At 40.7% G+C, this 142,546-nt stretch overlaps 8 protein-coding genes across 11 annotated transcripts; all 8 read right to left on the reverse strand.

The window, feature by feature from the left end:
• Positions 1-18,067: 18,067 nt before the first annotated feature.
• Positions 18,068-29,722, reverse strand: EPGN (epithelial mitogen). Its single transcript, XM_061993965.1, has 4 exons — positions 29,710-29,722; positions 19,555-19,675; positions 18,638-18,790; positions 18,068-18,342 (listed from the first exon to the last, which is right to left on the reverse strand). The coding sequence occupies exons 2-4, from the start codon at positions 19,638-19,640 to the stop codon at positions 18,288-18,290; spliced, it is 294 nt and encodes a 97-aa protein (XP_061849949.1). The 5' UTR covers positions 19,641-19,675; positions 29,710-29,722; the 3' UTR covers positions 18,068-18,287.
• MTHFD2L (methylenetetrahydrofolate dehydrogenase (NADP+ dependent) 2 like) lies at positions 19,604-65,919 on the reverse strand. 3 transcript variants are annotated; one of them, XM_061992431.1, is made up of 9 exons: positions 65,755-65,919; positions 56,777-56,961; positions 55,352-55,474; positions 50,094-50,246; positions 49,241-49,348; positions 43,892-43,984; positions 37,955-38,080; positions 29,710-29,753; positions 19,604-19,675 (listed from the first exon to the last, which is right to left on the reverse strand). In XM_061992431.1, the coding sequence occupies exons 1-9, from the start codon at positions 65,898-65,900 to the stop codon at positions 19,673-19,675; spliced, it is 981 nt and encodes a 326-aa protein (XP_061848415.1). In that variant the 5' UTR covers positions 65,901-65,919; the 3' UTR covers positions 19,604-19,672. The 3 variants fall into 3 exon arrangements, with proteins under 3 accessions (XP_061848415.1, XP_061848413.1, XP_061848414.1); XM_061992429.1 differs by lacking the exon at positions 19,604-19,675 and having other exon boundaries at positions 28,845-29,753; XM_061992430.1 differs by lacking the exons at positions 19,604-19,675; positions 65,755-65,919 and adding an exon at positions 57,589-58,137 and having other exon boundaries at positions 28,845-29,753.
• Positions 65,920-83,210: 17,291 nt separating this feature from the next.
• Positions 83,211-86,344, reverse strand: LOC104560909 (growth-regulated alpha protein). The gene is made up of 4 exons (XM_010206415.2): positions 86,284-86,344; positions 84,159-84,285; positions 83,921-84,004; positions 83,211-83,284 (listed from the first exon to the last, which is right to left on the reverse strand). Exons 1-4 carry the CDS (start codon positions 86,339-86,341, stop codon positions 83,260-83,262), a joined length of 294 nt encoding a protein of 97 aa, XP_010204717.2. The 5' UTR covers positions 86,342-86,344; the 3' UTR covers positions 83,211-83,259.
• A 4,656-nt stretch (positions 86,345-91,000) lies between these two features.
• Positions 91,001-92,593, reverse strand: LOC133625199 (growth-regulated alpha protein-like). The gene is made up of 4 exons (XM_061993769.1): positions 92,449-92,593; positions 92,193-92,319; positions 92,037-92,120; positions 91,001-91,633 (listed from the first exon to the last, which is right to left on the reverse strand). The coding sequence occupies exons 1-4, from the start codon at positions 92,516-92,518 to the stop codon at positions 91,615-91,617; spliced, it is 300 nt and encodes a 99-aa protein (XP_061849753.1). The 5' UTR covers positions 92,519-92,593; the 3' UTR covers positions 91,001-91,614.
• Positions 92,594-99,021: 6,428 nt separating this feature from the next.
• LOC133625167 (growth-regulated alpha protein-like) lies at positions 99,022-101,034 on the reverse strand. Its single transcript, XM_061993383.1, has 4 exons — positions 100,768-101,034; positions 100,513-100,639; positions 100,357-100,440; positions 99,022-100,131 (listed from the first exon to the last, which is right to left on the reverse strand). The coding sequence occupies exons 1-4, from the start codon at positions 100,835-100,837 to the stop codon at positions 100,113-100,115; spliced, it is 300 nt and encodes a 99-aa protein (XP_061849367.1). The 5' UTR covers positions 100,838-101,034; the 3' UTR covers positions 99,022-100,112.
• A 14,524-nt stretch (positions 101,035-115,558) lies between these two features.
• On the reverse strand, positions 115,559-118,749 carry LOC104556868 (interleukin-8). The gene is made up of 4 exons (XM_010200887.2): positions 118,548-118,749; positions 117,676-117,811; positions 116,989-117,072; positions 115,559-116,410 (listed from the first exon to the last, which is right to left on the reverse strand). Exons 1-4 carry the CDS (start codon positions 118,606-118,608, stop codon positions 116,380-116,382), a joined length of 312 nt encoding a protein of 103 aa, XP_010199189.1. The 5' UTR covers positions 118,609-118,749; the 3' UTR covers positions 115,559-116,379.
• Positions 118,750-128,359: 9,610 nt separating this feature from the next.
• LOC104551534 (interleukin-8) lies at positions 128,360-131,556 on the reverse strand. The gene is made up of 4 exons (XM_010203764.2): positions 131,364-131,556; positions 130,440-130,578; positions 129,325-129,408; positions 128,360-128,740 (listed from the first exon to the last, which is right to left on the reverse strand). The coding sequence occupies exons 1-4, from the start codon at positions 131,425-131,427 to the stop codon at positions 128,665-128,667; spliced, it is 363 nt and encodes a 120-aa protein (XP_010202066.1). The 5' UTR covers positions 131,428-131,556; the 3' UTR covers positions 128,360-128,664.
• A 2,108-nt stretch (positions 131,557-133,664) lies between these two features.
• Positions 133,665-136,021, reverse strand: LOC104551535 (interleukin-8). 2 transcript variants are annotated; one of them, XM_010203763.2, is made up of 4 exons: positions 135,958-136,021; positions 135,661-135,796; positions 134,833-134,916; positions 133,665-134,226 (listed from the first exon to the last, which is right to left on the reverse strand). In XM_010203763.2, the coding sequence occupies exons 1-4, from the start codon at positions 136,019-136,021 to the stop codon at positions 134,196-134,198; spliced, it is 315 nt and encodes a 104-aa protein (XP_010202065.1). In that variant the 3' UTR covers positions 133,665-134,195. The 2 variants fall into 2 exon arrangements, with proteins under 2 accessions (XP_010202065.1, XP_061849660.1); XM_061993676.1 differs by lacking the exon at positions 133,665-134,226 and having other exon boundaries at positions 134,803-134,916.
• Between the last annotated feature and the right edge of the window lie 6,525 nt (positions 136,022-142,546).

A 142,546-nucleotide genomic window follows, 5' to 3' on the forward strand; every position in this document is an offset into this window, starting at 1 on the left:
CAGATCTGCCAGTTCATGATGGATTGCTCCCTACAGGGCAGTTTCTAAAGCTTCATTCTTCTGCCATGTATGACATTTCCATTACTCTCCCCTGGGCAACTCCTGAATAGCTCAACACATCTCACTGTCAGGAAGAGCTTCATAATGCTCAGCTGGTGTTTTCCCTTTCCTAATTACAGCTCAGTGCACCATGGTAAGTGATTTCTTAGCCTCCAAGGGGTTTGTAGCTTTTTTTCATTTGTGGAGCCTTTTCACAGCTTCTGCCTTTACCTGCTGCTAAACAAACCCCTGCAAGCCTTCTATTTGTATCCTTGTAAAAGGTGTTAACAAAACAAGTCCCTCCCATGTCACTGCCCATATATCTAGTAACTGTTTCTTCTTGCTCCAAGTGATTTTTCAAGACTATAAGAAGGACCAAAGTGGAAGAAAAGGGGTTTTCCCTAGGGCATGCAGCAGGTTACAAGCAGGCTAGGAGAAGGACACCGACCCCTTACCCATCAGTCCTGTGTGCTGTTCTGTTCATTGGCACCTGTTTAGAGTTCATAAACGGTATTTTTCCTTCTCCAGGAAGATGAGAGTTAACCACTGAGATAGAAACACACGCAAATATGAAGACTGCCCTCTCTGATGCTTCACCACGTGTACACATGGGTACAGCATTCAGAATCCTGCCCAGTGGCCAATACAACTGAAATTGTTATGTGAAAGTGTGTTCCTGGCAGATGGTCGTGTGGCCTATTCACTCAGTGTGCCCTGAGAGCAACATCCATCTCGAGACAGTGAAATGACAGCAAGAACCACCACTGTGGGGATTGGTGTGACTCAGCAGGCACTCACCAGCTCCTGTCAGGCTTTCACCACAACAGTTAGTACCAACTGTGGGCTCTCTACCACTACCTTCCATTGTTCTACCTTCTATCGTTCTCCTGTATCTTCCATCTGGACAGTTGGCGCTAGCAAGGGGAAGACACTTCGTATACGAGGGCCACTCAGAGGGGAGGAAAGACCTGCCTTGGGCTGGAGCAGGGACAGCCTCTAAGGCCCAAGCTAAAGCCTAAACAATAGCTATGATGCACGTGCTTGATCAGCAGAGCCCTCTGCCTCTCACCCGCTCCATTTGGCAACTGTGGCAACCAGCTGCACAGTTATGCAAGACTCAGCCACAGTGGCTTCAATCCCTTTGGCAAGCATATTTCGCCTCTTTCACTGCTGCAGCCAGTGAGGGAATAAAAGCAGGGCAAGAGCAGAAGCAAGACCAACTTGGGGGCTACTTCCCAGCCTCAGAGTTACTGCACTTGGCCTATGGAATCACAAGAAGCAACACCTAGCTGTGACTCGCCCTGTGCTCCAGGCCCTGTGCTGCCACTGGGACTTCAGCCATCTGCACATTTGGGCTGCGGCTCAATGGTGACTGTCACCTGTGTGCCAGCCATGCGCACAGGGAGCTCAGGCATCCTCCAGATGAGGAATGTGTCATTAGGGATGATGGAGTAAACAGCAATTCACCTGGAACCAGCTTAGCCTGCACATGTTCCAGAAACCAAATCTAGGAAAGAGGCACAGGTCCACAGTGTTTTTATTTGGCCTGGTAACTAGCACCAGGCATGGTAGCAGATGCGCTTAGTGGAATTCCCCCATCCACTAGCATTATGGGACGCTCCCACTACAGTTCTGATAATTACTGTTAATCGTTACTATTACTAATGTGACAAGGGAAAAAAGAAAGGTTGTCAGGATCAGGCCTTTATTGTGCTGGCTGTTGTCATACAGAACAGATGAGACAGCCTGCCCCAGGGAACCTATAAACTCTGGTGTCCAATTCATCACTACAGTCAGATTTCAAACTAGGACATTGTGGTCCACAGTGAAGCTCCCCGACAACTTGGGCAAAAACACACCACAGCACTCCCTCCGGCTCACATCAGCTTGGAGCTGGGCTGTTCATATCATGCCCTTTGTCTGCCAAGATGCAGCTAGAAGGGAAAGAAACTGATCAGGAATACTTTGGGGTTGCAACACTCAACAAAATGTTCCCATTCTGTGTTTTCCCTGCTATAAAACTCCATATTCTTTGATCTCCATTGAATTTAGCACTACCAACTCCCGAGAGCCAAATGTGAGTCACAGGGCATGCAGAAACCTCCAGAGTTTGCTTTGGAAATGACCAAGGCTATGTTAAATCACCTTCTAGTCACCTTCTCCTCCCATCCGTGGTCTGAACGTCACCTCAGGTATCCAGGCCTCCTTAGACACCGTTCCTACGTCACAGATGGAAGAAATGTATTAGCTACATACTGGGTACCAAGAGGGAACACCAGGGAAAGACTGTAGGCCTCTGGGGGGGGCAAGAAGGGCAAAGATAGCTCTAGCATGGGTTCCATTTGCCTGCAACCATGATTTCAGTTTCTACATATGCAGGTCTGGCTGCTATCAGCCACCAGGAAAGAAGACAAATCACAGTTTTCTGGTCAGAGCTGGTTGTTCCCCAACCCATCTTGGGAGTGCAGCCTAGATTCCTCCCTGACTAAAAAGCAACTCATGTGTTCAGGTCCTGCATGTTTCTCTGCTCTCTCAGCAAGGACTTGTGGGTTTGCCCAAGGGCCAATGGGAGACAAAAGCCTAGGCCTGTCCCCCAGGCAAATTCCCCCCTGGGAACTCACCTCTGCCTCTACACCCATGGGTTGGGAGGGTGCTGGTCACCTGCTGTGTGGATGGGAGCTGGGATGAGGACAGGAATTTGCAACTGGATGTCCTGGGGGAGAGGTGCCAGCCACCGGTTGGCTGACTCTGACACTTCCATGGATAACTCCTCCATGTGGTATCTATGCATCCACCCCCTCATCCTCGTTCCTGCAGCTAGATGATATTTAAGAGATTGCAGGAGATTTCCTTTATGACACTCAGAGCGCATGCGTGTAAATCAAGTGGGACAGGGCTGGGTTTAATTAGATTGGTGTCAGTTATTAAATGAAGAGCAGCACTAAGTTAGTGCTGGCAGTTCTTGATCAATGCTTCTGCATCGATCTTTGCCCTTCATACAAGAAAAATCAGGGCTACAGATAAGGGTCAACTAGCCAAAGATGTGAAATACACTGAATCTAGTTAACCCCCCCAATTAACAACACTTCCTCCACAGGACTTTCAAAGAAAATAGGCATCCCTGAAAACCACTATTTTGTAAGAGTCTGAATAGAGGCTGCACATTAGATGCTCAGGATGAGATGCTTTGAACACTGACTTGCAGCACGCCTACAGCAGAGGTCACCCCTTCATATATAACACACTCAGTTCCAGCTCCACACCCAGATTAACCTACCCTGCCCAAACCGAGCACACAAGCAGCAGCCTGACATCAACCAAAACACAGACCATTAAGTCAGCACAGGAGATGGCCTGTCGTAGGTGACACATGCCAGATGTAAAAGCCTGAGCAGAACGTGCCTCCGCTGTCTTGTCTCCATCCTGGCTTCTCAACCCTTCCTCTGGTTTTGTTCTCGTAATGTTTCCCTTTCCGAACCAGGGCAGAGATTTCCAGGAAGGGCTGCTGTACGCCAAGCTAATTACCCATCTTTACAAATTAACCACTTTAAAGGCCACATAGGTTAACTAATCTAAAATAAGATGTTTCTATGCAAGTCTTGTTCCCCCCTCTCCTAGAGCATTCTTAGGCAACGTGTGCATTTGATTACACTGGGGCAACTTTGATTATTATACCACGTATCATCAGAGCTGCGAACTGCATTGCAAATGTTGGAATTGTCTTTTACGTAGATCTAAACAACATCAGAGCCTTTGGGCAACGGCCTTTGATTGTTTACACACTTTTCATAAACAGGATATTACCAACTTGTAAATATCCTGTTGGAAATCCCTCGGCTGCACTTGCAAGCTGACAATAGACCAGTTTGATATATACCCATCTGCAATAAGTCTCTCTCTATTAGAACTTCTCTGGTAACATTGCACAACTGCTACCGACTACAAAAATTGCCTCTAATTGTACGTACCATCGCTTCTACTTCATGGCTTCTACAAATTGTTTGTGGAGTCGGTACATCTATAGAGCATTTGCTGGGGAACTGTAAATCAAAGAAGTAATACATTATTGTTGTCATCGCTTCCCATTGGCTTATGCTGTGGAGTTCTCATTCAGGTAGAGAAAGCAAAGGTACTGCTATGAATTCTTGTTGCTACATCTTGCCTAGAGGTTGGGGTTTTTCCCACCTTCCACTCCAGATGAATGAAGATGGTGACACATGTGCATTCACTGACAAACTCACAAAGAAAAATCTAAAATTTTCTTGGGAATGTCTGCAGTGTTGCAAAATCAGATGTTTTGATGGCCAATAGATACCTGTCCATAATCCTACAAATTTTTTGCAGTAAATATAAAAATACTTTTCAAAAAGAAGTCAGAGTACTAGCCTCTCATGTTTCAGCAGTTTACCTTGGGACATATGCTCTCAGCAGAGTTAGAGAGGCCGAAACTTCCTTCTAAGATAAATACTGTATTAAAAGCAATGCATGCCTACCCTGATTGCATATATTTAACTGACTAGGTAGCTAGCTCTGAGCAATGGAGGAGTTGCCTTGATGCAGAGGGAAGCTCCAGCTTGGAAGCTAACAGAACAACAGTAAGTATCCTTGGCATAAGAGTCACTCGTAATCTACTTGTGAATAACCCACTACTGGGAGTGCACTGATGCAAAGTAGTCTGACAGTACGTCCTTAGCTTCAAAACGAGTGCCTCAAAGAACTGTAACTCCAGGCCACAGCTGTACTAGCAGAAGGTCGGATGCCAGTAAAGCATTCAAGAAATAATAGTTGACCCAGCCTTAAAAACTATTTGGGCAGGTGAGGAAGTCTTCATAAGAATGTATATCGCTGCCTTCTCCAAATGTTGCACCTGAAAGAGATCTTGTCTCAGTTACCTGGTGACCTTGAAGGTAAGTGCTAGTTCTGAACAAAACCCTGGGGTCTTCATATCACATCAATCCTTACAGTCAAGCTGTTTTCCCCCAGCTCCCACATCTCTAGATTTGTTGACCAGAAAACATATACGGCCTCCCATCCAAGATGCTGTCTCCCACTCAGTCAAGCTGTGCACTGCAGTAAAAGCTGTCTGGCTGAGCCAGTTCAGCTTACTGTCCTTGCTGAAGATAGTTCTGAATGTAAAGAGGGTACAGCTTACTATCCTGGCTTCTTCAGAAGGGTCATAACAACTCTTTTAGCTACAACTCTATCCCTGGATGGTGGCTGTGTAAGTCTTCCCCAGCCTTGCGGGTTCCTCTTTCACAAGGCAGACCCATTACTCTAAAGGCATGTGTATCATGTAGCAATCCTTATTGGCTGCTAACTAGGCTGACACTAAAACACAGGCTTTCTCTTCCCCTTGCTCCCGGCTGGATGCTGCACATCTCATCTCTCAGTTACATCTTCTCTGTCACCAGCACAATTCCATCCTCTCCCATCTCCTAGTTTCAATCCCCTACAGCCATCACCCTCGTTTGCTGCTTTGCTTGGTCACAATTCTGAACAACAACTGGGCAGAACAGCCATGCAAAAAACCAAAACTGCCTGGCACAAAATACACACTGGCATCTGGTCATCTCGCAATGATTTTTCTTGCTAATAGTCCTCAGTATATATCAGAAAAAGGCACCGGACTTATAGGTCTTGCTCATCTTGCTCAAAACTCCAGGGAGAGTGAGCCAAGCTTCGTACATTTTGTGACTTTACCATTCTGCATCTCCTCCCCCCTGCACACACACTTCCCCCAGACTTTGCTAAAAGGACACAGGACATAAGCTGTGTCACAAGCAAGAAAAAACTAGAACATGTCTCATTTGGTCTGATTCTCAGAATAACCTCGGTGGGGCCCATGTTACCAAAACCTTTTTAGACAGGACCCCATCTTCTCCTTTCCTCCTGTGCCAGTCCCTTAGGTGAAAGAAGAGGAGGGCAGGACAGACTGCTCCTGACATACTCTGAGCCACTGGGAGCAGCCTTTGTGCTGGCTTTAAGAGCTGCCTCGGCCACATCGACTTGGGGGGCACAGCCTTCTCTGGTGTCATTCCTGCTGCCAGCACAAGCGGGAAATGTTGGGCCTGTCTTTTGCACCTCCAACCCATCATGTTAGTACCACCTGAACACAGGCAACCTCATCTGAAAAAAGTGTTAGCTGTAAACAAAATGGTCATGAACTTTTCTTTCAGTTAAACCGAGGAAAAAGTGGTGTGAAGCCCTGACACTACTTGTTCTAAGGCAAATCACTGCGTACTGCCCTATGAACTCAGCTGGGCTTCAGATTGCTTTGCAGATAAAGCAGGAGGAAACTGTAACTTACACCCACTACAACTGTATCTACAGCTAAAGAATGAGATAGCTAAATGCCCTTGGGGAGATATGAGAGGCATTTAAAGCATAAAAATTGCTTACCTTTCCCTTACAAGGTAGGCAGATAAAAACAAATGTCTCGGTTCAACAGTGCCTGAAAGTCTGATGCACACTCTCAAAAGCAAAGGAAATGGAAAGGCTTAGAGGCAGTCATGATGCAAGGACGTGCAACCCCAATGACAGAACATTCCCCCTCAGCTCAAAAATAAGCGGTTCTGGAGAACTGCACGAGTTGACAGAGATCACGGGCAAAGCAAGCGTGGGAGGGCAGAGGCTGGCGCTTCCGTGCTGGACACACAGGCCTTGATGTTTCACAAGGGCATTCCCAGATTACTAGCTGCTGCATTCTATTCAGACTTTCAGTCACGTGGCTGCTGGGCTAGACACTGCCTACCACATGCTAAGAGAGGGTGGGAGCAATTTGCTTTACTGCTCTTGCCAAAAGCCTCTATTAGTATATGTTATGAAAGCTCCAGAGAGGCAAAACATTCCCAAAACCACTTTATTAAAATTAGTAACACCCGAAACTCTCCCCATTTGTTTATGGATGGCAGGGCTGCAGGAGGCAAGCGGCAAAAGCCAAAGAGGCAGAGAAGCCTTCCCTTTCTCTGTAGTGTAATGGGCCTGGGGAGTCTCCATATAATTTCATGAGGCTGCTGAAACGCTGTCTGCTTCTCCCATGGTGCATGCTCTGGGGGAGACTGTTTTCAGTCTATAAATGCAACAGGTTACTTAAGGATTAATTATTGGTTTACTGTCCCCCAGCACTTAGGAACCACCTTCACAGCCTGTAAAACCTTCACCCCCGTGGCATCCTTGTAGCTGCTTTGGTATTTCTCTGATGGTTGCACCAAGGCACACACAGCATATGCAACTTACTGAATGCATGTGTGGAAGCAGAGACTCACATCTGCATCCTCTGTGATCCAGGCTCCTGCCCTTCTCACCAATCGCTTCCTCCATGGATGGTGAGCTGGAGTAGCACTGACTGCCTCCCAGACTCCTTTTCCTGATGCTACAGCCCTGATCCATGGTGTAGGAAAATTTAAGGCTGACCAAGGACAGACATTTAAGAGTGGCAAAACTGTCAGGTCATTATATTAAAATGTGATGATCATTTTATCTCTTGGGCTATTTACTCTGCAAGTTGGGACATGTCAGGTCCTGTGCACGATGGTCTTAGCAAATCAGTTCCTGCTTTTTTCCCTTTGCTCCTCCTTCACCCTTAGCACAGGCCAAATAAACTGTTAGCTTATGTTTTGTACCTATGTAGCTTGTTGCTTGACAAAAAGGAAATTTAGAAGGTCTGCAGTTTGAGACGGATCTGTGTCAAGCTCAAAGGCAGGTGCAAGTTTCTTTTGTGCCATTTAATTCCTTGACATGTAGAAATCTTTGCTTGGATTTCTTTGTTAACGACTTGCAATTAAACCATATGGCATTGTAATTTGTATTATTTCTATTATAATCTCTGCATTCTGCATAGGATGACAAATCTTGGGGGAATTAAATGTGCGGAAAGGACTGGACTAAATATCTTCTGCAGAGTACAAAGATTGTGCAGGCCCTGGTTGGCATCTTTTTGCACACAGATTTGCCTTTGTGCCACACCTGAAATTTCAGTCTGAGCTCTGCATCACAAGGCATGGTATGCACATTAAAGTCAGTGACCTTCTATTATACACACAGGACACCTTTGTCAACATTTGACTTCCATGTCAGCTAAATACTGGTCACAGAAAGTATCATTTGGCAGAACAGAAAATCTGCACGTGGCAGCACACAGATAAAGTGCCAAAGAAAGAATAAGCAAATAACCAAACAATGTATTCAAATGTTTTGTAGACAAATGGAATTTGGCTCACATCTGTATCACATTTTCTTTCAATATAAATACATACAACTATTTGTATTGAAGGAGAGAAGTATTCTCACTTTAATCCACTCAAATTATGGATAATGCACACAATCTCCTCAAGTCCAGTAGTAGGCATGAAGAATGGGCAGATGGCTGATCTAAAAAAACTATGAAAATACACGAAGCCTAATTCCCACTGCTGTCAGGTGTTACTTCAAAACCTACTGCTCATAATCAGCACCACAAACTCTGCTACAATTGGATCTGTATGAACAAGAGGGGCCAGTGTTCAAATGCAACACACCACTCCAGATTCTCCTGTGTTAACAGAACTATGAGCCACTTGTGTTCCAAAGCCTAATAAAGCCAATGGAAAATTGCTCAGGCTTTCACCAGGCACCATCCAAACTGTGTCCATATACAGTCAAGTGCCCATGAGTTTCCTCCTCCACTCTGTTTTTTAACCTTCCAGTAATATTCAAACCACGCTTATGTTTATGAGTTGCTGTTAGTGAATAGCATGTTGGCGTGTGTCTCTCACCCTGCTCCTTACATACCATGGTACTTCTTACCAAAGAAAATACCACAAGCAAAAGGGAACTTTCAAGAATCCCATGGCACACAAAAGATGTAAACCCCTAAAAACCCAAGGGCTCAGATGGTGCAAGTAGCCTAAGTTTGCATCCACTGAAGTCAATGGATGTTTTACTATAGCCTGCAGCAGGGCTTGGAGTTAGGCCAGAGCTAATTGGGAAAATCACAGATGCCTACTTTATGATTAATTTTCTTGAAAAGCCTTCAATGGAGACATTCAATTGCTACATTTTACAAATAATGGTTTAAGAAGCAATCAAACTAACCCTGCTTGGAATCATCTTAAATATCCCTTTAAAGACCTTCCAGGCTGCAGTTGGAATATGGCCCTTGAATTACAAGATGGACAAGTTTATAGTGGTACCTGACATGGGGCAATCTTCCCTCTGCCTAAATGAACTGAGGAAATCAAACTGGTGCAAACGTGCTCTGTGTAACAGAGAGGAAAGCAATGACAGCAGGCTCCATCTTTTCTCCCGACTCCTGAGACCTCTCAGTTTCTCCACACTGGGGTGCAGCTCAGCCCTTGGCAGAGCCCAGAACTGGGCTTGACATGCTCCTTTGCAGCTCTCCCCGTGCCTAATTCAAGGGAATAATCTCCACCCAGAGTAGTAGGCGTTTTCCTTTTGCATCAAGGCACTTGCTCTTGGTGGGAAGAGGGAACACCTGCTTTGGGTAGGCTGGGAAGGACAACTTTAAAGGAATTAGGCTGGACCAGAAGGAAAGGGTCAGTGAAGAACATGAGGGGCCACACAACTTGGTCCGACTACCTCCAGATTCCATGCGTTTTTGCTGAGGTCACAGTCACTTCCGTGCAGGCCTCAGAGCGCGTGTGTGTTGCTCTCAGGTCACGCTTCTTTGCCTGCGTCACTCCTCATTCTTCTCGGGAACAATCAGGAACAAACTCCTGGTGTTTCTTGGCTTCTGCACACATTTTTCACGCACAGGGGAGCACCTAGCCCATAGAGAACATTTTTCTGCTGCTGTAATCTTGATGGAAAAAGTGGTTAGTGATGGAAGAAGGAATTAAAGAGAAGGCCAAGAAGTGCCTGAGGGAAGAGAACTTTCAAATGTATTTGCACATGAGAAGTCGTGAACACGCCACCAAAAAAGTCAAGAGAAGTATTAACAAGGCAAAGGAAAAGGGCAAGAGAACTTCCTGTCTTTCAGTTCCTTGGAGGCCTTGCTTGCATGTGCTGGTAAACCTTGAAAGCCTCAAAGGGCACTGATCTGAGTGGCAGCAGACATCACATAAGTTGTCCATGGGCAGTGAGAGCTGTAAAATTACTTGTAGCTGGAAAATGAGAAAATGCCTGCTTTAATCTCTAGCTGCAGGACGCACATGGGAACTCATGCAAGTGACACACCAGGGCTAACTTTCTGCCTTCTTGGCGACCAGGGCAAAATTGGATGTGCCTTTGTTCCATCAGATCCTTTACACCACCAGCCCACGAACTACTGAAAAAGGTATAACTATCAAATCCAGCTATACTGCTGGCACCTGTGCTCACTTAACAGGAGTCCCCACATTCAGATGGGAAAAAAGAGCTGCTGGTTTGGGCTACATAAGAGAAGCTGAGCATGCTCACACTCACACACGGGCTATGAGGAGCTGTTCAGCTGTAAAACCACAAGCAGGAAACCAGAATGTGGCTGAAACAGGGGCTGTGGCAGTGAGATATGCATCTCCTGTGACTTTCCACAGAGAAATAGAGGTTCCAAAGAAACACAAGATACAATTTCTTCACTGTGAGGGTGAGAGAGCACTGGAACAGGCTGCCCAGATGGGTTGTATAGTCTCCTCCTCTGGAGGCAATCAAAACCCACCTGGATTAGTTCCTGTGTGGTCTAGGTGGTCCTACTCTGGCACGGGAGGTTGGGCTAGATGATCTTTGGAGGTCCCTTCCAACCGTTGTGATTCTGTGATTAATGGATAGTCAGCTGTCCCCAAATGTACTTCTGGGTATTGAACTTTGCTTTGCCTCAAAATACTCTATCCTGTTTCTTTTGACTTGTTTTATAAGGTTGGAAATGACTGATTTTAGAGACTCATCAAGCACAGTGCTTTTCACCAGGCTCAACTTGCCTTTGACTCCTTGTTCATGTTCATCTTGAAATTCGTGGTTCTGCACCTCACTACCACTCTGAGAATAAGGCAGCGAGAAAAATTATAAGAAACTCCCACTTACAGGTTTTCACAGCCACCACTCTGTTATAGACATCAAGAGGATTTCCTCCTACATGTGGACCCAGATCTGATCTCAAGTTGAACAGAAAGATTAGGCCACATAGCCTAATCAAATGACATAGCCTAATTGAATGAGAATTGTGCATTCAATTCTATCTCTTGCTAGATAAGAAAAATATTAGTATAACATCAGGCTGACTATTCCTCTAGACTTGCATTATACATTGCAAGTGAAATCCTCAGCACTTACTGATTGACACCAACACTGCTAACATCAGTACAGCTGCATTCATTGAAAGCAGTCAAGATGGGGACCAACACAATCCCAAGTCTGTTTATCTGCACAGGGTACACACAATGTCCCGTTGACTTCAAAAGTCCAGTTGCAGCACCCACCTTCCCACCCTTGCCAGCAGCTCCTCTCCCTACAGCAATGATAAATCCCAGTTCACTGCCCAACTTCAGTGCTTGCACTGCTAGAGAGGAGGCAGATAAAGCTGCCAAAGTCCACCAAGTGTCATGTCAGAGCTACAAAGATCTGCACCCAACACTTTAGATGCTACAAGTTTCCACAACCCACAAACACAGGTAAGGCCACTTGGAGGTCCTCCCTGTGTTTCTCTTCCCAAGCAGCTTCCCTCCAATAAATGCACATTAACACGTGATACTGTAGCCTTGGAAAAATGGGAAAATGCACAAAACTGTAAGCCAAATACTGTATATTCTGGCTACATGGCATGGCCTGTAACTCAAAGTTCCCCTTGCAGTCCTTGTGTGCTGCTGACTCATCCCAGCCTGCTTCACTCACCTAGTGGGTGGCTGCTGCGCTGCCTGGCTCACAAAGCAGGGATGCACTGAAGCGCTCAGGTGTTCCCTGTTACATAGGGCTGTCACAGCTACCTGCGAAGCTCATCTGTTGCCCGGTAATCTTTCAATTCTGAATTGGTATCTACTAGGACAGCTTCCTGGAAGAGTACTCATATTCAAATGTGCTGTTGGGCAGAAGTCAATAAAATGCAGTTCATCATGGGATTTGTTGTAACAATGGGACATAAACAGACTTAGTCTTACGTATAGAAATGATGTCAAACAAATTAGCTTTGTCCGAGTTAGTCAGACGCTCTTGCAAAGCGTGGCCCTGTCCTCTCATGTATCAACCCTGGTTGTGCTCTTTGTCAGATGGAGCTAACAGCTGCTTCTTACAGAGCCTGCTCTTTCTCTCATTTAATTCAGTGAGAGTAGGAGCAGCCCAAAGTCTAGTCATAGTACAAGATTTTATTGCTGTCATGATAATTAATGACTACTTACACTGAGCTTATAATAAGTGCCTGCAATTTTTTTTGTTTGTTAACTGGGTCGTAAAGGAATCCCAAATGATTTCCTGGAATCACAGTACAATAGGGACCTCTGCAGGTGTTTCCCTCTTCAGAGCAGGGCTAACGACATGACATGTGTGAGCAACCACACACCACTGCAGATGTCATCAGAGCTCTGCCACGCAGAGAGACCACACAGTCCTGAGCTGTGCAGACAGCACTTCCAGTCTTGCAGCTGGCAGGTCAAGCTGCTTACTGGTACCTTTGGGCCACAGAAGTGACACCTTGAAATGCAAGCAATAACCAATGCATTTCTTCCCCTCTCCTCTTTTTCATGCTTCTTTTTCTAGAGGCTGGATCCAGCTTACCCCATTGCCACGAAGCTCTTTGGTTCCAGGCCAGGAGCTACTGGAGTGGGCTGGGCTACTGAAGATCCTTCATATGATGGGCTGGAGTTGACCTAACGCAGACTTGAGATTTATCTGCGTCATGCAAATTGCCTTGTTCAAACACTTGCATTTTGTCATGATGCTCCTCTGACTAGCTCCAAAAGTGAAAACACAAACAAAATAAAATGCACTTGGGCCATGCAAGACGTAGAGTTTAAATGGATATTCAAAATGAAACTCTTGCTGTTTGCTATCAAACTTGCATTTTCCCAAGACTGCTCCCTCTTTCCCTTCTCTCATTACTATGTTATCATCAGCTAAAGAATGCTTTCTTAAAAAGACTCAAAGGAACAGAAGAATGATCTATCAGCTACAGCACTACGAGCAGGTTTGACAAGTTTGATGCCTCTCCTTCATGTGGCTTTAAGCCCTCTCCATCTTAGTTCTCCACAGCACAGCATCTCTATCACATCATCTCTAAAGCACTGCCTTGCTTCACAGGGATGCTCGGAAGCCAAATCAAGTGAGAAATACAAGCTTCAGGGGTCAGAGGAGCTACTCTAAACTTAATTTTTGAATCAATTATTTTGACAAATTAGTCTTCTCTTTGAGGGATGCTTTTCCAACTACTATTTCCTGTACTGGGAAGTAAAGAAAACATATAACGTGTGTAAAGAATGAAAAGCTAGAAAATCTTGCTGGCAGCCACAGCCACATGATTTTGGGGAGTTTGATTTTTTTGTTTCTTTAGTTTTGTTTGGGTTTGGGTTTTTTTTTTACATAAAGTCCAGAGTCACTAGCAACTAACTAGTCTCACAGCTAGTTCTTAGGACACAACCCAGTTCTTCCATTCAGCCCATGTGCTGGCTATCCTTGTGCTAGCTCCATGAGCACAAGTATTTTTTAATTGATTTTTTTTTACTTTTAATGTGCCCTAGAAGAAGCTGGCTTGCCACAGCAAGTGGGAAGGACCGGAAACTCTGCTGGTTTACTATGCAAAGCATACTCTTGCTTTCTGAGAATAAGAGAAAACCTTTTCTGAGGGAAAACTGTTTCATACCTCCCTGCCTGAAGTGGTTGGGCTCAATGACCTTAAAGGTCTTTTCCAACTGTAATGATTCTGTGACTCTGTTTCTAATTGTCACAGCCTTGGGTTGGGGGAGACATGGGTTAGAAGCAGAATATGATGATGTTCCTCCACTTCCAAACTTGCTCCTGTTTTCTCTGGGAAGGCTTGCCTCTGACCCTAGAGACAGATTCATAGAATCATAGAATCATTTTGATTCTCAACAGCGATAGCTCTTGCACTGTTTTGTCTGCTTATTTTCAAGTGACCAGACACAGTTGCTATTTTTGCAGTCTGATTTTGCTATTGTTCAGTTAGGATAAGCTTCTGTTGCCTTCTCACTAGAAGTTCAAACAAGGAAAAGTTTGGCCTAACATTTCTGCTGAAAGGATCTGAATGTAATAAATGCCTTCATTTTAGCTGCAAATGGGGATTTGCCTGTCTGTAACAGCTTTCTCGGATGACCTTTTTCAGGAGCCTCTGGCACTGTCTGCCGTTGCTGTCTGGCTATCAGACTAGACAGGCCAGTGGTCTGGCTGCTGCTGTGCCTTGGCAGCTCAAATTGCTGAATCAGCCATGTGCAATCACAGGCATCACTGTTAATCAACAGTGCACCTGATCTGGCAGGCAGGACAAGGCCACTGAGAACTCCAGATGTTACCCATCAGTACATTTCCTTCCACTTCCTTCCCAGATTAAAAGCAGGATATTGACAGTCATCTTTTCCACAGGTTTGCATCTCACCATCTTAAATAGACCTTGCTTGATCAGGTAAACTGCAGGCCACCCACACACTTCAGTAGAAAATGGGTATTGAATTAAGGGGAGGTATTCAAGTCACAGACAAGCAACTAAGCACACCTGCATGGTGACAGCATATGCCAGTATATCAGGCAAAAGACTGGGTGGCTTAAGGGCAACTAAGGTTGAGAGATGGGCTGCAGGAAAAGCCAGTGTGATTCTACCAGACAGGATCAAACACAGGGCAAATGTTTTGTCCTTTGGAAGGGCAGGTTGCAGTCTTTAACGTCTCTCTCTTGGCCCTGCTGAGCTGATGCCCCAACAAAGCTGAAGTACGACTGCCTAAAAAACACAGAAACAAAGGGGCTCCTCTTTAAATGACAGTTTCTGGCACGTGCAACTAATAGGAAGCAGAAGGTTACGACTGTTAATAATACCATTAGGGAAGGAGCCTGAGCCTGATAAATGAGCCAGGAAAGATGATCCCGATCCTCCGACAGGCCAGTTTGGCAGGAAATTCAGCACTGTAAGCAGCAACACACCAGACTAGCCCAGTAGCATCTGTCACTTATCAAGGCAGGGCTCAGCACAGCTGACTCTACAAAGTAATCTGAGGCAATGCAGACTTCCTCTGCTGGGTCACTGCCTCAAACAGCAAAGTGATTCATTCATGCAGTGATGCCTCAAACATAGCTTGGGCCTGATGAAATCCCTTAAAACTGCAATGACTACACTCTTCTCCCACATGGACATCAGGCTGTAAACACTGTGGACTGATGGAGAAAGCTGTCATGTGTCTTGGTGCCACCAGCCTTGGTTGTCTAAGGAGCTGCTGGTAGTCTGCACTGAGGTTGTGCTTCAGCACAAAGCACGTACAGAGACAAGGTAGTGAGGAACTGATTTCTGGAAGCCCCAATACCACTTGGAAAAAGAAAACTAAAATAAAGAAGTGACTTCCTTTTCCTTCCTTCTTCCCATCTTAGTCTTTCCATTTTATTTACATCCTGACCTTACACAAAGTCTCATCTTGCATGGCACAGACTCATCTGTTGTTTCACTCTCAAGTTTTTCTTCCACTAGGAGAAAAATCTCATGAAACTTTCACTGGCAACCTGTCCAAAGCTGCCTTGGACCAGAAAGCAAACTAGAATAAATATTTCACCACTTAGTCTCATGTTAAATTGTGGCCTTCCAGTTATGTTTATCCAAACATTAAACACAGGAAGTTGGTGGGTGTTTCTACAGGTACAGTGTCTCACTGCAATGAGTAAATACTTCTGAAGAAGTACTTGCATATCATGCAAGGCACCTACACGGCCACTGGTATGTAAAGGGTGTCAAAAAAGTCAGTAAGAGGACATGCAAATAGTTGAAACCAAACAAAATCCGTATCTCTTCCAACAGCTTTCTTTGGACTAGTGAAAGTCCATTTTGTTCAAACTCTTGCCCTTAGAACTCCTTTAACAACTGCACGTATATCCTGAGCAGTTGTGTTACTGCGTGTGTCTGTTCCAAGACACAGCTTCTGTGATGCAGGAGAGCAGGTCCTTTAAAAGTGAATGCACTCACAACACACATGCAGGGATAACTCACTGCGCAGAAGGAGATGCACTCACATGACAAAAGCTTTGAGGCCTTTTATCCTTTGGCCTGTCTAGCTCTAAAATTTCCTCTGAGTTGAATGAGAGAGATTTCCTCATGACATGAATGTTTCTTACACAGGTACTTCCATTCAGTCTGTCCAGTGTCTGTGAGGGGTGTTTTTTGCCTGCTTGTGTGTGGATGTGCACACTGTACTTCACATCTAATTGCACTCTTGCTACAGAAAATGTTTGGGCAACTACTGAAAGCTGACCTGAAAATCACAAAGAGCAGAAGTTGTCTCTCAGTGGATACTAAGAAAAGGTCAGAAGAATGGAAAGGAGCAATCAATACAGTGCTCAGAAGATTTAAGTTGAGATAAGTAAAAAGAAAAAAGGCTGAGTTGGTCAATCAGCTCAGTGCCTCATACAAAATGCTCATGTCAACGCACAGAGGAAAGGACTGGTGTCTGTCTCAGTCCAGCTCCTCACCAACAATCTTTTCTGTGTATGCACGTGTGGCTTGCTCCAGTCTGTTGCACAGGGACTCCAACTCAACAGTATGGGATGTGTGTTTTTTTATTGGTATCAAATGGAGAGGTAAGATGACTCAGCTACTGACCAGGATACCCCTGCCTGAGAAGCCCATTGAACTTCAGACTGTTGAAGTGCCAAATGTGCATTTACCCTTTCAAAAACTGGTCTTTCACACATATTTCAGCATTACCATAGTAATCTCATAAATACACAGGGTTTTTTCAACAAATGACATGCATCCTGCTGTGAAAATTAACTCACATAACAAGGAAAGTGAACTTTCAAGCAAGGCAGCTAGATTTAGGAGCCTGTATCATCCCATAAAATCACCAGGCACCCAACTGCCTTTTTCTCATAGACAACTAAACATAGTAGATGCGTCCACAACGTGCAACAGCTGAAATGCAAATCTCTTAGAGCCATCTCCAGTCTGGATCATCAGCACTGGCAAACACTCCAATTGTCACTGAGAAGTCACAGTTAGTGCTACCATCTTCAGAACCAATTTTCTTCCCTTTTCCTTCAACAAAATGTTTTTACCTTTGCAATTCTTTGTGGACAGCATGAAGAAAACAAGCATCTGATATGTAATCTGTTTGTCCAGGATGTAACAAAATCCCTACAGTCACTTCTTTCTTATTTGAGTGGTCACACTGTTTACATAAGTATGAGAATGGAATAGAGTCTGTTTCCCGGGCAAAGCTATACTGAAGTTTCATAACAGAATTTCAGCTTCTCTGGCAACTGAAGTCTGGTGCTGAAATCATGGTGCAGCAAGTCAATGTTCTGCGTGAAGTTCGGTGAATCTGATGAGCTGCTGTAGGAAGTTAGGAAAGAGTACAGTTCTTTGCCATGAGCACACTCAATAATCCATTTTAAGAAAGACGTCTCATTCCTTTTCTTATGCGAACAGTAAGAACTTGTCATGCCCAAAGGTGTCATGCTCTGATTCTCCAGGATTTGCTTACTCTCTCTTCCTAAGTTTAGGTAAGCTTTTGAGAACCATCCATTTTCCTCAGTCCAACGCATTTAATAATTTTGTTCTTTATGGCAACAGCAGCCTAGACTTTGCATAGCACACTGAAGGTAACTGCTCTGTTGAAAGAAGGCTGTTTATCCACACGCATAGGCAGCAGGCACTGAAATCAGAACCCAAACGGTTTCTTGTCAGCACATGATGTTCAGAATACGACTCCACAGTGAGACGGGATGTGCTTTTCCTCCAGAGGAAGGAAAAGAAGAAGGGGAAAAAAAAAAGAGGCAGAAAAGACCAGGGCAGAACACTGTACAAGGGCTTGAAATGACTGAAAACAGCTAAAACCAACCAGTCTTCCCCTCAGCAAATATCAACCACAGGAGAGCAGTTGAGAGGGCTGCAAGTATGCTTAGCTGTTTGGACCTGCTCATCTAGCAACCTTTACTAAAAAGAGGAAGTCTTTCTTCAAGAGTGAAGGGAGCCTGTCAGTTCCGCAGGAGTTCCTTTTATGTACTCTCTCTGTCACTCCCTTTAATTCATCTCATCAGCGAGGCTGGAGTACCTGCCAGAGGGCGCGGGGTGGCCTTCCCAGCAGAACTTCCTTCCTCTTCTTTACAGGCAGATTGGTAAGTGTCCCAACGCCAGGTATTCACAATGCCGTCTCGCCCATGCAGACTTTGTAGGGCGATTTCAATTTCCTGCATCTAAAATGGACAACATCATGGGATTTTAATCAGACAAATCTAAAACCACAGCAGTCTGAATAGAACCTAAATGTAATCGCCTAACTCATTGAGGCAGCCCCAGTGAAACCCATATTTCAGACACTTGCAGCATTTGATTCAGCTGGCAGATCAGAAAGCGGAGGTACAGAGTGTCAGCTCCTTTAAGGTCACATCGCAGACCTATAGCAGGCAAGGACACATTCCCAGTGCCTTCAAAACTCTGCCAGCTGTTTCTTCCTTTGGACACAATCAGAAGGTTATACATCTCCCGTACCTCTTTCTTACGTAGTAGTAGATGACAGCAAGTATCCCACTTGTCAGTATTCCTACACCAATTCCCACTGCAATGTAGCGTTCGTAAGAGTTATGTGCATACGAATTTAGTGTTAAATGTTCACACCTCTCTCCATTATAACCTGCAAGGCACCTACAAAACAAAGATACACCATGAAACAGTTATTTAGAAGGTCTTATGCTTTCTATTTCAGAAACATGTTAGTTTTCAGCAGTTTTAAACATTTTAGAACAAGTCTGAACAAGGATGGGCTGAATCTGGTGCTCAGTCATAACCTCTTCATTCCACTATGACTACCAGTTGTCCCAGTCTATCTAGTTTAAAGCTAGCTTGAGTACTGCAGTCACAGCAGTACCTATGTCATAAACATACCCTCATCGTAGAGGGTGTGGACAAAGAGCACTATGCTCTGCTGTTCTTCAGCTGCTGTAACATCTCCAAAGGCCAAAGTTGCAAAGTATGGACCCTAGAAAATTTTAAGGACATCACAGTCCTGATTAGTGTGTAAGAAGTTGTGGAAAAAGGGAGTTGCAGCTTACTTCTCAGATTTTGCCTCCAGTGTTGTGCCCACTGTGGAAATCTACTTACTCCTATACTGTTTACTCTGGCACCAGTTGTGACTTGAGATGCCATCATAGTAGTGGCCCACAGAGCTGTGAATTTTCATTCTCCCTTTCTTAGTATTACAGTAGCACAGCACTAGGGCCTCGTTAACAGTCTTGAGCCATCACAGAACTCAATCTTGTGCCAAACTTTAAGCCTGCAAATACTTTACTAGCACTTGAAAACTGCGTTGTTGAATATTGTTACACTACATTAGTAACACGCAGCAGACAAAGAAGTACTACTACTGTTACCATTTTCTAAGAAGGGTACTTATAAGCAGTATTCTTTACTTGCATATGGGTTTCCTCAGTTCGCTGTGGAAAGCACAGAGTCCGTTGATACAATAGCTGTGGTGTTCTTCAAGACAGGTCTGCATAAGCTTCAAGAGCTTTGGCTGCTCTGTGTAGTCTACTGTGAAAGGGTAAAAAAGTCCTTTTATATTCAAGAAAAAAATGCACCTTTTAAGATATTCTCACAAGTTAAACAGATATTGCCTGCAGACAATTAATACATAGATTTACTGTGGTATGTCTCACAAGCAGATTCAAACACTGATAAGCAAAAAAAGCTTGAGACATTCCACCACAGCTTTAGAGAAAGTACAAACTGTAAATCAACTATTTGCTCTTGAGAAGTGTGTATAAAAATGAGTATGGGAAATTAATACAGGGCAACATAGGCACTATCCAACTTGCAATCCAATCAGAAAATAAACATCCTAGGAATATCAGGGGTTTAGGACAGAATGAGAGCACTGAATTATTTTCAGTATGCTCCCCAGTCTGAATTAAAATTATTTATTAGCTCCTTTTGTCTTTTCCCCATCACAAGACCAACTGCTGCATTTCTAAGAGTACTGCCTGCCGGTTCTGAGTGATGAATAGTGTGATGGCTGACCCCATCCATTCCCCACGCCCTAACGCTAGCAGAGTGTCCAGTTACACTTGCAAGCACCCAAGACTGCCCAGATGGTCTTCCCATGTAAAAGCATGACTACGTTTCTGAAATTGTGCAAAATTCTATGTATCCAGGTCACTAAGCATGCATTTCCTTTGAAAGCAGAAAAAAATTACAACCTTACAACCATGGTGGCTCAAACGGGAATAAAGAAGTTTAAACTGTTCTTGGAGATATATCAATGTTACCTACTGATGGAAGAACACCTGAGCCTGGCAATGAGGCACTCTGCCTTGTAGATGGAGTGCAGAGGCTGGCAAGAATCTGTAACATAGGAGGAGTGGTGCAGCAAGCAAAGAGAAAGCTCAAAAGCTTCATCATCAAGCATTGGTGGGTTGGGGTGTCCAAGCAACATCTTACTATTTCAAGGGACTGTTATAGTGATGGCTGAAGATGTAACAGAGTGTATGCTAGCACCAGCTTTCAGTTATAAGAAAAATAATATAATGAAGGAAGGCCAGAAGGTCTGCTCAGAGTGACTAAACAATGGTACAGCAAGTGGAAACCTTTCTTTCTGACTAAGTGCCGAATCAAGGTCTGGAGATATTACACCAACAGAACCATTGTCATGGACATAAACTTTTATCTGTCCTGTAGGCATCTCAAGAGCCCACCACATATTTTTCAGGAGTAACACCACCAATCACCTAAATTCACAAATTCCAGTTTAAGTCATTTAATGGTGGAGAAATCCTCCTGCGCACTCAACCAAACAATTTTGTACTTTGTCCTTTATGCAGCTTCAATAGAGATGATGAGTGATGGTAAACAGCTCCTCTAGTCTACACTCTCATGTTAGAGCAGTTCACAACTTCCACTGTAAATCTTGTGGTTTGGACACCTAAGAGGCATGATGCTATCACTGTCACTCAGATCAAACACTACTACTTTGGAAATAGTGCCCTCCCAAACCTGATATATCAATCAGACTTCCAGCTTTTCAAGAGACTTAGAACGAGTGAAAATTCAAGTCTGCTTGAAAAAGAACATGCTGGTCTACTGTTCTTTCTTGGGAAAAGCTATAGAGGCCGAAAAAGCATGTCTTGCTTTAAAATGAGCTCCTTTGGACTGAGGAAAAGGCATATTTTCCATTCTTGTAAGGAACAGTCACAAGTTTCCCTTCGCACTGAGGAGATGGCAAACCTAAAGCTAGAAACATAGTGTTAGAAATTGTAAGTCAAATCCACAGTTTTGGCCTAGCAATGGAGTGACCCTGCGTACACACCGAAGGATAGGCTGAGACTCTGTTGCATACTAGAATGCAGCAGGGTTGTACCTGAAGTGGCTCACAGACCACATTTGCATGCAAACACCACCTGGCAGTGAGCTCAATGCTAACATAGCTAGGCTGTCCCCATATTCTGAAATCAGAATGGTCTGTCTGCTACAAAAGTCCTGTGTAGGGTGGCCACAGCCACAGCCTTGAACCACACACTGAACAGGGGAAGAAATTGGCACTGGCTACACGTGAGCTCTAGGATCAAGCTCTGGCACTTTTCTAGCTGGCTCTGGGAACATTGCTGACAAGTTCCAGGGACAGGCTTGTTGGCTGAAAGCACAGTGTAGGACCAGGCCTTGGAGGGACAGATTTGAGGAAGAGAAAAAGAACTTAAGAAAGAAGAGTATTCAGAAAGAAAAGACAGACTTTATGACAAGAGATGGATATTATTTTCTGCACAGGAGGACTGTACAATGCTCACTGCTAAGGAAAGCACAATGGAAAACAAAGCCCGTGGTAAACACAGCTGCAGGCTCAGCACGCCAAGGAGATCCAGGATGCAGGTGACCCGCAAAAGCCCATTTTCTCTTCGTCCTGATGTACCTGCAGACGAGGCTACCGAAGCTCTGCAGGGAATAGTTTTGGAAAACAGGTAATGGGACATTCATGCTTTCCCAGTGCTCCTCTGACACTTAGGCACCAATGGTCTTGAATCACCATTTCAGCACAAAGGGGGCTAAACACAAGCACTCAACAGCACCCTTCAGTGTGCATTTCCTGTCAGCCAAAGTACTGCCCAGCCCCTAGTAGATGTCTCCTGCACAGGTTTAGTATTTTACTTGTATCCCTGCCATATGTGGAAAAAAAATAAACAAGGAAGGTACAAATCTACATGCCAGAGGCATGAAATCCCCACCCACCTCTACCCAGGCTTCCACCAGCTGGATTCAGACAGCCAGAATGCCTGCCGAGAGGTGGCAGTCTTCCACCTACCAGCCTCAGGTGGAAACCTGATGAAACCTTTTCCCTTTCCTGCTGTGAAAGTCGGTGCTGTCATTAGAAAGTAAGGTCAGCCTAGAGCAGAACCCTGCCTAGAAAGCGTTTGAGACAAACACCTTGCTGCACAGGTGACAAACAAACAATGCATTCCTCCCTTGCTGTCAGGAGCAAGAGCTTTGTCCATTGTGGGTTGCAAGATCAGATCTTAAATATGAACACACACACAAAAAACTAACTGCCAATTATTTTGACATTGCAAAAGTACAAATTACCTTTGAAAGAATGATGAGTCTTGAAAATAAGAAGTGATTTTCTAACCCATCTCAGAGCACTATGCTAATTCATATCATATTATCCACCTAGATACTAAAGAAGCTGTTGAATAAACACATCCATGTGCCCTTTCATGTCACGTGAGGAAAAAAAAGCATGCTGTGTAAGCACCTGAGAGTTGCCTGCATCTGAGTCACTCAAACAGATACACTTGGCAAGATCTGACATGAAATCAAAACTACAGGTACTTGGAAGCCTGGGCATGCCAAAACTGACAGACCAGCAACAAGAAGAGTCAGCCACCAACAAGAAGAGTCAGCCACTAAGACCATGACAGCTCAGCCTTTAAGTATGGTGTGTCAGGGAGGAATGGGAGGGTCAGAAAGGAGAGGGAGGGAAGGGGTCAGCCTCAGGTTCAGGGCCTCCCTTACAGGTGGCATAGAAGCAGCAGCTCATGGCAAAGAAGGGATCAAATTTTTGCCCCAGGAAACCCAAGCTCTTCCCTACTCCCAGCTGCCCATTGTGCTACAAAAGTTCCTGTTCAGCCCAGACAGCATCAGAAATTCTTCATCCCTGCCATGTCAGCTCCCATTCTCTCTGTCACCTTTTTCCCCAATGGCTCACTACCAAGCCTAACGTTTCCTAGCACTGGCACTGGTGACAAGTAAAGCGTATGCAACATAAAATAAGGAACCAGGATAAACAGAAGGCAAGAGGATTGAGCAGAAATTCATTATTTTCCACAAACTGCATTTCAACCCCCCAGAAGACTTGCAATCCCACAAGGATTCCTCCAGTGATATCTAAATGGGAATTCATTTTCGTAGGATCCGGTATTACTGAACCTTGGTTATAAATCTTACTATAAACCTAACTTGCACAGGAATAGAAGCTACAAGAAAACTTCAGAGGTATAAAGAGTCATCGAATAAAATGGCTGTTAAGTATTTATTTTCAATCTTCTTTCTGGAAATGTTGTTTCCTAACTTCTCAGTGGCTTTGGAAAAGCTTCACTGAAATACACTTTTAACTACTCATGTAAACGTGTGCTTGCATGTGTGTGAATTTGCTTCTGCTTTTGAAGGGAGTACACTCTCTCCTAAAAGTGCTGGTATCTAGTTGACCTGCACGGCCACAGCTAGCATAAAGGTACATGGGACAATCACAGACATTTACTGTGTAAATAAGCCTCTTACCTCTTAAAACAAGACCCCTAACTCCCGCTTTCTAGAAATAATACCAAAAGGGTACCTAACTAGTCACAACGTATTTCTACTTCATTATACTCCTGTCTGCTGTATGTTAATACTGAAAGAATCATGTAGCAGACAAATGCAGGAAAACAGACCAAAGTCATATGCTGATAAATTAAACTACTGCAATCAAAAATCAACACCTTATTGACTTCACACCATATGTGTGTATATATTTTATACATATTTACATGCATACCTATGAAACCAACATATATAGTATATGTGTGGATTAATATGTGTGTATCTACAATGTAACACTGTGCCACTACGACAGTTTGGACAAAAGGAAAAAAAACCCCAAACATTTGACTTGTTATGAGGAAAATAAAAAGCTTATGGAAGTACTAAAAAAAGTTTGTAAGACATCCTGTGATGACTTAGAATTAACAGAAGATGACTTGTACACACGTTTATGTTCTTTTTAAAGTACAAAGACATTAGTATCACAGTTAAAATCCTTTCCTCCTTTACTGACCTGCCAAAACCTCAGCTGCAGATCGCACAGTTCTCCACAAATAATGACATCACTAGCACCTGAAGTAACATCAAGAATGCAGCTTGCAGGATAAACACAGCCCTCTGGTCTCAGATGTTGGCAGCTAAAGAGCTTGAGTTCACATTTCAGTCAGAAAAGAAAAGGAAAGAAAAAAAGAGCGCTAGCATTCTGAAGAGGGCTGTGGAAGCTGGGATAGCCAAAAGCAAAAGTGCAACAAAGACAGAAACTACTGAGTAACAGTAATGAGAAGCATCACTTGAAGTTATGCTTGCTGCATTCTCACTTGCTTGCACAAAAGATTCACACTGAAGATACCTAGAAACCAAGCACTAGTTAAAAGCAAAAGAAATTGCCATCTGAAATGCAGATCATCTATTCCAATCAGCCTTCAAATATCTTCTTCAAATTATAACTGACTTTGTATAAATGGTCTTTTCTCTGGTCAAGGCTGAGTGGCAGCTATTGCTTCAGAGGGGTTTTTAAGACTCCACAAAGAAAGCAGCTCAGCTCACAAAATAAAGCACACACAAAATTCAACAGTGTCCATATGACAGGAGCATTATAACAGCTAAGTTCCCAACAGATTTTGTCGTTTGGGGTTTTATTTTGTCTTGTTTTAGTTTTTTTTAAGTGACACATTAATAGAAATGAAGAGAACAAAAAAGAAATACCTTCAGTGTTGTTTTTTGTCCAATTATTCCTTAAGTCTGTGCTGAGGGATGAAACAGTAATAGCTGATTCTTCACTCAGTGCCCCCATTGCTGTGTAATGCAAATAGATGCTTACTGTAACAGAAAAACTTGGTATATCTATTCAAGGTTCGTTTCATCCAGAAAACATGTACCTTGGTAATACAATTCTGATGCGATGTGCAGCAATATAATAATTCCTTTAAAACACTGTTGCCTCAAACTTCCTTTTCCACAACATAATTATGATTGTGGGGGAAGCAAACTATTGTTTGCAAATTTCCAAAATACACATCCATTATGTTTTCCTTCTATCATCTTACGCAATTTGCAACACAGATACACGTAATATGCAATGTTACACCTATTTACCAGTTTAAGTAGCTTCTTTTCAAAGACTCTAAATTATACTCTATCAATTAAAACTTCATCCAGGTTTAAAATTCCTAGTAACTCTGCTTTGCAAGGTCTTTGCATGCTTCCCACTCGTAGTGCTTATTTGAGAATGAGGGAACTACTTTTCAACAAAGCCTTTTATCTTATGACATGGAAAAACCTCCTCCAAACCTACCTTTCAACAAAATATAGATTAGCATTCCAAATGCCATGGCAAGCAGCTGCTTTAGCACCTTCTGTCTCTTCTTTCCAGATGGCTTGCTTGCTCTGCTTATCTGTGCCTCCGTGTTTTCTCTTGCATTTATATGCCAGGAAACGTCATCTGCTGTTCTCACCAATCAAAAAAAGGTGCATCTGGCAACAACCTCAACCCCTGGGGCAACCACACATTTATTTAGGAAACTGCTATTATCTAGCAATGGGATCAGGTTTTCTTTTGAAACCCTGGTTTCCTATTACCTGTGGGCATAATTGTACATGCAAAGATACAGTTTTAAAGAGAGACCTGGTATCTGCCAGAGCAGATCAATGAAATACAGCAAAACAGAGGTGAGCAAAATGAAAAATGCCGTACTGTGAAAAACGTGATCTCTCTTTCCCATAGCAATGTAGGTCTTGTGCTACTTCCAGGAGGACAGTCGGCACTCAGGGTGCTACTCTGGAGTTCAGGGTGCAGAGACGAGCCCCTGCTTGGCTTGTATTCCCTCCCTGGTCCTCGCTATACCTCAGTCCCATGCCAACCAGAAGAGGAATTACGAGAACAACTAGTGCCAAGATTAGGAAGTGATCAGACACAAAGATAATGGATGATGCTCTCCATCTGTGACTGCCAGAAAGAGGCCTTTGATCATAGGTTTCGGTGAGCCCAAAGGGCATGCGAATCACTTCTCAGTCAGCCTTCCCCTGTGCACCACACTCTGAAGCCGGGCAGAAGACCAGCCCTGTGTGAGGCCTGTGATTGCTGGCTGGAGCTGTGTGCAGTTGTGCGGGGCAGAGTCAAACGCTGGCATAGCACAGGTGCTACACAACCACAGGCTGAAAGAGCAGGTAAGTGTTGCCTCCTGTATTAGTTGGTCGCTTCGTTACTTCTGCCACCATAAAAGCCATTTCTACCTTTTCAAGGTTGTGAGTATGCATAATGAGAATAATCATACCTCTTACATACAGTGCTTGCAGGTCTCTGAGACCTATCATACACATTTCCCATACTATCCTCCACAACCCCAAACACTGTCCAACTTCCTTGGTCACAGGCAGGTTGGAACAAGGAGGACTGGTCTCTCTGAAGGGTACTTACATAGCCAGCCATACTAGAGTGGGTCATCAGAAAGGCCAAGTTCAATAATGAACACACAAATCGACCATCCAACTCTCAATGAAGGAGAACTATACACTTGACCCCAGCAATAACTTTTGCTTTCTCAACTGTGAGCTCCAAGTTAATAAAAACTTTTCACAATTTATACTCTTTAAAACCAAAAATCTCCTGATAAATGCTCTAGCAACTCTGGTCAGCTCAAGTTCTCCCCCTACTCAGTGATCTGTAGGATTAAATTCAACCACTTCATATTTTAAGGGAAAACACATGCTACTAGTTATGCACATTTTAGTTATGCATCCTCCTGCTCATAGACTGCATTCCAGAAGGCTTTTCCCTTCTGTAGCTATCCTGAATTGCTGCATGCCTGCACGCTGATTGAGTGCAGCTTGTGTACTCCCTGGATCGACAAGAGTGTTTATGCCTACCTGGATAACCTCTGCTATCAGTCCCGAGCAGGGCTAAGCCTCATGAGCCTTGCTTTCAACACACATCTACACAATGGGACCTTAATCCAGCTTGAATCCAAGAGGTGGCTTTGTCATTAGGCAATACAGCTGGGTGCGGTAGGCCTGTGAGAAGGCTTCAGCGGATAAGGCCCTGCCTGCCACAGGGCGTTCAAGCTTGGACCAGGCTTGACCAGGTCTGGCACATACGCATGCTTTTTGGGTTGGTCAATAGGCCCTTCCCTCTGGATGCTCCTCCTGGATGTCCTCCCAGAAGAGAACGCTCTCACAGATGCGTCTAGCAGCTCTGAAAATAGCATGCCATCAAGTGAACAGTCTCACTGGCTTTTGCATAATGCTAACCCATCTGCCACAGGTGAAAAGAGGAATGATTCTATGATAATAATGATTCTTAAAAGCTCAAGATGAGCAATAAATTGTTTGCAGGACATGAAAGAGGCAGATTCACCCAAGTGACATAAGCAAAATGCCATAAATTGTTATTTCGCCAAAGAAATGCAGGGATTATTACAGTTAAACCAAAGAAAACAAACATGAACCTAGAAGAGCAATGTGAACAGCTTAAAAAAGTAACGACTGAACATGCAGAAGACTTCTATTAACTCCACTCTTAACACACTGGTAAAAAAAAGAAAAAACACAATCACCCCCAAAGCTGTATTAAAATTTTTCACCAAGATTAACACAACAGTGAATAAGTTTTATTCCATCTTAGTCAATGATAGATTGATCAGTTAAAGTGTTATCTCCACAGGCACCTTGATCCTTCTAACATTTACACTACTGCTTAAACTGAAAATGACAAGCGTCTGCACTATTGGAGGTATACATTTAGTAATGACTCTGTCAAGCTCTTTTGCAAACACTGCATCAAACAAAACTCTCAGAAAGTCCATCAGAAGAACAATCAGCATGGAAGTGATGCTCCATTTTGTTTCTTTTATTACAGTAAGTACATTTTTTTTGTTTAATGGCAGTAGTATTTAGCCACAATTTCATTTTCTTCCCCTTTCAAGTAATCTACAGTCTACTGGCAAACACCCAAGGCTCTTGATGAAAATAAACCTAAGTCATCCCACCTGAGATAAAAACAGAGAGATAAAAGTCCAAACTTTTATCAGTGGGAAAACTTTCATCCCAGACTTCAGTGGGAAGTGGTGTAGTCTCCTCATGTCAACAGTGCACACATTCAGCTCAACTGGCATTTTAGCAGCAACTCCACTCCAGCTTTTACACTGCATGAGACTATTCTAGATTCATCTGGGAACTAAAATTTTTGGGAACAGAAATGTAATAACTTTATTATCCTGTCCGATCCTCTCTAAGTAGCAAAGCATTGTAGTCAAGGATTCACAGGGCTGAGCTTTACACCATGGACTAAAAACCCCCTTCATGCAGTTTCAGAATATAAGAGAATAATTAGATAGCTTAAAATTCCAATACAAATACTTCATCAAGGAAAAACTTTTGCTTTTCTCTTCCTGTTCTTCTTCCCCCCCCCCCCCGTATACATAATGTACACATACAGTAGTTTCAACTACATTCTACCTACTTAAAGTCATCTCTTCATGTGGATGAGGGTATTATGCACCAAAACATTGTGTTAAACAAATCCAGACTTTGAAAGAAAAGAATTCTGGCCTCCCTTCTAGCTACTTAACTCATGCATACTTCTTGCATATGTTTAAGGTCAGAATTTCAGCATCATTCAAGCTTACTTGACTATTTTAAAACGTGTACTGAACATTTGCATTCATGGCAACATTAGTCTCTGGCAGCCAAAACAGAAATGTCAGTCTTTCACTCCTTTCAGAGTCAAGATTGTTGCTGCTATCTCTAACTGTTTTTAAAAAATCATTCAAGACTTCAAACTACAGAGTGTTTCACAACTTCAGAATCTGAACCATATACATCTCTGAAGATACCTTCCATGTTGAAACTTAGTTTTATACTGTTTGATCAAAAGTGAGGGTCTCAAGTGCTTGAAAGACCTTGGCAATTGCACCCCATCCCCAGACACACAGGTATACTCGTAATTCATGCTTCATTCTTCATTGACACACACTTAATTGACGACCAGCAACCTATCTGCACAGGCTGCATTCTCCAAATCATTTTTGCTCACAATAAGTCCGTAGGAGATAACACAAAATATTTTAACATTTTGTAAACAGTCAAGTTTAGCATATTTTACATGAAAAAATAAATACAATGTAGAAATAAATATTTCTGTAGTAAAAAATAAATGTTTTGTGTATCAATAAATAGAACAACGTGGATTCTTCTTCCAAGGCAGCTTGCTTGCTCTAGTAAATGAGCTTTTTAGCAACTATGAGTGTGTTCTTCAGAAGCATTGCAACAGTCATAGGTCCTACCCCTCCTGGCACTGGAGTGATAAAGCCAGCCTTCTTCTTCACTTCTAAGAGAAAAGAGAAAGAAGTATTGACTAGGAATGTTTAAAAAACCTCTTTTTTCCTTAAATTGCCCACATATGCCTAACCAGCAATGACCATAAATGACTGCAACTTGACAAGTACCGGAGAATGCAGGGAAAGTTAAGCCAGAAATCTTATGACAACCATGACAGTGACAATACAATCAGGACTAGGGCTGCAAGGCAGTTCACTCCATCGGAATATTGCTACCTAGGGGCTAGTTCTGCGGCATGGTTTGACAACCCATTGAAGCTGATCTACCTGCAGTAGGCTGCCCTTTCCTCACGGGAGCCACACACATTCACGCAACCTGTGGTCAGACAGATGGAAAGTTAACCGTGACAGACTTTTTTTTTTTGCTAAAGGGCAGTTTTTAACTGTTTGAGCTTTCTAACTAGCTGGCCCAGGTAGGACAACCCCAGGAGTTGATGCACCCCAGGGTGATGCACAGACTTGCATCACTCCCATCTGCTGACTGTGACACTGCACCTTCAACACCCAGGAGAGCTATGGAAGCTGGGGATCGCATTCTGTAGGTAGTGAGATGACCCCTCCAAACTGTGTGGATTCCTGAGGAGCAGCATGTGGAACAGAAATCTGCTTGAGCTATCAAAATTGACAGCAGAGCACCAGCAGCAGTTAAATTACCTATTCTGCCTCTTTCCTCCACTCTGGGTTGCATCTTCTAACAACGACATTGTACAATCACAAAAAGGGAACTTAAACCCACTGAGGGAGAAATGACAGTTTCCCCATTGATTTGGTTTTCTGCTTTGCAATACGGAAGAACAAAATCAAGTTGTCTTGAAGGAAAAAAAAAGATTCTGGTGGCCAGATCCTCATTGCAACTTCAGCCACAAACACTCGGCTCCTCCAGAGCAGAGTTTGTTTGTTTTTTTTTTTTAAATCTGGTGTTACTAGGGTGCCTATATTCAACTAGGATCCAGAGGAACAGATTTTCCCCAAGTCCCAAACAGAAAAGAAGGTCTTATAGCTGAATTAGCTCCAGCCACAAACCATGTCAGACTATTCCAATCTCAGTATACACCTTGAATGCTTCTGTTGAGGTAAATACATATGGCTTAGATTTTTTAAGCGTTTAATTTAACACCTGTCAAGTTAACTTATTTGTACCAGGAATTAAGATAAAATGTAGCAATAAATCCTGACTTGATATGCTTATCTACAAAATGCAATCAACTAGAATTGCAGGTTAGTTGCAAAGGAATTATATGCAACTGGCTGGGAATTCATTGCATGACAAACTGTAATGAGCAGTTATTTGCTAATAATGGTTAGTCCGAATGGCATATTACTAACCTGATTACTACAGAGTTTTTTTCTCAAGTGCCACCGTGAGAGGGTTTTTGTTTGTTTATTTGAGGGTTTTTTTGCTTGCTTAGAAATAATTTTGTGGAAACTCACACCCCACTTTAAAAAGCATTGTTTTTAAAAAGGTACATGCACATCCACAGGAGAAAACTGAGCAAGCATAATTCTGACACAAGCATGTATGTTTCCGCTGCAGTTACTACAGAGTAGAATCTATACCTGGCTATGAGAAAGGATTGATGGATGGAAAGCTAGGCACCTTGAATTTGGAACAAACAAGATAACTTGCTTCTGCTTTAAGTGTATTAATTGTGAATGTATATGGTGCTTTATCATTGAGAATAACAAGATTTCACAGAAAGTAATGCTACAAGAGAATTTGAAAACCTGGATATTGTTTAGGTTTTTTTGGAGAGAATATTCATTTGATCTTAAAGGGGGTTAAATAAATTAAAAACCCAAGGCAGGATCCTAACATGAGCATCTGCAGAACTTAGTAGTGAATATCTCACTGAACTGAAGAACAGAAGATTAAGCCTCATTGAGGACAAATGGCAATTACAACTGGGAGGGTTTTAATTAGCTGACAGGTACCACCAGATATACTGTTAAAACTTTCAGAAGGGTAAGAAAACTGCAAATTGGGTTTATTTTTTCACATGTATATTGTAACAGATGAATTAAGATCTCCTGTGCCAGTTATTCTTAATATTCTCAAACACAAATAATTTGTCTTTTTAATAGTTACACTATTTAGAACTACCTACTACAAGATCAGTGTTTATGGTTAATATAGTTACTATGAATCCCCAGATTAATGTAATAATTATTGAAATGTACCCACATCTGAAGTAAACACAGTAATTAACACCGAAGATATTTTAGGCATTTTAAATTGAAATAAGCTTGTTTCCACGGCAATGTTACATACCTCCTTTTGTGGTATTATTCAAACTACTTCTGTCTTACTTACAAAGAGGTACAATCCACAATCAAACCATTCCTTACCTAAAGAAAGCACTCTAAAACATCATGTACAACATTCATTGCCGCTAGTGTTGGTAAGGAACTCGGCAGTCAGCACATGGTACGTTGCTTTCATGAGCTGCTGGGGAATTTCTCTACCCACACTCTACCCTTACGGAAATCCCCGTGGGTCAGTGTGGCAGAAGACATATTTTTTATCAGTTAGCATAAAACCACCCAGAGAGCTTATTCGCAAAAGTTGATCCAGAGTTTTTAAATGCATGACAGGTGTCTGCGTTGGGGGAAACTACCATCTGGTGAGTTTCCATGCGTGAGGGTAAATACAGACACGGCAAATGCAGTTTTCCAAGATGAACGCCAACGATAAAAGGGGGAAAAAGAACTTGTCTCTGAAAAACCCAGTAGGCTTTTCTTTCCCTGTGACATGTGGTAAGCCAAAGCACAGTTCCAACACAGCACTTCTGCATGACCGATCTCATGTTGGCAAGTGAGGTGCCGCATCATCGGCTCCTTCAGAAGGCCTTGCTTTTGCTTCTCAGAAATAGTGCAACTTTGTCCCTAGCTTTACCTCTGCTTTCTCGAGATGCTTGCTGTTCTCCCAGGCACTTCTCTGCCAACCTAGAAAATGTTGGTATGCAAATTAGGTGCCTATGGGGGAGGAGCTGCTATTTTGCAGCTTCTGTAGAACCTTAAAATCTTCCTTTGATTCTTCAGAAGAAATGAAATGTAGATTGTTTCCTTGAAAAACAGGATCCACTGCTTTGGAAACAGCCCTTCATTCCTAGGTTCCTTTAAAGCTAAGGACATCAGACACCTACTAGGGTTAATCACACAAACCAAGGGCAAGTCTCGGCCTGAAGGCAGTTCTGGGTCTTGTGCATCTCTGTTAAGTGATGCAGAGTAATTCCTGCCTAAGCACTGTTTCCACACAGCTTCATTACTCCCTGTAAAGCTACTCTGGATCACTGCATCCTTGCAGCACCGCACAACTGCAAATCACGTGCTCAGCAATCACAACAAATATCCCATGTTCTGGTCTAAACATTCTGGGGTTCTTCTCATTGCACTGTGAAATACCAACCAGCAAACATCTACCCCATTTCTCATAGTTTCTTCTGATGTTATGCCTTTTTCCCTTATTGCAACTATTTTAGCAGCAATATAAAGGAAAACCAAGGAATTGTGGCCCAGTACTGTAATTCTAAAGCTGCATGCACCTTTCCTCCTCCAGTACCTCTAAAAACCAAGCATTAGAGGCATCCTGAGCAGAAAAATCCAGTGTAAATTTATGCACAGCAGCTGAATTGCATTCAGCTAATTAGCACAGACAGGGAGATGGAATATTGCTGTATCCCTGGGATAATAAGCAGTGGCAGATATCAAGGATTACTTGCTTAGGCCCCTGTACAACACACTCTTCTGCAGAGGAGTACCTAGACTTGGACATCCAGCAGCCTACTCCCACCAGTTCGCAATCTATCAGTCTGGCTTTCTGGCTATCACAGCCTAATGCTAACGTTCTTAGTTATTTCTTGCACTAGTGGAGCATAAGAACAAGCAATTTCCCCTGATTTTTACAGAGCAGCAATGTAGTGACAAGATCACACAGTCTTGACTTTTATTCATTGCAAAATGGATGCCAGGTCTTCAAAATCGACTGAGAAATCAACAAACAAAAGCAAAAGCACCTGGAACACCCACCTTCTGTTTTCACGACCACTGTTTAGAAAAGCTGCACAGAGGGATAATTTGGAAAGGATTCAATAATCTAAAAAAAAGCTTACAGCCTGGAAGGTAACACAATGAACACAGAGCGGCACCAAACAACCGTCAGAAGCAACTGCTGTCACAAAGCCTGGGATTCCTGCAAACTGTGGCTAAGATTCAACTGCAGGACCAACATTTCCGTCAAGAAATTGGATTAGAAGATTATTGTGGTAAATCTCTTAAACTACATGAACAAGTTTCAAGAAACTTGTCAACTTCCTCAATTTCTTTGTAGTCATTAGTCCTGTAGCTGATGAGGACAGGATGCATTTCCCTGGTGTTCACTTTTTCTTTTCTGTTTGGTACACTTAGTCTATCCACAAGCAATATGTGAATCCGGTCCATTCTCTACCTAAATAGTATTAAACGTGCCACTTCCCTGATTTCTCTGCATTTGCTATCTACAGTTCATTCACAGGACATTTATAATAGATGCCCATTACCCTTCATCCTATTTATCATCCACTGAGGCACTCTTTTCTGCTACTTGGGAACCCCTCCCTGCTCCTAGTGGCACCTATTTTCCAGAATGTCTTTTACATTGCCTAGGCTGTGCAAAACAGACGAGTCAGGAGAACAATTCTCATTTATGAACCTCTCCACTGATACCATGACTATATCACCTATGAAGGTCTTGCATAAGTATTTATTTTCTATATAGGCAACCAATAAAGACTCAAACCCCAGTATTACCATCTGCTTGTCAAAGATATGGGAGCAATCATAAAGAAACACAGGTAGCATTTAAAGCAAATCCTGCTCAAGTTCTGTATACTTTGGTTTCATGAGCATTTCCAGTGCCAGTTCCAAAGGTTAGCTACCACACTGATGTGTTACTACCCTGCTCTACCAGTCACTCCTGGAAACGGTGCTCCACCCAAAAAAGCCATTCCAGTTAAATGCTCCATGTAACTTGTTGCTTTATTTCATGTTCCTGGTCCCTGTAGCCCTTCTCCTCCCTTAGCATTATTGCTGCGGCCACAAAAGCGCTATAAAGCAGGGCCAAGTACACCCACACATGCATTACCCTGTTCACAGAAACATGTTTCCCTTTCAAAGGCTGAAACTTGCTGTCCCAAAGTAGCTACAATGGCACTGACAATAATCTAAAGATGCCACTACTTTGCCTCCTCCCTGTCACTTCCCCCTTCTTCTCATGGCTCCCAGAAGTTAGAAAATGCCCCCTCCCCGGATCATTTTTTTTGGCGAATTCTTAACATAAGTAGAAGTACATTGAAGAGGCTGTGCTGCTTACAATATGGAGAGATGCATGTGCAGTTTAAGATAACTTAGTACTATCAGGCTAGGTACCTTGGTGCTTTGCAGGTGGCTTTCACACACATTGTATTTTCCTGCCTTGTTCTTTCAGATAGCTGGGAACTGCACAGTGAACTATTCTGGACCAAAAAAAAAAATTCCCTTTTTTGATGTGGACACAGTTCGCAGTGTGAAAGTAAAGAGCATATATGTGAGAATGGGGGAAATCACAAATACCACGTAAAGATGTTCTGTAATACAGCCTGGGATTTTTGTGTGTTAAGCCTGACAAGCACAGGGGTACCCCAATGCCATCGCTGTCAAGCCAATCATGATAGCAGCTGTAACAGTAAGATGCACGAGTCTGATAATGTTAAATTTTTTTAAGTACGCGAAACAATCTTGTTGCTCCTCCTCATCTACTGGAGTTGAAAGGACGGCCAAAGCGTTCCTCGGCTCTAGAGTGCGTGCACGTACACCATGCATATACCAGTGGTCAGTCCTCTGCCCACTGTGGGAAGTGTTGCCAAGGGCAAGGTCTCTGGCTGCAGGTGGCTGCGTGCAACTCTTGCCTGCAGCAGAAGCAGACATGACTCAAACGCGCACAGATTTGAGAACAGATTTCAAAACTTCAACGCTCATTTTTTTCAGCAGCTATCAAACTCTCTTGGCCTGTGGAAGGTTTTTTTTTCCTCCACACATTTCTTACACTGAATTTAATAACAAATAACATTCAAAAAAGAAATTGCAATGGCATCCTTCTGTTGTTAAAGAGATAAAAATAAACTTTAGTGTCTAACTTACTTCCTAGAGATTAGAGAATGGCATCCAAGCATTGCTAGGATATGACAACCGAATCAAAACAGTTTCCACCCACTAATACATTTAATTTCTAGCACGGGAGATTTTCAGATGGATTACCTGGTCAAGTAAAGCCACTTCCATCTATTTCTTACAACTCAAACTGAACCTCTGATTGCGCAGTTAAATCTCTGCTCATCCCAGGGCTGCATTTTTCTACTTAAAGAAGTAGATGATGAGCCAGGAGACATTAGTGGGCTGCGTGATGATAAAGAGGTGCTGTATGTTATGCCAGCCATTTATGTCCCTGGCCTTAACCTGCAAAAATCCCTTTTACTTGCACTTAAATAGAAATTCAGTCAAGTGATTGAATAAAGAGGTAAAATGATTTGCTACATGAATACATTAGCTTGTTCCATCTCCCAACTGCTAAATCAAACAGTTGTCAGTGATTCACTTTTTAGTATTTAGAGCTGTATACATTGGGATGGATTTTTTTTTGTTGTTGTTGTTAGAGATTTAGTGAAACTTTCACCGATACCAATGAACCAACAACAATTTCCCTTTGGCAATGCACAGTGAAATGCTACTTGCAACTGTAGTGGCATAATCCAAGTAGAAGTTCCTCCCTCTTTTTTTGGATCTTCCCTCCCCCCAGGTAAAATCCTGAGAACTACCCACAGCAGACATGACGAGACATATACAGTGCATTGCTGAAACTCTGAATCATGGCCTTGCCATTGAATCTACACCTATATTACATTCAGAAGGTCTCACGTGTGAAAAAAACCCACCAAACAAAAAGGATACAATTGCATGTTTCTCAAGTTATATTTTTTCGCCTCCCATACCTGCTAAAGCAAACATAAAATCCTGAAAATTCTCTGTACTTAAGTTCAGTTCTGAAAATAGAAAATATAACCTTTTACTTGTGATAGTACAAGCAGAATAAGAGAGAAAATATTTCAAACTGTACTCAAACTATTTTCCTACTGGAGCTCTACTGTACACATACAGTTATTCATTCCAAAATGCATGCCCAGACAATTGCTTAGCTACACTCGTGCGAGTAATTTCATTGACTTTAGCAGGCAGGAATCACGTATGATGAGTAAAAGAAGCAGGAACTAAGGGAGTGATGTAATTACAAATAGATACAGCTGGCGAGAAACATTTTGAATATAATTAAGCTTTGAGACATTATGCCAGCCAGGATGTTAATAACCGTGAAAAAAAAACTTGTGGGTGATTTTCATACTTATCAAAATAAGGAACTGTTGAGAACCATTAATAATGTGGGTAAATGCTGTCTAAGCTTCCCACACTCAACTCTGCCAATAAGCTTTAATTTTCAACTGCAACAATCCTGCTATTCCAGTCTAGAGCTCCTCCAGAGCAGAGATATTTAATCAAGTTACATTGTGAACTCGCTCTGCAATACATTAAACATAAAACGATCAATATTGTAACACCAATTTTTATCTGTTAGGCTTGTCTGGACTGAGAATTTTTTACTGCTTAAGATAAACCCACATTGAATTGTACAATAAAGGATACTTCTAAAGCAGAAATTAATATTTTCACACACAAGTGTAGAATGACACTGTAAACAGAGGTTTCAGAAGCTGTGACATGATAATATTTGCTATCAGATAGTGCTATAGGAGATCCTATACTTGTGAAAGAGAAGAAATTGTTTTTATTGCTTACTCTTGAAACACTCAATGTACAAAGTATTATGAAGACCTGGAGACAAGGATCTCTGCCACCACACTGCTGAAAAAGCTCATCTGCATCTCTTAAAGGTTGCTGGTACGTGTAATTCAGCTTAACGCTTTCTCTTTAAAAAACATGTCATTTCTTACACACAGATATACAAACATATAGGTTGTTTTCTTACTTAATTAAACAAATTAGGAAAAAAATCCTGCAAGTGTCATCTCATTTGAGACACTGACTATTCCAAGTATTTATCATGAATGAATCTCACAAATTTCAATAAATTTATCCAACAGGTTGGGATGAAGACTCTTGCACTCACCTTCAAAGTCCACATCCCCAACTAATTTAGTCTTTCCTGTAAGAGGATCACAGATATGGTTGATGCCCACGTCAATCACAGCTGCACCTTCTTTGACCATATCAGTTGTAATCAACTTTGGGATACCTGGAATCATCAAGATATAGTTGATTAAGATAGGTCAGGTAGTCTTAGGTCATCAGTTCCAAATTATATCAAGGAGTGTGCACGCACGTGTATGTAGGCACAAGAAATTAATTATTTCGCTTGATTATTTTCTTGATACCTCAGTCTGTAATTATGAGAAGAAAAGGTGATATTTGTTCATTTTTGACTAATTTCAGCTAAACTCGCGGCCGCAAACATAGTCAACGTGATCTCAATGAAATAAGTACTTGCTGGTTTGTGGCAATAAGTCCCTTTCAGAGCATTTCCAAACAATAGCTGGACAATAAGGATGCTCTGGGAGCCACAAGAAACTATTAGTATTGTCAGAGGCCTGCTGATACAGGAGTGCTGTCATCTGCTGAAGCAAGTAACGTATGTTACATCCACAGCGTTTTCTCCAATCTTTGCTTTTTTTAATACCGGTGTTGGATTTGTGTTACTCTTGGCTTCTCAGATTTCTCACACACTTCACTCCTGAGCTATATGACATTGTAAGCATTTTTTTTAAAAATGAACATGAACTACATGAAAAGTGAGACTGCCAAAAACTGTTTAGGCAGTAATTTTTCAGAAAAGGTTTTTGGGGTTAGATCAATGGAACACAATCTCAGTCTTGCTACTGCAAGACACCCATAGAAGTCCTAATATCATCAACACACGACATCAGCTGTGATACCATATTCCTGCTGTGAGTGCTAGACTTCTTGGATCTGCCTGTTCACATCTCTATAAAACACCGAGAACAATGAGGATCATGAGGAAACTTTACAAAGAATTAACCTCTTAAATCTCATGACAGCTTTCAAGGATGTTAAAAATTTTGGGCAAAAGAGGACAAACTATGCTTTTTTTCCCCATGTCCATGATGAATTACACAAAATAATAGACTTAAGTTTGTTTCTCTTGCTGTGCTGTCTAGAACTTTGTAACCACAAGAACAGAGGAACATTGAAGCAAGTAGTCTGAGGAGAGAAAATGTCATCTCAATAGAAACAGACTGAACTACCATGTACAAAATATAAGTTTTGGTGCACTAGTATGGCCTAGATGAACTTTCAAAAGACCGTTCTTGCCCTGCTTTTCTATCATTTCCACGTACACATAGCACAATGGAACCGGGAAAACCTCCTACATTCAAGTGTCACCAATGCACAGAAGACAACACTGTCTCCTGTACTCCTTAGATAATGAAGCCATTGACACTTGGCAAACACACCTACCAAAATTTGTTCAAGGGTGGAGGATGGCAGATGGAAACTGAATCTTGGAAAGATGAGACTTTTCTATTTTAGTTTCTACTACAGGAAAGAAAAACCCCACAACCCCAAACAAAAATTTTGTATGGGATTGTTTCTGGTTCAAGAAACACACTTGGCTAATAAGCTATTGCAACTGTGTTACCAGAAACCCCAGTGTGTGACATTGACCTTTCACAAAGGAGCTTCTACAAAATGCCATGTCCTGCTATGTATAGTAAATTGGGAGACCTCCACGCTTGAGCAAAGAGGATCTGGTCTCTGTACTACAAACCTTCAGCATCTCTGTGTGGGCTACATGTCTGTAGCGTCCTGGGGTACAATTTTTTTGCTATTAAGGAACTCCAGCTAAAACAGAACGCTGCAACAAGCCACCTTAGCTCTTTCATATGTGTGCTATTTCTCAGCACATTTTATGTAAAGCATCTTGATACTCATCCCAAAAATGTTCAACCATCACGATCCAGAAGCCTAAAACATCACTTCAGGTTCCAAAGAAAGATCTAAGCCAATAGCTATATGTTTCCTGTCAGAATAGTTATGCTATCTATACACATAGCAAGAGACACCAAAACAGTTATTTAGGTACTGAAACATCTTAAGTATAAAAATGACAAATGAATTACACACAACATCTGACCTGGGTCCTACTGAAGGGGGTGGCAAAACACCATTTTCTAAGGCAGTAGTCCTGGAAGGTATATATCTTCCACTTTGTAAAGAACACTGCCACGTGAGATTTCATACTTCAAGTAGTACAGCAACATACAATTTCAGGTGATTAATCTCATCTAGCCTCCCCAGTGTGCTGCAGCTAGAGGCAAGTTGTGTATGGCATGCCAGTAGCTCCACTTGATGTGCAGAAAAAACCTCCTTTTCAACAATAGTTCATCAGGATCTCTCTTTGCAGAAAGCAATTTTAATTACACGAAAGACCATCTTAAAACAAAGGTATTAGCACTGCTTTCCAAAAGTAGCATGTGTGACCAGATATCTGAAAGTTTATGCCTGGACAGTCACAGTCAATGAAACATAACCTGAAATGTCAAGTTAAAGCAGTATTCGAGACTAAAGCCATCGTATGTCATTGGAGAGCCAAGAATATCAAGTCCTTAAACACCATTTGCATTAACTTATCATACCTTGACTGCAGCAGCAGCAATCTTTCTTCTGTATTCACTTTTAATGATCTCCTAAGCTCATTTCCTACCATGAAACTTCCAACTTTGAGTGACAGGAAATTACCAACTTTAAGATTGGAATTAACTTTGCTTCTTGAGCAATTCTGTCAGTTCTATTTTGTGTGAAAAATATTCATCCCAGTAACAGAGTATTTCCCTCTCCCCACCAAAGCAGTTTTCTCTCAGGTGCAGAGAAGAAAAAAAGAAAGAAAAGCAAATCCATATTGTTTGAGACTGTAGTGTTATTGGTGGCAAGTACTGGTATAATAGGGCTTTGGCTTCCATAAAGTGCTGGGTCACTGCCAGTTTGTCTTTTAGATATACGCAGTACAAGAACCTTCTTTGCTCTCCATTTCTCACTCCCCCATAGGACACAAGCTTGAAACTCTGCTTTTCATGTTAAGCAAGCCAAGACCTCAAATTCTTTCCAATGCCATTTGATAACATCTGGCTGTGTCTACTTCATCAGAGTCTTATGAAATCAGTCGCAAGCTGGCTGGTAATTGGATAATGCCTCAGCCTTATGGGGGTAAATGATCTGTGTGTGATAGGGATGGAAGCATATTAACGGAAGCTGCACAGTTACACCCTTTGTAAAATGGTTTGATAATAGGCCAAATACTTAATGGCAACAAATAAACTAACCCCCAAACCAAATGAGCAGATCTATTTACTCAAGCCTACTTCACATGCCAAGAAGGAAGAGATAAGCATTAGAGCAGCTATTCCTAAAATGCACTGACTGAAGACTGTGAGAAAATCTTCCTTGGTAATTTTTGTAGAAAATGATGAATCATGTTTTAAAAAAAAGAGAAACAAAGTCTTACCTAATCCCAGATTAGGTACAAGGACTGTAAAATAGTCAACTCCTGAGAAAGCTAACCAGACACTACGTAAATAAAAGGGTCTGACAAATCAACAGGTCTGATACAAGAGGAACACAGATCATGTCCTCAGGGACAGTGCAAGTAGTCTCACAAGAATTTAATCTGACATTTGGCACCATTGCTCCTTCTCCTCTTTAGCATCTCTAGAAAACTAGCAGGCAGATGAGTCCTCTCTCAAGGTAGACTGGAAAGCCCAGACAGTAGAAGCAGCAAGGTGACTAGTCAAAGACTGTCTACTGCCCTGGAAGTACTATGGTGGTTATATGAGCACCACAGGGAGGGCTGCACTTATTCCTCTACTATGAATCTGTGTCAATGCCAAAACCAGAAGATCCCATGGAATATCTGTATAGGCAGGGATAGCAGGCAAAGGCAGGAAGGGCAAGTGGGATGTGAAGTGGCAGGTGTCCTTAGGAGGAAACATGCTTTGGCTAGAAACGCAAAAGCTGCGTGGTATGGAAGGAGTTTAGGAGGCTCCACCTGGAAGCAGAGAAACACATTTCAGGGAGGAGTAGGCTGGACAAGAGCAGCATTGTTGGAACTTATGATGCAAGGAGTTGGGAGGGAACAAAACGGAAGGAATAAACTGTATTAATAGTTACAGTCAAAGCAAGCAGAAAAACTGGGGTCCCAAGGCTGGAGGTGAATGAGAGACAACATGCAAAGGTGGGTATTCTCAAACTAAAGGGTAAAAACAGAAGCACATGATTTGAAGCGTTATGAAAGCCATGAACTACTCAGAGATAGAGTACCACATCAGAATGAACAGACTCATTGCAACAAGCCACCAGACAGGATGCAGATAGCTCTTCTAAAAGTACTACAAGGGAAGGGGAGAATGAGAATAGGAATCTTATATGCAGACACACACAAAAAGCTGCTTGCTATTTGCACATCTTGCACAGTGTAAATGACAGCAGCTGTTTCTACCTGTCAGGGTAGAAGTTACGTTTTTTGCAACACTCACTGAACAGGTTACATGTTTCCTGGGAATGTGTGATCCCAAAGGTACAATGTGCACAGTTCTCAAGTAACAAGAGGAACCTTGGAGGGATTCCACCTTTCTAAAGTGTAATCTTCCCCAGAGCATCCACTGGGGCAGGACTGCATACTGTTTGCACAATCTAGCCCTAGGTTTTTTTCATCATTCCAAGTATGTCTCACGTTGTGTAATGAGTGTTGTATCATGCTCCTGTTACAAATGACACAAGAAAAAGAATATGAAAACCAAACAAGGCTGAATTGTTACTGAACTATTTAACTACAAGCATAACTGATGACAACTCACGTTCAGCATAAAAAATCAGAAGTGATGATTACATTGGAAGCAGGGAAATTGGATGAAAAGTTAATAGTTTATTTCTAGTTAGCATACACATTATTATCTTTCATTCACAGTGTGTGAATTCTCATGAGACTCAGTTGAGTAATCACACATGGGACAACTGAGCTGTTTCTTGTTCCTGACCTGGCATGAGAAAGAGGTAGTGCAGCTAAGCCCTGAAGCAAAGGACATCTCACTTCAACAGGAAGTGTGAACCTTAGACAGGTACCTATCTGTCTTCATCTAGAAAATATGTAAGCAAGACTTTCGTCTTGAGAATGGTGAAGAGAAAGTATGTCAGGAGAAAATAGGAGAGGCACAATCCTCTTGCATTCCTCCAAAACAGCATGACAGAAGGACAATACCCTGAGCTGGGGGAGGACGCAAAATTTTATTGAGGTTTTTAATAAGTCGGATTGTTTGGATTTGTTTTTTTAAAATTAACTTGGATTTCTATTAATAATTCCCGTAGACGAAAAGGAGAGGTTGCTCAGAAGCCGAGTTCCGCATGTTTCTTTGTTCTAGGCTAGTCAAACTGCAAACATTTAATTCTACATTGCTTTAAGAATATAGATACTGATACGCCTTTCTCTAGGCAATCATCAATCTCTTCCTCTTTAAAAGATAATTGTAAAAAACCCCAAACCAACATTTATTTTATAACATCTGTTACCAAAGCTGTAAGTTAATTTGGCAAGATTGCTCTTAATTCTGACAGCAAGGGAAGGATATCATTGTTTCATGCAAGCAGCCTCCAGCTGATTTAAAGAAACCCTCCTGTCAAAATTTAAATGACTCGTGATTTTTGCTCTGCACAGAGAATGTTTTAATTTACATAATTATACCTGTATAAACTATGCACTGACTGGTTCCCAATCTTGAGTTCACTCCAAAGTCTCCCTAAGGGAAAGGTGTCACATGTGATGAGAAATAGTTTATGAGTCTGCGAATGTGAAGGGCAAGAACAAAGAGTCAAATCACTTGCCTTTCTTACAAGGAATCCTCCTAACTGCAACACTCTCAGCGCGAGCACTAATTATTTAGTGAAACGTGAAATAGTCGGTAAAGCCACCAACACAAACACCAATGTCTACTTTTTAGGTTTTAAACTTTGAAATTGGAGTATTAACAACTAGTATTACCTGCAGCTACTATTACAATGTCAGCAAGTTGTGTATGGATCTTGAGCTGCTCTTTTGGTGTGTATCTGTGAGTAATGGTCACTGTAGCATCACCTGAAATATAAGAGGTTATCAATTAGTTGTCACTTATAAAATACCCATATAGCATTTACTTTCAGGTGCAAATGACTTAGTTTGGTACATTAACAATAGCACAGATGGTCAACCAATTTGTTTTGGGATGCCTTGTTTATGCCAGTATAAGAAAAAATGCTCACAACACCTCCTGTTCACACATAGGAAAAACATCTATTCTTAAAAGTTCTCACAGGATGAATTATTTTATACACTGTGGACTTAATTCCTTCATTGGCTTCATTACATTAGTGGAATTAGAGCAAACCCAGCATGGTATTCAGCATCTACCTTATTAAGTACAATTTGTGCCACAAGACTCAGCGGTTTGTCACAAACTAAAGCTTCAAGTGCAAGATCACCACATTTAGATCTCTGTCCTCAGTGTTGTTCATAACCAAATTGTCCTGATGCTCCCTAGATGCTCCCTCCCCTTCACATTCTGTTGCACAGACAGACGGAAAACCACAGTCTTCCCAGTACCTGTGACTTAACTTCATAACAGTGTTTCCCTCAAGTTAAACTTTAGTCTTTGGTCCTGTTTTGATAGATTTTGACTGCTAAAGCAATAATTCATAATTCAAGTTCAGTGAAGTGGCACCATTTCTCACCAATATTCCCACTCTCAAGAATTAACATCTGATAATCCGGTCAACAATTCAGACTCTTCTCTTTGTAGGGCCTGATTGCATGTGGAATTGAGTCTAGTAGCTATGACAAAAAGAACACTTCTGAGACAAGAACCTTTGCTTAGGAACCCTGCTGACTAATAACTGCAAGTACGGGTCAGACAACAAAATCCCTCTCTTGACTAGAATGCTACCAGATTTCATAAAAGAGAGGCATTCTTGAAAATATACGCAGAGAACAATCAACAGTAGTATCATGGATCCAATGGTGAATTCATGGTTATCACCATAACCACTTAAGGAATCACTATATCCTACATATACTTTTCCACACACTCAAAGCATTCCAAGTTGTCATTTTATGTAGCTCAAGTGCAACAACAGGAATGGAGAAGACTAGACAAAAAGGTTCTCTAATTTTTGCAGGTATTTGACCATATCTTATCTCTCCCAACAAAACAAAATTAGATGAACCTTTACTTCACACCAAAGTAGAAAGTGTTGGAATCTGTCGCAAACAGAAGCATCATAGACTTCTAAGCCACATTATTAACCATTAAACCAAAAGATTTTGCCATCTCAGACATTACCACCACATCTGCTTCCTCTGGAATGCGTCCAATTGATCTAATCTGTGTCTCTCATTTCATTAACTGTCTTCCTCTAATATCTCATCTTCAACCTGTCTGTGCTCTGACTTCCCTGCTCTTCCCCTTTGTCTTTAATCCCTCCTCTCCTTCACTCTCTATAGTTCATATTGTCTCCTCAAAGAGAAACAGGTCAAGACATTTGTAGATAATGAGAACAGAAAAGTATAGATGTGTAATTCCATGAAATAAGAGGAATTGTCAGAAGTTAGAAGTCTCTCACTAACTTTCTATAACTTCCCCTGAATTTAAATGTATTGAGAGACTCGACAGCTAATTGTCTTAAAAACATCTCTGCAGTAACCCTTCTTGTGATAGCAACACCTCGCTAGTACATAAAGCCTATAGTAAAGATTCCTTCAGCTTTCTTCCTTGTATACCTTCAGGATCATGAAATAACTCATACAGACAAAACAATTGGAACAGGTCTGAACTATTACTCATTGATTCTTCTCATTTTGCTATCTAAATCATCATGTCTTTCAGGTGCTAATTTGGTCTTATGTAGGCCATGCACATACTCTTTTGTGTGAGCTGCACAAAGGTGGAAGAGATGGTTGGAATTTTTCTTCTCTGGAAGCCTCACTCTCCAAACATGATAATAACAAATCACTTCACCCCCTGCAAAAGAACCATGCCTATTCTTTGATGTGACACATTTTCCTTTTCTTGGCTCACACTCTATGAATCACACTAAAAGTTACATACTCCCTGATGGGCCATTCTTCAAACAAAAATGCAAATAGACTTATCAACGGATTCTGAAAAGAAAGGCTTGAATAAAATAGAAGAGTCTTTTGATATGTATTTTGAGCAAAAGGAGGATGCCTTGTCCAAAATTACAATAATTGCTTACAAAAATATGTACATACTGAGATTCTTTTGACCTCTTATCCTGTACTCAGCAGAGAGACTGAGAAAACTGATAGAATCTGAAGTTACAAGTATTCACACCTTCTGAGAAATAAAATTAGTGTTATTTTCCCATGATGATTTTAGTGAGGAATGTGTCTGTAGTCAGCTCCTGAAACCAAGTAATTGCTCTCACTACCAAAAAGGAAAGGAGAAAAAAAAAACGAAACAAAAAAAGCACAAAAAAGCACCCCTACCTTCAGAATAGCAGTCCAGAAGCTTACAGACACCTCAGAAAGGGTAGGATTTCCAGTTATTTGTGATCATGGCAAAACAGAAAATAAACAACTATTTTTATACTGCTACTTCTGCTGAAAGAAGAGGAATATATTTTGTAGTTAAGATTCCACATGATACCGCTGAGTCAATGTACTAGCTTATAAAATAGATAGTGTCTTGTCCTGCCTACCCAAACCACAGTCTGTTTTGTAAGGCTCCGGGTCACTTTCCTATCTGATCACATATTGCCACCTGCAGGACGTTATGGTTTCTACACACAAAGCATCACATGAAGACTGACCTCAGCAATTCAGTTGTTAAAACCCAACAACTAAAACCTACAACAAAAAAAGGGGAAAAAATAGTATCACACACACACACACCTTGTATCACTTCTCAATAAAAATTATGTCATCAAATCAGCCTAGCTGCTGAAAAAACCCTATCCTGACTGATAACCTAAGACAGTTGTTTTTCAGCACTTAACCACTGGTCTGGTCTTGTCCCCACCTCCCTGAATAAAAAATAGAAGCAATAAAAAAGCTTCCACTTTACTTGCATTAACAGGTTAAAATTGTTCTAAATGTATGCTTAAGAAGAAAGCCTGCCTTTGTTTGGTAAAAAAAATTAGATTAATAATTCTGACATGTAATTTTCAACTGTAAAACACACTTCATCTAGAAACTTCACACACTTGCTAAAGATACCTCAGCTTGTATTCTAACATGTCTCTGAGCATAACACACAAATTTCATCCTAGTGTTAGCCACTGATAAAACAGGTTGAAACAATATTTCCAATCGTTCCTTTAGTTCCATCTCCTTTATCTCATTAGACTTTAGTGTTACGCATTCTCTTTCATGGTCTATCTTGTTTTATCTCAACTGCCTTCAGTTTCCTCTCTGTCATGATACATCCAGAAATTCTGACACTGAGGTAGAGCTGAAACCGCTGTCTGGCCTGCCTTCCCTTCCAGATGCTCTCCAGGCTGGCCTTTTGCTGCTCAGAGCAGGAGCAGAGAAGGCGGCTAACTTCAGAAGACCAACCAGATCTTCAAGGCCAGCCTGATAAGAGTCATGAATGAAAACTATACTGGACTACTTCAACTACAAAAGTATTTATCACCATGTGTATAAGTACATAATGCTAACTTAATATGAAAGAAGTACAAATGTTCCCTTGTTTCCTCATTGCCAGCTGCTTTGTGCTGTATACTACCACTTTACAGTTTGGAAAACAAGAAAAAATACCTTAAAAATAAAGCCATTTCTTTAGAAAAAGCAAAGGTAACGTAAATGACTCAACTCCTTCTATGTTTAGATCTCAGTGTCATTGTCAGTAATGGAACGTCTGAATATTTCTCCGTGCCTACACAGAAGACTTGCTGTACATAGCATCAATGACAATGCCAGTAAACAAGGGCTGCCAAAGTCCTGTGTAACGTGTAATACGTCAGGAATCAGAACAGAACATAGGCAGACGACTGTGAAGCACAACAAAGTTTATTCACAGACCAACAAACTAATGGACTAACGCCTCCTCCCACCTAGTCATACTACCAGCAGTCAAATAAGAACTACAAATCCAAGATGTAAGTGAACAAGACTGAGCCACAGTCCAAGTAAGTGAAAAGCTGAAAGCTACAAACCAGCATTGAGTTACAGCTAAAAAACATCCATGCAAGTTCTATGGGGTTTGTAACCTGCTGCTGAAAGAATCATGGGTCCCTTTGTCTCCACATTTCCAACTGAGAATCATGGAAGTAATTTGTAACTTAACTCCGTGTTGGATAAAGTCTATTGTAAACACCAAACTGCACCGCTAGTAATACATATAACCCAATATTTGTAGCAAATGGCTAAAATGCTACTAATTTTCTTGGGAATGAGGATGAGACCAGAACGATGCACTGATGGTAATTACAATTCAAACACTGAGAGAAGGTTCAAATAGCAACTTTCCCACAGAGGCTGAATGGAAAAACCAACTCTATGATTAGTAAGAGGCTTTTAGTGTTTTATTATATTAATAACAGATTTCACTCTACTCCTATTAAATATGTCTTGGATTAAACATTCATGTTTACTTCATTTCTGCACACCACCATGGCAATTTCTAACATCAAAATGAAGTTGCAAAAGGACAGTATTCTATTTCATTTATATTTGTTTTTCTTTCTGCAGTACAATTACAGCAATACATGCATGCTTCTGTAATTAGAATCACTTAAAAATATTTCCATTTACAACCCCCAATTTCCAGGGGGATGTAAACCGCACTGCAGAAAAATCCCTCAGGCCAACATATACTATCACAGAGCTTACATTGAAAAGTTACTTTGTTGGTCATCTGAATATTTTCATAGTCACCATCTAATTAACACAGCCCAACACAAGAATCATATCATGTATTTTTTTGATAAATACATATGGGTGCACGTGCATGTGCACAAAAAAATAAAATTACTATTATTACATAAATATGAGAAAAGGGCATATAGCTACATTACTTTGTATAAACATCACATAAACCTCTGTAGCTCTTTAAGGCCACCTTCACGTATTATCCTCAACATGTGGTGCTACACGTGCTTAAACAGTAGCTGTTTCAAATGGAGGACAAAACGATGACATAGCACCAGAAAAGCTGAGTCCAGAAACTGCCCTCCTGAGAATATGTCAGGAAATATATTAGTGTATTTATCTTGTTGCTCTGGATGCAAATACTGTACAAGAGATAAAACTTTCTCTTTTTATCTGAGTTCTCTGGTCAGTTTTACTGTAATGATTTCACAAATAGAAACATTAAAACAACATTCACGGACTTGCCTCCAGGCCTTTCATGCTCTCCATCAGTATGTAAAAGCATTGAAATAGGCATGCCAACATTCTTCGATCTTCCAGCTACAACAACATTTTTCCCAAATGTTTGGATTCCTTATGGGAAAAAATGGATGAAAAAGAAAAAAAAAAAAAAAAGTCACTCTTTTGATATACCTAAACCCTTCCTCTCAGTCCTCAAGACAGAATTGTTTGCTGTTGTGGACTGCTGAATTTAGCAAGGCTTGAAAATGCACAAGGCTGAACTTGAGGGATGAAGCCACAAAACAGCTTTTAGCATTCACCTTGGAAAAATACAACTGGCAACTTATTCAGGTTATCTGAATTTGGAGAGACTTCATTTCTCTTACCTGACCACAAAGGGTAATGGAAGCTCTTGTATCTACCAATAACGTGTATACTATATAATGACAACTATTGAATATATAAGCATCCTTTTCCCTTTCTAGTACTGAATTAAGTGTTCCCATTTTTGCTCTCGTTTCTTCCCTTTCCCCCACATGAACTTAGGCATTCAAATATTCTATTTGATAAATAATCAGGGGGTCAGCAATATCACAGGACATTCCTTGCAACACTATAAAATGCATAAAATAAGTTACCAACATGTTTCACCAAGTATTCTAGGCGGACTACTGTCTACACTTAATTAATAGTTATACTACTGGTGAAAGATCTCATCTCTTTGGCCCCTCCTTATTATTTAGATAAATCTTCTAAATGTTTGTTCTTCAATCAGCCCAATACATTTAGATAACCTACACCTTTTAACTCACACCTGACTTTATCCTTCATTTATCTTCCGAGATAAAAAGAGTTTCAACAAAGTTCAGTTTCTTACCTGTCCTTTTGATAATTTCCCACACAGCAGCAGCAGTGGCAGGTATTATAGAAGGCTGATCAAGACACAGACGTCCAATATTCATAATATGAAATCCATCCACATCCTTCTCGGGAGCAATAGCATTACAAACTGTTCGTTCATCTATGTGATCTAGGAAACACACTGCTTTCAAATTGCAGCTCTTTCATTTGTCAGGTGTCATCAATACTATCAGAATCATTAGGCAGAGAAATGCATAAATTTGGTCTAGCTAGGGTAAATACTATTACTCATTATGAATAAACTACACTCCCCCTCTAAAGGCAGCAGTTTCAACATCACCTTTCAAAGTTATTTACTGAAAATTAAAGGATTCTATTTGCAACACTGCTAATGCAACAAATTCAGTCAAAATTTGAGAGGCAAACACTCATCTGAGAATGATGACTTAGGAGCTATGAAAAATACATGTTTCAGAAAGATACTTTGAAGTCACTTCTGTATTCAGGAAGAACCAATTATCAAGTGACTCAAAAAAACTCCCATCCTCACTGGAGAAAAGTTATTGTGCATGTTACCTGTCTTAAATTTCACAGAGGATATATGACCTAAATCTTAAACAAATGTATGGAAACCCTAAGCTGAAGTAACTTTGCAGACCCGGATATCATTTTCCATTTTATAATACAACTGTTTTTAGCAAGTTGCTGATCAGTATGACCAAAACATATCCCACTTCATCAGAAAATGGTTTCATATTGATAAGCTTGACATACTAAGTATGGTTTAAATGACAACACTCATACATAATTTATTACTCTTATCTATTTGTAATGGACATTTATTCTTATGCACAATTGATACAGGAAAGGTATGCAACTGCTTAAAGCTTATACTGCATAAACATTGGTACTGATTATGCAAAAAAATACACCTTAGCCAGTCTGGTCCTCCCTCCGCAAAGTTACAAACCCAAGTATAAAGTCTGCATGCATATAGACCTTCCAGAGAAACAGCTGTACAAAATATCCCTATACTGAGACAAAAGCAGCCTTTGTTTAACACATGGATTTACCTAGTGGTACTTCAGACACAATTTTAGAATCATTGAATAGTTGGAGTTGGAAGGGACCTTTAAGAGTCATCTAGTTCCAGCCTTCTGCCATGGACAGGGACATTTTAGTCTATTGATTCAGTATTTAATGATGTCCCAAAGTGCTTCCAGGATTACACTGATAGTATAAAGATATAATGCCCATTCTAGGCTAAATCCCTAAAAGAACTCTGTGACTGTGACACAGTATATCCCAATCTCCAAATTAGGGAGTATAACTAAAAAGCCAAATAAAGGGAAATGAGCATTGATTACAGAATTCAGACATTCATGATAAAAAAAAATTATAGACATATATAGGATGCTTGAATTTACTTTAAGTAGAGCTAGTAGTCAACTAGCTCTACTTAAATGTTTTACATTTTTGCATTAAAAAGAGATAGCTAATTAAAAGATATCATGCCTGTATAAAATTTAAAATACGGTAATCTCTCATTAAAATATTTCCAGTAAAAAAACCCAAACAAACCAGAGTTAAATCACACTGTTACAATTTACAATTTAATTCTCCATTTTCTGATGAGAGGAAGTTTCCTTTTTAATCCTAATGAGAAAGGTCTGTGGAAATTAAGGTGTTAGGTACATTGACGAAAGAGTCTCTCGGAAGACAAAATAGCCTAAACCACTGAAGGATTGAAGGATTGAAGGCAACCACTGCCTTGTTTTTATATCAACTCAGGGAATTGAAAAAAAAATTAAATGGAGTAACCTATAAACCAGTTTTTGCAAAAGAAAGCTTGTTAACCTTAGGCAAGTGAGTTGTTCATCAAACAAAAACCTGGCAGCCATGCTTTTCCTTGTACCGGGGATGTGCCAGAACACTGCTCTGACAAACATCTCATTTCTGGCTGTCTTCAGCTTCCCAGCAGTAGATAGACAGATAACAGCAAAAGAAATCATGCTTTATGTGGGCTATTTTCTTTTTTTTTCCACTTCAAGCTGATTTTCAGAACTTCAGAAAAGGGCACACAGTCCTAGGAAGAAATGCTGCTGTGCAGCTGCATGGCTGACAAGTAGGCTGACATGAGCCTGAGAAGAGATGATGTAGACACCATCCCTTCCTCATCAGAAACACTTCTAAAACCCTATCTTGAGTAGGCCATTCCCAAAGAAACATACTCAATTCAAACTGTAGAGACAGTTACTACTTTATTTAATGAGCAGTTTTAATTTCATGGTTTGTTTCCACTTGACTGCAGACAGCCTCATTTGTTTAGAAAGAATCAAAATAATTTAAGTATGTTAATGTCAGTTTCGAAGAACATATTTAGCCTCCTCTCAACTGATATTCATACAAACTTACTCCCTGTCCTTCCAAGCTAACTCACCATGCCAAGTTCCACTCTGCACTCACCCTTTCACATGTTAACCAAACATGCAAGACAATGCTGGGCATCACTTGCCTAGCTACTGACATGCACACAGAGATATTTATCTACAAAATAAACAACGTGTGCCTCTAATGTTAATATAAAAAAACCCCCCTGTCTTTCAAAAGGGAAGGGTAATGAAAACACAACACAAGAGGGATTAAAAAATATACTGAATCAAGAAACAGACCCAGAACAACGAGTGAGCTGTTCAGTAGCAGCAAAGAGCTCCCTGGAAATTATTTTGAGAAGCTATACTGGCACACTGTTACAATTTTAACAGTCAGTTCCATGCTTAGGATGGCACAGTCTTTCACAGTAGAGGCATACCATGTTTGTGCTCATTTGGCTCATACTTCTTTGGTCCTTTCAACTATGAAAATTTTGATTTTTTTCACACTCTATCTCAAATAAATATCTAACATTTCATAGCCATCTTCCAGGCAATTAAGAAAAGATGCAGGAAACTCTCCACAAAACCATACCACATCAGAGGTAATGCACTCAAAAGGTGCACAGAAAGGAAATTTTCCTCAGGCAAAGATGACAATCCTCAAAGTTAAGTTGCACCAGATCCCAAAAGTGAAAGAGCACAAAGCTATTTTCTGCTTCTATTTTTATCCCAATGTTAATCAAAAGCCACACCTGCATGTGGTTTAGTGCAAAAAACCCCAAATCCTCACACATCAACCTCATCTCTAGAATACGTAGCCTCCGTGATCAAGTTTTCACAACTTCTAGGCTTTGTCTCCATCCATTACAATGTAAATCAGAAGAATTTTGGAAAAGGATCTAACTTAGCTTTCTATTCTCCCATTTCTGAAGTTCTTTTGGAAGAAAATAAATGGAGAGAACTCCCTGAACATTTTCAGTTCACGATAACTTTCATACTTCATAGAATCATGGAATCATTTTGGTTGGAAAAGACCTTTAAGATCAAGTCCAACCACTAACCTAACACTGCCAAGCTCATCACTAAACCATGTCTCTAAATGTTGCTATTTTACTAACCAGACAATGCAATACTGAAAAAGTTCTGATTTTGATTAAATTACTGTAAGTTTTTTACTAAGGCAGGCAGGCAGGCAACAGCCAGACCACAAACTAGCAAGATTTACAGGTTAGAGGAAGGCTAATTAGTTTTCATGTAGTTACTGTGATAGATGTACCATAGCTTTTGAGAGGAATGTTCAACAATTACTTTCAGGATTAAACGTTGAAGTGTACCAGCATCCGTACTAGCTGTCATTTGAATTGACACACCTGGAATTATCTGCAGAGTTTTTTTCTTTTCAAATGTTGAACAGGTTTAAATGTACTATGTTTCACAAAAAAAAAAAAAAAGCATTTCTGCAAGCAGTACTCAATGGTTTTACCTAGAACCCAAATATAAGTAAGACAAGTGACAAAAGACACCTCCCATTTCTGCGGAAAACAACAGTGGACTGGCAGCCCACTGTATGAGTCTGTTTCCTTTGCAACACACTTCAGACAGAAAGATTTCCATCACTGCTCCATCACTGGCATGAATTCTTACTACTAAAATAAACATTTGTTACATTATCTGTTTCCTTTAACCTTTTCTTAGTGGGAGAGATGTTTGTTCAATCTAACATGTTCCATCAGCTCCCATATTTCCTTACTTGTGTCCAAGATTTCCGTCTCCTCACTTGTGCTACACTTCCACCTTGTGGCCAACTTATTTCAACAGGTGGATGACTTCAGTTACTTTTCATCCAATACTTAGTGCAAAACTTCCTAATCACAAACAATGATGTTTGTTATGAAAACAAAGCATGTCTTCCTCTGTATCGCACATAATCTTCCCCAGTTTTTGTTGTTTCATAGACATGAAATAAAGGCACCAAGAACTGTCTGAAAGTAGAGACCAAGACTAGGAATAAGAGTGGAAATTAAGATATTACCTAGAAATAAAGCTTCCACTTCATCACCAGGAGAGATACTTACAAACAGTCACCTCTGGAGTTCCAGATAGTGCTAGAAATCATGACTACCCATGCCAAAAAGACAGCTCCTGCCCTTCACAGTGTAAACACAAGATACAAGACAACACTTGGAAACCCAGAGGCAGCAGAAACCCAGCATGCCGGTCAAATTATTACAGTGACTCTAGTAATTTAGGTACCTCTCCATTAGGAAGCATATAGAGGTTTAAATAAGTTCACTTACACAGAATTTGATGAACACTGCTAGTTTCATCACTGTCAAAATACTATTTTGCTAGTTACTGCTAAGTGATATTTTTGTGAGATTTTACTACAAATTAAAAGAAGGGACAGCATGGAAAACACAAACAAATGTCTAAAGCAAAATGTGGAATAAGAAAGGTTATAACATCATCCACTAGACAGAGTAATTTGGCATGATACAGGGGATGAAAATATGGCACAGATCTTGGAGTTCAAGGCAAAACAGCACAACATGTTAAAAAAAGCCCCCAAGCACCATCCACAAAAACAAATAACAAAAGAAGAGAAACAAACTGATAAAGTGTGCATATGGAGGGAAATTCCTTGAAATAGCCTTCTGATTGAACTTTAAAAAAAGGCAAGGTTGACAAAATTAAACGATTCTCATGATTTTACTTGCTTTTTTGTTTAAAATGAACTGCCACCTAGTATGCAACACAAAACTGAACATCTCAACTAGTCCTTCATTGTGTATACCTTCTTTCAAGAACTTTTATGTCAATAAGAAGCACTTGCAACCCAAAATCGTAAAATTCTTTCCTCTTACACTGTTTGAGGAGTGGGTCAAAAGAAGTCACCTACCTGGGAGAGGTAGCTGAACTAATAAACCACTAACTGTAGAATCCTTGTTGAGTTTTACCGTCATATCTAAGAGTTCTTCCTGAGAAATGTCTTTAGGCCTCAGTATGATCTCACTAGAAATGCCTGATAAAAACCGAAAACAGAAGACACATGTTAGTATCATGAAATTTATCTATGGACAGCTTAGTCATTTTATCTACAAATCTGTCCAATGCTTAACGATTGTCTTAAATTACCACGGAGAACTTGCTAAAAATTACGCTTTTGCTGCCTTATCTTTAAGGCTGTATTTCTAAATGTCAAGTACAATTTTACAACAAAATATACAGAAAAAAAAGCCCCCAAAAAACCCCTATAGTTGGACACAGTAGCTTTAACAACAGTTTAGAAATATCTGGAAAATAAAGCACGTAGATTTTCTACAGATGTGCTCCTGAGAATTGCAACTAAAGAGTCAAGCTACACCAGCATTATTGACATTTTATGTGACAGCTTTTCTACTTCTGTGGGACAAAACTTGTTATCGGAAGAATATTTTTCATATTACTTCATAAGATTGCAGTTTCACTAATAGCTGATAAGTTCCCTGTTTAGGCTATGTCACTCTTTCATTTGGAGGTGAGATGTTGTAGTGGCTGGACTTTATCCTAGGTAATCAGTCACTTGACTTAGTATTTGATCTCATTATCTCTCAACTTTTGCCCTTCATATTCAGAGCTGTGCAGCCTTGGTGTTGGATTGGCTTGCCCGGCCTGGTGTGGACCTAAAGCATTCAATAGGATAGATATTCCATGAGATACAGTAGATGCACATGAAGATTGACATTATGAAGAGGTTATTAACATTATGAAGAAAAAGGCTCTTCTCAATATCTTCCTGTGAAACGGGCTACTTAATTACTATTCCCATAAATTCTGTGGTAGTAGGGTTTGCTACCACAGTTAGAGGTGAGCTGAAAAATCCACATATAAAAGAAGGCATCTAACACTAATGAGGAGGCAAGCTCTTGAGCAAATATTTAACATTCTAAAGGAATCCACATCTTGCAGAAACAACTAAAAACTGACATAGTTTTTCTCCAGTTATCTTTATTCATCAAGCCTCTCAAAGCCAGCTAAGACATCTATCTGTCAAAAACCCTGCCCAATATTCTTTAGTTTCCAACTTCAAACAGGAAGGGTGCAAACTGTTCCCTAATAACATTTTAAGATACAGAATTGAACTTATAGCTACCATTCAAGTGCCATTGAAACTACTGTCTTTGCATGTCAATGAAACTGTTTTTATTTAAGTTCATCAGAGAAGATGAGGAAGAAAACTGTGCCAAATTAAATGAAGATATGAGAGGTGTTCCTCCCACTTTTTTTAAAAAAAATACATTATATTGTGCTTACCAGAGCATCATTTATATTACATAACACATACCTACAGCTGCAGCTGCTTTTATCTTGTTTCTGACATAGATATGACTAGCTGGATTGTCTCCTACTAATATGACAGTGAGATGAGGTCTCTTGTTTCCAAAGGATATCCATGATTCTACATCCCTTTGAACTTCTTTCAAAACTTGTTTAGCAAGCTTTGTCCCTGAGATAATGGTTGCTTCATCACTATAAAGACAAAAAGATACACAATATTTAGGTCTAACTTTTCATAAACAAGACACTTCTAAGTGCATGATCTACCATATTTAGTACATGCTTAATTTGATAGTATTTAAGATACTATTTGAAAAACACTAACACACTACAGGTTCACCCAGGGAAAGAACTGTTTCCCCATACTCTTACGTGAAGAGCAGGAATGTGCCATCAGTGCATACGTAGTAGGAGCTCATCTGCCACACCCCACCTTCCCAACACACAGAGACAGCCAGACTGAACATACTTACCAACTCCTGCACTTGGGAACAGAACATGAGAACATTCTTACACCCATAATTTTTCTATTTCAAGGAATTTTTACCCACTTTCCTTCCTAAATTTCCTTCAAAAAACTATTTGCCATGGCATTATTTATCCTATTCTTTTGTCCAGGCCTGGACGATACAATTTCTCGGCTTTCTTAGGACTTAATTCATATAAACTAGTGGTTACCAACCCCAGAGCTCTGTCATGCTCTCCCCACTTTCATCCTTTCAATTCCCTGTCCTTGCAGTAATCTCTCTCTGCCCTTGAACTAGCACTACAGCAGACCAACACACTCCTCGGGTAAAGAGCCCACAACCATTGCCCTACCTATGTAGAAAAACAGAGGAAAATAAAAAGTCTTGAGTCTTGAACTTGTCCCAGAACTCCTCAGGCTTTCTCATTCCCTCTATCATTGCTGTGATCATCATCCCTGGTGAAGGATGTGGAACCCTCTCCAGACCCCACCAGTTCTCAGTAAACAGGAAACCTCCTGCATGAATAATTTTCAGATGCTAAGATGTATAGTTTATTCTGTATCAGACAAGCAATCTTTAAATACTAACTATATTGTCTGTTTGTGGTGGTGCTTAGAGGGCAGAAAGCACAAAAAGACAGAAAGCTATAGGGCTGTTTTAAAACATGGTATTCTGTAAGATTCAAACCCGTAAATTCAAGCTGCCAAAAAGAGACAACTTCAGAAATTTGTGCATTTTCAATCATTCTTAGTAAATCTTCATGACCAAAGAAGCTAAAGGCACAAATGTGTGGAAGAAAGAAGATGGCAGAAGGGGAAAGAGCAGTAACAAAGATACCAGATGGGACAGGACAACCACAAGACCATCCAAAATCACAGACTACCTATGGTCTTATATTAAAGGAAATCGTTCAAACTTAACTTCTGTATCTGACTGATAGATGAAGAAATCCAATGTACATTTTAGGTTACTGAAGAATGGTCCTATGAGGAGTCTGCTACATAGGAAAGAGCAAGATACCTGAAAAAAACCATTTTTCTGCATTGGAAATAATAATATGCAACTCTAACTTCTACTACTGTTCCATCTCTTCAAATAAAAGAACAATTTCTAAGCAGTAACGTGACAACCCCCAAAATGTATTTTAAAATCAAGATTATTCCAAAGGGAATATGAGGTAAACAACAGAACTCCAGAGGTGCTAACCAGAACAGAATGAAAGTTAAATTCCTTATTTGACCTTACAAGCCTTGCCCACACCTTTGAATGACACTTGGGTGACAATAATATTAAGATTAACCCTTTAGTAAATGTCTTAATGTTTTTATCAACTTCCCATGCTCACCTGGCCAGCTAACCTCTGAAACATCAAGGGCATCTCAACTGAACAGCACTTTCTGAAGTACTATTTCATTCAGGTCTTCTGGGGGTCACACCTTGGTTGTTCTCGTGGTCTTTGGTGTTTTCTTCATCTTCTTGCCTGCCTGCTCACTGTCAACAAACACAGGTGCTTCTCACCTTGTACATGTCTATGGGACATATTCCACTAGAGTGCAAACTTTTATGTATGTTATCACCTTTGCTTATTGAACCTCTCATCTTCTCAAAGAAACTCCAAGAATCCTAAAATGGCTCATACATATAGTTTGTTTTGTGGCACAACCATCTGATATTGTAAGAAGAAACTAATTATCACTCCATCTGCAAAAATACAGTAAAATAACATCAACTCCCCAGAAGAAGAATCACTATGATAGACACAAAGTTCAAGTTACTAGTGGTTAAGTTCACTCCTCCCCTCAAGGGAACAACTGTGCAGTAACAAAACCCACATACCTGGTTCATCAGCTCTTAACCAAAGCCTGTCGACTGATTACTTGACCTTTCTTATGAGAAAGTAAGCTGAAGTAGGAGAGTTTCCTCTCTGCAAATATCCTTTGCTTCCTTCTTAGAGATGAAGATCTCTACATTTATACACACACAGATTGTAATCCCTGCTTTCAATGGAATAATTTAATTCAACAGGACCACTATTTGTAGTTGAAATACTTTAGCAAAGGGCTCCAGATGGTTTATACTGACACCAAAAAGGTGTCATTATAACTTCAGGAAAAAAAAAAAGAAAACTGAACATATTCCACTGAGAACGATTTATCTGACTATTTGTCAGATAAGCAAAGTATTAGAAACAAACTTAGCACACAAAACCCACAAATATTGTGTTTTCTTCAATTTTACACTAGGTTTAGCTACTTCCCAAACACAGGTTTCTGTACTATTTAGATATATATACAGATAAATAATTAAGTCAGCCAATGTGGTTTTATTCTTTCCCTGTACATACTCATTTTCATATATGTCGCTCTCTCATCTTCACTAATTATGTTTTAGCTATAGATGCTTTTGGCATGTCACACTTCTTCCATGTAGTCATTATGTCAAATAAACAATTAATGCTCACCTATGTAGCAATGCCACATACAGCTAAGAACACAAGCACTTAACGTTAATTTTGTGCCAAAAAATATTTTCAATCCCTGACTGTGTATCACATTTCTATGCTAGTTTTACTCCAAATGCATTGCCAAAGGATAAGTTTTCCTAATCTTAAAGTTTTAAGTGCATGCCTCTTCCTTAAAATCTAGCCACAGACTCATTACATTTTAAAGATCTGTACTCACTGAAATCTGAGCATTCTCAGCGCATCACATTCAGTCTCCTCAGTCATCCGAATATTAAAGCCAAAGCAAATGAATGGAAAAACAGTGCTAAAACCATAAAACCACACACACACACAAATATACACCCCCCCCCCCCCCCCCCCCCCCCCCAAATCATCGCTCACACACACATGTTACAAGCCAGGACAAAACACATCACACATCCTAGCCAGGAGATGCCATGACAAGGCTCTTCAACATCAGACTTTCTAGGGACAATTAAACAGCCTGTTCTACAAGCCTCAGCAAAAGTAAATAGTAAAAGGCAAAACCTTGCCTGAAAACAGCAATGTTTCACATTAAGACTACTCTGAAATATTAATATTCTGGGCCAGCCCAGATACAGAAGATCAAAATTAAAGGTTAGTTCACATAGACAGAGGAAAACGGTTACAATTATACCTTAGAGGAAGGTTTGGGATAGCCCTCCTTCAATAGAGTTACCCTCTTTTGGCATTCCAACAGCTAATAGATACTTTGAGGAAGTTACAAAATGTATCAATGCAAAGAGTAATTCTATTTCTCACACTTGTAACTTAAAGATGCTAGGAAAGGAGATGGCAAATAGCACATATTTCTGGCAAATTTTTATCAAACTGACTCCAGGTCTCCAGGAGAACCTCAATGAAAACAAAAATTACTTGGGGAAGAAATCTTCAGCTAAAACCTTTGCTTTGGAGACTGACCATGAACCACAGAGACACGGAAATTAAATAGGTGGAAAATGTAGTGTGACAATGCAGCTTTGTATCTTACAGAGCTACAGATAAAGAGTCTTTTAAGTTACAGATGCACTGTTCTCTCTTAGAAGAAAGGAAGGAACGGCAAATTTCCTGACTTTTTGGCCCCTCTCTCTAAATGTCACAATTTGTTTAAGGCACAAAAGCTTTCCCCCTGCCATCTGCCCATAGATGATGATTGTACCCTTGTCTTGAGCCACATGGGTTCAGCCACTTAGAGCTGACCAATATCAGTACAATGTCACTAAAGAAAACCTTTTTTGGAACACAGTTAATGATTTTTGTAACGAAATCAAGTGTCCCCGTTGTCACGAGCACCAAGCTATTAAAGGCATTCCACATATCCATGACCTTAATTCTGCACTGAAAAATGCCATCACTATAACCAAACTGTAAATATTGTTACTGCAAGAGCCATCACTTAGTTTTAAATGTTCATAATTTCTTATGTTTCTGAACAGATTCTGTTTTCAAATACATTTGAAAGCTTATAATCACCCTCATATACCACAAACAGCTTTGCCCTAAACTGGCTGGAACCTAAATTTTTACAAGTCCAAGGGTAAAATCAAGGGTAAAACAAACATTCCACAAAATGCACCTATTCATGCATTACCATAATGCTGGTCTACTATATTAAATAATAATTAAAAAGAACACATACATTTAGTGTTTACACTTAACCATTTATGTTTCAGTTACACAAACTGAAACCTCAATGCTTCAATTGTCGTACAAGGGAAGACTTTCTAGAAGCGTCCTAAAATGAATTATTTCAGTCTTGATGATGACTTATCTTAGCTGATCATCATTACAGAATGGCAACAGACTATTCTTCCTATATAAGACTTTAATAAATTATATTTATTCATCATAATTGATTACTTTAGCCTTACACCTAATGTTTGACTACTTCAACTTTTGTTGCTTCAGCTTCACCTGACACATAAATTAAGCAAAGTATGTGATTGTATTTTATCTCTATTTTTTAGGAAAACAGCAGTATTTATTATTTGTTTTGATCATTATTAGTTCTAGTGGGTTTACAGTTTCATCTAAATTTTTGAGACAAGGGTACAAATTTAGTATATCATGGAAATGTGGGTTACCTATTGTTTATCACAAATGTAGTTTTAATTCAAAAGAAAAACTTCCCTGGGAAAAAACAACCAACCAACCAAAGCCATAGTAGATTAAAAAATGTTTGATTAAATGTTAAAAGAATAAAAGCTTGACAGCCTTCAGCAGTAATATTTTTCTTTGTCTTACTACCCTGAACATCCAGAACTAAAACTTCTAAACATACAAATACATATGCTTGAAGTTTTAATATATGTTTGTATACAAACATGTTTAACATTGATATTTACTACATGTTGAGCCAGTTTGCCATGATGAAAGAAGTTCAAAGTTATTTTCAAAAAACCAAAGCATTCTGGGTTTATGTTAATACTGGACTGTTTTTTAAAGTGCTGCAAATCTGATCAGTACGGGGTTTTTTTCTGCACTATATTCTGGGGAATGAACAAGTTGGCACATAGAACAACATTCAGGAAGAAAAACAAAGCATCATGCTTTCCAAGATAGTCTAAAACCAGTTTTACACTCACATCTGTACTGTAAAAAACTACACAATCAGAGTAAAATAGCATGTAATTCATGTTTTGTTATATTAATAAGTGCATATTTGTCTGCTTATCAGCATACTCAAATGTGATAAACATTTAACAGTTCAGCACATCAGGAAAATGAGTGACACTATATTTATTGAGACACTTGTTTAAACTTTATAGACACATGGACGACACATGGTAGAACATTATGGATTTTAAAATACTACCCCAATAGCATATGGAAGAAATGTACAGTGGTGAGTTCTGAAACAACTTCTTTCCTCTACTAGTCTTTAAGATAAGAATATAATCCTAGAAGCACAAACAAAGTGTAAGGAGCATCATCCCACTCATAACAAAGCTCATCCATTTATTTAAATGAACTCTGCTTAAATAAGATCACAACTGGAAACAGCTGCTGCCAGCACTTCTGGGAAAAAAATCAACTGCCTACACATTCTAACTACACCTAAATCAACATCACAGTCTTCTTGCTATTACCTACCAAGTTAATGAAATAAACTTGTTTAAATGCCAATGGCTAAAACGCAGAAACCATTTCTGGATTTAGATGAAAATACTAAAAAGGCAAGAAATCTGGTGGCAATGCATTGTGGCAATTTGCTTATTGAACCTCTCATCTTCTCAAAGAAACTCCAAGAATCCTAAAATGGCTCATACATATAGTTGTGTTTCTCGGTACAACCATCTGATATTATAATAAGAAACTAAATACCATTCTATCTGCAAAAATGCAGTAAAATAATGTAAACTCCCCGGAAGAAGAACCACTAAGACACAAAGTTCAAGTTACTAGTGGTTAAGTTCACTCCTCCCCTCAGGAGAATAACTGTGCAGCACAGTAACAAAACCCACACGCCTGGTTCATCAGCTCTTAGCCAAAGCCTATTAACTGATTACTTGACCTTACTTACCAGAAAGTAAGCTGAAGTAGGTGGGAAATGCATAAAATCACTCCAAATGGAGAAGTTTCTAGTTATCTTCCTTCCAAGATTACTCTCTGCTTCATGACTTCAGAAATTACTTTCCCAAAATTAAGAAAAGAGTTGCAATAACATCACTTTTTATACATAATTGATGGATTTTTATGAAATATATTTCATCAAGAACCCTTCTGCTACATAGTCATCATCTATACATATCTTTTAAGTATCTTGATTTACCCAACAACCATTAAAGGTTTGAGCTCTATACAGCAGCAGGCATACATATACCTGCCGCACAACATGTACTCAGCTTCATCAGCTCACCTTCCCATTCTAGCACCCTCTCCAGCAATCATGTTAAGTAAAACAAAAGTCACCTTGAAAACATGTGGCTTCGCGAATTCAACTGCTATTTGTCTTCTATGCATCAATGAATATTTTCATATGCAAAACAAGTATCACAAATAGTTTACCACAACTCAGTAAATACTATCACATTTGTTATTTAAACCTTCAGAACACTCTCAGCAAAACCACTGATTTATAACATTAGCTCACACTTCAGGAAAAAAAAAGCAAGCTTTAAATATACAGCTAAGGAGAAATCAACAATACCTTGCCATTTTCCTTACAGCTGCTCTATAGTGCACTTGCAAGTCTTTTATTTACTTGCTAAAAACTGTGTATATATGACTTTCTCAACTACAGATTTTTTTTTCACAACTGTAAAATATAAAAAATGTTGATGTTTCTTAGGCTTATAATCTCAACTGTTTAAGTCCTTCATTGAAAACACTAAACAAGAACTACGTTTCATTTAGTAAAAACCGAAGTAAAGCATCATCTATAGAGGAAGGTTACACTGCAATGAGCTATTCAAGACACTGAAATTGAGGAGTGAATTAATATTTTAAATTTTATTCACATGAAAAACTTGACTAGGTGTAACAATAGATTTAATATGTGTTACTGTGCCATGCTATCCCACTCACTCATGGATGCCCTTGTTCTGAACAGAACAATTCATATACTGAATCTTTCTTGTTAGTGCATCCAGTGATTTACAGAAACAAAGACGTTAGCTGCCGTTTTATATCAATCTAAACACTAGAAGCCTAAAATATTATATGAGGCATCACAATGGGATCTTAGGACCAGTGCATGTGTACTACTATTCTTTGCTGCTAATAGCTGTTTTTTACAGTTCTGAGAAAAGTTGCTCCATCAATCACGATTTTATAGAGGTTTTCATGTGTTATGTGTGGGACTGAGAAGCTCCCATTGGTGCCAAACCTGTCAGAAACAAATCCTCTGTTGTACAGGATACACAGGGTATCTAGGAGGTCAGATGCTTATTTCAATTGTCATGATAAAGCTTCCTAACATTTTAAAGTTTGAAAATACAAAACAAAGACAATGCTTTCACTGTAACATGCTATGTGTGATCCATTGAACAGAGCAAAGTTTCATATCAGTATTTCAGATAACTGCAGTAGAAATAAAAAGGCTGAGAAGCAGGAGCTCAGATGAAACCCTCCCGTCCACACCCAGTGAAGCACTCACAGTTGCCTTGCTGTAGAATCAACACAGAGGCTCTGTCCAGCCAGCACATTAAACGAAACCCACAGGGTAACAGTGTCAGAAGACTGGTCCCTTGCTGTGCTGGAAGAGTGCATCCCGCTTGCCCTAGGGATCCAGGCTTTCTGCAAACACTGCCAGACCCCTGCCCACTGCAGTGCTATGTGACACACAGTAAGACCACGTGGTGGGCTAGTCATTTTTTTTTCAAATAGTATTTTGATTATTTTTTTCAAGAACAAAAGAGCACCACGGTATCACACCACCTGCCTTGCTGAGGACAGCGGGATGCAATGGGCTGAGCTGTCACCATCACATGTCCCTTCATATGGACGGTAATATCCTTTAGCAATGATTAAAACACTCACCTACAAGTCGTCAGTGAAAACAATCATAGATTCAAAAGAATAGATATACATAGTAATTCCGTGTCAATCATCTGAGAGTCTCTTCAATGTACCAGGAGCAAACAACATGCTTAATACCCAGATTCCCTGCAGAAAACAGACAGGAAGGCCACATCGCCAGGGCTCCCCCCTTTCAGTGCACCTTTGAAATCCTCACTGGATCAACAACGCCCGTGCCGCAGCCCGCGCTCCCTCCCTCCCGGTACCTCTGCCCGCTGGCACCGCTGACCCCGCAGAGCTCCATTTTCTCAGAGAAAACTGCAATTCAGCCGAGGGCATGGGGCAGCCACCCCGGAGGGGACCGACGAGGGAGACGATCCTCGCGGTGGCGAGCGCCGGGCCGGGCTTTGTCTTTCCCTCCCGTTCCCCTCACGGGGTGGGCGCCAACTCTGTCCGGCGCGCGCTCGGGGGCTCCAGCACGACCGTCCCGCCGTACCCACAGCGCTCCCCGCCGCGCCGGGAGGAGGAGGAGGACGGGCAGCGCATGAAGATGCCCCGAGCGGTGCGGCGTACCTGGCGGCTCTGCGAGGGGAGCTGCTGGTGCCGTAGGCGGCCCGGGGCGCCGGGAGCGAGAGGGCTCGCCATCTCCTCAGCGGTGCCAAGCCCGGGCGCAGCACGGAGGAGGAAGAGGAGAAGGAAAAGGAGGTCGCCGCCGCCATGTCGGTCCCGACAGACGGAAGCGCCACCGCGGCCAAGCGACGAGGGGAGGAGCCAGGGCAAGTAACGGGACCGGGGTCGCGGCGGGGCGCAGCGCGTGGCTGAAGGGCGGGCGGAGCTGCCGGTGCCGTGACAGGAACAGCGCGCCTGAGGGGCGAGGCTAATAATACACCGCCCGGCAAAATTGAAAGGGCGGCGGCAGTGCCTGCGGTGAAGGCATATCTGTCATCCGTTAAACGGCCCGAGGCTGTCGTGCCGTGCCCGGGGCTGGCGAGCCCTGAGGATTTGTGCGCTGAGAGGGCGAGCGGCACTGCCTCTGCCCAGGCCGCGGCACCCCGCAGCGCGTCGGAGGATTGCGGCGGGAACGGCTGCAGGTGATGGTGCAAAAGGCGGCCTGCATTTGCGGGCTTGGATTTGTGTGAGTTTCTGTTCCCGCCGAAACGTGGTGTGGGCAGAGGTCACACCGAGTCAAAGCTGTGTGGGCGAGCGTCGATGCCTTTTGTAACCGCATGTTTTCCTAGGGAAAGTCTGACAGACTTTCTTGTAACTCACAGAGTAGGGCTTTCTGTCATGTTTTGTGGCAGATTTTTCACTAAAGATTGTGGAAAAATTCCTCTGTGCAGAGGGGAAGAAGAAAATAAACTGAGATCTGCAATAGGATATATGAAGCATGCCAAAATAATAACAACAACCTCACCTGCAAAACAGCCTACAGACAGTTGGCAAATTCCTTCATGAAGATGGTGAGAGCTTTGAAAAGATGCATCAGATGACTTGGACTGCAGCTTCTGATGCTGCAGTGGCAATTTTTTCTGATCAGTTATGTGTTTGTGTCAGGAACGTGGCTCAGGTGCTCCCACAGACAACATGTGTGCTGGTTTTTAGTGCCTTCTCCTCTTAGACTCTTATTGTCAACATTATGTGAATCTTCTCCTTTAAGTTGCCATCTCATATTTTGTAAACAGTAGTGACACCAAACTTTACACACTATCAAGTACATACTGCATTAATTAGAAACCATCTTTAAAAAAGAGTGCTTATCCAAGACTCATTGACACAGTTGTATACACTGTCCCTTAACTCTCATGATTATTTCTAATTACCATTCTGTTTGGAAAAAAAATGAACATACAAGGTTATAGGAAGTCCTGTGAAAATTTACAGTCCTTGAACAGATAGTAAATCTTTAAGGTAGAACACAGATCTTGAAGTGCTAATCTACCCTATCCAGCCTCTAGAGAACTGAACATTACAAATGTAAATTGAGTACTTAAGCTCATTGATATAAAAGCTAGTCATTGTTTGATTGCTATTTGTTTTTAGGACTGTCATAGCAATGATTCCATAAAAAGATATTTTAATATAGCTAAACTCACAGTTTATGTGCTGATGGGATAAGGAATTGCAAGCAATTGTAAAAAAGGGAGTAGGTTACTTGAAGGATATATATATATATATATATATATATATATATATAAGATGAAAATGAAATGAAAAAAATATCAGTAGTCTTAAAAATTATCATTACAGACAAGAGAATTTTGAGGAAAGTTTCAGTTTTTCTAGTTGTCCACTCATTTTTTCTATGCAAGGTTTCTATACATGACTACAAAACTTTGAATTGTTATTAAAATTTTCCACAAATGAAATGTCCACCACAGATTTTTCTACAAAATAATGCACTAGAAAAATAGCAATTGTTTTATAAATGCTTTTGATAAAATTTGCTGTGCAAATTGTGTGTGACAAATTGATTTACTTCAGGAGTACATAACTTATAAAACATTTGTCAAATGTAGACAAAACATATTCTTATATCAGTGATGCTGAACACAACCAAAAAACCAGCAAACCATTATCTTTCATGCAAACTCACTTTCTGTACCAGTTGGAGTCCTGCTATTCATCCTACAGACACACACAAATAGGCTTTCAGTAACACAAGAGTGCAATTTTTTTTCTTGACCTGGGTGAGTTAACTGCATAAGTTTTAGATACCATTTCAGTTTGGAACTTAAATATCACAGCTTTATAAAAAAGCAAACCACGACATTTTAAATCAACTTCCACATCAATCTAATTGCACCAGACTGCTAACCTCAGATTTGACCTTGAAGCTACATGTAGTAATGCACATTAGAAAAAAATGCTACCAATATCAGTCATTCAGAACAAAATAATAAACTGCCTTTTTGTATCATTTCTGGAAAAAAAAAAATCTGAAAGCTCATCACTGCTATAATAACAATATTTATAATTAACAGTTTGCAGAGCGTATCATACAAAAAGTGACCCCATTACTGTTGCTCTCCTGAATACATTATATAGAAAATCTTATGAAAATATTACTGTAATAATTATCAGTATGCATATGATCCACAACAATGCATTGATGAAATTGGTACAAAGGATAAAACTGAAAATATGCAATTTGATTTGTACAATAGTTAAAGCAAATTTAGGCATCGACAGCAGTGAAGGAGGTGGATATTCTTAACAGGTTATTTCCAAGTCTGTTATACTTGCAGTATTTTTATATGCATATGATAAAGGACTGTCTTAGGCATGAACCATCCCATCAACTGAAATTTATCTCTCAATAATTATTTAAATGTGAAGAAAAAGTCAAACATCTTTGTTTGGTAAGAAGTGTTGCTCTCATCTTGTGAAAACCTGTATCAGGAAATGTTGCTTTATGAAAATAAAAATTGTTATTATTTTCTTTTCCTATCCCGGGAGAATATTATGTTTCCTCTTCCATCCACTTCTTCACTTTTTTCTCCTCTGTTTTGCCTTCTCAGCTGCTGAAAGGGGTACGTTTCTGTAAGACAGAGGTTAAGAAGTGAGGTGACTCACTTTGTATTTTGCAGTCTTAGCTTAAGGAAAAAATGAATCTAAGTTTCAGAAAAAAAGCCCAGTTTGAGAAAAATATAATTTAAGAAAAAAATCTTGTTGCTCTTGGGAAGTTTATTATTTTAAGAAAATTTATTTGTTACTCTTTTTTGCTTTCTAGCAGTCTTAACCCCACCACACCTGCAGCCTCTATTTTCAGTTTCAGCAGTTTTAGAGATGAACATAGTCTTTGAGACAAACATGTAATTGTATGTTCAGAAACCCTGCTCAAAATCCCATCATCTGGAGCTTTCAGCACTTGCTTTCTACAGCAACAAACTGTATATAAAAAACCTGGGCCCCAACAGCAGAACAGGATCGCAGCCACTGGGGGAGCTGGAAGAGATACCTTGAAAAAATGTTACCAAAATGTAACTGGTACATATTTTGCGCTCTGGGCTAACATCACTCATCTTGTGATCAGAAGTGCAGGTCGGCACAGGGGAAAAAGCAGCAGTACTCTCTGCCTGAAAGATTGTCCTTCATCAGTGCGGTCTGGGTTGTGTTGGTGTCTGCACGGGTGTTACTATGTGCCTTGACTGTGTTACAGTGCACATCAATAATTCGGACTGTGCTTTCACTTTGTGTTGATATAGAAAGTCTGTTACTATATTAGGGTAGTTATAGCAGCGAGTGGTTGTCTTCTATGGTTTTCCACGCCATATGGAAAAGTGGCCACCAGGAGACACTCATCCCACACGTTAGTCTCATCTTGGGCTGATCTCTTTTGCTGCTGGCTTCCTAAAAGCGTTACTCGGGAAGCCAAAGTTCAATTTGAGTGTTACAACGATCATTAGTGATGGCGTTAACTACAGCTATTGATATGCAGGCATTATTCTGAAACTTAAAGTAAGAGACTGCGGGCACTTCTCGTGTTTTAGTATCGTCTTTTCCTTTAGGACCTGCTCCCGGATGATGGTGGGCAGGGAAACAAAGACTAATAGGAGCACAAGTTCTGTTCACAAGTTCTGTCAGCTGAAATAGCAAAAAAAAAAAAAAAAAAAAAAAATTGAATCGTTCTGTAGGAATGAAAGAGAACTAGATTGAAGATGGAAATTCATAGTTAGGATCTTGAAGAGGAAAATAGAGGTCAAAACCCAGGCAATCTTTAAAGATTCTTTTCCTGTGCTATTCATGCGGCTACTAGAAATCCTCAGGCTACCAGTCAACACTGCATGTTTAGGAAAGTCTTGGATCAGAGGTGCAGTGTTAAGGCATAAACTGAAGAAACAAATATTCAGCCAAGTCTGTTTTAACGAGAGTTTTTAATCTTAATTATTTTGGCATCCCCTTCTACAGTTGTCAAGGCAGTAAATCACTGCTCTCAGGGTTGTGCTAAAGTCCATGGATGGAGGCATTTTTGATTAATAACTAGCATTTTTTTGTCTGGCATGACCTGGCTCTAAAGTATCTTCTTAAGTGAGCATAGTATTGGAAACACTAATGTGAGTTAGGTAAATTGTGTTGTTCAGTAGCAGTGCATTGTATTTTTACAGAGGTCCTAAACAGCAATGTGTTTTTTACTCATCTTTCTCTACGATTATTAAAATAAATTAGGATTTTCCTTTCCTCCACATCCTGTCTTACTATTGCATTCTAAAGAACCTTATATTGGAAACAACAGAAAGTACTATTTTATGTCAAAAGGAAGATTCTAGAATTTGCTGTGAGATCAAATTTGAGCAAAGGTTCTGGTAGTATTTTTAAAATGTAAATAAAATACAAACATTAACCATAATGATAAACATTTATAATCCCTTTCACAAATATTATCGGATCTTAAAATGCATATTTTCACATTTCAACATGGAAATTGTTTTGATTTTATTTTAAATGAAGCAACAGTTTATGTTATTACAAAATCATTGGTCGACCATAAATACTATTACTAACAGTAACAGCTATTCCGAAATAATAAGATGCTCCAAGCTCTGTAATGTATTTGCATAAGTATGTAATATTTTGACTTTTACGTTGTTTTCATTTTTAGTCTAGCAAACCAAGTGTCTATTTCAATTGCAAGAAGTGTAAAATGTGCTGTAAGTCTGTGCAGATTCTACTCAAATTGTACCACTTCACAGTTAAGTTTAGATGAGTTAAATTTGTAACGGCCACGTATATTTGCTCTGCCATGACTCTTTTTGGATAATGTGATGCATTGCAGAACTCTGAACTAATGAAAGTGAGATATCTAGTTGGTGCTTGAACTCTGCTATGCGTACAACAGCAGGGAACATGGATTTTCAGCTTAAGAAGCTTCTCATCAGCTTAATTGACACATCTTAATTGCATTTATATTATCTTTTAAGTTATTCTAAAATAATCATTAAGTTTTAATACTGTAAGATGTTTAACATGTAGTTTGACCACACATTACAAATTATGTAATATAAAGGGATCTTCCCATGGATCTTAGGTTAAAGCTTATTCTATTAAAAAAAAGAAAACCACTTTTTTTTTTTTTTAAAACATACATCAGCAAAACAAAAACCCAGGATTCTCTGTTGTCCTTACTTTGGTATGCAGATACAATTAGCATTGTTGCTGAAGTCAACAGAGGATGTCTTTATGAGTTTAAAACAAAGTAAATCTACTTTCAAGTTCCCAGGAAACCCATAGTAGTGATCTTCATTCTTACTGCTTTCCAAGTCATTCTTCAGTTGTCTTTGTTTTTGATAGATCTACTCATTAGACAACTAAGGTTTTTTTTTTTGTCAAACATTGTTTTGTAGACAGTTCCAGAATGTAATTTCAATCTTCTCTCCAGTTCATGCACGTAACTAAAAACCCTAGAAATTATATAAAGTCTGATCACAATTTTGAGATGGTTTTCATGTTAAAAATTCAGCAAACACATATTGCTAATGTTTTCTGTATGAGATTCTCTGAGCATATAGTGTTTTCTTTATTGAAAATATTTGTATTGTCTCAAATCTTCCTGAAAATTATGTCGACTTTAAAATAGCTGTCATCTAATATTACAGTTACTGTTCTCTTTTAGGTCTCACAATGTCCCATCCTTCTATCTAGGGAATTAAAGACATAGTCACTATGATGTGCCACTGGTTCAGAGATCCCATTTCTTTATAGCTGGTTTCATATTTTATAGCAAAAAGTTTTTGAAAAGAGCTGAAATTCTCTGCCGTTCCTTCTCTGACTTTTGCTCTGTGTTTTTTTCTTTCAGGCAAGGACAGGTGCTTCCTATCCAAGTATTTATTCCGGCAGCTGAAGATGTGTTTTGTTCTAAGCACATAGTGGAGTGCTGGCATTTATGGCAGAGGTAAGCAGCTGACTGAACATTATGAGCAGGGCTATAAAGGGCTGAACATCACCTGGGCAAAAGCTACGAATACCGTGGTGGGCAGGGGAAGAGAGAGGTAGATTTGCCTTAGGTTGCTCTGAGAACTCTTATTTTTGCAAGACACTTTTATGTGCTACTGAAGTTTAGTAAAGTTGTATCCAGAGATGAAGGGATTTGGGTCTGCCACTGTTGGAGAGCCTGTGTGCTGGAAACCGTCTAGGGTCAGCAGGAGAATTACAGAAAAAACTCTTACATTAGTCTATCAAAAGGTGTAGTTGATCTTGGATCTTGTCTCACGGGGAGAAAGGTATGGGAGAAAACTTGCAAATTAATGTCTCAAAATACTTCAGTTTGTTTAAGTGTAGAGAGGAAAAATAGTCCATTTTACATGATGGTATAATAGTAAAAATCTAGTTTAATACTGTTATACTGTGTTCCTGGAAGTTAGGAGATGCTAGTGAAAATGAAAATTAGAAAAGTGAAAGTTAGAAAAATCTGGTATGTTACAAGAACACAGTTTGGCCAAGAATAAATAAGCCTTTTAAAAACAAGCTCATGAGCAATGCATTTCTCTGGATCTGAATTTGTTTGCTTACCCTATAGTTTTTAAAAACTTGATTAACATAATTACATTTACCTGCTGTGCAAACGGGACACTTTGCAGCTTTAATTTAAATTTAATTTAAATGGAATTTAAAGGTAATATTAAATGAGGAAGAGAGAAATAGTAAGCTTTTTAATTTTTTTATTATTATTTGAAATAATTGCTATGGGAGTGTGTTATATTTATTGCCTGAATGTTACACAAACAGTGTTATTCTGGGAACTGATATGAAAACAGTGTGTTATTGAAAGGTCACTAATACAATAAAAGTTGTAGAACTATATATGCAAGACCTTCTAAAAGCAGATGTTGGAGATATCAACCATCCACTGAAGGATCAAATGTAGGTACCAAGTACTGCACTTTAACTGAGGTTGCATATTTAGTGTGAGTATCAGAAATGAAGCTGTGCTGCTCGCAGGTAAGAGTACAAAGGAAATTCTGGGCTGAGGTGGAAGTCAGATTTATGCTGACATACAAGTCAGGAATGATAAGGACAAATTTATTGTTAGAATAAATCTCTTAAGTCAGTAGGTGAGCTTTAGTTATGAGACCAGATGTTTCGCATAGAAAGCCTGTATGCTGTTTCTTCTTTGTGGAAAACTATTTCTGTGCAGGGCATAAGAATGTTTTTTATTTGGCCTTACTGTGAAAACCCCTTGAAATAGTACTTTCACTGACGTGACTTTCACGTGATCGTGTTCAACTACTTTGTTCAAATAGTACTGGCAAAAAAACCCAAACCCTATAACTGTTGCTTGCTTGATAAGTGAGTTTCCAAGTGCACTATTTCTCTGTGGAAAAGGATAGCCAACTTGTACCCATGGAGCAAGACACTTGACTGTGTCTAAGTTGAAGTTGGCGTTCCCCTCTTTTTAAGGCTAAATGGAGACATTTTCTTGTCTTCCTGCAGAGTTCATTGCAAACAACCAACATATCATTTGAATGGTAACAGTCATCATCTTTGAGTACCCTTGTAGAGTAAGTAATTTCTTATTTCTCCATGAAAACTTCCATAGTCGGCAGCTATGTAGAACAATTCAATTTCCTAGCCATTCATCTAAATATCTTATAAATGTTTTCGGTCCATCAAGTTTGCTACAATACAGCACAAAGGCCATTACGCTAGTCACTCAACTTTACATGGAAGTGCTTTTTCCAGTTCCACTTTTTGTGCTAACAAAAATAATTGCAAAGGTTAAGTCCAGTTTTAAGTTGCAACAATAGACTTAATGTGACTGTGCACATTTGAATCTCTACAGGCGTTTATCTGAAAGTCTTAGGGTACTGTCCAATTCAACTTCCTCCATGGTTAGTACATTGAGACTTTAAAAGGATTGATGATAGAAAGTTCTAAGTCCCAAGAGGACATTAAATAACTGAGGCGCTTTTGATGTGTCTTGTTTTACTAGCATTTCTTGTTGTGCAATATATTTCCATGCTGAAAATTAGATGGGAGGCAAAAATCCAGAGTTGCACAAGAAGATATTTCCATTGCTTTTTTAGTAGATTAACTTTCATCTGAAGGAAAACATATGACATGGAGCAGGAGGGAAAAACTATAGCAGTCTTCACTGATCCCCAGTTTTCAATAATAACATAAAATAGGTGTTTATTCCAGGTGACAAATTATGTCATTTGTCTCTTGAGCGTAAGCTGGTTGTTGTCAGTCTTTTAGTCCCAGATTTTGGTGTACACTGGGAATTGAAAGGGAAAATTCTGCCTTGGAAACTTGGAATTTTGTAAATATTTGCTGTGCTGTTCAAGTGAAGCCAGATGTAGCTCTCCCTGGAATCCATGCTGTTCCCAAGATGGACATGTTGCAACAGAACAATGTATTGACAGTGATTTCTGATAGACACCATCACCCAGAGGAAAGCTATAAAGTGTGCAGATGCTCTAAAGTCTGTTGAGTGATGGACAGTGCAGGCAGGGCTTTCTGAAGACTGTGGAGAGGGAGGAGTAATTTCAGGTCCCATGTAAATTGCAGGAAGGGAATTGTGGAAGAAAAAAGAATATATTTTGTACACTCTATTCATGTGTGTTTTGACAGTGCCAAAGTTAAGGATGGAGGTTACTTACTTACAGCACTTCTTACTTCTAGGAGAGGAGACAAGAACAGGCTGTGCACGTAGCAGTCATGTCCCAGAATTGTTCCTATACTGCCAGTGATTTGTTTTTCATGGGCTGCCTGAGCTAGGCAACAGTCTTGGGATTTTTTTGCCATATGTCTGCATGTTATCTATAGGAGACTCTTGTAAGCCTCTAATATTTACAACATCCTTTGCTATGACTTAGCTACAAGTTATGTGATTAACCACCTTCCTTTGATTTCTAGCCTGTTCCCTGTGGACAAGCGGATGATTATGTCTGCGCAATCCTGAGGCATTAACACACAAGAGATTGCATGTGGGTCACTTGGTGTAGTGGCTTTGCTGTATAAATATCCTCATGTAGCATTGCTCTGAATAGGATACACTTACTTTTTCCATCTCTTAGGAGTGTCACAATGCCCTCCCAGGAGAGCCTTATTTGTCATTCTAACCTAAAGTGCTGGATTTCAGGACTTTCTGCCTCTCACACAATAAACCAAGAGGACATTCATCCCTCTGGCATGCCCTGCAGACCCCCTCTCATAGTAAATCCATGTGGAAAAAATTTATCTGTGTTACTCTCCAAATACTTTCAAGCAGACCACTCGAGTCTTGGTGTGAGGTGGAAAATGCAAGTTTTTATTATTATTGTTCTAAGGGATGTGGACAAATTATTTTACTGTATTTGGATGTAAGCGGTTGTGTAAATCTTTTATTTTGCTGTCTGTGGTTACTAGCTTGTGCAGGAGGGAATAATCCATTAAACACAACAGGGAATTTGAGTATATTTGGGAACTTTTATCTCAGATCACAACTATTTTTCGACTTCATTCCCTGACTCGTCATCTCACTAGGTTTGTCTTTTTTAACTAGGTTTTTATGATATATCAGTTCTGATATTGTTCGTTTCAGTCTTTCACATTTCCTGTCTAACCACAGCATTAACAGAGGGAGACTGGGGAGGGGAGGGCGGCAGGGGAGGAAAGTACTTGTACTTTTAGAAAATACATCTCATCTGTCATTGAAAAGATGTGGCTAAACCTTTCTGTACACAAAAGTCTTCCTAAATGATCATGGAGATAATCTCAGAAATAATTTGTCTAAGAGCACTCTCATAGGAAAGTGGTATTTAAGGAAAAATGACAGTCAAGCTTGATAATAATGTACTATCCCAGTTCCTGCCCAGCAGTGAGTTTAAGGTATATAATGCCTTCCTACCATTAAACTACGCTATTATTCATGTGCTGTGGAAGGAAAATGTTCCTGATACTTTAGAAATGATGAGTAGTGAATAGGGTGTGTGTTTGGAAAAACCCCCAAATGAAAAACTGCTAATGAACAGAACTGGTATTTTCCATAGTTCAGTAAGCTAGTCATAGTTACTACTAATGAGTTCATCCACAGGACAGGTACTTAGATACATGGCACTCATGAGGCAAAAGCATCTGCAGGCTGTACTTTACCTATATAGTAGTATATTTCTACAGGCTACAGTGGAGAAACTTCCAGGTTGAACTTTTCTGTTTAATACCAGTGTAAATATGAAGTCTGAGACTATTTTCTAATGATGCTGGTGTAACTTTTTACACCTTCTGACTGAGATATGGAGCAGGACAAAAGGTCATTGGAAAAACAGTCAAATAACTCATATTATGGGAAAAAATCCCATGAGATTTAAAAAATTTGAATTTGCAGTCTTTGCCATAGCACCTACTGAAGAAGACCTCTAGGAAAGTCTTTCTCTTTAGCACCAGTCATCCACAATTTAATTATCCAAAATTTCTTCTTGGAGTTTGGAAACAGGCTGGCAATGTAGAAAAGATTGTTCAAACAGTAAAGGCCTAATGCTATTTTGTATGGAAAAGAGTGCTAAGCAGTTCTGGTGCAAACCAAAATGTCCAAAATATATCTATAGTGCAACCCAGATGCAATCCTTCTGCTAGAAAAGCTTCTGCATCCAACAGAGTGAGAATAAAAATAAATGAGAACAGAAGCTTTGTAGAAATGTTCATCTTGTTTTCTGCTTTATTGTATTTCTCACTAAGAGCTGTTCTTACCATTCTGCCCTGCTGAACACTATGAAAAACATCAGTGGAAGAGTTTTCCACTTAGGCTGAACAAATCAGTAAAGAGCACAAGTTTGCCTATAAAATTTTATAATTGTAGTACTACAATGTCTGTTTTGTTCAGAAGAGAAGATTTTTATATCTGTAGGAAAGATTCCTGAATGTGGTAATTTGCTGATTCAAAGAACTGAGAGGACAATCCTCCTGTGTATGGCCTTAGCAAGGAGAAGGCCTCAGTCAGAGTTCTGGGATATTTATTACTTCAGTTTCCCCATTGTTAAGCTGGGGGTGATAATAGGTCCTTACCTCCTGAAGAGTGGAGACTCAATACCTCACTGAAGAAGGCTCTAAAGATAAGGAAAGTATTTTGTTTTCTCATACACCCATGTGGAAATCTGTCATCGTGTTAAGGTGACAGAGTGAAATGTGGCCTGCAGGACACAGTGGTTTGAGAGTGGTATTCTTGAAGTGCATCCTGAGCTTTCTGTCAAAAAATACAAACTTCTACTGAACAGTTAGATAACCTAGGTGTTTTCAATAGATAAGGAAATATAAAATTGGTATGATGAAGGCTTTGTGGTCCATATACTTATTTCTCCCACAAAGAATCATAACATCATTTGAGTTGGAAAAGATCTAAAAAAGAACCTGTATTATCATTATAAATAAGTCTAATAAAGATATTATTACCAAGAAATGTCATTTTGCTGACCAATGGACATTTGTTTCCTTGCAGCTTAGAATGAAATACTGGACAGAAATTACTGTTTCAGACTCCAAGTGCTGGTATTCAAAATGGTTAAAAAAAATTTGCATTTCTTTTCTGATTTTGACTTTGCATTAGACTGAAGAATTACACTTGTATTCACCATTTTCTTTTAACAATAAAGTATGCTATTTCTATTTAGTGTGACACAAGCCTCACAGGTGAGTTTTTATGAGCATATTGTTTTCCTTGCAAGGAATCAGTATTTCCCACATAATTTCCTATATCTGGCAGCAGAATGGCACATTTTCTTCTGACATATGATGACATGGGTAATAATTTAGAGTGACAAAACTAATGCTGTAATGAGTCAGGCCAGCGCAGACAGGAGCACGAATATTCCACACCCTCAAAGGAATCTTTATTATTTCATTATTTTCATGATTTCCTTTTTGTTTCCTCATCCTTCTTTCGCTTCCTTTTAGTCTGGACTTGTCAAGTTGCTTCCCCCTTTGGATCAGTTTCTCTCATTAATCTCTGTTTTGGCTGTTCTGCAAAACTGTTTGTATCAACTCTTTCTGTGGAATGTGTATTATCTGAGCTGGGAACTAACATGTAGCTGGGAAGTAGAGCACCCTAGAATTAGCAAACTCATGTGAAGCTTATGGAGGGAAGTAAGAAGGCTACAATTGCCATTGGGTTTCAACCTAAAGACCTATGGAGGGGCTTTTACTGCAGAATTATTGGTACTTTCATTGACATTAACTGGATCAATTTCAGAATGCCAACACAATTTCTCTTCTGATAACTCACAACCTTTGCAGTGACCACTCTAAATGTTTTGAATGCAGAAATCTTCCAGTAACCACTTACTCCTGTTTTTCATAAAACAATTTATCCCTTAATGCACTAAGGAAGAATCATAAAGCAACTCACCTTATTGAAACCTCAAGATATCCAAAGACGTCAGAGATTGCAACAATAATAAGGATGCAGCACCTTGTATATGAGTTGACAAAACACATTGTTTCAGCTGGTCTGATTTGAATGTGATCTCAGTCTGGTGCTATGTACTCATTGGCATGCTCCTGCAGCAATGCTCACTGCGGTGGCCAGTCTTACAAAACTTGGCATTAGGAACAAGACATGAAGAGTTCACACTCTGCAGCTACCATCCCGTAAAAAAATCATGGGAGCACCTGAATAATACTGTATTTCAGGCTCCTAAATAGCCCTGCTGGCAGTGTGATTTAATGTAGGTTTTTCTGTTGGCACCATTCGGCATCTGTGTTAACAAGTGGCTAATTGTTTTCATTCACTGCACCAATTTACTCAGCACCAGTATTATCTCATATCTTGGCCTTGGTTTTCATTGGATTCATCACAGTGACAACATTATTACATTACTCAGAATGTGCAGATGGAAAAGATACACTGACATGGTGACTGTCTGAATGAGGACAATTTGTTTCTAATTTATCCTTGGCTTTTTATAACTCTGAATCAAGAAAATGCTTCAAGAAGGATTGTGCAGGTACTCATGTCAAGATGGGCAAAGCTTCTCAGGAAAGATTGAGTATAGCACTACTATACCATGTTGGAATTCATAATAATGAGCAATTTTTTATTGCAGTTGTCAATTGATCACATTGGGCAGTCACATGAAGAATTCTCTCTGTTTTATCTGAAAATTCTAATTTACTGTTTTTGAAGAAAAAACAGCAGTCAAAACAACAACAAAAAGTCAGCTACTGTGTTTTGCTTGAAAAGATTTCTTCTTAGGAAAGATTTTTATTTCTTCCCCTGCCAAAGATGGAGAAGAACATTTATACAGGTCAGTGAAAATACTGCATAGAGAGACAAAGCGGTTTTATCCAATCACAATCAAAATCGACTGAAAAGAGAGGAAAGTCTACCTGTGATGCTTCTAACACCTGAACTTTTTTGCGTTTAAAGGGATGCAAAATTAGGTATCTCCCACCTGCCACTATTGCAAGCAGAATATATCTTCCTTGGGCAAGCCTGCTTCACTGACTCCTCGGAAGAGAGGACAAAGCAACAGGCCATCAGCTGTAGAATTCTCAGAGGAACAAGAAGTTCTGGTGATAATTGGGTGATTCTTCTAGGAACAAAGACATCAGTGGAAGAAGTTTCAGAGCAGGTGTGTTTTCTGTAGTTTAGCAGGGTTTCTGCACCACTTCTAACATGTTTCTGATATACAGGGGTGGTGTAACCTTTCAAGGTTACAGTTACTCTTCCTCATCATGCTGTGAGGTTTCTAGATCATCCTTCCGCAGTGGAAATTATAGCTTCCTTTTTTTCATGCTGACATTGCTATTCTTATGGTCAATGTAAGATACGAAATCAGCAGCGTGAGGATCGGAAGGTTGACTCAGCATACTTTACGAAACAAAATGCTCTTTCTATTACGTCCTTCATTTAATTTGGCATTTAGAGGACATTTCTTTAGCTGCTTACAAAATGCAAGCTATCAGAAGCCTTATTTTGTACCCTGAAACATGGCATTTCAGGGCCTTAGAACAAAAAAAAAAAGGCATAACAACAGCTGTGCCACATCTCATTACAGATCACAGAATAGAATACAGTGTATCCTAACACAATGGCCCATTAAGGATGCTTGGGAACAAATAAGAGCAAACATAAGAAGATATGTTACACTATTACTTTTCCTCGATATTTTTTCAGATGCTAGGAATTTCAAGTTGAGTTACTTCACAAGCCAAAGACAGCCTCTTTGTGTTGAATCGGCCTTAAAGAATTTTCCATCATAAAATTGTCTACTCACTGCCTGAACTTCTGGAAGCATTTAATGTCCACAGATAGCGTAGCAAAGAATCCCACAGTTTAACTATTTGATGTAAGAAGGAAACGTTTCTTTAGTATCTGTTGAACCTGCCATCTCTTATCTTCATTTTTGGCCTGGTTTTTTTTTTTAGATTGGAGTAGGTTATCAATCTGCTGAAAAGGACTATAGGGGCTTCCTACAGAGATAGGCCAAAGAGGTGCAGGAGGCTGAAGAGTTATGGGAGGCTGAGGTGTGGGAGCTGAAAAGGTATGAGAGAGTGGTGAGTTATAGAGGCAGAAAAGGTATGGGAAGCTGAAGAGATGGGGAGATCTACAAGGTTTAGAGTCTGAACATGTGAGACACGGAAGAGGTGTGGGAAGCTGAAAAAATGTTGACACCCATAAGGTGTGGAGAGTGCAGTGGTGTGGGCACTGCACACTCTCCAGTTCCTGCTCCGGGCATTTCTCCTGCCTGCTTTTCCCGGCAGGTGCCCATGTCATGGTGTGCAATGTTTGCCACCGTTAGGTGTCAGCAAGTAGCTGGGACAAAGGTTTCATCGCACAGAGCAGAGAGTGGTCAGTCACGGTGCTAGGAAAGTGAAAGAGACATCTCTGTCAGCTTACCTGTTGGAACAGTCCTTAGAAATTGGAGCAAGATCCTTTTGGCATCATCACTTACCCAGAGGGGAAGAACAGACTCCCCAGTGATGTGGTGGAGTCCCTATCCCTGGAGGCTTTCAAGCTGCAGTTGGCCGGGTGCTCTCCTCCAGGCTGCCTTGCCCACAAAAGCTTGGATGAGAAGGCCCTTCTGAGGGCCCATCCAACCTGGACTGTGCCACCACCCAATGACTGGAATTATTGGGGAAGGAAGGAAAGACTGATTTATACAGCAGAAAAACCTCAAGAAAGTGGAATTAGTGCTGGGGAAAGGTAGACAAGAAATTGGAAGACCCAGAAGTATTTGATGAATAATTTTTCTGCAAGAATATTTGCAATGACATATGTGAGGGTGGGAGCCTTAAATCTTTTGAAGATGATGCCCCAGAGAGGCCAGTGCCATTTGTCTAGCAGGTGCATTTTTGTTTCCTAGACGCTTGAAAGGAGATTACTTCGCTGTGCCTCATTATTTATGTTGTGTTAATCTTATGTGTCAGTGCAGTCGCTGCCCGTCTTCAGAGACAAAAATCTGAACGTGAGATTGCAATTTTTCCTGTAGCATAACAAGCAAAAATGCACTTATCAGACATTTTTCAGTATCAATTCCTACTGTAATGTGCATATTTGCTCTCAGTACCAACTTGGTATGAGTGTGCTCTTGGCAAAATGAACTAATCAAAAAAGCTACCTTACTTCAGTTAAAACAGAAAGAAATATTTTTTTATTTTTAACCTGGATAAAAAGATTGTCAGTTTTATTTCCAATTATTTGGCTTGATCAACATATTTTTCACTATATATGGAAGAAAATTCTTCTTCCCTAAAATACTTTTTCAGTTATCTAGAAATGTAAGAACTTAATGGCAGATCTGGTTTGCTTTGGTTTGTTCTTTCCCTTACAAAGTATTCAGGTAGTCCTTAAATAGCCTTTCATGCCCCACAGCTGAGACATCACCTCTCAAATGTATTTGGAGACCAGCAGTGCCAGCATTCAGTGATGATGTCATGACCTCTTGCATACATAAAAAACAAAAACACGCTTGTGTTCAGGTGGGCAAGGGGCGCTTTTACTTTTGAAAACAAGGTAGTATTCTAAGATGTTATTTAAAGAGAAAAGGAAACATATTTTAGCATAACTGTTGTTACTGAAAATGATTTTGAAATCTAGTTTATTTTCTACTACAAACAGATGCAGCAATTCAGAATATTATTTACAGTCATTATGTACTTATTGTAAATTTTTGTTTACTTTTCAACCTCTGGTGCACTATGAACAAACCCTAACAGTGGTTTGCAGGTGGCAAAACTCTGAGCGTGTTTGAAAACATTGCAGATATTACACACACATTTTCTTCACTTTCATTTATGAAAGGCTGAATTGATGACTTCCAAAAACGTGTTTATGGAGGAGTCTTTGCGACACAAACAAAATTACTGAGACTCTGCTTTTCTAGGGTTAGAGGTACATTTAATATGCATAAGACCAAAAAAGCAGTTTTTCAACAGTGAAATTACGAATCACAGAATCTCAAGGGCTGGAAGGGATCTCGGAAATTCATCTAGTCCAACCCCCCTGCCAGAGTAGGACCACCTAGGGTAGGTCCCACAGGAACTTATCCAGGTGGGTTTTGAATGTCCCCAGAGAAGGAGACTCCACAACCCATCTGGGAAGCCTGTTCCAGTGCCTCGTCACCCTCACACCCTATTGCCTCTCAGCAAGGTTTTTATTGATACCAAGAAATTCCTTTTCCCCCCTTTCTTTTCCTTTTTATTTATTTTTATCCTTTCAGTAAGAATCCCATTTGGTTAATATTTCTTTACTTAGAAAGCTACAGCCCTCTTAAACTAGACCAAGCTGTACTTCCTAGTCATTCTGATCACCACTTAGAGATGGTTTGGTGTAACGGACCAGTTCAGCAAATGCCAAGCCCTTGGTGCTGCTAAACCTGGGCAGATGTTTCCAGCTGAGCAAAGCAGGGCCAGGGCTTGTTTAGATATTGCTTTAAAGGCAGTTAAACACCCTGTACATTTTTGCCATAAAATCCAAGAGTCTGCTAGTGTTGTGACAGCCTATTGAGCCCAGCAGTTTCCTTTTGCAGATGAATGGTATGTGCATGGAGGGCAGGGAGGATAGGAAAAGCTACAGTGAAATTATGAATACCCAACTCTACAGACACTGAAAGACTCAGGGCATTTCTGTGCAGCTATCTCTTGCTTGCAGGGGTGCCTTGGTTTCCTTTACTGATGTCGTTTCTTGGATGAACTGTAATACAGATATTGTAGTTAATTACTGCAGTCACAAAACAGTGAGGTTAATTTGCAAACGTTGAAACCAGGCAAAAGTTAATCACTTTTGGTGGAAAAGAAAATAATGATTTCTGTCTTTTCAGTTGAATGTTTGTTTAATTCACACTAGGGGGATGTCTCTTGAAAATATGCTAGAATAAATTTGCCTGGAGAGCTGCTGTGTGTAATCTGTTTCTGAGGAGCTGCACCCACCCACACATACAGGAGAAGCTTATCTTCATGACTGTCTGTTCTCTTGGGCAGACCGTGGACACAGGGAAGCGCTTCCAGGACTGTTACTCCAGAAAACCCACACATGGCCCTTGGCAATGTGGAGCTGAACACAACCCTGAGGAGCCCTCAATCAGTACACTTGTTTGAAACGTAAAACATGTAACTGTTTGTTTAAAATTACTGACATATGTCGGGTAGGCCTTGTTTCTGCCTTGTCCAAAGACCAATGACATCTCGTCCTCCTGTATGCTAGCCCTGCACTACTCAAATGGCTCTCAGAGAAGTTTGTACACACTGGAGAAAATATGGAGTTTGTTTACTGGAGAAAATATACCCTTTGATGGAATAATTTCAATTACTAGGTAATCCTGGCAGTTACCTGTGTAGAATCTTGTTGATTATCACCTTCACCCATTTGGCCTGGGGATCTAAACAGATTTGCTGGCTGTTCTTCAGTGTTGCTCTGCAGTGGAATGAATATTTCACTTGAGTTAATACTGGCACCTGAGGAGGTCAGAGGAGGATGCAGACAAGGCTAAAGATTGTAAGCTTAAGGGCTACCAACTCTTCAGCATTTGTAAGCCTGCTGACTTCTCTTGCCTGCTGACTTTACTTACATGATTTCCACAATGTTGCAGTGTGGGCCCTTAGGAATGATTTCTACATTGGCCAGGTGCTTCAGTGACATTAATCCTTTGACAGTCTGGATGCAATGACACCGCAGCTCTGCTGCCAGCATTATGTCTGTGAGAAAATGAAAGGGAAGCCGATAATGTCTGCAACTGAACCAAACTAACATCGAAAATTATAATCAGAGAAAGCAGAAGCAATAAAAAATGAATGCCTCAAAGTATTAATAAATTGCTGTGCATGATTTTAAGGCAGTATCTTCACTGAGCAAGAAGAAGGCGTTTGAGATTTGCAGACTTTGTACAGGTAACAATTTATAAGTTCCCATTACTACTTAAAATTATTTTGACATCCCACGACATGAAGTGCAATAAAGACCTACTGGAAGTGTGGGACTCCTATCTTATAAGAGGAAGAAAAATCTAGTTGAAGAGGCAGACTGGCTACTCCGCATGAATGCAGCCTGGAGGTGAAACCTATTTGGGATAAAATTCTAGGCTGATTCCTGGTGTGAAAAAGCAATGAAAATATTCAGCTTAGAAGTTCAATCAAGATGCTAGGAAAGGTGTGGAGGCTTCTGAGGAAGCACCTCTAGGTAAGTACTAGAAGCAAGAAAACTAACAAGCTTTGGGATGAGTTTTAATTACATTATGCCACATGTTGTACAGCACCCAACTCCATGGACTGAATTTGCTGTTGCCTGACAGTGCTTCCAGACCCATGTTGCCCTAGTGAAGCAAAAGAAATGTTATCTCAAGTTTAGGGACTGAGCACAGAGCACCAGAGTGGTGATGGAAATTATCTATGAAGCCCAGGGCTTTCCCAGCTCCACTCTGACACTGGAATTTCTTCCTGTTTCCAAATCAGATATCACAGGTTGAAATGCACATCACAGCTCTTGCATTTGTCCATTTTTCCTACTGAGATAAACTGCATCTTCAGCTTGATATTCCTGATGTTTGAGCTGTGGAGTGTATTTGAAAGAGGAGATTCAGTAATCTGAGGGCTGTATCAACAAGAAGAAAAGACCAGCTCCAGATAAATGGATTTGGGGCACACAGACACTCTTACTCAAATGAGTATAGCTGCAGGAGATGAAATCCCAGTAATTTCATAAGTCCTCTCTTACTGTGGGTAGTCTTGACATCCCTTAAGACCAAACAGCAAACCCCTCTACCTCATCCCATGCTAGTTCTTGTATCTTGATGTGACCAACCGTCTGTTTCCCTTCTTCACTTATGTTCTGCCCAGATGAATCTGCTGGTTCATCTTTTGGCTGACTGACACCTCCCTACCTACCTGACAGAATGAAGAAACAGACGCTTTTGAAAGTCAAGCACTGGGTAACACAAAGCATTGCAACAGAGCAACAGCATCCCATCTGCAGGCTCAAGAGAAGAAAATAAGATTCCCAGAGACTGTACGAGGGCTTCACTGCAGATATGTGTAATGATACAGGCGTCCTTTTAGCAAGTTGTCCAGCCTGCAGGTTGGCTACATCCAACTCTGTTCTGGCTCAAGCGAGACTGCACATGTGTGTCATCACAATGTGAAGCCAGGACACAATAAGAACAAGTATCCACAGGGTACTGAGGCTTGGAAGCATTCCAGACCCCTACATTTGGCATACTTTCTGCCCACAAAATACTTTCTGGACTTTCCCAGCAGAGTTTGGATTTTATTACCCCCATGCTTCTCAGGAAAGAGCTCTAGCAGACGTCCGTTGATTATAAACAGATTGATTAGAACTAAGTTGAAAATTCCAAACTTTCATCTCAGGCTTGTTATCATAAAAACACAAAAAGTGATAACGATGCAACATGCCACACAGTTATTGCAGGCTAGCACTTCTGAGGCCCTGGTTGCAATCTCATTTTTCTCAGAGTATTTCAAGGACAAGTTCACCAATGTCAGTGAATCTCCACTAGCAGAAGGATAATATGAGACAAAAAATACTCCCACCATCAGAATCCGTGAATATTTTTTTCTTGACCTACTACCTCAAAAATAGTATGAGTACGGAAGTCCTACACACCTTGAAAACATTCTGTTTATCTAAATCATTTTGCAGAAGAACTATAATTCAAAGGAAAATAAATTTATTTTTCTTACCAGGAAAGTTGCCCATAAAAGACAGAATCAGGAGAGAGATTACAGTCTTGGTATCCATGACTGCTCTCTGTGCCTTCTTATGGTGAACTGAAAACAAACTTCACTGTGTCTTCAGACCCACTTGGGACTGCTGACACTGTTACACTCCAAGAGTTGTTTCTCATGGACATGTACATACAGATTGAATTACTCTTGCTCATGTATTTTGCCACAACCAGGACAAGTAGTGGAAAAATATGAGATGAAACAGCTTGTACTGACACACTTGAATCAGAGCAGTAAGTAGGAGCCACTCTGCTTGCTGAGATTCTTTCTTAATTCCATTAAAACAGTAAAATATTAAGAGTGACTAATCTTATGCTTGTTAAAGCAGTGAGAGAGATCTTAAGCTTCATTGGTCATCATCATTTGCAGCTCAGTACTTGCTTATTTTATATCAGTGCTGAAATGCAAGACAGAACCAACTCAATAATAGAACATTGGCAAAAATCTCAGTGATTGTGTTATTTGGCTAGGAAGTTGGATCGTTATCACTATAAGATAATGATCTTTAGAGATACTTTTGTATATATTTATCTGCTGTCCCTTAAAACATCCAACAAATTCATCAGCCAGGACATGTCAGGAACTCGTCCTGTTTCTGAGCACACATTTATCTGTAAGGAAAGAGACTTCAGCTGTATGGAAAAGACATGTCATGCCATGTGCTCTGATGTCCAGAGAACAGCTCCTGACCTCTTGCATTTATTCATACTGTATAATAATAATAATAATAAAAAAGATTTAAAGAAGGTTTGACTTTTCAACACCTGAATATTAGGTGGTGTTTTACAAAGCACTTATCATAGAATCATAGAATGGTAGGGGTTGGAAGGGACCTTTAGAGATCATCTAGTCCAACCCTCCTGCAGAAGCAGGTTCACCTAGATCAGGTCACATAGGAACATGTCCAGGTGGGTCTTGAAGACCTCCAAGGAAGGAGACTCCACAACCCCTCTGGGCAGCCTGTGCCAGGGCTCCCTCACCCTCACAGTGAAATAGTTTTTTCTATACTGTGTCATTTCAGCTCCTATTCCTTTAAAAAGAACTAATAATGTGGTTCATGATTTTGTTTAATGAAGATTTGAGTTACTTATGCAACAAACACACACACATAATAAACCCAATACACCAGCTGTGGAAATCCCAGGAACAGCCACCACCTCCTCATGCTCCTTTCTGTGCCCTTAACCCTCTTTGGTTTTACTGTGCTCTTCTCAGTCAAGGACAATTTAATTCCTTCTTGCAAACCCCTTCAGACTTTCAAGGAGGCTGCCTGTTACTACGCTCTTGCATTTAACCTTATTGAAAACAGGTCTTTTTTTCAGATCTCTTTTTCCCACTCCTTTCTAGATATTTCTCCTGAGAGGAAAATTCAGAGATATACTACCAGAAAGCATACATTTGCCACTCTGCTGGTCAGTGTCTCCTGGCCTACGACCAGACCTGCACATTGCACACTGCTTTTGATCTCAGTCTAGCCCTGCCTTCACTTGTAACGAGTTACTGATGATTTAGATATACCTAAAACATTGTATTCAGAAAGGATTCCTGAAATTGAGGCACTCAATTCTACCCAGTCAATGTTTTGCTTTGTTGTGAGTGGTGTGTGTGTTTGCATACTGTGAAATCCGTCATTCAATGAAATAACTAAAACATTGGCAATTTTAGAAAATGGCTGAAAAAACAGGCAAAAATACTAAGAAGTAGCTAATTACAATATTTTTTAATTCCAAAGTACAAGTAAGACCAATTTTTTTCTAAGATATGTACTTAGAAAAGTATTTCCTTTCAAAACCAGTAAAGCATGTCACTCTACAGTTCTAAAATTATTTCCACAACAGAGGTTATCTCATAAAGCAATGGAAAATCTTAGGGGCTTGCGAAGTTAATAGCTCACAGCAGAAAAGTATCATTGGTTACTTCAAGGACTGGGATAACAGACTTGGTCTTAGTTTATCTGTATATATGTCTGAGAAATTGCTGACATTTTCTGCAAAATGACTTCTTGCTTTGGTCTATATGTTAATTTATATTGCAGCAAACTTCAGTCCTCTGTCAGTAACATGAAGGCACATATTTTTGCATTCTCATCAGGTGTCAACTGCAGGGCTGCTCTACTGTATCTGAACACTTCTGTGACACTGTAATACTTGCATTTTTGTAATCAGTGGAGGAACCTGCATCAAGGACAAGTGTAGAGTCTTACATCTGGGAATACCCCATGTACCAGTAGAGGTTGGGGAATGGACTCTTAGAGGGTAGTGTAGGGGAAAGAGACCTGTGAGTCCTGGTGCACAGCAGGATGAGCATGAGCCAGCAATGTGCCCTTATGGCCAAGAAGGCCAATGGCATCCTGGGGTGCATTAGAAGTGGTATGGTAGAGTAGGTCAAGAGAGGTTCTCCTCTCCCTCTACTCTGCCCTCCTGAGACCACATCTAGAACATTGTGTCCAGTTCAGGGCCCCTCAGTTGACGAATTTCAGGGAGCTGGAGAGAGTTCAGCACAGGGCCACCAAGATGCTGGAGTGGAGCATCTCCCTTATGATGAAAGGCTGAGGGAGCTGGGGCTCTTTAGTTTGGAGGAGACTGAGGGGTGACCTCATTAATGTTTACAAATATGTAAAGGGCTGGTGTCAGGAGAATGGAGCCAGGTTGTTCTCAGTGATGTCCAATGATAGGACAAGGGGCAATGGGTAAAAGCTGGAACATAAAAGGTTCCAAAGAAGCATAAAGAAAAACTTCACTGTGAGGGTGATGGAGCACTGGAACGGGCTGCCCAGATGGACTGTGGAGTCTCCTTCTCTGGAGACATTCAAAACCCACCTGGATGAGTTCCTGTGTGACCTACTCTAGGAGGACCTGCTCTGGCAGGGGGCTTGGACTAGATTATCTTTCAAGGTCCTTTCCAACTCTTGAGATTCTGTGATCTGCAGCCCAATTGACTTGTTACCACCAGCTGAAAATTTATGATCTCAAGCTTGTCTTTCAAGGACAACAACTACAGTGCAAGACAGAGCATAAATTCTGGGACTGGCAAGAGACTTCTGCAGCCCAATGTGGTGTGACTAGAGGTGAGACAGAAGAGGGCTCAGGTCATTTGTCATTGTTCTTCCTTGTGGCCTGTGCAGAAGCAGCAAGTTGGCCAGCGTGTCTATCTGTGGAGCTCTGGTAGCACTGGAATGGGCTGCCCATAGCACTACCACCCAATGGGAGTAAGGGGTAGGCCTTAATGAAGTCCAGGAACTCCTCATCTACAGCCTTTCCCCTTCATTTTGTGGTTTAAGAATATGCAGTTGATCTAAGTAGATGTGTGTGTTTGTGTGTGTGTGTGTACGTCTATGTATATATAGTTGTTTTAAAGTAAAATCCACCCTTTGACAGATGCTTTATTTATTCAATTCTATACATATATGTGTGTAATCCCTCCCATTCCCTGTTGGTTTTTGGCATGTAGCTTTATCCAGCTTACTCTCTCCCCTAATTTATTTTCTCTTTAATATTTCCAAAGTTGCACAATTTGATTTGTTGTTTTTCTCTGACATCTTTTTATCCCTTTACTATTCTAAATATCTGCACTCCTCTGATGGATCAGTCAGACAAAAAATATTCTTTTCCCTAGCTAAGTTTTAATACAGTAAAACCTTTTCCCTTCAAGAGCAACATCAGGAAGATGGTGTCAGTAAAAAAAAACAAAACCCAACCTTTCTCCTTCTGAGTGATGTAACACTTTTTACTAGCCATAACAGCCCAAATACTAGACTTCAAAATTGCAGCATTACAGGCAGAAAAGCTATTTTATACATCAAGTTTGCAAAACTCAAAAAAGTAACATCCAGTTACTTGCTAGGTAAAGAAGTAAGGAACAAGGACAAGCCTTGTTTGTTTGAATTTGCTTTCCAATGATTTCTCTCAAAGCAACGTTAGGCTGCGTTAGGAGGTTGAGCTGGTTGTCTTCAGGTGTCACAGGAGAGCACCACCTGACTCTTAGCTGTGTCAGCAAGGCCAGGATGTGGTTATACCTTCAGATACAATTCTAATTAATTCAGTGAGCAAACAGCAAAGGATTATTTTGTCACTAAGCAAGTATAGTATACCAAGTAAATGATGATACTGCTTTGACTAGAAACATGCACCAAAAAAAGAATCCAGAGGCGGAGATCCTTTGCTATAAAATGTGTCAGGGCTCCTTGTTACAGCCAGGACCTGAATGATTTATTTTTCTGGAAACATATTTGCTGTTGTAAACTGTCATGGTTTCTTACTGCAGCAGACACTGCTGCTTCTACCTCCCCAGCAAAACACACTTCACGTCAAACAGCCCTGCTTCAAGTTACACAGAATACAAGTTCCTGAAGATTGCAGAGGTTTATGTGGATTCAGTACATCCACCCTGCAGTTAATCTCGCTTCACATCAGCAGCTCCGAATGAAGAGTTTAAAAAATATGCCTCTGAATCTAAAAGCACCTTTGCTCAGTACAAAGTGTCCCCAGCACTTCAAGAATGGGACTTCAAGTGTGCCCAGGAAGCCCTGGGCATGAACAGAGGTTATGTGTCCCTGTTTCCCAGCTAGCCAAATTGACATAGCGACACAGACAGGTCCACCTTAACACGGACTTCACCAAAAAACCCTTTACCTTTTTCAAGAGAGAATATTTTTATTATGTTATTATTTCATGATAAATCCACCTTTTTCATAAATACACTTTTCCAAAGCAGAATAAGGAAAATTACTTATTCTATATGAGTGATGACAGTATGTCATACAAGTAGACATAAAATATCTAAGCCTCTTCAGAACATTTACTGTTCCTTTACATCTTGTGTATAAATACCAAATAATTAAGTGTGAACTTGTTTGTCAACAAACAAATGTGAACAAACCGACCAACCAACCCCAACATTATCTTGTTAGAAACAAATCTCCACAATGGACTCATCTTATTTTTAGAGAGTATGTAAATGTTTGTAAATGCTATTTACAAGAACTTGGCAAATAGTGTTTGGGGAGAAGGAGCTTGCACAACAGTTGGGGTGCTGAGGTTGCCAAGAGGTGCCTAGTAAAGCCTACACTGTCTTATTACACACACTGTATCACTTCAGCTGAGTCAACACATATGTAGGAACTGGCAGTAATAAATATGAGGGGAGAATCTTAAAGGAACTAAACATAGAGCAGCTGGTCTACAAACTCATTAAAACTAGAGAGTCGGGCTACTATGTTCTTCCAGCATCCATTTCCCGGTATCTTCTGGCAAAAAGAGGTGGCTTCATTTGGAGAGGTTTCTTCTCTCAGGGCTTCTTATGTGAACTGCAATAGGCAGAATTCAAATTATGAAGCCAGTCAGGAAATCTTTCCTTAAGTACCATATAGGAGACGTATCTTCTGGAAAAGATGCCTGTTGATGATGGTGAACCACACTGGCCTGCTATGATTTGCCTTTTATTTGTGATGCCTACTCTACCTGACCGACAGGGTTTTCTTTCTTCAGCAAAGAAACCACTTTTTTGGCAACTCTGTGGCATAACTAAACAGCCTTCCCCATAGAAATCCACAGCAGAATGTGGCTTGTTACTTCTGTGACACCCACACTAGTTTCAAACCCACTGAAGAGCTGAGCTTGGTCCCCAAAAGGGCTCGCGCCAGCGAGCAGCGCGGCGCCTCTTCCCGGACCCAGGGGGAAGTGGCTCCAGCCCCTGGTCCCGGCAGGTACCTGCTGAGGAGCTTGGCGAGGAGAAGCTTGACCCAGGGTGCGGAGGGGCTCAGGCAGACCGTCTGTCCCTGCTTCGTCGTGGCTCTGTGGGGCGAGGCAGGGAGTGAGGTTGGAGCCGGGCCCGGGCCTGGGGCCGGGAGGGGGCCGGGCACTTACATGACCTCGGGCACGGCGCAGTGCGGCCCCTCGGCGACGAGCTCCAGGCGGGCCAGGCGTCGCGGCGGGATCACGTCGGAGACGGCCCGCACGCAGCGGCAACGCAGCTCCCCGGCCAGCGGCGCCCCTGGCAGCGGGACGCGTCGCCTGAGCCCCGGCTGCGGGGCCCCCGGCCCGCCCCGACCCCCGCCGGCCCCCGGCCGCAGACGGCTGGGTGTCCCGGCTCAGCCCGCCGGCAGAACCCGCAGGCGCTTACCCCGGCAGCGAGCGGCGGCGGCGGCCAGGAGGAGGAGGAGGAGCAGGGGGAGGCGGAGGTGCGGACTCATGGCCGGTGCTGGCGGTGGAGGTGCTGCGGGAGCAGTGTGCGGCCCCTTGTCTGCTGGAGCTTTTATCCCTCACCGGGAGCTGTCGGGCAGGAGAAACGTGATTCACATGGCGTCACACATCTTTCTCTCCTCCCTGCACATCCTCGGATGGCCCCTGCTTGCCCTCTTCCCTGTCTGTGACCGTCAAGTGGTCATGGCACAGCTCGAGCCGGCAGGGCATAGCCCAACACGACCCAGTATGGCTCAGTAGCTTCCAGATGTGAGAGCTGGCTGTGGGGTCGATTCCGTGGACCATCCATCTCTTCAGCGGGCCATCCATCTCTTCAGCCTACTCCACTTGCTGGGAACCCAGCAGTGCCAGGGAGCCAACCATGGAAGTTCATACAGGCACAGACTGTTGTTTAGACACACAAATTTGGAAGTTAAATTTAGTGCAGCCCATATTTTCTTGACTTCAGTAAGTCTGAAAGATGAGAGTAGAAACAGAGATACAAAATCCTTTGTCTAGGGAGAAGTTATCATTTAATTTTAGCACCTGACTAAAAACACAGTAGTTTCAGTGAGGATTTAGTTGTTATCTGAACAGCATACAACAATGAACATTTTGCAAAGCAGTGAGTGATAGGGGCCCTCTTCAGCCAGCTGGAAAGATGTCAAGGCTTCGGGCCTGCAGGAGGATCTGGGAATGCCTCTGAGCAGCAGACTCAGTCCAGAGGTGCCATTGCCATACCCCACTTTCTTCCCAGTCTTTGGAGATCATGCATTCCCTTATTTCAGTTCTCCAACTTTTCTTTGGCCTGCTGTTGTGCTTTCCAGGACAGTGAAGAGTGATGAAAATTTTTACCTTAGGATCTATATAAAGATATAATAACTGTGTTAAGGGTTTTTTTCGTTGATCTGGGGAGCAAAAGAACCAATTTGATATTAGTGCAGTATCTGCAAGCTCGTAAATGAACTCTCTGTTTAATTGAAGAATATTCCCAGGAAGAGGGAAGCTGAGAACAGAGATAACTGCATGCTTGCAATTAGTCCATCAGGTGTTTCCCTGCATGCTGACTGATTTGACTGCCTTGCCACTCCTCTGGACCAGAGTGTGGGCTCACTGATTTGGACATTTGCTCTAGGTCCATCAGACTTAGAAGCCTTGAGGCACTTGACTCTCTTGTTTTTTCCATCCTGCCCAAAGTAATGCAAGTAAATGCTTAAGTAATCGAGTGGTTTGTATCACTCTCTAAAGTGCCTGTTTCTCATCATGCTTGGTCTGCCAAAGGGTAGGGAGCAAATACCAAGTACCTACTTGTCTGTAGTTCCTTCCTTCTGCCTTGTGCTCATGAGTCTTCTGAAAGAGCTACAGGTTCTAGTTCGATAGGTGAGCACCAGCTATCAAATGCTGGCGTGGATGCTGGTCCTTGCTCCACCACAGCAAAACCTAGATACAACCCGGCCTATTGTTGTGAAATTTCATTACAAGGTGCAAAAAGAAAATGACATTTTCATGCCAAGAATCCTATTTCTCCAATACAAAACCATTCAGAGTAGAACCTGAAGTCATATGCTAGGTGTGCCAGATGGAAAGAGATCATAGAGGCATGGGTTAGCTTTAAAATGTAAGAACTCTAGTCTATCAGAGCTGTTTTCTGACTTTTTTCTCTCCATATTTAAGATTCCTCCCTGCCCCACTCCTTACATAAACTAAAATTTCCTGGCTTGTGTCTGTTTATAAGATAGGGCAGTCTGTGCTGGCTTTTGTTTATTTGGGAAAAGCTTTCCTATGCTATGAGTTTGTTTTTCTTGTTGTGGCAATGTTCTGTGTGAACAGATTTTCTGCTTTGGAAAGCACTAGCGCAATAGCAGCCTGGTTCTGAACTAGGTTGTTTTGGATTTCAGGGTAGTCTTCATTTGTTGTATGAAGTCTTTGTTGCACTGACGTCAATGGCAACTTAGATGAAGCCGACTTTTCATACCTGACTTCAGTTGTCACTTTAAGTAGACTAGGTATGGAAGAACAATTGGGGCTGACCTGTGTTTTACCCCCTTTTTGAGCAATTCATGGAGGGCAGCAATGGCAGAACTCTTAAAAAATTGCCGTGGATGGTATGTTAAGGTCACATCTCATGGAGGAAAAGGATTTTTCTGTTGGAGTAGCCAATGCCTTGTGTCGTGTAGAAATCTTCATTAACAAAGTGTATTTCACTAGAATAACTACTTCAGTCTAATCCAAATCTCTCAGAAGGAATTTGTGACCAGGAATAAACTGAGCTAAAGTAAATATATAGCAGTATCAGTGGTTACATTAGTTTGGCATTTAAAACGTGTAAGTAGTAAAACAGTAGTGACAAACTCCCCGTGCGGTGAGAAACTCTGCAGTGGATCTTCTGTCCCGTGGGCTTCAAACTGTCAACTTCATCAACAGGATCTGGAATGACATTACTTTCCTCTGCCTTCTCAAACAGCTGGAAAGCACTTCCTAGCATTTCTTGTCTCCAGTGGGAGATTTCGTAACAGTTAATTGATAGGGTCTTAAAAAAACCAACACGCTACTTTCAAGTAAAACTATGCTTCTTGTGAACTGGAAAAGTTTCCATCTTTTTAGTGGAACAGTTGTGTTTGAAATCTGGAGAACTGGTCTTTGTGGGTTTTGGCACTTAATTTGTTTAGGGCTTAGAAAATCTACTGGCCTAGCACCATGTCCCTGTGCTGATACAGCTTTCAAAAGCAATCTGGTTTATTGTTTTTCAACTAGGAAAAATTCATTCACGTGCATTCATTTGCCACTGACTGGCCTCAGTGTGAATGATAACATGATTCAGCATTAATCCAGCAGATAAGCTGTTCAGGTATATTCCTTTTAAAGGGACATCTGAGTGTTGAGCAGCTCATAACAATAAAATAATGATGTGTCAGGGAAGCAGAAACTCGCTTACAGAAAGAGATGAAGAAGCTCTGAGATTGCTTCACTATGCAGAAAGGAAATACTCTTCCATCAGCAAATGTGACTTGTTGACGAAGCCTATTTGCTCAGTCATTTTCCTGTGATATGATTAACCATTTTGTTTGACATTCACAAGAACATTTATTGATGGGGTAGAATGTCTTCATTCTCTGACATATCAAAACTCCTCAACAGCTGGCCTGACCAAGTAAAAGTTTTGGGAATGTCTTGTGCAAATACCCACCATACCAACAGAGCAAGAGGAAACTTTAGATGTATGAAGACTGAAAGAAATGTCTCATCTGTCCAGGAACATTGCTCAGTCATTTCCTTTAAGATGTGCTAGGCTAACCCTACTCATCTAGCTCTGTCTGCGTGCACTCAAAGCAATATTATCAGGACCACGTTTTAGAAAAAAAGGCAATAAAAAGTCATATGTGCATCATTTACTCTGTTGTGCTGTTTGCACTAGTGCTCAGAATGTCCTGCTGCTATTCCTTTGTACTGGAATTAATACAATAATCATTAATGAAGGCAGATTAAATGATAAATATTAGGAAAAATCTCTTCCCCGAAGGATTGTCAACCACTGGAACAGGCAGCTGCCTGGGGAAGTAGTGGAGTCCTCATCCCTTGAGGGATTCCAAAGTCATGTAGCTGTGGGGCTGTGAGACATGGTTTAGTAGTGGCTATGGCAGTGCTGTGGGAACAGTTGGACACAATGAGCTTAAAATTCTTTTCTAACCCAAATGACTCTGATTCTTTGTGATCCTCACTTTTAGATATTATTCTTAACAAAGTGAAGAGGAAAATAATTGAGGATCATCCTAAAGGAATGAACTCTGTCAAAGATTACGCCCTGGGCAATTAGATGAATTTTGCAAACAGGATCAGACCAACCTTCTGGCCAGGCTTTTCCGGCTATGGGGAGATTCCCCTCCCTTTTCTAATTGACACAACCAGTTGGTCACACTTGATTATTAGTTACTGTTGAGAGAAAAGTGAAGTTGACTGGTAGGCATGCTCTCCTCTTGCATTGGTTCCTCCTGGAAGCAGGGCTAAGAGGAGGCAAATCAGCTAATTTTCTTACACCATTGTGTATGAATCAAGGATGCTCAAGGAGAAGGAGTAACTTGAAAAGCATTCATCTGGGATGAGGTTAGTGTATCAAGAGGTCTGTCAGATGACAGAGAACAAGAACATGTATCATAACATAAGGAAAATGTGCAATCTACACAGCTTATCCTGCCACTTTGAATGGAAGATATTTCTAGGAAATTGAAGGAAAGCCCAGTGACATTAACTTCTCCTTGACAGTCACATGGTAGACTGATCCTTGCTCCCATCAGGTGAGAATTATTGCAATGGATGATAAATCTGCTTTGAGCGAACAAGTAGCAGAACTGATGAAACTGGATTTCAATGAACTTGAGTTTTGGGATTGGATTCCCTCATATGTGATGAGGTACACAATCCAAAACAGGAACTTTCCCCAATTAAGACACTTGTAACTTCTTTTTCTCCCTCTGTCTTTGGTTCTTTAGTGTGTTACGAAAGTGTTATTTGATTACTCTGCAGTCGTTCCCTCAGTGGGAGCACAATGGCAATTTCTACAGCTACCTGTACACTTTCAGAAAACTTCTAGAAAAAAGAATGTCTTTGATCCTAATACTTTGAAAATGGCAAACATGCAGAAGTTGCCAGGGGAACAGAGGAATACAAAACAGTCAAGGCAGCTTCATCACACAATTGACTTTATTTACTAAGAAAACCAGACTAGATGCTGCCAAACAGATGTGGAACTGAATTTCATTACTGTTCCACTCCCAGGCAGTCATCCAAATCAAGTAATCATATTTGCAAAAAGCCATGCAGACAGAAAATCCTCATATTGTCTGTGGTAGCTACAGACATGTAGCAGGGGTAGTATGAAAAGGACATCTAGCCATTACGGGCCTGTTTAAATACGTGTTTTCTGAGGAGATGGTGGTGGAGTGGTGTTAAGGTGGAAAGAAAGATACTCAGATGAGGACAAAAATGCTGAAATCCTGCTGCCACTCTCAAAATGAGTTGAGAACCACTGTCAAACTTGTGCTCTCCCTTCCCTTTGTCCTTCACAGCCTCCTCTGGCCACCAAGAAGTGCCCCAGTAGCCAGAGGATTCCAAAGGTAAGAGAGTGTGCTGGGGCAGCCACATCTCTTTTTTTGCTCTGACAAACAGCTTTAGAAGTCTGCTTATTTTTTGTGAACCTTCTGATCTGCGGCCTTTTTGGACTGGTGTAAGTATGAGAGGAGCTGGCCTTTCTTCCCTATTGCAGAAGCAGAATTTGCTTGGAGATATAGCCTTATAGCTGGATTTGTGTTAAGGCAGAGCATACATGTCCCAAACAGGGATGGGGGCCTCAGTCCTAGGCACTGTGCAAGTGTGGACCAAAGGGATAATTCTTCCCAAAGAAAGACTTCCACAGCTGAGTCACAACAACCAGTATGAACCAGGAAAGGCAATGTTAGGTGTTGCAAACAACAGATATTGTAGTACATTTGCATGACTCTGATTGCATGTCGCAGGGTGGATTTGTTACTGGATCAGCTAGCAAATTTGCAGTGCAAGTGCTTCAAACTCCATATTCACAATGATTTCTGTCTTATTATGGAGAATGTCCAACCTGCTCATGTTTTCCACAGAGGCTGGAAATTAACTTCTGAAGCCATTACAGGTATCAGCATGACCAGTATTTACTTAGAAGAGTTTGGCTGAGGAACAAATTAGCAACAGACTAATCAGTTCTGAAACAGGTAGCGTTAGCCTTGCAGTACCCACAGCCTGCTACCTCCCACTGCATTTTCATGGAGGATATGTTAGAAAAATACATGAAAACAGTGTTTCTCCTTTGCAGCAGGTGAAGTGACAGAGGTGTGTCAATAGACAGAAAGAAAAGACTCAAGCTGGAGAACTCCCAGACAGACACCTTCATATTTAAACTAGTGTCAGTCTGTTACTGTGATGCAGTTACATTATCCGACCTTCATGCCATCCAGATTGCAGTTTGCTGGCTTCATTCAATCCAAACCAGCTCCAACTCACTCCCTGCCCTTGGCATCCAACAGATCTGCCAAAACATTAGGGTTTCTTCCTAGCCTCTACAAGTGGCAGCACTGGCTCATTTCAAGCACAGCAAGAGAGGGGAAGGGTAAAATGTTTTATTGTAACCTTACTAAGAAGTCTAAGCCACTGGGCTGTATGAAACCCATCCTTTTCTTTATTACCAAAGGAACCAGAAATTGGTACAAGGGGAGTGTGTGGGAAAGAGGAAAATGGAGCCATGGGGCTTTTCACATCAGCTTCCCAAATAATTTCATTTCCCTACAAGTAGGACCAAGTAAAAGCAGCTCTGTCCTGCTGCTTTGCGCCCAGAGCTCCCCTTGAGGCAAAGGAATGCTGAGGAGTATAGTTTCAGAGTGGTGAAAGAATGTTGATGGGCGCAGCTTGTACTTGCCATGAACTATACTGACAAGATTTGACATTTTAAGATCTGTCTTTTGTGTTAACACATGGAAACACACACCAGAAAAGCATATATAAATATTTATTTTTTTTAAAAGCAACACTCCGTAAGTTAGAAGGGAAAATTTCTTAACCAGGAAACATGTATAGGAATAAAAACATGAGGACAAATCTTCTGTTTGAGTTACAGGAACATGTGACAGTTATCCTGGATGTTTCATGATACCTCTCCACAGTAATTGTACATATGTAATTATGAGAGTTTCTTCAATATTTTGGAAAATGAGAAGATTAATAGAAATCACATGGTCTCACCATGATGACATATAAAGGCTGGTATTTCAAAGTGGTTTAGATCCCCCTTTTTATTTTTCTGCTGGACAGAAATATGAAGAGCACAGGAAACTGCATCTACACAATTCTAAAAGGAGTAACTAGCAGCATGTTCACTTAAAACTTCATATAAATTATGACATTATGCCATACAAAGAAAGACATCACATGTCTAAGGTTGCAAAGAGCAAAATCCATCAGCTCCCTCAAAATGCAAATGCACTAGGTAAGCAGTGCTGGCTGAACAGGGTCTTCTGGCACAAGAAGGGAACTGAAAGTTGCTGCTGACCTGGCATTGCAGAGCTACCTTTGGCTCTGGCACAGCAGGCTGAGCTGTTTCCCAGGTGGTACAAAACAAAATAAAGACATGGCTTGGGAGGCGGCAGTTCGCTTCTCTGCTCAGGGCTGCTGTGTAAAGTAAATGTTTCTGTGAGTTACACAAGGCCTTACAAAGGCGTGTAGCATGGAAACGCACTTCATGCTGATGTTGAAGCCTCATCAGTGGTTTGCTGATGACCAGGCAATTTTTTTCCTGTGAAAGAATTCAGGATATTTTCTGTATCTTTTCTTCTGCACAGCCTCCCAAAAAGCATGACTTTAAGGAAAGTAAATTAGTACAGCATTTAAAGTTGTGCTTTTCAGACAATGTCCAAATTAAAGATACATCTTACACAGTACTTGCAATATTTAAATAGACAGATATAATTACATTAAATAAAGATCCAAATAAACAGTTGGAACTCAAACACATTGTGTTTCAACATAAGGAAGCTCCTGAAGCCTCAGGCTCCGTGCCATCCCACCTCCAGCGACGTCCTTCCCCCTTCAGTTCTTCTGCATTGAGCTGAAAGTGAACAGCCGAGAGGACAGCCATCAGCACTGCCTGCCAATACCCGTGGCCTGCAGCCCGCTAGGAAGCAGGATGCGAGGCAGGTGGAAGAGGCTGCCCCCGCTTTACCCGGGGGGTCTGTGCCTGTGCTGCTGCCAGGGCTGCAGCCACAGCCTCCCTGCTCCGTCCCGGGACATCCCCGCGGCGGAGACCGGGGCTGCCCCTAGTCCCGGCAGGTACCTGCTGAGGAGCTTGGCGAGGAGAAGCTTGACCCAGGGTGCGGAGGGGCTCAGGCAGACCGTCTGTCCCTGCTTCGTCGTGGCTCTGTGGGGCGAGGCAGGGAGTGAGGCCGGAGCCAGGCCAGGACCTGGGGCCGGGAGGGGGCCGGGCACTTACATGACCTCGGGCACGGCGCAGTGTGGCCCCTCGGCGACGAGCTCCAGGCGGGCCAGGCGTCGCGGCGGGATCACGTCGGAGACGGCCCGCACGCAGCGGCAACGCAGCTCCCCGGCCAGCGGCGCCCCTGGCAGCGGGACGCGTCGCCTGAGCCCCGGCTGCGGGGCCCCGGCCCGCCCCGACCCCCGCCGGCCCCCGGCCGCAGACGGCTGGGTGCCCCGGCTCAGCCCGCCGGCAGAACCCGCAGGCGCTTACCCCGGCAGCGAGCGGCGGCGGCGGCCAGGAGGAGGAGGAGGAGCAGGGGGAGGCGGAGGTGCGGACTCATGGCCGGTGCTGGCGGTGGAGGTGCTGCGGGAGCAGTGTGCGGCCCCTTGTCTGCTGGAGCTTTTATCCCTCACCGGGAGCTGTCGGGTATTTTCCCGGGCGCGGAGCGGAGCCAGGGGTTGTGCCTGGCCGGACTCCCCACCTACCTCCTTTGCCCCGGGCCAGGTGGGACGGCGGTCCCCGTTCCACCGCCGGGTGCTGAAGGAGCGGGACAGAGGGAAGGGGCTGCTCCCTGCCCAGAGAGGCTCGAGGCACAGTGGCTTTTCAGGTACAGGGGAGGAGGAAAGGTGATACAGCACAGTCCTCCCGGTCTGCTCAGGGTCTGTGCGGGGCCTTGAGGAGACTCAGACCATTCTCTGTAGGGAGCTGAGGCTCTTTTGTGCGGGAATAAGTCTTGGTGCAGGGTGTAGAGTCAAAGGAGAGTTTGGGCTCTGAAGCCCACCTTGCTGGCTAACACTGTGCAACTGTGTGCTCTTACCCAGTGGGAGTTGGTCCTCTGAACACCCCTTTCTTCACCTGCCTGCAAATCTGTTCTACTTGCAACCAGGGGACACTGAAATTTTCATATCTACACTACACTAGTACAAGTCTTCTGTTCCACTCTGCACCAATAGGTCAATAGTCTTCATGACTGTCAAGGCATTTTGCTACATTATATTATAAAGCAGAAAAAAAGTTATCTGGGAGCTTTTACAGAAAATGATATGCAATTTTTCTGAGCCTTATTTACATGTAGATTTAGATTAATTATGCAATTTCAAAGCACTTTTAAAATGAGTTTTTGTATGAAATATGATTTTACGCATCCTTTTATTTTTTTTGCAGTCAATCCTTTTATTCTCTTCCACAGGTACTTATGAACATGAGTGGAGATCAGTAAATCAAGTTGTTCCTGGGTCAGACTGTCATGTGTTTTGCCCCAACAACTTGAACATTTTGTGTATCCCTAAGGTGTCTAGATCTGTCTTTTGATAGCATGTGTCACATGTTGCTTTGATTTATGACATTTCTACAGCTATGCAGGAATTTAAGGTTTGCAACTGTGTTCTTAGATCTTATTCCTCCTGAAATTTTCTAGTCTTTATTTATTTAATAAAAATTTCTTTACTGTAGAATATACATCTAACTAATGCAAAATCGGATAATACCAGTCAAATTTCAATGAAACAGTCCTGGTTTGTGAAGATCTTCTCATGAATCATTACTAGAATGACCTGAAACCAAACATGTTATAGTGACTGCTTTAAACTGGCTTAACTTGATTTTCAGGAGAAAAATGACATTGTTTCCTTATAAGAAGATTGTCAACACAGACACAACTTCTTGCAACTAAAGTATTTCAATTATATTTACTCTTTTTTTTTAGATATAAGGCAAGTACTCATCAAAATAAAATATTAAAAGGACAGAATAGGAATTAATCGTAGGTAAAACCATACTGGTAGGGTTGCCAAGATGGACTGCAAAGTAAGGTGATTTTGAAATTGCAAGGGTCATAGTACAGTAATTTCATTAGAAGTTTTACTCTCTGAAAAGAACCAAAGTCAGTACTCAGAACAGGTAAAATGTAGCATGCAAATCAGTCCTTGCAAATAGACAAATTAGGTGGCAACCTGGTAGTACACAGAGACTCTTACTCCTGAGCTTTCACATCACTGCTGGTTTAGTCTCTCACGAGATCAGCTATGAGGGAAGATTGAATGTCATAAGCAAATGGCGATTGCCCCATGCAATCAGGAAATGGCTAATGACTAATTTTCACCCCTTTCCAATTGTCATTTGGTATGGTATGATATCCTTAAAAGCTGTTGGCTTGTGTCTTGGTCTTAAAAGGAAATTACATGATGAAGACATCTCTCTGCCCTGCTCTGTCATTTCCCCCCCTCTCCCCATTTCACCCTGCCAGTAAAGTTTGTATCATTTCGCCAGCTTCAGAAAGATTTGACAAAGGGTTATGAAGGGCTGTCAACCAACTTGGTACAAGATAGTGGAGAGCTGCAGGGAGGAAGAGCACCAAGCCAGCACTGCCACTGAGGGAAAATCTGCAGCAAAAGCCCTGCTATTTCCACCTTGCCATCTGGCCAGTCCAGATGTTCCTTTGTGCGGCCAGTGCATAGCTTGGAGATTGCTGCCTCCTGTGCTGTCTCTTGTCTAGCTGCTGTCCATGATGCAGAGGTTGTGTGGGAGTCCAGAGGATGTTAAATTGAGTATATTAGAAGAAGCATACATCCTCACATCTGGGCCCATTACTTTCTGGGGACCCTTATGCCATCTGTCTTTTTTTAGTTGAAAACTAATTGTTTTTAATGAAAATGTATTCTCCAGTAATGTGTATATGAAATTGCACATAGAGCTGATGCATCATATAACTTGTGCTTCCATCTTCAAGACGGAACTGTATAGCAGAGGTGCCGTTCCAGGCTTTTATTTTTGCAGCCTTCTAAGTAGTAACAGTAGTAGTAGGTGAGTATTGTGGTGTGTTTGAGAGTAGATAGGATAAGAAGTTGGAGCCAGAGAAGCAGGGACATGCTTTCCTTGGAAACTAGAGAGATTCCTTAAGAAAACTGTAAGAAACACAGCTGTTAAGAATGGACAATTGCCCACAGGTGCTTAGGGGCAACCACTAACCAGAAATGTTAGAAAACTGGCCTGGGGTTGCTTGAGATCCCTTGAGATCTTAGGGATGAAGTCACCATTCCCTTCAGGCTATAGCACCACAAGCGCTGCCCTGTGAGTTCGTGGCGTGGCTGCCCAGGGAAGTTCCATGTTCTTTGCAGGATAACACTAATGAACACAGATCTTGCTTGCATATGTGCATTGCTATGTTGATAGGAACACACACATCCTTGAGTGACCATAATTTATGGGAATCAGGCACCCTATTCCACTGTCATAGACCTCTGTGCATCCAAAATTAGCTTTCTCCTATACGTGGCGCTCACAAGCTGAATATCAAAACTGAGGCTTAAACTGTATTACCAGGAAGAAGAATTTGCCCAACTATATCAAACTGAGAAAATAAACAGTTAGGATGATGCACAGATAATCCAGCACAGGTCACTGAAACTATCAGTAGCAGATCCAGCTCTGAATAAATGTGGAGAGCAGATCTGTTGAGTAAGAAATTATCACTCACATAGCGTCAGATTATGTGTTATTCTTGTACAGTACACATGAGTAAGGACAGTTACGTGGTAGTGCTTGATTTTATGCTTGGATGACTTTTCACAATATCTGAACTCTCAGACTCATTCCACAGTGGTTACTGCTGAGGAAATTCCAGAAGTCTCTAGGGGTGAAGCGTGAGTCTGTTTTGGACACAAAGCAGCAATGTGTGAAACTTGGCCATCAGGTCTCCAGCAGAAGCGTGTGCTGAGATGAGCAATAGTCAGAGGGCTCGTGATCATTCTGAGGTGCAGTGGGCATTACAGAGAGTGATTCTGTGAGACAGTACTGGTGCAAATAGACCTGGCATAAGGGAAATGGGTATCTCTGGCAGTATTTCAGAAGGCAAGATCATCTGCCTAAGTAAATTTGCAGATCTCTTATAGCTGCTGTCCGTGTGAATTTGAGTAGACTCTCTTCAGTTGAGATGATAGCAGCAAAAGGCTGAGCTATAGATGAACTCTCCTAGATTCTTCCTTTTGCTCCATCTCCTCTCACTGCTTTTGGCACATTTCCTTTTGAGTTGGGAAAAGACAGAACAGATAGCATCGCATCAGCCAGAATATAGAAAGCTTAAGTTCCCCCTATCTGCTCCTGTATCTCTTATTTTAGATAAGTCCATCATACATTTTCTGCAGGTGGTACAAATGTACTTGAGTTAAGTTTAAATTAATTATTGTGAGTGGTGATGTAAGTGTAACTATGACAGAACTCACCAAACTGCTCTTTTTTGCCTCATGAAGGTTACCATTGAAGCTACCCACCTTAGGTTCTTTGGTAGGAGCTACTGTGTCTATAGCATGAGCCACAGGGTTTCTGGAGCATCAAAAGCTGTCTCAGCTTAGGCAAGCCCTAAGAAAATGCATGCAGAGTATTACTAATCTCATGATTTAATCTTTATGTTATCCACTTGTTAATTCACTCAATTCAGGAGTGATTCTGTTGCTTTGTTGCACACTTTGGCTGCTTGCCTTTCCACAACAGGTATTTGGCTTGGTATTTGTAGTGAGAGCACACGTTCACGGGCAGCAGGCCCAGAAAAGCTGAAAAACAACCAACTAGCGACAACGCCTCTTTCATTTCAACAAGTGAAGACTTTGCCTAACAGCACAAAAATGAATTAGGAGAGTATGTCCCAGATGCAAGGTTTAGGTGACTTTCAACATTGCCTAGAAACCATTTATCATGGGCAATCTCGGAAAGGGTGGGAGTGTCTCCTAACAAGTTTAGTGTTTCCTCCTGTGCTTTTATTACAAATTAATTATTATTTATAAGAGAGCTAGAAAAGTGTCAAGTCACTGCTGCCTGCCAGTGTCTACAGTTAGAGAGTATGGACTGCTTATGCCCCTCTTAGCTTAATTATTATGTTACCCTTTTTCTTTACCAATACTCTGCTTCATAGTGTTCCCTAGCTATGGTAGGTTGCTATTGCCTAGTGGCTATGACCCTCCTGTGGATACAGCTCCTTCATAACATACAAACATAATCATCCTACTCTCAGAAAGACAATACTGTGGCTTTTCTATCTCTGTGAAGATTTGCTGAAGGTTGTAGCCAAATTTCAATATTATTCTGCAGTTTTGTGCAAAAGATGTTTCATATCCTTGAAGTTCCTTCATTGTTTCTCTAGTTTTGAACTGTTTCCAGTCCATATTTTCTTGTGAATAATACCTGAATATGTAAGAAATATGAGCATCCTGTTATTCAGTTTGTATCATGATCTTAACTGCATCGTGGCACACATCACACACTGTTGTGTATTCATTTTTAAAAACCTTTTGACATATTAATTCTTTGCATATAGCAGATGATGATCATCATTTTCTTGTCTGTCTTCCTGGTTCTTCACCTGATTTGAACACTCTAGAATCTTATCTTTTTCCCTTCAACAGAGTTAGAGGTTCTCCTTTACATGTGCTCATTGGTGGCTGTAAGAGGATGGACAAACACAGTTAATAGCTGCAAAGGAATGTGTTTGTATTACTGAAGCATTACTGTAGGAAAAGTAAGTTTGGGAATAATTTCTCCATTTTTCAGTTTCAAGTGCCAACTTACCTTTTCTGAGATAGCTAATGGGATTGTAATTACTGCCACACTGTGACCTTACTTTTTGTGTCTCCTGGACATACAACAGTTTAAAAAAGCACATAAATTGACTAGCTGCAGGTGGACTGACAGGTTTAGGTGTTTTATACCTAACCTATAAGGGCTTTTGAGAATAGGAGCAATTTTTTCCTAGCCTCACTGAGGGGAAAGAAGCCTTAGGCTTTTTAGTGACAGGCATGATCCTAGATCAAGATTACAACTGAGTGACTCCTTCCACCTCCTGTGGAGTTGGAAGGAACATAGCTGTTCAGTTGATAAGTCTTTGAGGTTATCACATGCCTTCAGTAAGGCATGAAGAGCTCCTCTTGGCCTTAGCAGCCTCTGAAAATGCTCTGCATATTACAACTTCCTGCAGGTTTTTACCCTTGATCTGTAAAAATGTCAGAAGCAACTCTGTTCAGAAGATTGAATAGGTCTCTTGCTGTGGCTTGTCTGCCAGAGACAGGCAGGTTGTCTAATTGTTGAGGCAGACTTTGATTCTACAGCTTGAACATTAATTCAGGTATAATTATACTGAATATGCAGCTAGCTGCTGCTGCTTGTGTATCTAGCTACAGCACCTGACAGCAGGACTTATACTCGGCCAGTGCCTTGTACAGGCATACTAAACCACATCCTCTAATAATTGAAGGTCTTTCCACTGGTGTGACTTAGTCAAGGGAAAAAAATTAGGTCCTTTAAGCCTGATAGCAAAGATTTCCCTCAACTAGGAAATGATCTGTGTCAATAGAAACACATAAAAAAATGTTCTATCTGCAAATAGTTGGAGTTAAAGCAAATATGAGTTTCTTAAAAAACGAACTCTTCACACAATTAAAAGATGAAGTATTCACTGAATTAAAAGATGAACTGTTCACTCAATTAAAAAACCCAACCCAAAACAACAAAAAATCTTACCTCAAACATGGGTTAAGCCAATTTCAATCCATGAAAATTTTCAGGTGCAGTGGAGCTGAGTAATTTTTGAGAATGTGCTTTGGATAGTTGTGATCTTTCGGTTTAAGTGATGACATCAGTTGAGAAAGCAGTGACACAAGACTGGTGACCACATGGAAATAGGAACACTCATTGGAATAATTTTCAAAGTCTTCTTTTATGACACTCACACTTTAATCCTCTATGTTGCTTTCATTGGTTTTGTTGCAATGAAGGAAAAAATGAAGAAGTCATACTTGGCTTATAAAGTTATCATCTTGGGGAAAACTTTCCTAAAGCACTTTGAGAGTGTTACATGCTAGTTCATTCTTCAGCATGTTTGTACTCTAGTAGAGTTGCTTCCGTTGTTCCTGGCAAGAAAAAAATGCGTGCTCTTCGGTTGAAAGGAAGGAAAAATGATATTGATACATTTGCTTAATTCTCCATTAAGCAAACAACATACAAATCACCAAGAGGGAGAAGTCATCATTTCAGCTTGTTAAAGGTAAGTGTGTAGGAAAGAAGGTGCTCGGAGGAAAAACATCAATGACATTTTTTATAATTGTGATCACCACTGAGGTTACTGTCAGTGATTTTCTTCCCCATTAGCTTTTATTTACCTATCTTTAAAAAAAATACAGATTGCTTGACTTCAAATAGCCTCAGTACACACAGGGTACCAGAACAATCAAGGAGATCATGAAAAAAATTATGCCAACAAATGTGAGCACACTCTTTTTCTTTTTTAAAATTGCCACTTCAAAATTGCTCTTGTCAGAAGTACGCAGAGAGAGTAGAAGAGTCTGTAAGCTAGAGGGATTCTTTAGAAAATAGGCTACTGAAAAAAGAAACTTGTGATTTGCTGAAAATTCACCTTTTTTACCTTTGATTTTCTTCTAAATAGTCATAATTCCCATAAAATTAAATTGATAAGGACAACAACCGAAAAGAATAATTTTGCTTATCTCCAAGTACTGTTTTGCTGTGAGATCAGCCTAATTTAATTTAAATAAACAGTTTACAATTAGCATTTGAATATGTGCTTGGATTTGAAAAAAAGTCATTGCTTTCTAGTGAACATTTGCAGTTTGTTGGGATGCTCATTTTTCTCATGGAGAGCTGTTCCATCAGCACACTTCCTAACTGGATGGCCCTGGCTTGTATTCATGACACATTTGAATCAAACCATACTCAATACTTCTCACTGAGAACTCACTCTTGTAGGCCATATTGATCCAGCATTACCTGTTTGCTCCTTGTTCTGTTTCTTTTAATAGTAATTTTAGTATCGAAACACATTTACATGCTCTCCTTCAGCCTTTCCTCCAAATAGAAATAATGTTGAGAGAATTTTTCAACAAGGAAATTATTCTATAGCATTTGGCTTGCCAACAGTTCAAGTATGTGCAGGTAGATTTCCAGCTCTTTCCCAAGCTGCTTACTCAATCTACTCTCCTGCTGACTTCTGTGAAAGATTTGGGTATGCAGATCCCCATTTTTTTTCCCCTTTGGTGTTAAGTTTAACCAGGAGTGACTGACTGAAGCTACAGTGTTCAATATGAACCAGCTACAACAATGCCTGTGTTCTTTGGCTTTGGCTCTCTTTTTATCACAGTTGTGTTCATGGTGAACAGTGCTTAGGCAAATTGCTTCTGTTTTGTGGAATGACGGTCTGCTGTGAGAGGTGAAGAATCAAACAGAGAAAACATAGAGGGGAGCAAGAGAGAAACAGGCATTAGTGCAGCCTGTCACTATAGGAGCCTGAGGACACAGGGGCTCCGCCTGTCTTAACTTTCTGGAAAAGGAATTAGTAGAAAGTGAAGAGTGGATAGAATTTTTACAACAGGAATTCAGTGAGTCAGCAAATGTATTTTTATTGGCTTGATTACTGGTCTGCTGCTGGGAATGTCTGGTGTTTTCAGCCATGAACCAGTCTGGATTGCTGTGCATTTATTAATAGTTACTGATAATTCAAACGTAAAGCTTTCAGAGTATCAGATCTCTTGACAAGTCACTCACTTTTTCTTTGTTTTTGTTGAGTGATCAAGGGTCTTTTGCACAAAGATCTGATACCCACATGAACAGCACTTAGTTTTGAGTAAGAGTAGCTGAGCTGTTTTAAATACGAATATGTACATAAGGATGGACTGTTGAGGTTGATGGGGAACTCGTGATGCTTGTTTTGCCACCTAGATCCCCAGGTCTGACAAATTACCTTACAGGGCCATCTGCTACTGTCCTAGCAGCATAACCTTTTGGAGGGTCAATGCCAGATGGTTTTGTGAAGCAGTTAGCACAGCAGTGCTACTTAGGCAAGGTACTACCATTACTGTGATTGTGCTTGTATTTGTAAATAATACTGAGATCATAGCATTGCAGTTTGTACCTTGTTGGGAGATTGTCTCAGCATTTTGACGCAAGAAAGTATGGTTTAACCTGACCACAAAGGGGATTTTTTTGGTATGTAAAAAAGTAACAAAAAAGTTATTAACTTCTAGAAGCTTGTGGAGGATGCAATTATTATGTGGAGGAAACTTTAGACTTGGGTTTTAGATTGTTTAATTAACACTGTTCCTAGCTGTGGGCATTAGCATCTACGTCTGATGTGATATAAATTTGGAAACATGAGTGATTCAGGTCAGGACCTGTTTATATCAGTAAAACTGCTGAGTAAACCCATTAGTTGACCATTTTCATTTTTCACTCAACCGGTAGAATAGTTTTGCAATAAAAGCAATTTCCTAAGTTGTCTAGTGTAACAGGATGAGAAACCTATCAAATATCTTCTCTGGACTTCTGTGGAGACTTGGACATTTTATATAGCTGCAAATTTCTCTTCTAGTGGAAATCCCCTTCTCATTGATTGTTTGTGTGGTGCAAGTTATTTTTTAAATTATTTTAAATTATGGCATCTCTGAACAGTAATTTAGTTCTGTTGATTTCTAGATTAAATGAAAATTTACACCCCACTCCCCCACCCCATAGTTTGGAGAGGAAGGTTTGCCCATCCCCTCCTTAATTTCTGCTCCATTTCCCTCACACCAGAAGTTTAGTGTTTGCTGTTCCAAAAAAAGTGTTCTCACCTCTAACTGCACACATTTTGTAGTTTTCTTTTGAAAACTTCCAAGCTCTGTTTTAGAGCATCTTGGCTTATTTTTACCCTTCTCCACATCTTGGATTTCATAGTCTCACTTTCTTTTGATTCTAATTCCTTCCATCTGTTTTCTTCAAAGCCATTTCACACCCCATACCCCCACCTTCACTTACTACTACAACTTGTTCCTCAAGGAATGCTTGTACAATGTCTTATGGCAGTCAAAAAGGCATCTTCAGTTTTAGGAAGTGTTTAGAAAGGAATTGGGAAGAAAAAGGAAATACGACATCTCATGTTGAAAGCAAACTGGAGCATGTACTTCTATAGTATGTGATTAAATAGTAAAAGTCATTGTCATAAGATGCTGAGCAGGCCAAAAGTATGATGGGTTTGGGGAAAATGCATTACTGTAGATACGCAGCTGTGATAGTACAGAGTTTGCACTTAAACTCTTGCTAAGCATTAGATCTCACTACAGGAAAGCAGCTTATTCCTGTTGTAATTTCGAAAAAATGCTTAGACTCTCAGCCTACCTTCTAGATTCTTCCATGCGTAGTATCTTCTATCATGGTATCTCTAAAAATCCACAGAAATAGTGAAGTTCAATTGGCACTAGTAATTATTATTAAAAATAATTAGCTGCAGATTATATTAAAATTTTCACATTTTTCAGCAACAGAGATCTCAGGCTTATTGTTCTGGGTGGCAAAATTCTTGTTTCACTGTTGCGCACAAAACCAAAATGCCTGTTTGACGACCCACATGTGTCTGTAGTAGCCTGTATAGTTTCCAAAGGAGACATTTCCTGTGCAGCCACTCATAGTATTTTGTTATAAACAATGCAATGCTTGAAACAAGTCTGCAATTCCCAGCCTGAGCTATGTGTAATATTCCAGGGATTTTCCCGGGTTCTGTGATAACAACATGAGAAATGCAATCATTTCCAGAATGGGAAGCAAACCATAAACTAAAGCAAGTAAAGCATGGATAATACATTTGTCACCTGATCTATAACCAGGATGTTTGTTTTAGTCAATATTCAGCACAGACAAATCAGTGTTTGTATTTTCTGTTCTTGTAAGGAAGAGTTAAAAGTATTTGTTAGGGACTTTCCAGTATTTGTTTCAATGACTTCCTCTGTGGTTTGCAGCATTTATACATTACAGAGAAATACACTTTCATTATAATAAGAATAGCGACATTGAAACTCAAGGAAACAAATTACAGCTCATGATTGAAAAGGCTCTTGATATAAGACTGGAACTACAGCAACCAGGCATGGGAGGGGGAGTTTGAAGATGAAGAAATTACACAAGTTCCTTGCTTAGTTGTTGGGCTGTTGCTGCTGTCATCTTGCCCCCAAACTGAAACTGGTGGTGTAAAAAGGAAGTGAAAGAGATTTGGAAGGGAGACAAAGTAAGCAATCAAGAAAATAGCTGAGGACAGACGCCTCTGCTACATTTAATTGCAAGGAAGGCAGTAGAGAAATTAGTGGAAGATGGCGATTACACATGGTGACTGTAATGTGGAATGGCCTTCTGACAAGATTGTAGAAATAAAGATGCTAAATAAAAGGAGAGAAGAAGCTTACATGAAGTTGGTAAAAGGAGCAGATGGACAAGGAAATGTAGTTAGCTGCAGTGAAATCTCGGTCTTTCATTTCATTGTGGTGCAATTGTCCTGACTCTTCTGGTTTGTTACATAGACGTGCACGCACACACAAATATACTTACTAAAATAGTCTACATGTTTTAAAGGGATGTAGTTTCCTCCTGTGGCTTCTATATACCCTGATAACTGGAGGGCCACAGGGCACATGTTTAGAGTTCAAGTGGGTAAACATCTCAAACTGATGCCAAGATAGTATGGGCTGAGGAGAGGACTGGCATCCATCTTACTGTGAAGAGTCTTCAAGAAGAGGCAAGCCAAAGATATCTCATTTTATGAGCACAAATTTACTTGACAAAAATCTTTCTGCTGTTTTAACACTGTCTAGATCATAGGCAAAGTGTCCAGTTCTGGGCTCCTTAGTTGAAGAAGGACAAGGAGCTGCTGGAGAGAGTTCAGTGCAGGGCCACCAAGATGTTGAAGGGAGTGAAGCATCTCCCTTATGATGAAAGGCTGAGGGAAGAGGAGATTGAGGGGTGACCTCATTAATGTTTACAAGTATGTAAAGGGCAGGTGTCAGGAGAATGGACCCAGGCTGTTCTCAGTAATGTGCAATGATAGGACAAGGGGCAATGGGTACAAGCTGGAACATAAGAGATTCCAAAGAAACATAAGGAAAAACTTCTTCACTGTTCAGATGAGGGAGCACTGGAACAGGCTGCCCAGGTGGGCTGTGGAGTGTCCTCTGGAGACTTTCAAAACCCACCTGGACAAGTTCTTGTGTGACCTACTCTAGGAGGTCCTGCTCTGGCAGGAGGGTTGGACTAGATGATCTTTCGAGGTCCCTTCCCACCCTTAGGATTCTGTGATTCTGTGAAGAGTGTATATGGCTCAAATCAATAGGGATGCACTAGCTAAAAGCAATATGCTTTAAGCCTGTGCTCTCTCTTATTCTCAGTTCCTTTCCTGAAGATGACCAACATGTTGCTGGCTTTCATTGGGCCACCTTTGCAGATGATTTCAGAGAATTATTGAGCATCAATGTTTTATATTACTGCCTTATGAACTGCTCTGGGACTCCTATGGGAAGATGCATTACACTACGAGAACTGTGCTTCTCAACAGACCCTGCAGGACAGGGGAGGTGGTGATAACAATATGAAGCATCCTATTTTATCTACCAGAATCCTTCCTTGGTGTTCATATGTGGTATAAGTACTTCTCTCTCAAAGGGACCAAGCATCATGCCTGTGCATTGTGAGCAGGAACAGATGGGCCTTTTAAAAGAGACAGGCATCATGTACTCAGCATTCCCCATTTCAGAAGTCAGAGTAAGAAGCAGTTCTTACACAAGGGCAAATGCTTGATATTTGGGTACCCAAAGTAAGTGTCACAAATTCCCATTGTAATAGTCAAATATCAGCCTTTTGATGTAATAATGTCTGTCTAATTTGATGTCATCTATCTTGACTTCACCAAGGCTTTTGACATCCTCTCCCATGATAGTCTCATAGCAACGTTCAGGAACTGGGAGTTGGATGACTGGATGATGAGGTAGATCAAGAACTGTCTGAATGACAGAACCCAGAGAGTGGTGATCAGTGACGCAGAGTCAAACTGGGGGCCTGTGGCCAGTGAGGGTCCACAAGGATCGGTTCTGGGGCGTCTTGTTCAATATCTTCATCAACAACTTTGATTAAGGGATGGAGTGTGTCCTCATCAAGTTCACTGGTGACACCAAACTGGGAGGAGCAGCTGACTGAGCAGAAGGCTATGCTGCCATTCAGCAAGATCTTGACCAGTGTGATGGGTTTGCATGGAGCCGCTGGTGCTTGGTAACAAGAGGGGGGGGCTGCCGTGCTGTGCCCATAAACTTTCCCCAGCTTGGATCCCACCTCCGGCCTGGCTGGGCCAATCTTTTGTGTGGTGCATAGGAGGAGATGAAAGGGTTGGGCAAGAGGGAGGCAACTTGTGGACTCCACAGTCAAGAGGAGGAAGGGAGGAGGAGCAACACTGGGCCAGAGACCAGCCAATGGCAAGAGAGCAACTGTTTCACTGCAACTCATGGAGGGCAATGGCAGGACTAATGGCAGGACTAATGGCAGGACTAACTCTGACAGGACCCTGTACCAGAGGGACTTGAGTGTTGGAAACCCCATGTTGGGGACAGAGTGTTGCAGACCCCGACCCTGGCCCCAGTGGAGAGGAGCTAAAGCCCTTGGGATGAACACAGATCAGAGTGGCCCATGCACAGCTTTCTGACCTGTGGGACACCCTGCACTGGAGCAGAGAGGACCAGCAAGGAGTCCATCTGCCTTGAGGAGAGACAAGTGACAGGAGCCATTGGGAAAGGACTGACTGCCCCCTGAGCCGTTCAAGAAGGGAGGAGGTAAAGACACCAGGATCATGTGTCTGAGCCTGGGAAGAGGGGACAAGTCGGGGGAATGGGATCTCAAAGAGGCTGGTTGCCCTACTCTGTATTGGTTTTCGTTGGGTGGGAGGTTTTTGTTATATTTTTGGTTGATGGCAGGTTAAATTAAGTTTGATTTTCTTCCCCAAGTTGATTATTCCTATTTGTTTTGCCTGGGACCATAAGTAGTGAGTGAGCCTTCTCTGTCCTTAGGAGGTTCCAAAGGCCCTTAGTACTTTTCCCCATCCTGTCAGGAGCAGGAGGAGTGACCAAGTGGCTGATTGTGGTTTTTTGTTCCTAGATGGGCCTAAACCGTGAAAATCAGCTTGAGAATTAGGCACACAGAAACCTCATGAGATTCAACAAGGGCAAGAGCAGAGTCCTGCACCTGGGAAGGAACAACCCCATGCATCAGTACAGGCTGGGGATTCATCTGCTGGAGAGCATCTCTGCAGAGAGAGACCTGGGAGTCCTGGTTGACAATAGACTGAACATGAGCCAGCAATATGCCCTTGTGACCAAGAAGGCCAATAGCATTCTGGGATATATTAAGAAGAGTATATTCTGCCCTGGTAAGGCTTCATCTGTAATACTGTGTCCAGTTCTGGGCTCCCCCATCTCAAGAGAGATGGGGAATTTCTAGAGAGAGTCCGGTGCAGGGTCACCAAGATGATAGGCATCTTTCCTATGAGGAAAGGCCATGGGACATTGGGCTGTTGAGCCTAGAAAAGAGTGAGGGTGGATGTCATGAACACTTATAAATACCTAAAGAGTGAATGTCAAGAGGATGGGATGACACTTTTTTCTGTAGTATCCAGTGAAAGGACTAGGGGTACTGGACAAAAGCTGAAACACAAAAAGTTCCAGTTAAACACAAGGAAAAAACTTGTTCTCTGTAAGTGTGAGAGAGCCCTGGCACAGACTGCCCAGAGAGGTTGTGATGTCTCCTTCTCTGGAGATTTCCAAACCTGGATGGGTTCCTGTGCACACTGATTGAGGTGAACCTGCTTTAGGAGGGGATTGGACCAAGTGATCTTTAGAAGTCCCTTCCAATCCCTGCCTTCTATGATTTTGTAATTCTGTGATTCTGTGATAAAGATTTACGACTGAGGCTGATCTGAACTGGCAGTATTTAGGCATCGGAGGGTAAAATTCATATATCTGCAAGATAGGTAAATAAGGAGCCTTCCTCTACAGCCTACTAGTCCTCAAGGACTGGGAATAGCTTGAGGAGAGGAGCATACTACTTGACTGTAGGGGTTTGGAATTGCATTCAGTAATGAAAGGTTACTATACAGGGTGAGTTATGGCATCATGTCCTAAAAAATTTAGTTCCAGAAATCAGCCTGAGGTAGCAAAAATGGAGCAGATTGTTCCCAAAATAAAGCAAATGAAAATGTAAAACAACAAACAGATAACAAATGTGGTTTTTTTAAGAAAACATTTAATAATATATTGTTAAGAATAAATACTCTCTCACAAGCAAATTCTGTATATGTAAGATGCATTTTTTCCATTAGCTGATGGACTAGCTAATAAGACATACAACCATGTCCTTGTACAGAGCAATGAGATTGTGAATATCTCAGAAGAAATCAATAGCAGGAATGGAAAATCCAGTAGAACTTAAATAAATTATCATAATTTTATCACTGGCATAGAAACTACTCAATAAAAACATTTATAAATAAGTACCATGGCATTCACAATAAATAAATACCAAATCTATTGTGTTACAGATTTGGCAGGCTAGATTCTTCAAGTCAGAAATCACAGTTCACAGTCTAACCCCAGGCTGACTGTGGTTCAGAAAGCTGCTGTTGACACAACATACTAGCAGACTCCAGGGGAGTAGGAGGAATTACCAGTTTGCTGGTGGAATGGCAAAATAGTAAGGCTTAGTGTAAATAAGCTATACTGTAAGTACATTGCACTTAACTAGTTGTCTTTGCCTGAAGTGGCTGCCAAGGGTTCTTCATTTCCTTTAGTAAACCACTTTTCCTATTCAGTGTCTTCAGTGTCAATGAACATCATGTCCCACAGCTTACACTGACCATTTTGAAAGACTTTCTTAAATAGATGCAGTCAAATAAATAAATAAATAAATAAAGCAATCCATAGTTAACACAGTAACACTGGCACATGAGGTGGAACATGGTACACTGGCTGAACGAGTCTTTTCCCAAATGTTTCTCTCCATGGAGGAGCAGGAGCAGTTCTCAGGTTTTTTCCATCCTGATGTTTCTTAGAGTGGCGAGTCAGAATTGAGTTGGGCTCTGTTAAGAGAAGAGGAAAGGAGAATACTTAAAAGAAGGTTCAAGAACAGTTGTCATTGCTTAGCATTGTGCAGTTAAGGATGAGAGGTCTGCTACCAACTCTATGTGTTATCTTGAGGCACAGGGAGAATAAAGATGTTTCAAAAGCAATTACTGAAATCCTAGTGTGTCTATATTTGGCAACTTGCTAAGAAACTTTTGCAGCATGAGTTTCTGCATTTACTTGCATCAAGAAATTCATAACTTGGAAATACCAATTCTTGACATATGCTACTGTAAGTAAGGGGAAGATGAATTTTTTAAAGCCTCATCTTTAAAAGAGAAACAAACTGTGTTCCTCTCCCTTCAGACAGTTGCCAATACCCAAAAGTTTAGAGGTGATGTATCGGCTTGAACAAGGACCTTGCAGCAGAGTCAGAAAAACTAAGACTAATTCTAGAATTAAGCAGCAATTTCTCATGTTCTTTAAATCCAATTAAGAGAAGATGGAAAGTATCACTAAGAAATCCTACAAACTGGCTTTTTTTGAGAGATTTACCACCAGTCAACTGCGCAAATTGAGAGGGAATGGGACTTACTTGGCCAAAATTGCCTTTATGATCAACTGCACCCAGGGAGCAGTGGGCTCCAAGCACACCTCTCTGCCGTCCTTCAGAGTAGCTCTGCAAAACAAGGGGTAAAGAAAAGTCAGGAAACCACCACATGGATTGGCTTTACTCACAGAATCTGATGTTGCATTTTTAGATTAGTTAGTATAAATTTATCCCAGCTACTCTAGGTTAGACTTGGCCGTTTTGTTATATGTGTTTTACAGATGAGGAGATGAAAACCATTGCAGTCACACATTCCCAAAAGTCTTTCTCAATATATGTGGGTACTTGGTTTGAATTTGTTTGCATTAGTAAAGCTTTCATATACAATGATTGAACTTCCAGGAGTGAAAAGGTGCTTTAGCTGTATAAGGATTTAAACATTTTTGTCCCTCCTCTGTGCTATTCAAGACCAGATTAGTTTTGCTGTTTCTCTAAATCTGCTTGTGGGAACTTAATTTTTCTCTCTGAGACCGACACAGAGTATTTTAATGATAGTTTTGCCTGCCTAATAAATGCAGGATTTAAACTATGGTGCTACCTTGTGATTCAAGAACTGACTACCTCGTGTCAGCCTGTACCTATTGTATTTGTCATGAAACGCAAAAGCCCTTGCAGTGGCAGCAGCAACAGAGGGGATGTGAAGACGAGGGAGGGTCTTGCAGAGCTACTTACATGACTTCAACATTCTTGCAGTGGGGGCCACTCTGTGTCAGCTTGACATCTTGAATGGATTTAGGAGGGATGAACTTTGAATGAGTGGCTACACACTGGCACCGGAGCTCAGTTGCCATCCTTGCCAGGGTCATACCTGCACACACAAAAGGAAGATAGTGGTTTGAGATGCGGTTTTACCATCACTATATTGGACGTGATTTCTCTATTTTAACAACATTATCAAGTAAAATACTGCATTTGTCCAAGCTGCCTAATTCCTCATGGTGCACAGATCAGTTGCCTGTTTGTTTCAGAGAAGCTGATACCCAAGTACATCTAAAACTAAACATATTTTTAAACTAAACCCACATATTTTATGGTTACTTGTACTGGCCACGTTGTTTAGTTAGTCACGTTTTAATACGTGGATCTACAAATGGGCAGCTATACAGAAAGTTCAGCTCTAGATTTCTTTGTTAATTTGAAGCTTATCTATGCTTTTATGTTCATATTGTTCATTCTCCGTTCCCAGCTGTATATTACTTGTTTGAGGCAGTATGATCATTAAGTAAAACATATGAGATTGTAAACTATGTGAGAAGGGAGAGAAACATTCAAACACTTAAGAAGAAGATCCTGTCTCTAGCTGCATATGCTTCAGTGAACCGTAGAAACAAAGCAAATTTAAGTTATATCCTTAAACTTTTTCCCACAAGATGTCAGTAACTCTTCAGTACAAGAGCTATGCGGTAGCTTTCTGACTGAGAAGTTGCTGAAATCTCTCAAAGGAAATTAATTTGCTGAAACAGATATAAAGCTATCTCTCTGCAAAGACCAGTATCTTAGTTGATGCCTAGACAATACTACAGCCACAGGAGGGATTTACTGACCTTGAGACATAGCTGCTGAAATCAGGAAGAGAGCCAGGACAGCCACCAATTTGCCGTTCATGATTAGATGGGAGTTTTTTGCTGGCTTGTTTAGCTCTGTCTGGTTCTGTGGAGCAGTGGCTTCTCTTGTCCCAGAGGATGTCTGATACCTGATCTGGGCAATCCATCTTGCTTATATACAGTTTAGTGCCCGGTGGGTGCTCTACTAGCCTGTAGATTGCGTTAGAGGAATTTCCCAGATGCAGTAAAAATGAGTCACATGACAGTTGTGAAACTCTTGGCTACACGACGAGGAATTATTCTGTTGAGAATTACATACTGTATTAATTTATTCAAATATGTAAATAATAGCCATGCATACCAATTTCTTTTGTAGACTTTTGGAAGTTTCATGCTTTTTGTAATGCCTACCCTTATTTAGTAATATAACTTTATGAAGGTTTCAGTTCTGGTTGTAACTTTTTATTATTTTCTTCATGGTAATGGTAATGACCATTCTTGGTAGGGATGCCACACATACTTAAATCTTTATCTCTGTTTATGACAATAGATTCTACTTACCTAATTTTAAGCCACTGAATTAGAAATCGTGCAGTACTGGAATCACCAGCAATCACCAAAAATCACTGGGGCTAGGATTTTAACTCAGCATTATTTTAATGTTAATGGTTTTAATGTTTGTTTTGTTTTGTTCTGTTTTTCTGTTCAAGTGGCATCTTGGAAAGTAAATTAATCTCTAATGCTATGTGTTCAGTAAAGGGAAGCAGATATTAAATTCTGTGACTTTGAAAATTCTGCCTGCATTTTTCATGTTACACATGTTAATGAATTATAAACAGAGGAAGCTTCGTATGCAAACTAAATAGCCTGACCTGCTGAACACAACTGCTTTTGTTTCCTTCTGGATATTTTTATTAAGTCTTTTCTGTAATCTTTTTCAATTACTGTAACCCTAGGTCATAGCAAAGGGGAATAACGTTAACTATTATGGCACTGCTGTAAACATTTCTGTTAAAGAACCTTGTTGCATGAGTTCTGTTTATTTGCTGTGGCTGATAGAGATGTCACCTTGTAAGGGAAACAATTTTAAGGGAAGACTTGGGCTCACATGCTGCTCTGATGCTTACATGGAGATTGTTTTTTAATCTATGTGTACTGCATGTGATCAGGAGAAGGCATTCTGTTTTGATGCTGTAAAAACTTTGTCCTTTTGACCATGATGAAATGTGCTGCTCGTCATCTCCAATCTCAAAGCTTCATGTTTCTGTGATCAATTAATTTATAGAGGTACTTCTTCCCAACTCTGAAGAGTTCATAAAAATTCAATTAGCATGTAAAACACTTTATTTATAGTAATAATTTAATAGTTTGTCCATAATATATTATGATTTATTGTGTACCATTCGTCTTTGATTTACTTGATAAAAGGAACTTTGCAATGAAAATTAATGTTTGCCATCACTATGTCAGCTGGCCCCCCAAAAATATATCACCAAGTTTGTCTCTCACCTCTTACTGAATACTGAGTCAACAAAAGATAGCAATTCTGACTACTAATGGTGCTTCTCCTTAGCTGTACATCTTAGAGAGCTTTACTGAAAAATACATTTAGTTCTCAAAGGTGTGAAAAAGATGAGGATTTTACCAGGTACTGATGGTTATGTTTCATTGTATATGTTATGTTAAATTAACAGTGGTTTCACTGGTGTCAGATTGTAGATGTTGGAGTTTTAACAAGTTAACTCGGAACAAGGTTTTGCTGATTCTTTTCGAGTTCTCTTTCTTTCTGTGTCTCTACATATGTATGCACACATAGAGTAACTAAAATTTGATCAGGGATCCCACTTTTGTCAGTTACTATTTGCAGCTTTATTGCTTAATTGTGGTGTGCTCTGTAATGTCATTAATGTCCGAGGCCAAAAAAGAAAATTCCCCCTCAAATCCCCAAGTCAAACGAGTGACTGCATGTCCTCCTTATCACTAGACTCAGCCATTTCCTGAGTGTGGCAGTAACAGATCTGCAGAAATTCCCAGGTCAAAAGTGAACCCAGGAGCCTGCTCCACCTATGTGATTAACCCTGCCCCTGAGCTAAGAGTAACTGTCTGTCTAAAAGAGCAGCTTGTTTGTAATGGAATAAAAATACACAATGTTTTTTGAGAGCTAAAATGTTTCCTTTACGTCCACTTTTTCTTTGATGTGACACAGTTTCATCGGGACTATGTGAAAGGGATGATAGATGATAGAGACGATAGTGACATAAAAAGGTTGAGACGTGAGATCAAGCCCAAAGGCCAGGCACTCCTAGCCTGTGTTCCTGGGAGTGCCATGCATTGCCCAAGTTCTCCCTTACATTCCCTTCAACACTTTGCTAGGGATCTCATCCCAGCCCCTGCCTAAGGGAACTCCAGATCCATTATCTGATTTTGGCAGTGTGTGTTTTCCTGCCAGCCATCAGAGATGACTTGTGCAAATGGAATTGCTGTTCCTTTTGAGGGATAACGTCATAAAGTGAGCTGATACCGCCGCGAGCAGAGACCTTCCATGCTTAACCCTGTCCAAAGCATGCTTGTAACGAACAATTCAACGGTTACACAATAGTCGGATTACTGAAGGACTGATGAAAAGGGAAGCAAATACCTCACTTTGCCTTGCAGGGTATAAGATGTGTTCTCCGTGCTGTGGGATGGAAACTAGTGGTTTTTCTTTCTTGTGACTCATTGCTTTCTCTAATGAGCTCAAAAGTAAAAAGAGAGCCTTTTGGGGTCTTGACTGGGATTGTTGGAGTCTTGGCATGTAGCAAAGGACACTCAAACACAAGGGACACAGTGAGGGGGATTCAGGCATGCACGGGTGACCAAGACCATCATGAGGGATGGTGAAGGGCTAGGCATAAGTCTCTTCCTGTTTTGAGTCACCTCAGTTCCAGAGGAATGCCACAGCCTCTGGACTGATAAAGTTACTCTAAGAAAATGAAAAATTGGTTGTGTTTTAGACAAATTCAAACCTTTCACTTGAGAAGTTGTGCAGACAAGACCACAGAGGTGAAGTAGACAAAGCTTTCACTGGAGCGAGGGTTTGACCACTGCAAGGTGAACTCTGTCAATTCCCTTCTCTTTTGCATTATCAGCAATCTGGATGAGGGGACAGTGTGTACTCTCAGTAAGTTCGCTGATGACACCAAACTGAGAGGACTGGCTGATTCACCGGAAGGCTGTGCTGCCATTCAGTGGGAACTTGACAGGCTTGAGAGTTGGGCAGAGAAGAACCTCATGAGGTTCAACAAGGACAAGTGCAGAGTCCTGCATCTGGGAAAGAACAAACCCATGCACCAGTACAGGCTAGGGGTCGAACTGCTGGAGAGCAGCAATCTACCCTCGTGGCCAAGAAGGCCAGTGGCATCCTGGGATGCATCAAGAAGAGTGTGGCCAGCAAGTCAAGGGAGATTCTTCTCCCCCTCTACTCTGCCCTGGTGAGGCCTCATCTGGAGTTCTGTGTCCAGTTCTGGGCTCCTCAGCTCAAGAGGGACAGAGAACTGCTGGAGAGAGTCCAGTGCAGGGCCACCAAGATGATCAGGGGACTAGAGCATCTTCCTTATGAGGAAAGGCTGCAGGAACTGGGGCTGTTTAGTCTGGAGAAGAGGAGACTGAGGGGTGATCTTTTTAACATTTACAAATATCTAAAGGGTGGTTGTCAGGAGGTTGGGACATCCCTTTTCTCTATGGTAGCTAGCAACAGGACAAGGGGTAATGGGATGAAGCTGGAACACTAAAAGTTCCACTTAAACAGAAGAAAAAACTATTTCAGTGTTCAGGTGAGGGAGCCCTGGCACAGGCTGCCCAGGGGGGTTGTGGAGTCTCCTTCCTTGGAGGTCTTCAAGACCCACCTGGACATGTTCCTATGTGACCTGATCTAGGTGACCCTGCTTCTGCAGCGGGGTTGGACTAGATGATCTCTAAAGGTCCCTTCCAACCCTACTATTCTATGATTCTACTAGCTACTCGTGTTCCCTAGAGAAAAATCCTGTTCTGTCTTCTGAAACCACCTCCTTTTCCCCACAAAGGGTTTGGCATTCACCTGCCATTCCACTTGACCTGTGGAGAGCAGCAGGAGCAAATACTGGGAAACAATTGCTTCTACTGTTCAGAAACTGGGCACAATGTTATGCAAACACTTGCGGAAGTTTATAGTGAGGCAAAAAGTCTCCTAAACAAGGGTTTGACTTGGTATATGAGGAAGTGACAGCAAAGAAAGAAGAACAGCTTAGTTCAGCTTGTGATTTTTTTTTTTAACCTAAGTATCTAAACATCCTTAGTCAGATCACAGCAAATGCTGGACTTTGCCGATTCCCTCTTGAATCACAAAATAGCAGCACAGCTTTTTAGGCGATGTACCTTTTAATTGATATATTTATCAATGCAATAGTATAAGTATATATTTATGTAACTGCATATTAATTTATGATAGATGTTTCAGCTCTGCTTGGAAACAGTCAATTCTGTATTGTAGCTTTCAGCTGAAAAATTGTTGTGGGTTAAATGAAATGTTTCATTGGATCCAATTCAGTATGAGAAGTCATTGTTAATATAAGCTATCTAGTGATATTTTTAAATGAATTCATTAATATTCATTATGATATTATCAGAAAATATTACCAAATATTAACAGTTCTTTATTTTAAAAATACATTTTATCTACTTGTTATTAACAGAGGAGGTCCAACCGGAGAATCGTTTGGGAGCAGCAGCTGGGGTTTTAACTGCTCTGTGAAGGCTGTGTTTGTGCTTTAGTTGCATTTCCCCTTTGAGTTTGGCAGGAAGCATTTTCTTACTGTGCAAATAAGATACAGATGTGGTGGAAGGAAACACGTAAGTTTTAAGAAGTTTGTGCAAGGAACTTTTGATTAAATTAGAAGTGGTCAGTGGACATAACATACATCATGCGTCCATCTCTGACTCTTAAAATGTCACTTGCTGTCATCTTACTGTCTGCTTAAACTGCAGCCAGTGCAGTGGCAGATGTTAGCCTGAACACATCCTGGCAGTGCAGTGGCAGCAGCATAGCTATAGAGACGGAGAGTTTCTCTGTAGCACTCGGGTGAACATAGGCAGATAGTCTGCCTGTGAGAGAAGTGCAAAAATGTAGACATCTGAATCTTGAATAAAAATATACCATTTACTATTATAAATGAGATCTGTTTTGCATAAAAACTGTTATAGGTAAACTTGCTGATCCATTGAATCTCAAGCTGCTGGACAGGCCAGATCTTGTATACCAAAACCTGGGGGGACAACAGTGGTAAGGCATAATTGATGTATTTAGTCCACTTAAAAATTTGGACTTGCTGTTGGAATGAGCGTCAGTCCCTGTCAAGAACAAGACTGTCCTGTGGGTTTCCTACATGTCTGTTTGCGATTGGACTTTCTGTCCAGCCTGTGGGTATCCCCTAAACTCCTTTCTTCTGTGACTCAGATCAAACTCCACAGGGCAGTCATGATATTTTGCCTGCAGTCTTCCATTGCTCTGATCACATATCTCTGGTCTGGTGATCACTTCTAGAATCTGCACTTGCCCATTTTCCATCCTCAGACACTAAATTTATATTGCTAGGTATAAATACTGTGCAGCAAATCATTAAGAGAAAACATCTTTAACACTGTTTTTTACCATAGAAATAAATTATAAATAAATCCAATAGGAGTTGACACATTAAACCAGTGTTTAGTCTTATAAGCAGTATCCTGGACCCTTGGGCAGTAACACATAACAATCAAGTAAGTCACAAAATCCTTCAGCACAGCAAAAAATGTGTAGTATCAGGTAGAACCAAAGTGAGAGAAAAAAAAATGCGGGGCATATCAAAACAAAGAATGTGTCCTTTTTCTTCAGAAATACAATTTCTAAACTTCTAGGTATATATGTGTCTCTCTGCCTTTCTTATCTATAAGTGGAAACTGCAGTACAATAAATAACACCTCAGAAACAGCACAGGCAATTTAGTATCTCTAATTTTAGCTGCTTCCTTCTGAAAGCCATTCACTCATAGTCATTAGGCTATGCTGAGGCTGATAGTGACTTGGCACTGTTGATGAGACATAGTAAAGCACCTGGCAGGAGGCAGCTGAGATGTCAGTCCATGCTTACTTGCAGCTGCACTGCAGGTACACTCAGTCAAATGCTGTTTGATAAAGTCAGAGATGAACATTCTTAATTTCCCTCAGTTAGTCACATTTTAATTAGCATTCCCCATTTTAGTGAGCAGCACATCTCATAGATAATTCTAAAGATATGCCACCAAAAAGATTGTTTTCTGGGTACTCACAGAAAATGAAGTCATCTTTGCTCTTTGTAGAACACATTGCTACAGCTGTCAGCAACAGCTGATAGAGGATCCCTGACACTTTCTCAAAGGTGATTCCTTCATGGAGAAATGGGTGTGAATTCACTTCTCTCATTGGCACCCAGAGGTATCTTACTTTTGAATTAAAGATCTGTTTTGCTTCTTCCCTACTTCTATGGAACATTTGTTCATCTTTGTTGCATTACCATAAATCTTTCCCAGCTCTAGTCTGTTTACTTGAAGATGAGACCCAGGGGCTGCACAGTGCTCTCTGCATGTGGATGAATCATGAAGTTACAATTTGGCATAACACATTTTAGTAGTTAATTCTTATTCGTACCCTGGTAACTCCTAACATTTTATTTGGATGGGTTGGATTTCTGGGTTTTTTTTGTTTGATTCTGAAGGTTTTTTTACACTGATCTGGTACTTCTAACATACAGTTTAGCATAATGCTATGATCTCTCCTATGTGCTAATGGCCAGCCTAGATTGCTTCATTTCTTTATGCGAGCTTTGTAGTTTTTTCCTCCTATGTCAATCATTTTCACTACTTCCTACAGTGAACTTCATCTGGTAGTTTATTGTCCACTCGGTGAGTCTCCTAAGGTCCTTCTGCAGCTCTTCATAGTTGAGCCTACTTTTTAGTATCCTTCGTTTAGTATAATCAGAATACTTCAGCTCATAGCAAATGACCTCCCCCAACCAGCTGTTGATATGCCAAACCAAACAGGACCTCACACAAGCTGGTGTGACCATGACATGATAAGAGTTCAAGATCCTGTGTGGAAGAAGGAGGACACCAAGCAGGATTGTGACCCTGGATTTCAGGTGAGCTGATTTTGGCCTCTTCAAAGACCTGCTCAGAGGAATCTCATAGGATAAGATCCTAGATGGTAGAAGTGCCCAAGAGAGCTGGTTATTCAAGGGCCACTTCCTCCAAGCTCAGGATTACTGTGTCCCCACATGTAGGAAAGCAGAAACCATGTAGGAGGCAGAAAGCCTCCATGGATGAACAAATATCTGCTGGGACAACTCAGGGAGAAAGCAGCCATCTATGAGAGGCAGAAACATGGCCTGATTTCTTGGGAAGAGTATAGGAACATTGCCAGAGCATGCAGGGTTACAACTAGGAAGGCTAAAGCCTTTTTAGAATTAAACCTGGCCAGAAAAGTAAAGGAAAATAAGAGAGGGTTTTTCAGGTACATTGGCAGCAAAAGGAAGATTAGGGGGAATGTGAGCCAGCTGCTGAACACAGAGGATGCCCTGGTGACAGAGGATGCAGAGAAAACAGAACTGCCAAATGCCTTCTATGCTTCAGTCTTTACGGCCAAGGCCAGCCCTCAGGAAACCCAGTCCAGCAAGGATAGTAGGTTGGTCTGGACAACAGAGGACTTGCCTGTGGTGGATGAAGAGGGGGTTGAAGACTTGTTGGGCAAGCTTAGCACTCATAAGTCAATCGTCCTGATGGGATGCATCTGAGAGTGCTCAGGAAACAAGTGGATGTGGTTGCTAGGCCACTGCCCATCATTTTTGAGCATTTCTGGAGGACTGGTGAAGTGCCTGAGGACTGGAGAAAGGCCAATGTCACTCCAGTCTTCCAAAAGGGCAAAAAGTTCCACTTAAATATAAGAAAAAACTATCTGACTGTGAGGGTGACAGAGCAGTGGCACAGGCTGCCCAGAGAGGTTGTGGAGTCTCCTTCCTTGGAGGTCTTCAAGACCTTCCTGGACATGTTCCTATGCGACCTGATCTAGGTGACCCTGCTTCTGCAGAGGAGTTGGACTAGATGATCTCTAAAGGTCCCTTCCAACCCCTACCATTCTATGATTCTATGAAGAACGACCTGGGAAATTACAGGCTGGTCAGCCTCACCATCATCCCTGGAAAGGTGATGAAACAACTCATCCTGAATGTTGCTACTAAACATATGAAGGAAAAGATAGTTATCAAGGGAAGTCCACATGGATTCACCAAGGAGAGATCATATTTGACCAACTTGATAGCTTTCTATGAGAGCATAACCGGCTGGCTAGATGAGGGGAGAGCAGCGGATGTCATCTACCTTGACTTCAGCAAGGCTTTTGACACTGCCTCCCATAACATCCTCATCAGAAAGCTCAGGCAGTGTGGCTTGGATGAGTGGATGGTGAGGTGTATCAAGAGCTGACTGAATGACAGAGCCCAGAGGGTGGTGATCAATGGAACTGAGTCAAGCTGGAGTCCTGTGGCCAGTGGAGTTCCACAGGAATTGGTTCTGGGGTCAGTCTTGTTCAACATCTTCATCAACGACCTGGATAAGGGGACAGAGTGTACCCTCAGCAAGTTCGCTGATGACACCAAACTGGGAGGACTGGCTGATTCCCCAGAAGGCTGTGCTGCCATTCAGTGAGATCTTGACTGGCTTGAGAGTTAGGCAGAGAGGAACCTCATGAGGTTCAACAAGGACAAGTGCAGAGTCCTGCATCTGGGAAGGAACAACCCCATGCACCAGTACAGGCTGGGGGTTGAACTGCTGGAGAGCAGCTCTGCAGAGAGAGATCTGGGAGTCCTGATTGATAATAAACTAAATATGAGCCAGCAATGTGACATCTTGGCCAAGAAGGCCAATGGCATCCTGGGATGCATCAAGAAGAGTGTGGCCAGCAGGTCAAGGGAGGTTGTTGTCCCCCTCTACTCTGCCCTGGTGAGGCCTCATCTGGAGTCTTGTGTCCAGTTCTGGGCTCCTCATCTCAAGAGGGACAGGGAAGTGCTGGAGAGAGTCCAGCACAGGGCCACCAAGATGATCAGGGGACTGGAGCATCTTCCTTATGAGGAAAGGCTGCAGGAACTGGGGCTGTTTAGTCTGGATATGAGGGGACTGCAGAGTATTTACAAATCTTAACAAATATTAATATTTAGAAATATCTATATGGTGGATGTCAGGAGGTTGGGGTTTCTCTTTTTTCTGTTGTATCTAGTGACAGGACAAGGGGTAATGGGATGAAGCTGGAACACAAAAAGTTCTATTTAAACATAAGGAAAAACTATTTCACTGTGAGGATGAGGGAGCCCTGGCACAGGCTGCCCAGGGAGGGTGTGGAGGCTCCTCTGAGGGTGTGAAATCTCTCTGGAGATTTCAAAAGCTGCCTGGAGGCATTCCTGTGTGACCTGATCTAGATGGACCTGCTTGACCAGGGGGCTTGGACTAGATGATCTCTAACCAACCCATACCATTCTATGATTCTATGTGATACGTCTTTATTAAAAAAACCCTGACCTTTTATTCAGTCCTTTATTTCTTTGTATTCACCTGTTATGTATCCATTTCCAAGACTTTTTTTCTTAGTCCCATTGTTTCTAATGTTTGGTGAGGTTCCTGAAAATGATTTCAGAGACACAGTTTGACCTTAGTTCTATAGATCTTCCTTATCCATAGGCTTATTTTCACCTGTGGCAAGTGCATGAAAGAAGATTTCCTTCAAAGCTACACAGATTTTTCCTTATTATATTTTTATTCATGTGCTTAACTAATTGTATCCTTTCTATTTCTACTGTAAGTAAGGCCATTTTGGGGTAACTAATTTATTCTTGTTTATCCTTGTCTTTACAGCACTGAAACCCATTAATTAAGCTTGAACTCCTTGATCCATCACAGGTAGAGCTTTAGAGATAGACACAGCAAAGAAAATAAGTAGAAACTGCAACCTTCTCAGGGAAAAAAAGAAAAACAAATGTGCTAATGTAGCAGAAGGGGAGTCTGTTCCTTGACATTCTCATCAGCAAGTTTTTCCTCTTATTTCATGTCCTTGAAAAACTCCAAAGTCTCCTTTTCCTTGACTTTTCTTTGTTTGGTGACCCAATATTTTCTCTGGTCCTGTAATTAGATGAAGTATAAAATGAATTCAGAAATTTATTAGTGAAACAATTACCATTAATACAAGCTATGGGGGCGAGCAACAGATGCTCACAAGTTGATGATATATTTTTAATTGCATCAACCGGTTGACGTGCAAAGATTAAAAAATCCTGTGTTTACACAAGTGCTACTTCAATAGAAAGGACTTCCATCTGCCTGTGTCCAGATTATGCCAAGTAGAGTCCTGATTGTCCACATTTACAGCAGTGAAAGCTAATAAGCTTAGAAATACCAGCTGTATTTGTGAATTATACAAGGAAAGAGGAAGTGGGTCTTGTAGAGCTTTATTTCTGTAAGTGTCAAGCATGTACCCAGATTATGCTGTCTCTCAGCTGATGTTTAGGTACATCATAACTGTGGTCTTGTGGGTGACTTAACACAAAAGGAAGATTTCAAAGCTAGAAAATGGTTTTAATCCTCAGACATTTAGAAATATAGATTTAGAGAAAACTGTTGGAAAGGATTATTAATGCCTGAAATGAAAATATGCCTTCCAAAAGTAGCTTTCAGCTGAAGATGTTCTAGTAAAGAAAATACCTTACCTGCCTAAAATAGCCTTTACAGTGAGCTGGACCCAGGGTGCAGTGGGTTCCAAACATATTTGTCTGCCATCTTTCAGCATAGCTCTGCCAAGAAGGAAATAAAGATGTTAGGACTATGTGGATGCCTCCCACTGTCCTGATGTTTTGAAATTTCTCTTAGCCAATTAAGTGGCTGGAGGACATAGTACCAACTTTGTTTATTAAACTTGTTTGATATTTTCCAGCTAGCATTTCTGAGGGAACCAGAGGCAAATGATTTTCCTATACTTTTTCAATACTCAAGCATTTGTCTTGTTAATGAATTATGTCAATGTAGGTGCTTATGATGCAATCTTTTTAACAAGCCTGATAAATGTTTTATTTAGTTTCTGTTCTCTGTCTGGTCATAGTTTTGCAGATCTTTCAGGAACTTCATAATCTTGAACGCTTCTTTTTTTTAAATCGAGTCAGGCTAAAATTGCCAGTTACTAGTAAAGTGGAACTGGATGACACATGATGCTGCACAGAAGGTGTTATTGTACAAGTGTTATTTGCTTATGAAACCATAATGAAAGCATGAATCCTGAAAGCTCTCTTTTGTTTACGGGAATGCATTGATGCAATTCATGTAAGTAGTTCCCGATGCAATTCTAAATGGAGCTTATGGTGTCTTTTACTTTGTACTCACATGGATTTTACAATCTAAGTTCCACACTCCTTGCACAGGAAAAGGGTTAATATGCAATTCTGACACAGGGAATAACTTGCCATGTTTCAAACTTTGACACATACAGACCAAGTTAATAGGAATTATCTGAATTCATATCAGTGGGATCAAGATTGTATCTTTGATTGATTCTTCATTGTCTAAATTATTATTTGTACCCTGAACGTGTTATGACAATCTAATTCTCTGCTCTGAAGATGATCATAATTAAGACATTACCTTAGAGAGGTTTTAACTATTGTCTGGAAGTAGCTTGTAACATCGGCAGAGAATCAGTTAATTCCTTCAGATAAAAGGCCTAATACCTTACACTTAGCATTCCACCTAAAGTAAATAAATAACTAGGGTGTGAAATGCCAAGCCACTTCCTCCCACTGAAAGCAAAACTCTATTTTGAACAAGTGCTCACATGATCTCAACATTTTTGCAGTGAGGTCCTCTTTGGCTTAGTCTCACACTCTGGATAGCCTTGGGAGGGATGAACTTGGAATGAGTGTTTATGCACAGGCACTGGAAGCCTTTTTCCTTTGTCTTCACTGAAGTTTTACCTGTAGAACAAAAATAAGTTATGTCTAGGCAAATGAGCAATCTCGTTCTTTGCTCCTGTGAAGCCAAGAGTATTCCCTTCTTTCAGCCTTATTCCTGTTACTCAGACATTCTGATTTGCTCAGACTTTGAGGTAAGACTTTGAGATAAAATTAACTGCATCGTCACAGTGGCAGCAGTTCTATTTTCAGAGCTGCTGAGGTGCAGATGCGTTTCAAGTTAAACTTACACCTCTCAGTGAAAATATGTTGATGTTTTCATAGTGCATTTGTGCCTGGCCAGATTCTACACCTAAATTGCATCACATGAGCAAAGTAGGTTAGCATCATGGATTATGTCCACATATTAATTATTAGTTTTTGCCATGACCATCTGCTTATATTCTTTATTCTTTTCTGCAAATTGCATAATTCTTGCTTTGAGGAAGCAGTGTCATTGACCTGCCTACCAAGAATAAAAGTACAAACCGGAGGAAGTTGTCATTTTGAAACAGAGAGTTATATGGACTTGTTTAGAAAAAAGATCCTGTCTTAATTTAAACATTTCTTAAAAGATAGGGTTAGGTGAATAAACTCATTTCCTGACAGAAGCATATTTTACCCCCAGAAATGGCCACAGCATCCTAACAGATGCAAATACAAATGATACTTTTTCTTTCTGAATGCCAGCTTACTGAAGATGCACATCTCTTGCAGAAAGTCTACGTTAATGTAGCATAAGCTCACTTGCATTTGTATACGGATATTTATTTGTTGGTTATGTGATTTTTAAGAAATCATTGTCTTACCTTCTGACCCCACCAGTAAGACCAGGCAGAGAACCAAAGCAGTGGCAAGAGATTTGCTATCCATTGCAGTGCAGAAGGTTTCTTCTTGATAGATGTCCTGCTCTGGTTCTCTTTCCCATCAGATTTTATAACAGAAAGGTGCACTCCCACCACCAAGGTGCTGGACAAGTGCGCTTCAGCACATGTGGGTTCTGTACTCACAGGTTTCCTAATCCATGAGAGGGTTGCATAAGAAATGCACATCTGAGCAGTCCCTTCAGCAGCACTTCAGAATTCCCCAACTTACTTCTGCTGCAGTGGATTTATAATTACTGATTTAATTGTGATTATTTTCCATCACTTTTTGTTTGCATTTCTTCATGTGATGTTAGTTTCAAGCAACAACTTGCACTTGCAAGAGCTTGCACTTGGAAATCAATACAGCGTTACCAGATGTACCCCTAAGCCAAAATAAAGAGATTTTTTTTTTCCCCTTTCTGAGTGTAGAATTTCTGTTCAGAATTTCAAAATTCTGTTCTGAATCTGGTATGACTCTAATGAAGTTATTTAATTAATGTCTTAGGAAAGCAAGACATAACTAGTTTCTATTATTCTCTGAAAGGATATTGCCATTCTATGTTTGGCTAAAAGGGATTTAGATGCTTAATTCTGTACTGAAAAGCTTCCCTAGTCATTGAACAAGAAATGATGAGCTTAAAATGTCTGAGGCATTATCATCTAAGTCACTTAAGCTGTTCTGAAAATTTTATTTGTTCTAAAGATGAAAAGAAAGTATCTGACAGTAAGAGCTGTAATAGATATGATTAAAATAAGCAGTTTGGAAGTTGCTTGGTTTTCTTTCTAACCTCATGTATCTAGAATAATCATGGGTGTTTAAAACAGAAGATAAACATGTCATAAGTGAAATCTCTCAAGTATTCATCAGGAACTAGTTCCTAGAATGTGTGGCTTAGTCGTTGTGATATGACATTTTCTTATTTTTGTGAGGTGAACAGAAGGCAGTCTCAAGGAAAGAAACTGGACCAAATTGTGATCTGACAAAATACATCATCCAGGTGAATTTCAGTAAAGTTAAGAAAACAATTGAGTTTTGAGAAAGAGGAACCTGCCAAATGAAAGCCTTGGTACTGAGTTCAGGGGAGATGGCAGTTAATCTTGATGGTATTTCTTGGATGGTATTTCTACAAACTAGATCTCTAAAAGAAGACAGCTTGTAAAAATTGATCAGAAAACAGGAAGGTTTGATGGTGTTAGCCAAGTTTGAACAAAAACTGTCCTCTTGAGAACCTTTATTTCCTTCACATTCTGAGGATGGGGCCTAGCAGGCTGTGTAATGCCGTGCTGTGGGACAGGGGCAGGGGTGTGGATAGGGAGCAAAGTACAATTGGAATAGCTGTTATCTTCCACAACAGTTTGCTCAAACAGCACCAGAAATTCCCTTTTTGTCTTGCAAAATGACCAAACACAAGCCATTTGTGCAGAGTATGAAGTGGTTCCTTGGTGGAAAAGACCAAAGCAAAACAAACATTAAAATGTTTGCTCAACTTTCTCATATTCTGAAGTGTTTGCTACTTGTATTCCAACCATTCCTCTGTAAATCACTGTGTTACGAGCAGATGTGTGGCCTTACAACTGAAGCTTTGTTTCTTAGGATTTCTTCTGATGTTGTAGTCCTCCCACCTCACTAGAATTAGGGAGGATGCTCAGTGTCTTCCTTAGTGTTTATCTGGTTTCCCTGCTTATTTAAGTTAATGGAAAACCTTATTCGGTGCCAGATTCTCAGCTCATGTGCTGTCCCAACACCACCACTGCTACGGTCTTGGAATTTCTGTGACTAACCACTATTTGTTCATTATGTGCTATCTGTGAATTTTATCACTGAGTCTGGCAAGAAAAGAGGAAGAAAGTAGATAACTTTCAAAGTTCTTCCTATTGGAAACCATCTGCACTCACCACAGACAAGAATTTTCGTTGTAATTAGCTTCCCCCCCAACTCAGCTGCCACTTGCCCTTTTGAGAACCCATGGTGTGATACAAAATGAAAGAAAATGCATCTACTTTTTCAAGTCTGTGTTTCAATAAGAAAATTAGTCACTCACAATATTGAAATGAAAACATTTCAACAAGCATTTATTAGGTACATAAACATAGATCTTTCACATAAACAAACAAATAAATATCAAAGATCAATGACACTCTTACGTGAAATTAAATAAATAATCACAAGTAAGTAAGTAAGTAAATAAATAAATAAGGTAGAAATAAATTAAACCAAATATATAAATAAATAAAGTGTGGGGAGTGAGTGTCTAACCAGAAGATGGTATTACAATACCTTGAAAATGATGGCATAAAACTTCATGTCTTAGAATTTGGTTCCTTAATTTTGCAAGCTCTCCTCTCACGGTCAGTATCCCACTGTGTGCCAGTGACCCAGGTACAGTTGATGCTACCTATTCAGGCTTTCCTGGAGAGAAGGAGTCACTGGACTTTTCTTAAACAGTTAACAAAATCGGAGGGTGTCATTTCATGAAAGCTCTGTTGGAAGGGCACTGCCAGCTTTGTCCAGCTTTGTTTAGTAAAAATGACTCAAGAATCATCTCCATCTCCCTTCACAAGACATTTTTTCTGCCAGCTTTTCTGATGTCAATGGTTTCTCTCCTACATAAAGAGAACTCTTTAAAAGACTTAAAGTGCTATTGTCGACTAACTACAAAATGCTGTTAGAAGTGTGAATGTAGGAGGCACAAGGAGTTGATCTGCCAGAAGCTGGATTAACATCTCTCCCATTTTTGCCTTCCTGGAAGGGTTAGGACTTTTTTCTTGTTTGTCCTAGGACACTGTGTCAGGTTTGGTGTTTGCCCTAGAAAGAAAGAAAGAAAATGGAAAAGGAGGCAATTAGAACTGTTCCACAGAAAAGGTATCATTTGCTGGAATCAGATGAAATCCACCACTAGGTTTTTTTAATCCACCACAGGGTCTGTGCTTGTGTGTTCAACCCCTTAGAAGCTGTTACTGAGCCTAAGGCACACTGGTAGTTTGTGACCTTTTCACAAGTCTCCATTAACTGTGGGCTTCCATAGTTTGATGTTTCATTTTACACCTCTTGGGCTTGATTTTTCACTCACTCCTCAAAATGCTATTAGTTTTGAAAAACTGACTGTTGCTTTCTACATTTGTAAGCAAGTGGAAGCTGCTTAGTTAATGCCTGGATTTCCTGAGCACCTGAGCTGCAGATTTCCATATGCTTGTGCCTTACAAGAGATGTAGCTAACATTTACATGGGGTGTGTGGCAGAGGAAGGGATTGAACCTCATGCTGTAACTAAAGCTCACAGCAATCATACTGTTTGTCCCAAGTAGTAAACACAAACAATAGTAACTACCTAAGGATATAGAGTTTTGGAACTCTTTACACTGTATGTGTTTGCTAGCTCATTTAAAATACAGGTTGAGAAGAAATGACTCACTTGTCCAGGATTGCCTTGATGATCAGCTTCACCCAGGGAGCAGTGGGCTCCAGGCACACTTCTCTGCCATCTGTCAGGGTAGCTCTGCAACACAGAAAATAGGGAAGGGAAAAAGTTGACTTTGTGAATGCCAAGGCAAATTCCTTTTTCTCTCGTAACCTCATTCCAGGTGTACTCTTACATGTTCTCCTTTAAGCTGTCTCTGTTGAGGCTGTAGCCTAACATAAAGTTGGGGTATTTAAATGATTTTGTATCTTCTCATATCTGTTTGTTTTTTTCCCCCCAGCTTTCTTTGTGTTCCTAATGTTGTTTAACCAAAAGGTTAACTCTTTCCATCTTGATTCAGAAACTGTACTGCCCAGCCCCTAGGAATTTTTTTACAGTAAGAGCCCTAGAATTGTGATCGGATCATTTGTGTTCTAATGGTAGGTTTTTCATTGACTTAATTAGAAACATGATCATATTTTTGACCCAGCTGTTAAAATTTATACTTTGATCACTTGCTCGGCATGGCTCCATGAGCTAAATTCTCTTCTTAGTGAAAGAGAATAACTTCTGGTGGAAGTTATTTGCTGTCTGATGGTTGCAAGTTTAGGTTTAAACGTTGCATGGGGTGCTTGAAAAGCAGGAATTGGCAAAAACAACATGCAACTGATTACATGTAGTGTATCATTTGTAAGAGTAATGCGTGTTACTGTTCTGCATTCTGACTAGCTGTGCCCACTGGCTTCTTACATCTTTCAGAGAACAATTACATCATCCTGTAGTGATGAAAAAATCTGTTTCCTTCTTATTAAGTAATCAAGTGGATTTTGCAAAAGCACTTACATGACTTCAACGTTCTTGCAGTGAGGTCCACTGGGGATGAGGTTCACATTATGAATGAACTTGGGATGGATGAACTTGGAATGTGTGCCTATGCACTGACACCGGAGTTCAACTGCCGAGCGTGGCAGGGCGTTGCCTGTATAACAAAAAGGAAAGAAAAAGGTGGACTGTTTCACTGCTTCTACAAGAGTCACCATAATTCCTTTAGCTTATGGTGTTAAAACAGTTATTGGCTGCACTTTTAAGACAGCACAGCATTTGCACTAGTTAGGAGAACTTTAGCCAAGATTTCTTTACCTTGTATTCCAACCATGGTGATCAGGAGAAGAGTCAGGACAGCAGCCACAGCCTTGCCCATCATGATACAAGAGTGTTTCTTCCTTGTGTACCCCGGCTCTGGTTCTGTAGCTGCAGCAGCCTCAGAGTGGCCTGTGCCTGTGCTCTGAGACCTGCGGTGCTTATATACCACCTTGGCCTTCCCTGAACACTCTGCCGTCATGGGTGGGTCATACCACTGGAAACTCCAAACCTGTAAGATGCTACTGTGAGCTGAGTCACAGGTGAGTGGGTAAACCCCTTTCCCTAGATTACCACAAAATTTCTTTTCATTAACAGAAAACACTTTATTAGTTAAAGAAATGTGAAAACAGAGAATATGTACAAAATTGTCCTGTACTTAGCTTTGTGGAATCTATAGGGGTTTTGTAATACTCTATTTGTTGTCATTATTTTCTTCTCTACCTTACTACTGTTGATGTTATTATTATGTTACCAGAAATGTTCAATCATTTTTATTAACAACAGAAAATATAATACTAAAACACAAGTGGACTCTTTAGGGGTTTAACATGAAGGAATTCCATTATTGTCTTCTGCCAGATAATGGAGACAGTCAACATAGGACCAGATATGAATGAATATAGGTTTATTATTCTCTGACTCATCATAAAGGACACAGAGATTTATGTATGCCAGATTATACACTAGTGTGTATACTATATATTACAGATACATATTACTGTATAGATCAGTGTCTGTAGTTTTACACAAGGTTGTAAATACCTTAGAGGATGTGTTCTCCATAGTAGCCTAGTAAGATGTGTAGATATGAAATTAAGCATGTGTTTTTCCTGTAAATTTTCAGCTTGCAGTGAACATAGCTGGATTAGCTAATGCAAGCACATAAGCATTTGATTACAGTCCTTCTGTGCCAAACCAGAGATCTGCTTAGCGAATATTCTATTTTCAGCCATGGCCATCAGCAGATGCTGAGGAATACGTAAGAAAAGATCAAGTGTGTTTGAGACTTATCCCTATCAGTCTTCCCACTCTGAGCCTACTTTCACTTGATGCCTTCTGATTCTCTTATGGGAAAATAAGAAGTAGATATTGATCCTTATTCCTGATTTCCACTCCCTTCATAATTCTGTAGACCTTTATGACATCTCCAGGTTGACCTCTTTTTAGCACATGTTATCCTATTGCAAGATGGTGGAATAGACTTGGTTGTTAATTCCTATATCTGCACTTTTTATTTTTCCTTAACACATTATTTCCATGCACAGCAATCTGTTCATAAAAATGCAAACTAGAGTATCAATAGAAATGTGTTCTGGCTGGCATACCAGGCAAAAATGGAAATATGAATTGCCCTGCCTGAAGAATATAGACTTCTTTTCTAAATAAATACAAAAATCTCTTCTTTGTCTTTAACTTCATTGATGTTTTCCATTAAGTCAAAGATAAAATTTTCACTTCTGTGCTGTGCATGCAATGAGGGTGTTACCCTTTATCTTCTTTGCATAAAACATCTAGCCTGTTGTGTTTTAAGCAAGCATTATTTCTGCTTTCTTGATACAGACGGATAAGGTGCTTGTGGCTCCAGTACGTTACTACTCAAATATGAAGAAAGGGCTTAGGTGTCTTACATATATCATGCATGACATAATGATTACCATATAACAAACCTTGATATGGAGCAATGGGAAAAACTGAGCAGAGTTCTGGACCCTATGTTTTTGCTTGTAATTTAAGAGATAGTAAGCAGACGACTTGGCCTGCAAAAAACCCACAGTCAACAAAGATAAAATTCCTTTTGTGGTTACAGAGAGAAGTCAGGAAAGATGAACCGTAAATGAGAAGATCACATGTTTTATTGTAAACTCTTGTGATCTGAGCTGAGGAGCTGCTGTTTCATTTACAAGGACCTAATTTTGGTGATGTGAAGCAGGTGAATTAAAAGCCGCTGAATTTCTAATGTCTGATCTCTAACTGAAGATAATAATTCCTAAGCCTAAAGTATGGGTATTATAAACAATATCTGGTACCCTCCATTTTTTTGTCATAAAAAATGTTCAACTTTTGACATTGATGTGTGATATAGAAGTCCCTGTCCAAATCACATGGCAAACTGGTACATGCTAGATGAGTTCAAATCAAGCTGTAGATGCTATTGCAGGCAAAAAAATAGCTAATTCAGGCTTCCACATCAGTTAAGCTATGGCATAGCAAAGAATAAGGGCAAGAGTAAGGTACCTGAGTGAAAAAATTGGAGTTTCTCAGATCATTTTCTTTATGCTTCTCTCCAGCTTTCCCTGACTTGTGAATGGCCTGGAATTTTAAATTTCCTTATGCTCCTATGAGCAGTGGGGAATTTCTTTCCCCTGCAGAACCTCTTGCACTGCTCTGTCCTCATCTCCTTCAGTGTTTGCTCACTGGTATCTTTAGAAGTCCTCCCTCATGCTGGGATTTTAGAGCCAAACATGTAATAGTTCATTTAGAAACAGATGAGCAGCTGAGTCAGAGAATGTGACAACTCCTGTGGGGGTTTTTCGTGAAGAGTATTAGGTTCAGCAAGAGAAGGTCGTCCTGACTGAGCTTTAGATTTCCTTCAGGCAAATTCTTCCTCTTATTTTCGTATACTCCTATGACCCTGTATGCAAAACCTATGCATACTTTTGATCTGCAAAGGGAAATTTCCCAACTTCTTTGCATTTTCTTCTGGCAGTCTGAGTCTTTAGTGTATTTGGTGGTGAAACAAACTCTACTATGTATGTTACCTTGAAGCAGCTTGACTGAATTGAGAGGCCCAAACAGAGAACATACTTACAATTACAAATACCATCAGTGTATCTCTTTCCCCCTTATTTCTTAATTAGATGGCAAAAAAAACCCACCAAACCCAAGATTTGAAGTTTGCCAGCTCTCACACTGAAGGACTTTTATTTGAAAGATGTAGAACATACAACTGTAAATAAAGATGCCATGAGATACATGGTTAGTACCTGTCTTCTCACTGAGCTTCAGCAGTATCCAAGTCAGCCCTCTGTGGAAAAATTTTCTTTTTCTTAGTTCTTACACAGTTCTGAAAGCCTAACTCATTTTGATGAGCCCTTCTTCTCAGGAAAGGCTCACTGAAATTTGTGCAATTGTCTCTGCCCTTCTTCTGGAGCTTTTTGTGCTTGATATTTGCCCCCATTAAGAAGAATGGAAATTGGATTCATGTGTTTCTAGAAGTGCTGGGCATGGAGTGAAGTGTGTTTTCTGAATTGGTTCTCTATTGGACAGATGTCACAAAGGTCACTGCGTGAGTGCTTTATTAATTAGTCATAAAGTTGCATAAAGTTTTCTGAGAACAAGGATGAAAGCCAGAGCTCTGCTGTACCACAGTACCACTTCCTCACAGCGCAGGAGATGATGATCCCTATTTGTGTATTTTCCGTGCAGCCCGTTCTTCTTGCTGAAGAGAAGTACAGTTGCAACATGTATGCTGTTGAATGTTTTTTTCCACCTTACACTGCTGATGAAAACTCTGGTCAAGAAAACTTGTCACGTGAACCTCTCTGCAGCACAGACAAGCACTCTAGCAATATACAATTATATGACACGTCTAAAACCATTACTGACCCTTCTATCTCTCTATTCTGAATTTTCTGTTAGCTGGCTTTATTTCCCTTTGTTCCTCTTGTTAGCTGTTCTGGATTCTAGTGCTATGCATTTAATACTCCAACCTTACAGCTGGACTTCAAAAATTCAGTAACAGCCAAACTGAGCATTGCTTCAGCAATGTCCCTGAGCCTCAAACAGAACATTTATGGTTGACTCAGGACTTTATTCACAATTTTCAGCAGTCTGAAGGAATCCTACATTGCAGTACTTCCTTTCCATGCCCTTTGACCAACTCACAATACAATCAAAAGCTATTTACTGCTCAGGTTGGATGGAAAATATCTGCCTTTGTATATTCCTGGGGTTTTCCCGTGTATGTAGCAACTGCATAGGAAATGAAGTCATCTCCAAAAAGGGAAGTAGTATTGAAAAAAAGTGAAAAAAAAAGGAAGAAAAGAAAAAAAATGGACAGGATGCTGCCTGGAGCATGATAAGGAAGTTCATGCTACTCAACATGCATCAACTTCTTCAAATTCAAAATGACCACTGTGGTTTAACTGCATTTTGAATTAAAAAAAAAAAAAAAGCAATAGGATTACTCAGGGACTTTCCAGTATTTCAGCTGGTATCACCATGTGTTGTCTGTCTTGTTAGATAAATACCTGTTTTCATTAATCATCATTAAGTAAATGAAAACCAATTACAATACATGAACCAAAGAGTTTATCTACAGGTTAACTATTTGCCTTACTGAGTGGATAGCATCAGTTTTTGCAAATTAGCAATTTATGTTTGTTCTGCTCTGTGTCATGTTGATTTTGAATATCTGCTGTGAAAAAAATTGTTTTCCCTTATTAATTGATATAAATAAGGATTTGTGTTGCAGCCACACCTGGGCATTTTACTTTCTCCTGCAGTTGTTATACATGCTGGGCAGAAGTCAGGAAGGTCAGCCAAGATGGGAACAGACCCTGAATCATGACTCTTCTCACCCAGTTCTACTCCTCAAGAAAAAAAGAGTAAAGGTAGTACCTCCAGCGTATACTTTTTCTGACTGGTAAGACTTTGCTGGAAGGGAATGGTTTTCATGGGAATTGAACTAATTTTTCTTGTCACTGGCTTTTCCTCTTCTTCATTTTGTGTTGCAATTTTGTTTGTATATTACATGGAAAACTATAGGGAATAAGTTACATTTTTCTGCCTCTTGTCTTCTCCTGCTATGGAGAACTTCCTTTAACTCCAATGGATTTTGCAACACTGATCAAAAGGCAGCAGTAAGTCAAACAAATGCTTTAGGCATGATTGTTCCACCTTCTCCCAGTCCTCATAGATATGTTACAGAAAACCAGAATATGTATGTGACAGGGCAAGCTTGCACCTTGTTTTTTTGTTTTGGTTTCTTTTGTTTCCCCCAAGCACTGGTGAGTAACTCTCTAGATTTTTAAAGGACCAGTGGTACAAAGACAGCACTCATATTTTTTAAGCCTCCATGGATTGTCTGAAGCATTATCACACTTGTGGAGAGCAACTCTATTTGTGTGTAAAGTTTCTTAGATTTTATGAACTTTAAATTAAAAGTACCATTGTTTAGCAGTGTAAATCTCAGTCTAACCGTCTTGGTAGTTATACTCTGAGTCATATCTCCTCACTTTTAAGTCTTCAAAATAAAGTGACTTGACAAGTGAAAGTAGTCATTTGTAATCTGACCTAAAGTCATCCTACCCAGGCTGATCTTCTTAATCTGAGGTAGATACTATCTCTGTAGGAGTTATTTATGTACAGTATGACTGTGTGTCTGATGTTTACCAAACTCCAGTCAACCAAAATCTGAGCTAGCTTGAACTGTCACGGTTCGAACTGCAAGCAATTCCTAAGGTGTGTCCTGAGCTTCTGAAAGCTCTAATCTCCTTCTGCCATTCCTACTTTCCCCTCTCTTCAGTATTATACTTCATTGTTTGTCCTTTCTCATCTTGGACTCTCTTTGAATAAAAGGTATCTTCTCCTATTTATTGTAGGAAAAATATTTGTCATTGGGATTCAGTGAAAAATGTGAAAGTCATTCTTACATATAACCGTTTCTCTTAATTCCATCCCAGAGCTAATTTTCTTTTACAAAAAGTAATGTAATTTCAAAATCCAGAATTTACCCATTTCAATTTAGCATTAGTGGCCAATGCCAAACCCAGTCATCTGAATATTTAATGTAGATCAAGGATATGAACCTACAGCAAGGACTTTGATTTTCCCCAGCAGTTTCTTCCTGAAGATCTGCCAATACCTGTTTGTTAAGTCCAATCTGTTGAGGTATCTAATCCCAGTAGAGTTAACCAGGAAGCCATCTATTATGAGCATAAAGCATGCACTGGAATAGTCACTGAGCTGAATGTTTAACCACTCATGCAAAACAATATCTCTTCCCCATTCTTCTTCAGTATAATAACCACTGGAGTGCTTGGGAACTGTTAAGAGTCAGCACGAGCTTCAATTCCAGCATGTCTGGACTGGAGAAAGGCCAATGTCACTTCAGTCTTCAAAAAGGGCAGGAAGGACGACCTGGGAAACTACAGGCTGGTCAGCCTCACCTACATCCCTGGAAAGGTGATGAAACAACTCATCCTGAATGTTGCTACTAAATATATGAAGGAAAAGATGGTTATCAGAGGGAGTGAACATGGATTCACCAAGGGGAAATCCCATTTGAACAACTTGATAGCTTCCTACGAGAACATAACTGGCTGGCTAGATGAAGGGAGAGCAGCGGACGTCATCTACCTTGACTTCAGCAAGGCTTTGGACACTGTCTCCCATAACATCCTCATCAGAAAGCTCAGGCAGTGTGGCTTGGATGAGTGGATGGTGAGGTGGATCGAGAGCTCGCTGAATGACAGAGCCCAGAGGGTGATGATCAATGGAACTGAGTCAAGCTGGAGGCCTGTGGTTAGTGGAGTTCCACAGGAATTGGTTCTGGGGCCAGTCTTGTTCAACATCTTCATCAATA

The sequence above is a fragment of the Colius striatus genome, chromosome 3 (assembly GCF_028858725.1).
Source record: "Colius striatus isolate bColStr4 chromosome 3, bColStr4.1.hap1, whole genome shotgun sequence".
NCBI classification, from domain to species: domain Eukaryota; kingdom Metazoa; phylum Chordata; class Aves; order Coliiformes; family Coliidae; genus Colius; species Colius striatus.

Excerpts from the sequence above, each read along its gene's own strand:
- LOC104551534 (XM_010203764.2), bottom strand. The coding sequence starts at position 131,427 with ATGGATAGCAAATCTCTTGCCACTGCTTTGGTTCTCTGCCTGGTCTTA. Across the intron at positions 130,579-131,363 it reads CTTACTGGTGGGGTCAGAAG|GTAAAACTTCAGTGAAGACA; the intron begins GTAAGACAATGA and ends TTTGTTCTACAG. Across the intron at positions 129,409-130,439 it reads TGCAAAAATGTTGAGATCAT|AGCTATGCTGAAAGATGGCA; the intron begins GTGAGCACTTGT and ends CCTTCTTGGCAG.
- LOC133625167 (XM_061993383.1), bottom strand. The coding sequence starts at position 100,837 with ATGAGTCCGCACCTCCGCCTCCCCCTGCTCCTCCTCCTCCTCCTGGCC. Across the intron at positions 100,640-100,767 it reads CGCCGCCGCTCGCTGCCGGG|GGGCGCCGCTGGCCGGGGAG; the intron begins GTAAGCGCCTGC and ends TCCCGCTGCCAG. Across the intron at positions 100,441-100,512 it reads TGCGCCGTGCCCGAGGTCAT|AGCCACGACGAAGCAGGGAC; the intron begins GTAAGTGCCCGG and ends CTCGCCCCACAG.
- LOC104551535 (XM_010203763.2), bottom strand. The coding sequence starts at position 136,021 with ATGATGGGCAAGGCTGTGGCTGCTGTCCTGACTCTTCTCCTGATCACC. Across the intron at positions 135,797-135,957 it reads CACCATGGTTGGAATACAAG|GCAACGCCCTGCCACGCTCG; the intron begins GTAAAGAAATCT and ends TTTGTTATACAG. Across the intron at positions 134,917-135,660 it reads TGCAAGAACGTTGAAGTCAT|AGCTACCCTGACAGATGGCA; the intron begins GTAAGTGCTTTT and ends TCTGTGTTGCAG.
- EPGN (XM_061993965.1), bottom strand. The coding sequence starts at position 19,640 with ATGCAGACCTGTCTTGAAGAACACCACAGCTATTGTATCAACGGACTC. Across the intron at positions 18,791-19,554 it reads CTGAGGAAACCCATATGCAA|GTGCCTTGCAGGTTATAATG; the intron begins GTAAAGAATACT and ends TTTGTTTTGTAG. Across the intron at positions 18,343-18,637 it reads TACTACTACGTAAGAAAGAG|ATGCAGGAAATTGAAATCGC; the intron begins GTACGGGAGATG and ends TGTCCATTTTAG.
- LOC104556868 (XM_010200887.2), bottom strand. The coding sequence starts at position 118,608 with ATGAACGGCAAATTGGTGGCTGTCCTGGCTCTCTTCCTGATTTCAGCA. Across the intron at positions 117,073-117,675 it reads TGCAAGAATGTTGAAGTCAT|AGCTACTCTGAAGGACGGCA; the intron begins GTAAGTAGCTCT and ends CTTGTTTTGCAG. Across the intron at positions 116,411-116,988 it reads ATAAAGGCAATTTTGGCCAA|AGCCCAACTCAATTCTGACT; the intron begins GTAAGTCCCATT and ends TTCTCTTAACAG.
- LOC104560909 (XM_010206415.2), bottom strand. The coding sequence starts at position 86,341 with ATGGATACCAAGACTGTAATCTCTCTCCTGATTCTGTCTTTTATGGGC. Across the intron at positions 84,286-86,283 it reads TTTTATGGGCAACTTTCCTG|ACATAATGCTGGCAGCAGAG; the intron begins GTAAGAAAAATA and ends ATTTTCTCACAG. Across the intron at positions 84,005-84,158 it reads TGCAACATTGTGGAAATCAT|AGCAACACTGAAGAACAGCC; the intron begins GTAAGTAAAGTC and ends ATTCCACTGCAG.
- MTHFD2L (XM_061992429.1), bottom strand. The coding sequence starts at position 65,900 with ATGGCGGCGGCGACCTCCTTTTCCTTCTCCTCTTCCTCCTCCGTGCTG. Across the intron at positions 43,985-49,240 it reads AGAGCATGAAAGGCCTGGAG|GTGATGCTACAGTGACCATT; the intron begins GCAAGTCCGTGA and ends CTTATATTTCAG. Across the intron at positions 29,754-37,954 it reads TGGGGATGTGGACTTTGAAG|AAGTGAAGAAGAAGGCTGGC; the intron begins GTGAGTGCAAGA and ends CTTTTCTCTTAG.
- LOC133625199 (XM_061993769.1), bottom strand. The coding sequence starts at position 92,518 with ATGAGTCCGCACCTCCGCCTCCCCCTGCTCCTCCTCCTCCTCCTGGCC. Across the intron at positions 92,320-92,448 it reads CGCCGCCGCTCGCTGCCGGG|GGGCGCCGCTGGCCGGGGAG; the intron begins GTAAGCGCCTGC and ends TCCCGCTGCCAG. Across the intron at positions 92,121-92,192 it reads TGCGCCGTGCCCGAGGTCAT|AGCCACGACGAAGCAGGGAC; the intron begins GTAAGTGCCCGG and ends CTCGCCCCACAG.